This window comes from Lepisosteus platostomus, chromosome 13 (genome assembly GCF_059453375.1).
Source record: "Lepisosteus platostomus isolate fLepPlt1 chromosome 13, fLepPlt1.hap1, whole genome shotgun sequence".
Taxonomy (NCBI): domain Eukaryota; kingdom Metazoa; phylum Chordata; class Actinopteri; order Semionotiformes; family Lepisosteidae; genus Lepisosteus; species Lepisosteus platostomus.
In genome coordinates, this window is record NC_142623.1 from 38,646,924 (window position 1) to 38,791,102 (window position 144,179).

The 144,179-nt window shown below is 35.9% G+C and overlaps 2 protein-coding genes across 4 annotated transcripts; both read right to left on the reverse strand.

Annotated features, from left to right (window-relative positions):
- Nucleotides 1–15,337: 15,337 nt before the first annotated feature.
- cplx2b (complexin 2b) lies at nucleotides 15,338–84,998 on the reverse strand. Of its 3 annotated transcripts, none has more exons than XM_088604562.1 (4): nucleotides 84,887–84,998; nucleotides 52,482–52,606; nucleotides 33,490–33,665; nucleotides 15,338–27,175 (listed from the first exon to the last, which is right to left on the reverse strand). In XM_088604562.1, the coding sequence occupies exons 2-4, from the start codon at nucleotides 52,510–52,512 to the stop codon at nucleotides 26,978–26,980; spliced, it is 405 nt and encodes a 134-aa protein (XP_088460688.1). In that variant the 5' UTR covers nucleotides 52,513–52,606; nucleotides 84,887–84,998; the 3' UTR covers nucleotides 15,338–26,977. The 3 variants fall into 3 exon arrangements, with proteins under 3 accessions (XP_088460688.1, XP_088460687.1, XP_088460689.1); XM_088604561.1 differs by lacking the exon at nucleotides 84,887–84,998 and adding an exon at nucleotides 60,777–60,917; XM_088604563.1 differs by lacking the exon at nucleotides 84,887–84,998 and adding an exon at nucleotides 59,697–59,798.
- A 37,514-nt stretch (nucleotides 84,999–122,512) lies between these two features.
- slc25a48 (solute carrier family 25 member 48) lies at nucleotides 122,513–133,382 on the reverse strand. Its single transcript, XM_088604564.1, has 7 exons — nucleotides 133,181–133,382; nucleotides 131,607–131,650; nucleotides 128,483–128,554; nucleotides 126,964–127,216; nucleotides 125,979–126,245; nucleotides 124,251–124,384; nucleotides 122,513–123,791 (listed from the first exon to the last, which is right to left on the reverse strand). Exons 1-7 carry the CDS (start codon nucleotides 133,224–133,226, stop codon nucleotides 123,687–123,689), a joined length of 921 nt encoding a protein of 306 aa, XP_088460690.1. The 5' UTR covers nucleotides 133,227–133,382; the 3' UTR covers nucleotides 122,513–123,686.
- Between the last annotated feature and the right edge of the window lie 10,797 nt (nucleotides 133,383–144,179).

Sequence of the window (144,179 nt, forward strand, 5' to 3'; positions counted from 1 at the left end):
GAAGGTTAAATAATAATAAAAATAATCTATTCTAGTTTTTGTACCAGTCTTACAGCCTAGTGAGTCCCAATGAACACTGTATGCCGCTCCACATAAAATGTTTTCATCTTCATTTTATAAAAGAACATAAAAACAACATACTGTAAATGTATCCTCTGTGTAATACCCAGTTCTAATTAATGCATACAATTAATTCCTTTTTAGTTACCAGGGGCAGGAAATCTTGCTTTGTTCAATTATAGGCACATTTAAGGAATTATCCTATAAACTGGGTTCAATCCTTTTTTATTGATTTAAGGAACTCCTCTTGAAATTGTTCCCCTTCATTGTGAAAGGAATGATGTAATAGTATATACATAAAATAAATAACTTGCTTGAATTGTCTGCCTTCCCATTCTTAGGTTTGACACTTATTTTTTACTGTCCCCATGTCAGCATATTTCATTTTTTCTATTTAACAAAAACTACCAGTCTTTGCTTTAAATAGACTTGGGCTTTTAAATATTTCCGTGTTGTATCAGGCCATGCAGGAAATTTGGAAATTGGATAATAGGATAATAAAAGAACTAGGACAGGAAACAATCAGAAAGCAGAGGTGAAGAGCTGGATGTTGTGGTTTAGATTCCAGACACAATATTTCTGTAGTGCACTATTTACCGAGATCTGTATCAATACCGTAAGGCCCAGATGAATGCCAGTCTGCATAGTACTGTATGTCCTCCAACTGTGAAGCAATTGCTGTCTTTATCACTTTACTTAATGAAACACAAGTTTTGTTTTAGTTCACTACATCACTTTTGCATTGCCACTTTGAAACACAGTATATGAACATTTTATAATTAAAAGAGGGAAAATAAGAATTAGAAATGAATTTTGAAAAGTATTTTGTAAAACTTTATTAATAACTGCCTCTTAACTAGAATGGATGATTGTATCAATTGTTGTATTTATTAAACCTCAATTTATTTTTTTGATCTCACTTGATCTCATAGCTTTACATTTATAAAATACTATAAACGTAACACTTAAGTAACACTACCTTCCTGTGCTAAATCAAAACTTCACAAGTCACAGTAATGGCAAAATCCAGAATATCATTTAACAGCAGTTTTCTGTTTTCCAGAGACGTCCTACATGTATTCAATGAAAAGCTACTACCAAAAACAGAGAAGTAAATTTGATACTTGTTGGGAATAGTGTGGATTTAATTTGGACCTCAGTCTTTCAATGATTTTATTGAGAATTTATTTCATTTTGAATGTTTTTTTTTGCCTTGGGACCTGGAACTTGCCTAATGTAAATATTTATATTTACATTTGTAAAATGAAGCTGGACTGGGACACATTTCCAAAATTACCCAGGGCTGTATCCAATTTTGTGTTATCCCTCAAATGCAGGCTGCATTTTAATTGCATTTACCCTTTACATTTATCCTCTGTGCTCCCACATCTTAATTAAACCATTCCCAAATATCCTATAAATCTTTGTAATCCCTTCTCTTTTTTTTGCCATTCATTTCACATTAAAAACAACTTTGTGCTTTGCCTGTGCAGCTACCTTTGTGTTACAAAGCTGGACGAGATTAAACTAATTAATTAAGCACCTGCTGTCAGTCTGCCCATTTGTAATGCCACACTCCAATTAAGAATACTAACTGGAATTGAATTAATTTCAGCAAGTCAGTGAAGAGAGCTTCGCTTTTTTAAGGACAGACTGCTGTGTGTATTAAGCCCTGCATGACTAAGCCCAAGACTGTCCCTACCAGCAAGTCCCTTTGGCTTCTTACACAAAAACAGACTTCCATTTTGTATTTTTAATAGCATTCATTGAAGTCCGAGGACTGTGTGAATGTTTACTATATGGTGTAACAAAAGGTTGAACCTCATGAAATATACTGTAATTATTTAATGAATGCTATCAGTGGTTCAAAGGGTTCCGCGGGACATCCTCAGGGGTTCCGTGAGCTCTCACATAGGCTTAAAAAAAAATACAAATTTGGTATGAAAAAAATGTGTTTTGATGGCTTTGCATGGCTTCAAGAAGTCATAAAAAGCAGGCACATCCTCTGAAACGTCACCTTCAGATTCACTCTCTGAATACATTTCTGTACTTTCGCTGAGCCAGAAAGTCCCTCAAAGGTGTCGGATGAAGTTTCCTCTTCCATCTGCTCTTCTATCTTGTTTGGAGATAAAAATGTTTACCATTTTGCCATTCGGCAAATCTCAGAAACTCTCGCAATGAGAGAAAATAGCTTGTTACAAGGTAGAAAGATTGCTTAGACATTAGTGCAACCACGAGAGGAAAAAAAAAAGGAAAAGAAAAAATGTGAAAAACAATTAAAAAAAAACTTCAGGACTTCACGTCACAAGAATATGAGACGTTCATTGACCTGATTTCAGACTCTTCCTTACAAACAGCTTTTAATGAAGTGCAGTTGGCAGAGTTTTGGTTCAGCAGCAAAAACGGATATCCAGTATTATCAGAGAAAGCTCCTTCTGTTCTTCTCCTGTTTGTGACCGCCTATCTGAGTGAAACCGGATTTTCAATCTACGTGTCCTCTAAAACAAAGAATCGGAACAAATTGGATGCAGATTCGAACATGAGACTGCAAATCACATCCATAACTCCAAATATCTATCAAAAAATGTTTGTTCTGTTTCTGCTGGTTTGAAATAAATGTTTATTAAAATTTACCAGTACTCTTTTTATAAACCTCATGTATTGTTGTCTCACTGTGTTTTACGCAGTCATTTTGCTACCAACTATTTGCGCCCGGTTAGACCACAGAAAGTGTCGTCTGGTTCTATAAATCTTTTTTTTTCCTTTGTAAACAAGGTTTAAACAATGTTAGGTTTTCTTCTAATTTGGTCGAATCGGCGGCTAGAACATTGATTCTTTTATTCTCAATGAGTATTTCAGTGATTAAGTTTTATTGTACTATAGGGGTGCTAATCGTAGACAAGTTATCATGTGATTAATCCATTCATTTTCACTTCCACTTTCCCTGGTGAGGGTCGCGGTGAAGCTGGAGCCTACCTGGCAAGCAACGAGCGCACAGCAGGGTACACCCTGGATAGGATGCCAGTCCGTCGCAGGGCAAGTGCAAGCCAATCATACATGGGGACACTTTGGAGGCCACAGTAAGGGTTGAGGGGGGAAATTTGGCCCAGACACTGGGATAACTTCCTACTCTTCTCGGGAAACGCCTGGGGATCTTCAATGACCACTGAGAGTCGTGACTTCGGTTTAACATCTCACCCGAAAGACAGCGCCCACTACAGTATAGTGTCCCCACCACTGTACTGGGGCATTAGGACCCACACAGACTGCAGGGTGGGCACCCCCTGCTGGACCCACTAACACCACTTCCACCAGCAACCATAAGTTTTCCGAAGAGGTCTCCCAACCAGGTACTGACCAGGCTCGGCCTTGCTTAGCTTCAGCGGGTTCCCAGTTCTGAGTTGCAGGGTGATATGGCTGCTAGCTTCATGTGATTAATAAATGACTGAAATAATGGCTCATACAATGCTTATAATTAAAACAAAAGCAATCGATAGTTTCATCCTTAATAATTTAAGGGTTCCGTCATCAAAAAGGTTTGAGAACGACTGCTGTAACATATAAGTATAACAAAATTCATCCACCTAGATTAAAACACATAAGAATTGTGATTAATACTACTTCTCATGTCTCTTTGGTCATGTATCCAGTTTCATGTCTGCAGTGTCCAAAGACATGCTGGCTAATAGGTTAAGTGGTGTTCCTTAATCTTACTTTGCTTGTATTGTATGTGTGTTCCCCGAGATGGATTGTCAGTCTTGTCCAGAGAGGAGTCCCATGTTGCTTTAAGTTGCAATTAAATTTTCAATCAATCATTCAACCAATTAACCAATCAATCATCTGGGCGCAGAGGAGAGGAAGACAAAAGCATCCAGATAGAGAAAGTAAACCTCTGAGGCTCCCAGGCCTGATAGTCACTTACCCTCCAGGCAAATAGTGATTAATTAGTCATAGCAGTCCATGGGTTCAGTATCCTCTTGTTTTCAGTCTCTCGTCAGATATATTTGCAGAAACAAACTTTCCTATCTCTCATTATTGTTACTAATTTCATTTTAGACAAACCCTGCATATACATTATACAATATGTCATCATTTGCAGTGAAATGAACAGAGGAAAAAACGAACTTGTAATACTGAAATATGTATATAAAAAATGTTTTTTGTTTTACAAATGACTATATGCAGCAAAAACCTGTTCAAAAACCTTTTCTTTTTGTTTTAATTGAAGGGAATCAAAATCTGAGGATTTTATTTTGTGAAAGAAATCAGAGATCCTTAGTGGAGCCAGAGTTCTATGGGCTGTAGCTCAGAGAAAATACCTTGCCCTACGGTTATAGAAGCACGTGTCGGAAATAAACAAAAAGCTTATAACCCACTGGTACTCACAGACTGACTCTCACAATGACCAGGAACAATCACAGCAGTAAACTGGCAAGCATTGTCAGCTGTTCCTATGTTTTGTACTCTTATGTTTTGTATCTGTCAATAAAAATACATTTTTTATTCATCTATATAAATGAACTCACCTTCATAAAGGTGGAATTTAATAAAAGAGAGCTTGGAATGAAAGCAAACCAAGTTGCCATCAACAGCAGCAAATTCCCCAAGCATGTAGGGAATTTGTTCGGGGGAATAGGCTCCCATATAATAAAATGGAACAATCACTTTGGGCTTTGCTGGTGCTGGAATGAGATCATAAAGCCACTGCAGACTCTATGGTAGCAAATTTACTGCTCTATTTTGCAATGGTGCATTTGTCATCTCTTACTGCCACTACGTAAAAGCCTCTCTTGCTGTGAGCTCGTTAGAGGCCAATCAGAATCAAGGAGGTAATTAAGTCTTTTGCCCTTATAATATGTTGGGAAGAGATTTATGAAAGCTGGGGAATGACTACAGGGAACCATTACAAAATCAGAGTGAACTGAAGCAAAAATGTAGGCCTGTCAATTTTCTCTGAAAGTGTTCCACCCCAGAGTTTCACCCCAGAGTCTGGCATATGCCATAAACTCTCATAAAGCCACTATCTGTATGTCAACAAATTTAATTATTTCAGAATTAAATGTCTTTCCTGTTTGGATTTCTGCAGGTGATTGCCCGTTCTAGAGAAAATCACTGGCTGCCAGTCTTTCATCAGACCACAGCTGTGCCATGTTGATACTGGTTCAACTAATAGGAGTACAGCTAACAGAAGGCTTTTTCAGGGGGATTTTGATAATGTACAAGGGTGTTTTTTTTTATAAGGCAAAGAATATTTCAGTCTGAAAGGGAAATGAATTCTATGCTTTCTAAAGGTAAGGACACCTGGGGCTCCCAGGAAACTCAGAGAGCAAAGATACTTGCTCTATGAACAGGATGAGCTCTATGACTCAGACGTTGAGTTTGATCATGGGTCTTATTACTAGCCAACTATGACTGGGATTCCCCAAGAGGCGCCACAAAAATGATGGCCAGTGAAAAAGTTCACTGTCTTGATGGGTGTGTGTGTGTCAGAACTGCAATCTCTCAGCGCAGTACAAAAATCACTGCCGTGAGTTGCAATGAATACTGCAAGTATTCTCAAACTGAGAAAGTATAAAATGAAAAAAAAAATACATTGCTAAAAAAATGAGGATATTCTTTGTGTGGATTTTGGAGTGCGAATTCGCAGTATCCTAGGGAGCAGCGTCTTACGTTCCTTAGCAGGCTAGTGTGAAATAGCACTGCAGAAACTTTCTTTTAGTGCGAAGAGAAATTAGGGGAATGTATTATCCACATTATCCAGTGGGGAAAAACAACTCAAACCTCCCCTCTGTCCCTCTGCTTTGGTTTGAAAGCTGCAGGAAACAAGAAGTGGGTTTTTGCAGAGGCGGATTGACTGAAAGTTAAAACTCTAAGGTCATGTCTAACATGAATTGTAATTAGGGATTGAACATCAATTTTCATCCAAGTCAGACTAACTGTGATGCATAGGATAAAATATTGAAAATAGCACTTCTAATATGAAAACACATTTACAATAACCAAGATGAATGTGGTCTGTGCTTAATGAAAAGAGCAGCTAAATGAATATTAAGCATTTTGTTTTTAGAACGAGTAATTAGGCAGACAAGTGAGTGGAAATAACACTAAAATAAAGATCCTTTTAAACAGAATTCTTGTCTTTCCTTTTTAAACCATATTGTTAAAATGCATTTAGCTATGCAGATAAAAGTTTGATTTTGTACATGTCTGGAATGCAGGACAGTGCAATAAAGCTTCGGACTGTGACAAATGGAGCCACACTGCTAGGAAAGTAGGAAAACCTTTAAATGTGGATTACCATAATAGTTCAGTACATATGTGGTTTTTGAAATATTACTTCTTATTTCCTACACAGTTATGTTACAGTGTTATTATGAAATCCTTTCTTAAAATACCTTAACAACCTTTTTTTTTTTTTCCTGAAGCTATAGCTATATGGTATAAGTGTTTGGCTGGTAAACAAGAGTCTGAGACTTCAAAATTCACAAGCTTTACCTACACAGGTACTGTAGGAACAGTTTATCATAAGATCACCTTTTCCCATGCATTCAGTGAAAATGCAAACATTTTTAATTGTCTTTTCATCTGCTAAAAGGTTCAGAACAATAACAGCAACAAATGTTGCAAGGGCATTTGCGTAGTGCGTTTCATTCACAAAGATCCCAAATCACTTTACACATACAGTACTGCAGGAGGAAAGCCAATTCATCCACCATAGATACAGCACTGAGATGCATGATGAAACTGCCACTAGGCACTAGCAGTCCCATTGCACAGCAGCTTAGGAGGACAAGTGAGAAAGATTCATCCATGGAATTAAAGGGGGTCTTTAAGTTGGACAGACTGAGACAGCCTGGGTGGAATTTAGCCTTCATCTGGGGGTTAACACCCCTATTCTTACAAACAGCACCATGTAATCACTAACTCACATAATCTTGGCATAATGTCTCATGCACAGGACAAGACCTCCTACAGCACTGTGATTCCAGTTGCCATATAGGAACCTTAGTTTGGGATCTATTTTCTAGAGGGAAATCACATACTGGTCCACCACAACCACTTAATCGTTGAGTTTACCACCAGAGATCTTAAGAAATCTGGCAGAAGGGAGGCATCGCTGATCTCAAGATGTTGCAAAACGATATGATATTCATGTTATTCTCCATGTTTTATATTTAAATCAGCACATACTGTACTGTACAAATGATTCCCTGTTGAAATTTCCAAGATATTTATGTGTTTTTGTTGTTTGGTATCTGTTTCAGCAGCCTGCAAAATTCTGGAACTGTCATGAAGATTTTCATAATCGCACAGACCCAAACTGTTCATAAAGGAACTTTAAACTTATGAAGATGTCTTGCTGCCAGAACTGGGACACACACATCTAAAGAGAAAGAGGTCGGTGCGTGCTTTCAATATCTAAATAGCACACAGTTTACTTTAAACAGTCATCTGATTAGTTCACATTAGGGGTATCTTTGTTTCAAAAGGAAATATAAGCACAAATAGCACTATAGTGTCTGTAGTGACACTGAAATCCAGCTGAAGTGACATTTTGATGGACAAAGCTGTCTCTCTTTATTTATGCAACCTCTTGAAGTTTTTTCTCTCTCCCAAACATCTCTTAAGATCCTTTGTTTGCATTAGATGAGATTCATGCATTCAAAGTATGTTCAAAGTTTTTTTTCATTCCGTTACTAAAAAAATGGAAGCAGATTCCATCTGAAACAGCAGGACTTTTGTCTCATGTATATTTTGATGTAGCTGAAGTGGTACTTGCAAAGCCATTATGCAGCTATTATTAACCGATGTGGAAACAATAATGAAAAACACATACATAATGAATGGTACAGAGAAAAGCTGTACCATTTTCATGTAAAAATTATAAACTAAATGTAAGATTTGGTCTTTTCGTGCCTTGAGTATGCGAAATGTTTTTTTTCTGGGGGGAGTGGTATAGTCCAGAGATTACTTCTTGAAAATTCAATAGCAGCTGTGCTATTGAAAATGTAGAAATGTAAGAAGTGTATGTTCTGCATACTAAACTGAAAACTATATATTTTATTGTGCTATCACAGTAGTTCAATATTTTTTCAATCTATTTTCCTGTGCCAATACAAATAATAATAAATGTCAGATCTGTTAGAGACATCCTAATGATATCTTACTGTAATTCCAAAGTTGATGGGCTAATAAAAACAGGAATTTGTGGAAAGGAATGACTTCCCAAAATTGGTATTGTAACATTACAGAAAACAGTCAAGGGCTTTTTTGTGCTAAACTGTTCCAATAATGTTCCAGGCCATTATTTTTGTTAGTTTACCACCAAACATTAAGCCAAATATAAAACTTTTACTTTTCTTAGATAATAAACACTCTGTTTGATGCCACTAATCTATCCGCTGATGGTGCTGGTAATTCCCATGGCAGAATTAAAATCTAATCATACGAAAATCCGAGTTATGATTAGATGTCAGGAAAGCTATTGGAAACTCAGATTGCTATGGCTGATGTCTCCTGACAGCTGACAGGGGGAGATTGAGGTCTCAGGGGAAGCATTCAGAGAGTGACAGACAGGGGAGAGAGAACCAATGTGACTAAGGACCCCTGCTGTCTGTGGGTCATCACAGGCAGGGGATATATTACAGACCATTTAGAGCTCGGAATGAGTATTAGGGTTTCGAAAATGGGTCCTGTCTGTAACATTCAACAGACAACACCATGTACACAATGATACCTGCTTGACATTTTCCAGTGTGATTCTGTACTTTCTCTTGTTTGTGTAGGAATCTGACACTTGGTTATTTCTGATGTTTACTTATTTAAAGTCTTTGTGGACGCATATTTTTTTATTTAAACATTTTAACGGCAATTAGAATTGCAGGGCAGAAGGACAGAAAGACAGTTGGGAAGAGTTCCACTAACAGCACGAGCGAGAGAGAAACTCTGTGAACAGCTAGGACAAAAGGAGTCATTGAGCTCACTGATGTCTCAGCAACTTCTAGAAATGTGGATGAACCTGTTAATGCCATTTAGTTGTAGCACATGCTCAGTACATTACATTTGCTAAACATATTCTAAATTTACATTTACATTCAACATTTTAACCTAGAGTAAATATTGCAAAAGAACAAGTAATAGGTTTATTCCATGCTGAAAAAAAGAAGAAAGAGAACACAACGTTTCGGCCGTGGAGCCTTCTTCAGGTGAGTAAATGTTGCCTTTCAGTTCTCCTTTTTGCAACTATGACCATGCTTCCATTAGTGATCACAGTGACCAACAGAGCTGGCTGGCTTCACCACTTGCTGATCAGGCCTGGCAACATACAATAGGAACTACACCTGCAACTAGCTGGGAGGAGTGTACTGGGACATCAAACTTACAGGGCAACAGGGACCAAAGGGGCTAAGAGGCGAGAGAAAATAACTTACATACAGAATAGGATATTTTAAGTTTGTCTTACAAATAAAAAATTAAACATATTTTGCAGAGGTGAAAGAAATTGCCCTCATCTAAAAGGGAGATGAATCACTTATGATTTGTTTAGGGTTTGAGCTTTTCATTTCTCTAGTCTGATATTTAAGCTTCTGACTCAGTGTCTTAATTAAAGGGTAAAACAATGATGCATGCTTAAACAAAAATAATTTAATTTTCCAAATTAGTGAGGGCAATAAAGGAGAACCTATTTTATGCTTGAGTTCCATCAGCCGAGGGAGTTGGTGCTCTCTGTACATTTCCTGCACACTGGGCCCCACACACATTCACATTTGTCGGCTGGCTGCTATAGTCTACAGTTCTCGCCACTTTAATTGACAGATGAAGAAGATTGTTAAAGATAGTCCACTGCCATGTTGTTCTGGGTCTCCCTCACTTCCATCTTGTTTTTTCTGGCTTCTATCTGAAGGTTACTCTGGACAAATGATATTGTAATTGTACTAAATATTAAATAAAAAATAGAAATAGTTCAGTATCTATTGCTAGGGGATCCCTTTTCCCCCTTGAATTAAGTTCTACTATCAGTTTATTTTAAAAATCTCACAATACTATCCCAATAGCTCTCTGTATACTTACAAAATTCGGGGCTTTGGCTAAGCTTGGACACTTGCTTATAAGTTGTTTTTATGGGATAAATGTGACAAAACCCAAGACATAGTTTTTAAACATGTCAAGTAAAATGAATGAATGTAAAAAAAAAATGAATGTTAATCACCATGGACTCTACGTCCTGTACAATTAAGCACTTAAACCCCCACAATAAACAATTTCTAGGAATGAAGGATTCAACCTGCATTCCAAATCATTGTCTTTATTAGTTGGGCCAATTAATTTACACTTAATGTACTTTGGCATTTTATTTTTATTTCTGGATAGGTGTTTGCCTTATTCTGTATAGTCTGATTCTCTGCCATTATTTACTCCTCCATTCTTCTGAAGAATTAAATATCTTCAGATTACTTATTTGTTTATATGTTGAATTTTGCTTGCACTTTTTTCTATTCCTTTTATACTTGGAAGATGAAAATTGTTCTATTTTACCTTTATGAAACTTAAATTAGGTTATTAGGTCACTTCTGACCCCAATCTACAGCTCAATGTCACGATCAGGATCCTTCCTCCTAAGGGCGCTCCGACCCTTTTGTATTTTAGTTATTTTAGTTTTGTGTTCCATTATTTAAGCCCGGCGCTCTCGCTATTCCTGGCTCAGCATTGGAAGATGGACGCCCGAAAGCCAGCCTACCAGCGGGTCAAGGAGAGACCCGATGGCATAGGCTTCACCACGGCGTCCTGACCATCTGAGTCCGGGTCTCGAAGTGCCTGGTCTTGTTACCTTCATTTTATTCCCCATCCCTGCCCCTATTCCGGGTTTTGACTGTGTTTGTTTCCCCTTGGTTGGATCCCCCGGTTTTGTACTTTGGACTGCACCCCGGATTCCCCCTTTGCACTGTCTGGATTGTTTGCCATCACCACGCCCCCCCCGAGCACCGGATCACCACGGTCACACCCACCCTGTCTATCAACCTGTCCTGATCCTCTACGTCTCCTCCTTGTTGTCCTTCCCCACTTACTTTCGGATTATACTATCTGCATAGGGCCCTGAACTACGTTTCATGGAGCCTCGACCGGCTCCCGTTACACTCAATAAAGCAAAACATGCACTGACAGAGAGCAAACATAACAATGAAATTTATGAAAAATTAGGAAATGTTAAATTTATGTAGGAGCTGACTTTTATATTCAAAACCATAAGGAAGCAAAACGTAGGTGTGGTATAAAGTAACAAACTCTTTACAGATTACAGCAAGCCTTGATAAATATATTTTATATATTTTTATATAAAATATATTTTTGAGTGACAAAGTCACTTAAGCTACTGTTATTAAAGCAATGGTTACAGAACCTTTGAAAATAAACTAAAACCAAAAGATAGACCCCATTTGTCTCATGGGCTGGCATGAACTATAGCTACAATCCCAAATCAGTTTTTCTGTAGGCTTTTAAGAATATAATAAAGAAGGCTTTTGTTCCTCATAAATGGATAGCAGATAATTATCTTTTCTGTTTCACAAAGAGTGTAATTATAAAGGTTTTTTATTTTGGATCTGCTTTAATGCAGAACATATTCCAACTCAAATTGACACAGTTATTGATTTTCAAATGCTTAGCTTGGTTCACTGTAATTATATGCTCACCCCATTTTGAACTGACAGCAATCATGGAGTATTGTTTTTGATCATTTTTTTTATTTGAATAAGAGGTAGAAATAGCAGAATATGAAAATGGTGGGAAGTGCAAATTATTTAATAATTCACCAGATGTAGATTTGTAAAGCTATAGTATGTGTATAGAATAATAATATGGTTCACCTGGAAAAAAAGAAGAAATGTATAAGTCTTTCTCTGTTTCTTTCCTCAGGCTGTCTGGTTCCTATTGGAATTGGCTTTGAATTGAACATCTGAGAAATGGAATAAGAATGCATGACCTTTTCTGCTCAGACTTAACCATTCGTTTCATAGTTTGACTAAAAGGAAAACCTAAAGAAGTGTTCTCAATTATTATGTAAGACATTTACAAAATAGTTCATTTTATACAAAATGAAAAGCGTGTAACATTCAAAACTTTCTAATATTTTGAGCATCTTAGATTTTTTTTAATGTCTTGGTATCATTAATGTTAGAATATCCTGGTCAAGAAACCCACTGGTGGTTTTATTCTGTTCTCTGTACTTTGGCCCTTACTTTGTGAATAATAACATATAGGGACACACATCAATAGTAAGCCAAACAGCGTAGCCAATTAAAGCACAGCACGGCTTGTCAAGACTGCAACCAATAAGGGTGCCTTTTGAAGGCATGTATGTATTAGTCAACAGGAATTTTGAAAAGAAAAGGAAGACATGAGCAGAAACAGAATCAATAGAAATTGCAAACTTCTTTTTCGTGTAGCTGTTGGGGTCACACAATACTCACATGGATATTTAGCAGGTCCACTTTCAGTTTATGCAGGGGTGCCTATTCTGTGCTGCTGTTCATGGCTTCAAATGATTTCAAATGATCACATGGCTTGTGATTTCACTGGCTTCCTGGACAATTGGAAACTAGAACCTCCCCAAATATGCCCTGCTTTGTCTTTTGATGCAGCTTGCAGATGAGGGGAATTAATCTGAGTGCTTCATTGACATTTTGCACTATGTTTGGTAGCATCAGCTATACTGCCTAGAGTATGAACTGCAATAGTAATAATAATAATAATAATAATAATAATAATAATAATAATAATAATAATAATAATAATAATAATTGCTTACAATTATATTGTGCTTTTCTGGACACTCCACTCAAAGCACTTATGAGCAGTACATACAGTATGAGTGAGCAAGCGATACAAAATGTTAGTTCAGTTGAGACACTTAGTGCTACAGGCAAATAGTATGTTCCCACCTGTCTCCTTCCTTTCTGTATACAGTGTATGTGAGACAGGCTCAGGGAAAACAGACACTCATAGAAAGAGAAATTCATTATATTTGGGGATGTTTCCTCCTTATCCCCCTTTGTTTCTGACTAGGTGAAAATCCTATTCCCTTTCTCCTTTTTTCTTTTCAGAAACAGACACTGGAGGCCATTGTTGGTACAACCACAGCATATACAGTATAGCACCAAACATGGTCTTGATATGGCGTTTACTCTCTCAGCCAGGTATTCTTGGATTATAATGGATGCTGAATAACCCAAATATAAGCTGTGTGCTGTCAGCTTTATGTTGCTGTTGTCAGAGAACACAGAGACAAAGGAAATTAACAAACAAGTGTTCTCTAGACACATAAAGTAAAGCACAATGTTTTGTGCTTTGATAGTTATTCTCACAACTGACCTCTAAAGCACAAAGCATGAATATGTATTTCTAATTAATACTACTTTACGATGAACCCCCAGATGTAATATGTCAACTTACCTTGATTAGCGGATTTGTAAGTAACCTGCAGTACTTTAAAATTTGCTGTTAATTGTTTCCTGTTTGGAACATGAGAAACATCAGAAAGGTCACAAATGCGATGATGCCATTTGTACTGTTGTGCTTATTTGTTTCTGATTCTCGTATGCCACAGTCACCCAATCAGAGCAGCCAAAAGCAGCCAACATGCAGACAAGCACCTCAAGCTGGGATCATCAAACCTAGGACTACAGTATGTAAGGCTATCACCAGCTGTAGGCTATAACCACCATACCATTATAAACAACAGAAGAGTTTAGGAATTTTAGTATCTTAAAAATACTAGAGAACCTAGATTTGTACAGTATATTCTTCAAAACAGCATAGAGAAAAAATTGAAATACAGTACACTCAACTGAATATCTCATATGCAGTTTTACAAACATCTTGCATGAGGTCAGAAATGTCAACCATACCTAAGGTACAGTCAGCTCCATCCCCCACAAATACATAAAAATGCATTGCTGTGAGCACTCAAGGAAGTAATTCTTGACTTGCAAAGTTCGTCCAACTCAATGCCATTGGGATATAATGACTATGATTACAAAACAAGCTTCAGACTACTTAGTGGTGAGCAAACTCCCACATCACCAAGCAGTGGGAGGCTATGAAGAAAAAAGAAAACTAAATTATTTGACCTGAGTGGGCTCAGACTTTCTTATACAACTTCTTTTTCTGAATCTGAAATTTGCATTGCCTGACAGTGTATAATTATTGAATTTAGTGTTTCTTAGTATCAGCAAACACAATCTGTAGCTAAGATATTAAAGAACAACAATCATTTCTAATTATAAGCATTTTTTTATTTTGATGAATTAATGAGTTTTTATAAAGATTCTGATTTAGTATATTAGAATATCATTATTAAGCTTTTGAGGTGTCAAAAATAATAAATTAAGGAGATGCATTGCATTTGGCATGTTTTGTCAAATTAATGAAGATATGTTTACTCTCTAAAACTGAAGCAAGCCATTACACTGAAGAAATATAAAAATTGGGTTTGATACATCTTATAACCATCTTACATGTAAAACTTGTCTCGTCCCATGTCCCTTTGGACATAAAGTGTTATTAGTGCATAAATAATCATTTAAATAGATTGTGTTTTATAAGAAATAAACTTTATATTAATTGAGAAGTGCCTTTTTTGAAATGGTGTATATTGTATATTTTCCAACATGCTCAATGTGTCATGATCCTCATCCCTCCTCTTAAGGGTGCTCCAACCTTTTCGTATTTTAGTTGATTATGTGCACCTGCCCATTGTTTGTTCATCTTTATTTAAGCCTGGCACTCTCACTTTTCCTGGCTCAGCACTGGGAGATGGACATCCGGAAACCCGCCTACCAGCGGGTCCAGGAGAGACCCGACAGCATAGGCTTCCTCACGGTGTCCTGACCATGTGAGACCGGGGCTCAGAGCGCCTGGCCTCATTACGCTGATTTTATTCCCTGTCCCTGTTCCGGATCCGGTTCCGGATTTTAACCTCGTTTGTCTCAGATGGATCACACAGTTTTGGACCTTTGACTGCGCCCCGGATTTTCCCCCTTGGACTGTCAGAACTTGTCAGGTTGCCCTCGCCACACCCCCCTGACCACCGGATCACCGTCGTCACGCCCCCGTCTGTAAACCTGTCCTGATCCTCTACGTCTCCTCCCTGTTGTCCTTCTCCACTTAATTTCGGATTATATTGTCTGCATAGGGTCCTGAACTACGCTTCGCAGGAGCCTGGACCAGCTCTCATAATACAATGATAAATTATAAAACAATAAAACTAGCCACTCGAGTCTCTTTTTAAGAAACCATTTTATTAATTTCTTTATGCATTTCAATTTCCAAGAATTCTAAGTTGTTTTATCCAGAGATGTGACAATTCTACAGTGATTTGGTTCCACATACAGTATATGACATGCAGTAAAAGAGTTCACACAGTTTATATTCTCAACTTCCCCCCCACCCCCCCACCCCCAAAATATTATTAGAAAAAACCCTACAGAACATGAACACTTTAAGTGTGATCTTTGTAAAGCAGCCTTTTTTTTACACAAAACCTTTCAACTTAATCACATTCATTAAAAAAATAAATAAAACAAAACAGAAAACAATGTGTTTTAGTAAATGGAAATGTCATCCACACGAGAGAAAAACTTTTCTTTTTTTTTGGTCAGGATAAGATCAATGATAGGTTTTAGTGCAAATAGCAATACTGGAATGTACGAGAATTTGTGTTCAAGCAGACTGCTTGCTTTGCTCCGACTCGTGCTGTTTTCAAGCAGTTTAATTCTGTACACACCGCACATGGCAGTTGCACCAAGGATGAAGAAAATACTTTTTCTTTTCATGTCTTTCAGAAGCAGGTGCTTGTAACAGTGTTTGAATCACTTATCAAGGTCTTTTAGGCAGGACATCACTATGGCTAGTTTACTGCTATATTTGGGTGAAAATTAGAAAGTCATTAGTGATTAGCTACTGTACTGTATGTACTATGCTGCATTCTTTTCACGTTTTGAATGTTTGGGAAGTTGAAGAGTCACTTTATTTTTGTTCTAAGATCTCACCTGTCTAAAGTCCAGGGTTCATGATTATACCTGGCATATTATGACACATAATTACTTGGCCTCTTATGTACAGTAATGAGCATTATATCTGATTCTTTAGATAAGATGGAGGTAACAAATTCACTGTATATCTCCTCCTTGGAAGTGATTACATGAAACTGTCTCACTTTACTTACGTGTAATGCACTAATTTTATGTAAGAAAAGTGCAACAATAAACAGTAATGTTGTCATTAAAATACATATTAAGCAATACCAATTTTAGATGTTGTTGTCTTTTCTGGTTTTAAAACCATTGTATAAAAATTATTTTCTTTCTTGGCATTTTCTAGCTTCTTATGCAGGACAGGATAGCTCACTACATTAGACTAAACACAGTGTTTGGGATTCTGCAGATGATGAAGTTGAAAGGATTAGATAGAAGGTTTACCTTTTAAGATGTTCTGTAGTGTTCCTCAGAAACAACCCCTAAACTCTCCTAATGTAGCATCAATAAATGTCATAATGTTTTAACACTAAAGAATAAAACATCTGTACAGGACTCTTTCTTTTCACACAACTGTCTTTTGTGTGTGACTATTTAATTTTTTTACAGTTTACAAGGTGTTCTTATTTTAATGTAATTATAAAGATTAAAGTGACAAGCATGGCTTTAGGTAATACAGTTTGTACACTCATTGTGTTTACCATTGTGTTGTGCAGTTAAAAATGTATTATATGTATTTTATTTTTAACTTTTAAATTGACAAAACAGTTATGTTACCTGGGCAGACAATAAAAATCTCCAGTTATTCAGCTATATCTTTTTTTCTACGTATATTTATTTATCATTTGTCTTCTTTCCTTACAACAGAAACTGCCTAAATCGCAATATCTGCTACAGTGACAGCATAAGGGTTTATCAGCTCATTTGAATTTTCAGGTTCATTCAGCTCTTTAGTAAACTAATGCAATTCTCTTTCAAAAATGTCATTGTATTAAACAGAAAAGACAATCATGGAAACTACCAGACAACTCCTTTAACTGTAGTAAGGTAACTTCTATCAGCTTTTTGAGAATAAAATATTTTAAAATATATATAATAAATTGGAAAATAAACCGAGAAGTTTCCAGCACACTGAATATTTCCTTCCATTTCTCTCACCTAATGCATTTAATCAAAGATTTTTGAAGCATTCCAATCAATTTCATGCACACCTTAAAGTGCATTATTTAACAGCCTGTCTAAGACATTGTGATGTTCTCCTAGACTGAAAATGCATTTTAGACTGTAGTCTAAATTGTTAATTATTGTTAATTATTTTTCTAACAGATTTTATCAAATTCCCCTTAGGTGTAAAATACCTACTGTACAAGCAAGTGATATATCTTTTATTTTCTTATTCTTCAATCACAGAGAACCTAATCTACTGTACATGCAAATACAACACCAACAAATAAAGCTGAATGCCTCTCTGCAAATGAATCTTCAACAAACACATTTCTTTGCATGACATAGACTGACTGAATTTCAGACAAGAACAAAGCACCCTGCATAAAAAAATACTCCTTTCATCATTTTAATATGATAGTATCCGCAATCAAAGCTTTTCAACAATTTCTCAACTCTTCAAAAATCACTGTATTCCACCTCCTTTCTACATCTCTCCCATTTACTTTACTCCCAATCCCTAGTGTTTGAATCCTTGTGTTTTTCTCACATTTTGGGCTCCAATTTAATAGGTCTCTGGAGATGTACTGTACATACAGTAGCAAGTAGGTATTCAACTAATGCACTATAACTTAACCTTTGATCTAATCATGGCTTGGAAACGGAAAACAAAATCATACCTACTGAGCCTGGATGATATTTGTAAAACAAAATTAAATGCAATAGATTGGGTGGAATGAATGGATGGATGGAAATAGCCCTTTGCAAAATGTAGTTTTCGTAGTAGTGATCTGTCTTGAATGAAATGCTAAAGAGTTAAAAAGATAAAAATGTAAAATTTAAGGTTCTGACTTCTGTCTTTGTTAGCTTTTGGACTGTGGGAATGGAGGAACTGAAGCCCATCAGCTGAACTTCAGTTGAATGTGTAGCATGCAGAGTCACAAGTGCATTTCAACACTGCTTCCCTTGGGGTTTTACTGAATGCCAGCATGAGTTCATAGCCTTAACCCAGACCAGCTGTGAATGACCTGCTTCTGCTTTTTACAGTCTGTTGTGCTTCTTCACTGGAAATATTAATAAAATATGGTATAGGAAAAAAAGTTTTTAAAATTATTGATATTTTTTCCTTTCTTCAAGGAAAAATGCATCCAAGAAAAAATCTAATATAATAAAACCAATGATCTTATGGCCTAACACAATGGAAATTCCTAGCTTTGTTGCTCCTGGATTTTACATGATTACTCCTCTCTTTTTCTTGTATAGTTCCTGTGTACCAAATTAAGTCAATATTTTAACCTCTAATAAACATGACCATAATAACTTTAAACCTTTTAACAACTAAGCACTCATTAGAATTGAGCAGGATGTCCTACTAGGCATACATATAATTGACTATATCATCTTTATCATTCCTTCTTTGACTAATTTGTCTGCAGATTACTCAGAAGAGGAGGGTCTTCAAACACCGTTATTAACTATTTTTAGAGAAATTGACATCACTGGCAAATTTAACCTTCTAAACCAGCTATCCTGAACAACTGTAGCTATTTACAGTGCCTTGCAAAAGTATTCTGATCCTTGCATTATTTTATTGGCTTTAAAGCTTGCAGCCCTGACAATTTGAAGTAGCAATTAATATTTGCTATATACTACTCCACACATTTAAAACAAAGACAACAAAAAGAAAGAAGACAACGGTTTAAGGATAAGAATCCAAATGTACTTGAGTGGAGTCAGTCTTGACTTGAATCTTACTGGAAGTCTATGAAGACTTGAAAACTGCTCTCTGTGCAGGATCCCCAAGCAAGTTGAGCAACTCTGTTGACTAATAAATTGCACTAAACCTGCATACAGTTGATAAGCTGGTAGAGAATGACCCCCCAAAAAACTAACTGCTAGAATTGCTGCCAAGAGTTCTTTCACCAAATAGTGGATTCATTGGACTATATACTTACACAATTTTCATATTTCATTTTTTTCTCTTCTGTTTTTGTTATCATTTACTGTAACTTATCTTATCACTAGAAGCCTTCAGCTTGACCATTCTGGTTTTGAATAAAATATGAAGTTTACAAAATGTGTATGTATTTTGTTGTAATTTAATAGGAAGGCCCTGAATACTTCTGCAAGGCAAAGTTACACTGCGTTTTTAAAGAAACACCACAACTATCTTTCAAAATAGACAGTTCATTATAGTATATTCATGCGTTTCTATCATTCTTAATAATTCCCTAAGATGATTACAAAAATGGCCCAAGTGTCCTGAAATAACTACAAATGAAAAAAAAGTAAATGGTTTTAATACCCCTTTTTGCTTTCTAGTCTTTAATTCTGATAGCTGTGGAGACTAGGCTTGTCCTTTAACAAAAGTAATCTTTCAACCAGGAATAATGGTAACACGTTAAATAAAAAAAAAATTCTTAATGCACGTGTCCTTTCCACCTTTGAACATACAACATATTATACAATATATATTAATTGATATTAAATATCTAAACAGGAAATGTCACAGCTGTAAATGTTTTTGTATGACTCGTTCAGCCCTTTTGCCCCATTTTAAGTTTGATGCATTAAAGTTTTTCAAGACATATGAGCCTACTAATACTGTTCTTATACCAGATTCACTTGCTGAAGTTGTATGTTTATAAAACAGGCTACAAATGACTTTGATAGCTACTTATTTCAATAGCTGTTAGTCTTTTCTGACAATTGCCTAATTGGAAAAAAAAATATATTGTCAGATATAATCAAGAAAATGTAATGATTTATTTTAATAATTTCTGTTATACCTTTTTTCACAGTTCAGAGATTTTTTCATGACTTTCTCAATAAAATGTAAGATGGTTTGTAGAGTATACTACCACTATTTTAGATTTTAGTAAGTTTAGTTGTAGGGGTAGTGTCTCATTGTTTTTTAAAATTACAATTGTAAATTCAAGGGCATCAAAAATAAAAATATTTTAAGATATATATATATACATCTGCAATAGCAAAAACTCAATAAGACATTACTTTACATATACTCCATGCCCAATTAAGCGGATTAAAAATAAATAGCACTGAAATATCTGTAAAAATCTGCTCTTAAAATCATGTTTTTAATGCTGTATATCTTACAGTTAAAGGTAAAAAAAATAAACAGAAGCTAAATAAAATAAAAACAAAAGTAAAATGAAATAAAGTAACTGTACAGGTCAGTCAAGTTATAAATAATCATGTGACAATGAACAACATACTGTAGGTGCAAAACCTCAATTACATAATTGCATGAATAACCCTACCAACACTGCCAGTACTAATATCTTAAAGTGTCCTCATATGGAGTATAAAAATAATACTCTTCTCAATTTCCTTTTTTAAGATTTTGATTCAGTACATCATTCTGAGCTGAAAACCCCTCCACTCACAAAACTGTCATCAGAAAAGAGCTATTCTGAAAATAATTTGATGTGATATACTGTAATATTACTTCATAATTAAAGGAGAATGTTTCTACATCTCATAAAAAGCCTAAACCACTGGATTCAAAAGAACAGATTCTGTTGAAGGAAAAATAAAATGGAACAGGAATGTTTTGTATTGATTGATGCACAACAGAGTTGTAAACTCCGGTCTACTTTTAGTGTACACTGGAGAATTGAATGCCATGTTGTGTCTACTGAGTGTATAACCTCCATATTGTACTTCAGTGGAGAATTCTGTTAAAGGTGGAGCAAGTTGGCCAGATACAGATTACGAGCAGGGACAAACCAGTCCGACAACATTAGCTAACATTACGGACAGACACATAGACACACAGGTAGGTATATACATACAGTTACATACAAAGACATCATCACTGTGGCTTTTAGAAAGAAAAGTACCTTTCAGACACACATTTTAAATAACATATATATTTATAGTTGTTTTATTACAGGAAATGAAAAAAGATGACAACTTTTTAACTTTTTTTTTTCTTTTCAGGTTCTGACCCTTTTTTCTGTTTTAAGTATTGCAGTCTAAACAATATGGCTTTAACTATTTGAAAAACGTTCCACAGAGCAAAGAACTGAAATTACATTTTTAAAATAGTTTTCTTTTTCTAGGTTTCCACACAATTGTCATTGTATTCCTCCATCAGGAGAAATAAAAGAGGTTATCCTATAAGGAAAAGAAAGCTCAGTGTTGGGTCTAGGCATGAGATGTTTAACCCAACCACACAGATGAAGTCATATTCTCTTGCTTTCAGACATCAAGATTGCACTTTAACACGTTTATACGTTAGATTATTTGTACGTTTTCTTTTTTTTTACACTGTGATTAACCTTACATGCTAAAAACTAGTTTTGAGTGTTTTTGGAATCTGTTTCAAAGCTCAGAACATTTATACAGCAGATAAATCACTTCATTGTCTACAACAGCTTCTTAATTTCATTTTAAGTTTGTTTTTGACTTCATCTAATGCATGATACTTGGCAGACTGTTGTGCCTCTACCCCAAAGTCCCATTTTAAAACACCAGACCACTGTCCTCAAAAACACCTAAATCTTCTTTCAAAATGGTGCATTTCAGGACATTTCTTGAAATGAAATAGTGATGAAATAACCCAGAAATAGTTATCTCAAATATATTCTTTCAATATTCTTCAATCGGACAGTTCTAGTACTCAGTGTTGCAATTCAGAAATATTTATCTTACCCTAACATTGCTTGAACACTGGTGATTAATTGGACGTAAATCTAAGATTCAGTATGTAGACAAGATAAGGTGCCAGCTGAATTATTATTTCAATTTTCATTTTTTACATTGCACCTAAAATGAAAATAGATATGTCAGTAAATGCAAATTTGTGAATTCATGCCTGTGTGTTCTAAATGCCATTTAGAAAACTGGTGATTGGGATGTTTTTAAATGAATGTAAAAAATGAAGGAGAAATATTTCAACAAATCATAAGAAATAAACACATATTAAGTCAAATCTATGTGTGCCTAACAAGGAACTAATTTCATTCAGTTTCTCTACTAATAATTCAAATTCTCCCTTGCTTGACAGTCTTTTAAACTTGTTAGTTCAGAACATTCAACAATAATTTTAACGTTTGCAACACAGATCACGTGTAATGCCTACTAAGCAAGGATCATCACGATGCATCAGGTTTTTCTTCTACATCTGAATGTTGTTTAATTTCATTAAGGTATGCTTCTTCATGTAGTGTAACATTTAGTTTTCTCTTTTGTAATACAGTTACTGCTCAGACTAGTTACCATAGCAACATAAAGTCCAAACCTCCTCACACATCTCTGTCTTATAAAGGCATCTTTCTATAGCCCCTAACTCTGAGCTTTCCAGAGTGTGTGTTCTTGTTAGAAAACACAACAAAGCACTACCTTTGGATAACCTTCACCCCATTTATTTCACACTAAACATCTCACTGATATAGTACACTGCACGTCTGGGATATACTTCAAAATGCTGGTACATTAACACTTTGAAGCAACACTGTAATTTAAAGTGTTGTCATGTGAAATACATTTGTGCCAAACTTCCTGTATTCTGAAGATCAGCTACATGAACGAGAGTAAATGCATTTGTTGTTACTGTAAAAGGCCTCGACTACAGTTTAAAAGATGATACAATCTATTGTATTGAACAATATGACTATGGAACAGTTAAAATACCAGTATCCTGAAGTACATTCTGCAGCCTTCTGTCTTGTGGGAAAGTGGATCCCATAAAATAAGCAAATTACTATACAAGCAACTCTCTTGCATAGTTTAATTATTTTTTTATACCGAGAACCATTACCTGAGATTTTTAAATAGTGTCCTAGAACTACAACTTTATGTTCTGTGTAAATCAACAAAACCATGCAAATTAATGGTTAATTTGTTGAGAATGACAAAACTTATCTCAAAAGGGGGCTGGAAGGAGGGTAGGGGGGATCCTTCTTTGGTCTTGGTGTTAACAGATTCAAACAGGCCACTTCCATAGCACTCTTTATCATTGCATTGTTAATAAATAGGTTGAAGGAAACCAACATCTGATAGAATAAGGCGTGACTTCTGCTAACACACTGATTCATTCTGTATACTGTGGCAAGGGTGAATAAAACATTGCAGAACTTTTTAGCATAACTGCGCATTTGCATTAACAACGTTTATTGGACATGCTTTTTTTGCAGAGTTATTGATTGTGCAAAATTAATATAACAGGCTTTTGCCAAATATCATCAACTGCAATTGACATAACTTCAAAGATAATTGCCTTTTATAGTTGAATAGCTCCAAATGAGTTTACTCTCCTTGTCTTAGTTGCCTACAGGTTGAAGTTGAAAATATTTACCCACTTTAAACATAAGAGCCAACAACAGCTGACAATTTCTATTATGGTAGCTTTTTTGTGTATATTGTGTATATGCTCATTTTTCAAATGTTTTGCACACTTTAGATAGAAATTCAGTTTGAGAAATGAGGGTGCTAACTAGTATCTGAAAAGTCCTTGTGAAAAAATGTTAAAAATATTTTAATAGTTTTTTTTTTTATTCTTGTGATTGTATGCAACAGGAATTAGTTTCTTTGTTATTTTATCAACATACTGTACGTAGTGCACACATTCAGTCAGAGGTGGTTGGTTTCCTTTGCGGAACCCTCACTAAAATATCAAAATTTACTTTGAAGGAAGTTGAAAATCTGCCCTAGAAGCAAAGGCAAAACTCTGGCAGCAGATCTGAAGACAAAATAGTGGGTTAGAAGACAGCCTGTCTGCAAAATAAATCTATATATACCAAAATCCAAATATATAGATATAAAAAATACAACTTACAAAGTTATCAGATCCATTTCTAAGTAGGTCAAATTTTCACTTTAAAGGTAAATAACTGCGTGTAAACATTCACATAGAAGGATTATGATGGTAAAGGTTGTAAACATTTCTATGGCAACTATAATTACAAAAATGGAAGTTACTCTTATCCTGTGGTAGACATCTCACATCTTACATCTGATCCTTATGCACAAATGATTGGTCCCTGTTTAAGCCAACAAGACAATGCTTCCATTTTGTTGGTGCCTTAGGTTGCACACAGAGAGTTTCATGAAAAGATTGCTAAAAGTCACATTGCAAAGCCTTTTCAACTTTTGGCAGTCATCATGTTTTGTGTTATCTAACCTTTATTTATCCAGTTTGCTTAGCAAAACCAATCTGTATGTCAAATGAAAAAAAAAAGAGAAAGGAAAGTGCATAAGGGACCCTGTAGAAAGGCGATTGGAGCTAAATTTTAGCTATAAAATAAAGAAGAAATTTGTTTTTGTTTGTGTTTTCTTTTAAAAATCTCAGTCCCAATGACTTAGAAAGATGTGATTTCTAGGTTCTGGTAGCATCCCACTCATTAGCAGTAATAAACTTTCTGGAATCATTAATAATAGGCAAAATCATAACAAAAGTAATATACATCATATAGGACACATATATAAGCAACATGGCAACTTAAATGCAAAATTACATCATATATCGGCTACGTCCACTTCCATGCAGTGGTTGTGTTTGATTGTCTTTGGAATAGTCCTAAACTCTGGCAACTAGCCAGCTAGATGAAGGTCAGATTCCAGGTATACTGCAAAACCATTACAGACTTTGTCACCTACAGTACCCTTTAAAGCATCAATATTTATGCCCTTATGTACTTCACTGCTATCTAAGTAATTATATTTTGTAACTCATCATCAGCGCCATTTAAGTATTTTTCTCCATTTATGACACACAGATGCTAGAATGTCTTTGTGAAGTTTCATAAAAATAAAAAAACACCTTTTAAAAGGAAACTTCAGAGATCACTGAAACTCATGCACATAAAATTGGCCTTGCTATCTTCATATTTTTATAAATCCTAAGGGAAATTAAATATAAACCAAGCCAGGAAGAAATTATTCAGCTACTTCATTTTATGTGTCAATCATAGAGTCTTACATGGAGACACTAACACTTTCTGCTTTACATAAGACTAACATATATACAGTATATACTGTATATAGTAAACAAAATGCAAAATGCTTTTCATGGAGATCTCTCTCTATAGGTAACAAGTCCATTTTTAACCTTGGCTTAACTTTTAAAAATCTAAATACAAAATAATGAATTTGCAGTATGCATTGAAGTTTGAATATCTTTCCACTATTGACTGGCTTTAGACCAAGTTAATATATTTACTTGCAATACATGAAAGCCATTGGAAAGACAGACAGCAGAAGACCTCCACCTAAAATGGTAACAGAAAGGAAACAGAGTACAGGAAAGTTTGACAAAAGATAAAAGTCTGGATTTAATGTATTTGGTATGGCAGTAGCTGCTGCTGTTCAAAACATTAATATAGATCCCAAGGTATGCACTGTGCATGACATATTTATCTTAGTTAATATAAAAATAAAATAAAAAATGAAACAGGATTAGGGGGCTGACTCAATTCATTTAGCTTTTCACAACTAAGCACTGAGGCAGAAATAAAAAGGAAACCTAGTGGCGGTAGCCGATTCATGATCACAGCTGAATGCTTACTTAGGCTGTTTTAAGGCAACTTAAAATAAAAAAATAGAAAAGTAAGCAATTGAACAAAACACATCATGTTGAAGACAGAGAAAACAATCGCGAGGTTTTTAAGAATTGAGGTTGTATAGATGGAACTCACAGGACAGTGAAGATTGCTTCATCTTGCCTTCTGAGTCCCATTTTACCATCAACAGTTGCCTCTTCAGCATGGCTTGTGATAAGGAGAGGCACAAAACTGTCTGATGTGTTACACTTACTTAAGAAACCTATTGCAATAGTTAACAGCCTACTGAAGGATCTCAGAATGAATCCATGTCATGGAAAACTACCTTTTGAGTTATCTTTAAGTGAAATGATGACTGATTTATCCGATTTGTTTTTGTGTGTCACAGTAGTAACTTGCCCCACTTTATACATTTTATTATACAATTAAATAAATTCTGTATTTGACAAGCACAGTTTAGCAGCTCAAAAAACAAAAATTAGACTGCAGTTATACCCCAATGGGAGCAATCTTGTTTCCCATGCAAAGAAAGACAAATGTATAAATCATCTCGCCACAAACACCTCTGTGCAAGAAAATGCACAAAGGCATATGCTAAATTAAACTCACGTTTTGTAAAAGGTACCAAATCCATGTCCTATTTTCTTAAGCAGCCTGTTTTGCGTAGTTGGACTATATTACAAAATAACAATAAATATATGACTTTCTGTAATGAAGAGCTTAATGCAGTTAATACAGCATGTACATTTTTAAACAAAGTCTCAAACATATTTTCAAAATGGATGTTATACTTGCCTTACCTGTTTAGGGTGTGCATTAATTTTTCATACAGAAAGCCTGTTATTTTTTTATCAGTGGACAACATCTAAAAAACACCCCAACCAATTAATGCTTCATTAAAAAACAAAAATACGTCTTATCGAGCGAGAGACAGGAATTCTGAGATCCTTGGTAGTGTCACTAGTTTATTAGTAATTAATTAATTAAGAAAATGAAACAAGAAAAAGACAAATAGATCAGTTCTTTTGATTGGCTGTTCAGATTTGCCCGCAGACTGTCGTGCGAACAGATTGTTTGAGGATGATTTTTACTATTACACTAATTTTAAAAACGGCGCTGTGGATGACCCAGTTAGGCAATCTCACCCAATCCCCTTCTCCCGCCAGCCCCATTCACCTCTCCTGCCCCTCATGTCCGTTACTTCTTGAACATGTCTTGCAGGGGTCCCGGCAGGAATTTGAGCACAGTGTCCAGGATGCTTTCCTCCTCTTCCTCGTCGTCGTCTCCGCAGCCGGCAGGAATGGCTTTCTTGGGGCGCGTCAAGGACCCCTCGCAGGGCTGCTCCATCGCTGCCTTTTCTTCCGCCTCTTTCTCCTCCTTCTTTTTCAGGCCGTACTGTGGGCAGACAAAGCAGAGCTGCCACAGTGGAACAGGGCAACGGAGCTCCTCTTTCTGAATTGCACTGTTAACGATTGCCGCGATAGCTCAATACAAATCTTAGGTAAGAGATAATCTTCCGATAAATCAAGAGATAAGAGGGCAGCATCAAATAAATAGCGAGGGTCAGATTATTTCCCTAGCTTTGATTTTACAATCTGTGATGATCCTTTGCCCTTTGATGAAATCGTGTTCCTCATTATACTGTAATTGCATATTGACAGTGTATAGATGCATGACATTTGGCTGTGTGTGAATTTTATGAAATAGCTTAGAAAATTTACAACCTGTAATTAATTCTATTTTATCCTGATATTTCACTTTTGCTACATGGAGCAGGCCACGTACTTGCACTCTAAGAAGTAACTTTATTTTTCAGTTTCTTAAACATCGTTCAGTTGCATGCTCATGTTTTCATCTTGTTTTTAATACTTTGCTGCCTACATAAAAATGCTGTATCTATACACACACACAAAAAGATACTCTTGATCTCATTTGCTATTGCCTGGTCTAAGGTCTGACAGGATATTATAGTGGTCCCTTATTGCTGTGCTGACTTTCGATAAGCAACATCCCTTGATATATATACAAACAGCACAATCTTCATATCCATCTTTAATAATTTGCTGATATTTTCATTAAAAAATCAAATGCTTTCTTTTAGGTTTGAAAGAGATGAGCTGAAATCACATTAAGCAAATTTATGGAGCACACATAATTATTTTATTATGCAAACTAATTAAACTTTTCTGCCTTATGATTATGATAGAAGAAGGGTTGCTTACAATACCTGTTTGTGTTGTGGGACTTTGTATTTTGCGGGTGTTTTAATCTTGGATCTGAGATTAAATAATTCACTCCATGATAAAAAAGCAAAGTGTATTGTCTGTGTAATAGTGCGACAAAGGTCTGAATAGTTGACAAGGTCTGAATTCTGAAACAAAAATTAAAAAAAAAATTACTTAATGTTATTGTATGAACACAATAGTAAAGTGGAAAAAAAACATTTTTCAATTAGGGAGCTTTAACATAAGTGCAGTATTAAAAGAATTGTATCCCCTCTTCTATCATAATCATAAGGCAGAAAAGTTTAATTAGTTTGCATAATAAAATAATTATGTGTGCTCCATAAATTTGCTTGATGTGATTTCAGCCCATCTCTTTCTTCAACTATGCCTTGGCTGTCATGTTCAGGTTCACTGATTTCATTATTTTTCTTTTTACATTAAAGCTGTCTGCGGCAGTGTGATTGGAAACCGTTGACAAATGTATTAGACAGTGTCTCGTCAAGTAAATAAGTGTGTGGTCAATGACAATGTGCAATGGCCAATTATTTTACCAACCAACTGGGAATGAGCAGTTTTTAATCAACTCGGGTTTGCCACTGCGCCTTTTGTGCCAGTGCAGGTGATATGAGGCCTATGTATTACTTTCCTATGAAATATGCACTGTCAGAATAATCTGCCATTTTTCACACTGAGAGCTCCATAGTGCCCATCGCAGGTTTAGTGTTGATTGCAAGAGTCCTGACAGCACTGTGAGCTTGCAGTAAGATGGAGATGGCTGAGTCAAGTCCACCCAATCTCGAAGACACTCAGTTAATTGTCCACAGAAAGATGGGAGATCCTGCCCCATCTAGTACAGCTAAACTAATGATACAAACCAGTCTCAAACTGACAATTGTCTGAGCACCACTATAGCACTCAAACTGCACTTGGAGTGAGAAAAGATTTCTTAATGGGGACGAATGTGTTGCGTGTGAATTACTATCACCAGTCATACAGAAATCCTTACTGACATTTTTTTTCTTCCTCTTACATTGATAACGCTAGACAGTAATTATGCTTTTGTGTTTTTTTTTACTTCTCTTGTCTGAACAGCTGAAGCAGACTGCAAATTAAAAACACGCTTTGTTTGAATTAATTATATGTTGCGTACATGCTGGAGACTGGAATGAGTTCCATTAAAAACAACTTCTATTCAGTTTTAACTTGTAACTATTTTAAAATTGGTTAATCTTGGTATTTACACTATATTCAACTTTTTATTTGATTAGCTTTCTAAAGAGTGAAGCAAATGAATGCCTGTTGAAGATTGAAGTGCATACACAAAAGAAACATAGGGATACATTTACAGAATGATTGCTGTTATATTTTTTTATTTTAAATATAATTTATATATTCCATAAAATCATAATAACATGCTTATTATGCAATTCATTATTTGTTTTTCACTTAAAAGGCATAGTTTTACTTCAGCCTTTTTAGATACCTGACCCCTTTTTAAAAGCAGAATGACCCTTTTAGATTAATTTATTCAATAAAAGGGTTCATAAATGCTTATTGTTGTTATAAAACAAAATGGTGCTGCACTGGGCAGCTATAACTTGTAGGAACTAGGCCCTTGGCAATGATGCAACCATGCAATGGTAATAAAATAAAACTAATGGGGTTAAAAAGGAACTAGACATTGAACTGCTGAAAATCTGGCAATCGTGACGCAAGAGGAGCAATAGTGGGTGAACACTGACTACCTTGTCTTTTTGACACCAGACAAATATGTGAAGGATCTGTAGGTGATAAGACACCAATGTGCAAGTAAAGAATATCGAGATTTCAGACGACTATATGTTAAAAAAATTGAATCATTTGAAGAATGCATTATTTCTTTGAGCATGTTTGAGAAACAACAACAACAACAACACTATTATAATTAATATTAATAAGAATATTTAATAGCAAAATAATCTCAAAAACTCAATTATTGATATAGTTTTTATTGTTTAGAATTAATAATAGTAACAGTTAAAGTGCTCTTCTAAAAAAGAAAAATAAGACATTTAGTTTTTGTTCTACAGGCCTATTTATAGAAAAAATGTATATCTTATGTCCACAAAACATAAGGATTAAACAATCTAAAAATGACATTATAGTATTAAAACTTATTTAAAAAATATAAAAGTATTAAATCTATTTGTTATTTTTAGTATAATATTTTTTAACTGCTAGATGAAAGAATATTTCAAGCTATATTTAAAGTGTACTGTATAATTTTCTGTTTCTAAATATTTGTCATGTTACGCCTCTTTATAAATAATTTTAAGAATTTTGAATACAGAGATGAAACCACCTTTAATTCAAAACAGTTTGAGGTTAAGTCATTTTGACAAGGATTTGAAATATGAATGACCGTTTTTCTTTTGGTGGAAATCCACGGAGAATGGTTTTCAAAAACAGCAACAGCAGCAACGAGAAAAGCACAAGCTAGACCTAGGATTTGTGTGCAATAAAAACAAAGGGTTCACAGCACTTAAATTGCTCAGCCTGGACCTTGTACTTTACTCTTTAGAGTCTTTCTCTTCTTTTTATAGCTTTACACAGGAAGTTGATAGTTCTTTCTCCTGGGGCTTTACAGTTTCTTTGCTCTGAATCTCTGGCACCTTTTTCCACTGAAATACATTATTAATAAAAATAAATTATGCTTAGTAATAAATGAAGATCAATATTCTTCAGATCAAAGGAGAGGTATTAAACTTATATTATGTCATGAATATTAGTCAAGTGAAAAAAAGGGTCTCCCAACTGATGTCATTAGGAAAAAAACAGACTTCTTCAACAACTGCTCTACACATCTCGAACATTTGACAATAAAATGTCGCCCTTTCTATCTCCTGAGGGAGTTCACATCGGGAGTTCTCACAGTGGTGTATATTCCGCCGCAGGTGAACTTCACAAGGGCATTGGATGAACACTGTCACCTTAACAGACACGAGAATACACATCCTGAAGGAGCATTCATCATAGCGGGTGATTTCAACGGTGCGAACTTGAAGAAAACAATGCCTAATCTACATTAACACATCGACTGCCCGACGCGCGGAACAAACACGTTGGACAATGTTTACACTCCCTTCCGGGATGGTTACAAAGCTCTCCCCCGACCTCCTTTCGGCAAATCCGATCAGGCCTCCATTCTGCTACTTCCCATTTACACGCAGAAGTTTAACAGAAAAGGCCAGCGTTAAGGGCCATTCAACGTTGGTCGGATGAATCGGATTTTACATTAAGTCACTGTTTTGCTACCACTGACTGGTAGATCTTCCACAAAACATCCGGAAATAATATCAGTCTGTATACAGACTATGCTACTGCATTGAAGACGTGGTTCCCAGGATTACTGTTCGCATATATCCAAATCAGAAACTGTGGGTAAACGGTGAGATTTGCGCCAAATTTAAAGCTAGACCAGCTGCTTTCAATTCTGGCGATATGGATAGATACAATATGGATAATATGGATAGAATCCAGATACAACCCGGAAAAGACACAATCCACACAAGGCTCCTGGTCCTGATACTATCCCTGGCCGTATCAGGGCCTGGCCATGTTCTGAAGGCATGTGCAGACCAGCTGGTAGATGTCTTCTCGGACATAATCAATCTTTTTTTAGTTCATTCTATAGTTCCTTCCTGCTTTAAGAAAACCACCATTGTCCCTGTTCCTAAGAAATAAAGAGCCAGTTGCCTGAATGACTACCGGCCTGTTGCACTCAAATCAGTTATCATATAGTGCTTCAAGCAGTTGGTCAAAGCATACATCACCTCCTCACTGCCTGACACCCTAGACCCACTGCAATTTGTGTATTGCCAGAATAGATCAACAGAGGATGCTATTGCCACTGCCCTCCATACTGCCCTCTCACACCTGGATAAGAAAGGAACATATATGAGAATGCTGTTTGTTGATTACAGCTCAGCATTCAAGACCATAGTGCCCTCAAAGCTTGTCATCAAGCTCCAAGACTTGGGACTGAACACCTCCCTTTGTAATTGGATCCTGGACTTCATGACAAAATGTCCACAGGTGGTGAGGGTGGGCACCAACATATCCTCTACCCTGACTCTAAATACTGGAGCCCCCCAAGGCTGTGTGCTTATTCCTTATTTACCCATGATTGTGTCACCAGGCATAACTCAAACACCATCATTAACTTTGCAGATGATACAACAGTCATCGGCCTGATCACAGATGGTGAAGAGTCTGCTTACAGGGAGGAGGTTGAAACCCTGGCAGCATGGTGCCAGGAGAACAACCTCTCTCTGAACATCAGTAAGACTAAGGAGATGATTGTGGATTATAGGAAACACCTAGGAGGAGATCACATACCTATCTATATCAATGGGACTGCAGTGGAGAGGGTCAGCAGTTTTAAGTTCTTGGGAGTTAACATCACAGAGGACCCACCACACCAACATCGTGGTCAAAACAGCACAGCAGTGCCTATTCTTTCTCTGTAGGCTTAAGAAGTTCGGCATCACATATCCAGGCCAGCTTCTACAGGTGCACTATTGATAGTATCCTGACTGGTTGCATCACTGCCTGGTATGGGAACTGCTCTCCCCAGGATCACAAAGTACTAGAGAGGGTGGTGAAGTCAGCGCAGCTCATTCCCGACTGTGAGCTACGAAACATCCAGGATATCTACTCAGCTAGATGTCTTAAGAAGTCCAGGTCCATTCTCAAGGACCCCAGTCATCCCAGTTACAAACTGTTTTCTCTCCTACCATCTGGTAAATGGTACCGAAGAATCCGGTCAAAGTCCAACAGATTATGGAACACCTTCTACCTCCAGGCAATAAGACTGCTAAATAGCCAACCTGCAGCTCCTTCAGCAAATCACCCGTAATGGCTACATGGACATAAAGCTTTCATTGTACTCGGCATACTGCACTACTTGGACATAATATATGGCATACACCCTGGACACATACGGTAGCAGCTCTATTTATATTGAGTTTTGTCTGAGTTTATTTGATTCAATTTCTATTGCATTATTATCTATTACTACGTAACCTTAATTTTGTGATTTTTATCCCTCCCGGTGAGCTTGTAGAAAAGACATTTCATTGCCAGCAACTACTGCTGAATGCTGTATTGTTGTGTATTTGATAAATAAACTTTGATTGATTGATTGATTGATTGATTGAGTTGTTTGACAAAGTTCAGACAATAGTTCGACTGTACTGATGAGGAATAAATTGTAATGTTTTTTATACTGTCTTATCTGCTTGCGCATGCTAACACACACTTATTTAAAATATGGTTAAGTAATATCAAAACCTGCATTTGGTTTGCCTCTCTCATTTTCTATTCCTATTCAAAAGAGCTCTTATTTATGGCCCTAGCTATTCCTTTTCGGTTTGTCTAGTTCTGGTTTAAAAAACAGCCATTGCCCCCCAGCCTTCCTTGGTGTGTTGACCGGCCAGTACTGACCTTGTCACGGATGGTCTGTCGTACTTTCTCCCTCTCGGCTTCCATGCGAGCATGTTTGGCCTTCCTTTCCTCCTCCTGCTGCCTCAGGGCCTCCTGCCTCTCCTCCTCCTTCTTCTGGGCATCTGGGTCTTTCTCCTCTTCCCCACCCAACATCTTCCCCATGTCTTTGGTGGCCCCTGCACAGAACACAGAAACACAGGTGGCCTGATGTCCCCTTATCTAGCTCAGAGTCTTACAGTAGATGATGTGTACCATAACCCTTCCACAGTTCATCAGACGTATTCCATCTGTGCTCCAAACTCCATGTAGGGGGCTAAACCATTCATTTACTAATCGAGACAATATTATTTTTTCAGAAGAGTGTGATCATCTTTAAATTCCACGAGAAACTTAAAATACTGTATGATGATTTATGCTTGTAAATATTATTTTCTTGAATTAAGCAATTAGCTGTGCAGGAGTAATACATTTCCCATGAGTTTTACTATAAGAAGAACAGAATTAAAAATTGGCATGTAATGTAATCTACATGAAACCTCTATAAGACCATGATCGGATGCACGATTTACTGGAAATAATTACTGGAATTTCTTCTCCTGCCCTCTCTGTGAAAGTGTCTTATTCCTCTTTCTTGAGCCAGCAGAGGCTTTCAATATAGCAGGCAATAATCTTTACCCTGAGATAATGCAAAAAGGAGGCATGAACTGTGAAAGGTGTTACAATATATTTGGGATACTATATTGTTGTTGTTCAAAACAGTTCGTAGTTGACAGTGGTCTGTTTTTGAAGATAAAACTGCTTATGACTCCAGTGTAACCCAATAATTTTGCTACTCAAGATTTCCTGCCAATAAAATAAAGAAATACATAAATAAATATACAAATACACAGAAAATTCCTTTCTGGAATCAATATACATCTTCTCACATAGCATTCATGATACAGTATGTCTTTTTTCCTTTTGTCAGCGAGATCATGTGTACCCTTAAAAGCTTTTTATGTATGTGAAGAAAATCCAAAATGCATCAAAATCCACAGAGATGTAATAGAGCCCTATTTCAAAGGATAGTCTTTCACAGAACTCATTCTATTCCACTACAGTTTCAAGAAAATGAAAAAAAAAACTGTTTAAATTAAGCTCAGTTAAGGCAGTGCTGGGGAAACAACTTACTATTTTTTCTTAGAATGTTGAATACAAAATGTATAAAATGTTTATAGCTCTGGAACATGTAAAGACTTTATGTGGGTGTGACAAAATGTGGTAAAGAATTTTTGAACCAGTAGAGTAACTATAATGAGTGCTATGGAGGGAATATGAGTTGGATTTAATACTGTACACATTCATACAAAATAACAGCAAATTAAATAGTACAGATCACTCTTATTAAAAAGAAAATAGCTCTGAGTACCTTTTGTGGGAGATATTTGTAAGCTACACTGCTAGATAAGTCTTGCTCTATTTCATCAAAAAGATTAATACAGAGAAAGTCACCAATAAAACTGGTTAGTATTAAATTTCATATGCACCTTAATATAACTGAAAACATCTGCATAACATAATAAAAGAGGAAACAGTATGTAGAAAAATCTGTGTGGATAATGTTCTAAGTTTCTTTTTATCCCTGGTGTGATTTTAAGTGCTTCACATTCAAACAAGACCAGGTTCTCTGGCTTATAAAAGTAAAAATCATACTAGATAGCAGAATATGTCCTGCTTTTTCTCAATACTTATTCACACTTTGCACATTTACAGCATGCATTCTACATTTCAAGCCTGTATTGTAGACTCCAAGTCTTCATGGACAAAGCAATAAGCCCTTCAAACTCTAATTTCTCCAGGGTAATGAGAGAAAAGTAAATGCTTTGATGAGGGACACGCCTTTGAAATTTTCATTAGAGATAGGAACTGCTGTAACAGAGAAAAAAGATGTGGCAGGGAGATGAGCAAAATGACATTGACTTCTTGAAACAGCTGGGTGGACTGCCTTGAGTCAGAGAGAAAATGACAGAAAGTTACAGTCAAGTAGTGAAGTTAGTGCCACTGGAATAAGCTTCACTGCGTACAGTAAATGATTCTGCTGTTGCTATTCTAAGTTGCAAAAGGAAATCCACTTTCAAGATTCATCATTTTAATATATATTAAGAAAGGCAGCCAAGATAGGCTGCCTAAAACATCATTTTAAAGAAAGGTATTGTTAATGTTCACCTGTATTTGAAAGATATGACTATTTTGTATTTGTAATTATTTCTGAATTGCTTGACATTCCTTGACATCATGTCTTCTGATTGTTTTTCTTCATCCGTTGCATAGAAGCTTATAGATGACACTGATCACGAATACCTGAGCTCATTTAACTCACACTTCAGTACTGAAGTCTCCCAACTTTGCTAGCTTTGTTACAGGACACATGCAGACAAATACAGTATTCATTTAAACTGAATAAAGATGTTTTTTATAATGTTTAAAATCACTATATTTTAAGAATATCATTGGGCACCAAATAATTTTTGGAATCTTTGGAATTTTTGGAAGTTGGAATCTAGTAAAGCTAGTAAAGACAATGAATGCTAATTACAGTACCTTCTAGAAATTAAACACAGATATGAAAAACTTTGTTTATTGAATGATATAAAAAAATCAAAATCCTGAAAAGGATAAAATACAAAGAACATTTTTTGCTTTGCAATCTGTTATTTGCTATGATTTGCTGTGTAATCTGTTATTTATAATATGCAATTTAAACCACACCTTTTATTTGTGGTAACAATTTGTTATTCTTCATAATTAGTTGTTAAATTAAGATAATTGATCTCAAAATTAGTAAGAACTATGTTTTGGTTTGTTTTTACTGGTGTTTATTTGTACCTCTGTGTCTACAAGTCATATTTCATCAAGGTCATATTTCTTGGCCTGTGCTTTGTATTTGGTTTAAAATTGCTGCTTTGTTTTTATTTTGGAGTAACTCTCAAACAAGAGGGCGACACATGGATGACACATTCAGGATAACCCTGAATGCGGTTTTGACACATGGAGTCAATGACATTTTCAGAGGAGAGGAGGAGAAGCAGGATGTCAAGACGTTTTTTGGAGGAATAAAGGGAAAGAGAGAAACCAGCAGGAAGTAACCAGTATTACAGGAACAGAGCACAGTTTTCCACCATGAGCCATCTGCCCCACTGGCACTGTTACTAACTACCTCCACCTAGAGCTGAACCTTTGCTTTCCAGCTCTCAGCCTGACCTGTCAACAGCTTTGAATGTCTGCCACTATTACGCATCTACTACAGATACAACAAATGTTTATAGATTAAATTACTTACTTACGTACTGCATTCAGGGTTGCGGAGGAACAACATTTTAAAGGAAGAAGAACTATAGCCTTCGCTGTCTGTATATTCAGTATTAATGAAATGTAAGCAAGGCAATGAAAAGAAACAGCATGGAGTTAAATTGAGAAATAGCCATTATTTTCATTATATTTCTTCTCTGCTTTGACTCTCATTCCCATTGCTTTGACTCTCATACCAGAATGTGTGTGTATGGTGAGGACTGGGCATGCTCTCCTCCAAAATACACATTCAGAGCCTCTTGCCATTTTTCATGTTGCAATCCATGGGGCAAATGATACAGGTAATTGGAAGAGTGAAATAGTTCTGACTGAGAACACTGAAAGCTCACAGGCGCCTGACAAGTAATAGGGATTACCGATATGTTGCTAACTAGGAAGAGTCTGGTCAACTCCAGGCAAGGTAACATGCAGCTAATTGTGTCCCACACTTAGTGAATACTGGTCAGTCAGCACAGTTTCAGACCAGCAATGCCAGGACCATGAGGTACAACCTTTGCTCTGCATGACAATATTCTCATTGGCTGATCTCCTCAGTCAGCTTTTTTCAATACTGTCCATGATATAAAAGTTTGCACTCATCTAACACTGCACACCACTATTACTGATTTTATATTTTAGTGCTAATTTGATGTTTCATTTTTATCAATTCCTTTCTTTTACATAATGTAGAGTGGCATTACACAATAAAAACAGCTAATTAATATTAAGTGATTTACTGTGCTTCTCATGTATCAGACTGACTAACAAGGTCCTTCTTATGTGATCTATCAGAATAACACTGATGGAGAAATATTCAGATCTTTAAACACTAAAACTTTGTAAGACTCAATGTTGCCTAAATATTAAAAGGGAGAGACTAGGAGTAAATGTGTCATATAAAGTTATTACTGTAATATTGTTCTAGTGCTAGTGCCCTTATTTTCTAAACCTGAGGGATATGAAGGCATTATGCTCCAAAAGGTTAGGAATAGGGATCTGAAGGCATAATAACTTAAGGGATGGTAATTACACATTGTCAGAAATATTATGGATGTGTACCCAAGGGATTACAGATCACATACTTTGCCCAAGGGGTTAAGCATGATAAATGTACAAGTACCACAAGAACTTTAGATGAGTGGTGGATGGACAGTTTAGTTTGAGATGTATATCCTAAGGTTACAGATGTTATATCACAGTACAGATTGACCTATGGGCTAGTGGTAATTTCTGTATGGAACTGGCAGGTTGTATACCCATGGGAATAGAGAATTATTACTGAGGTTTTACATACATAATAAGACATTGTCTCATCTGTAAACCTTCTCTCACATGTGGCGTGTACAGAATAAGAACAACCATAAATCATGTCTGCTTGAAATTAAAGAAAATTGTGTACCTGAAGTTGGAGAGGAAATATTACCACAATAGTTTGCCTGAGGATTCTGAGATTACAATTTTGAAGGAAGTTTACATTTGTGCAAATGCATAAAAGATTGATATCTTGATATTGTTGACACTAAAGCTGTGGAGTTTAGAAAGAACTGTGGCATGTTAAATAGAAGAAAATTAAGAACTAGCGAGAGAATAAACATCCATTTTAAATTTTGATTTTATATATAATTCTCTAAAATATATTTTTTTCCTGTCTGTGGGGATTGATTTAGTAAGCATTAATTTGATTGAGGTAAATATCATTTTCAGTTAGAAAGAAAAAACAATAGTGCACTCTAAAAATGTATATCGACTTCAGCTGTAATCTGCAAAAACATAATTAAAAGGGATAATTAGATGATTAACACCCATTAGTACAATAGCTCCCATCTAGAGATTTCCAGATGAATAGCTAACAATTAGCACAACAAGGATTTCAATTCTTCCTCATATTTAAATTCAGGACAATTTATGCTGATGCTAATTTAGATGGCAAACATATCTGAAAAGTTACTTTTGCTATTTAAGAGTCTGTTGATGCTGTATAAATAATACAATCAAGAAGTTCAAGTAGGTAGCTGTGTCAGCAAGCACAGGCTGCAAAGGAACAAATAAAGGTGTATTACATGCTGAAAAGAGACACAACATTTTGGCTGTGGAGCCTTCTTCAGGTGTGTCTCTCTTATTTTCGGGATGAAATAAACCTTTACCTGAACTTATTTAGGAACTTTACAATATTGCAGGTGAAAATACATTTTAAATCAAATTTGCTTTCCAACCTGCATTCAAATTTTGGCAAAATTAGTTTCTAAAGTAAACTTTTTTTTTTACTTTTCACATTTCTCTTCTTTGTAAAGTCAGCACAAATACCCCACAATATGAAGTAATGGAGGTCGTTCTGAACTCTTGTTCTTTATATGTGTCTCACTGGAACTTTTACGGAAGCTCATTGCTGCCACTAAGGGAAAAACAATCACCCCCTTATCTTGTAATTACGAGATAGCAATGCTGATGTCAGTGTATGTACAATCTGTTAGGTTGTGCAATGAACGCATGTAGAAGCTATGTGAACTTTGCTGGCACTTTCAGTTTTTTTGTACAGATTTCGACTGGGGCTTAGTCATAATGAAATCCTGCAATTTTTAGCAAATATGAACAGAATCATTACAAGCATGAGGACTTGTTTTGTGGGATTTAGAGATCACAGCAATGATGGTTCAGTTATGAACAGTGCAATCACTTCCACTGCTTACAACTAAGTCTGCACGTAGAGATATACTGTAGGTATTGTAACAGACACGGCCGACATTACAGGTTGTGTGAACCGGTTGCCAGCACGCTAAATATCAAATAACTAAAACCAAGAACTGGTGATTTTAAGTATTTAATTCGACGAGATAAAGAAAAATTACAACGTAATTACATTGTACAATTGTAATTACAATTACAAAATTGTTACATTGTAACGTGTAATATTTTCTAGTGTAGCTTAAAAAAGACATGCACAGAAGTGCATTGCATATGAAAATTAAAACAAAATCATAAATGGAAAATGTTGACTTCAAATATTTTTGAAAGTATTTCTTCAATTTCTGTGTTACTTAGGGGTCATGCTGTGAAGCGTCTGAACAGCATCAGTCTTATGGACTGGAATCATAACACAGCCAATGGAATAAACACAGCCTTCCAAAATCCATATACCAAACTCCCCAGGAGAATGTAAAACAGTCATCAAGTGGAATAAATGTAACTTCTGATTATATTCTGCAAAATTAAATCCACGAACGGGTTCAACAAACATTGAAACATTTTGGTCAGATATGCAAATATAAACTAAAGATCAATACATTTAATTCTATGCTTTGAATCTGTTTCCAGAGAGGCAACTTTTGTATAATGGAAGTAAATATTTTAAGTACGGAATTCTAATTGAACAAGGACACATAAAAGAGAATGTGTCTTTGAGAAAGAAAATCAGCCTCATTTCTTGATCAAAGGCTCCCACATTTAACTGTCACAAACTATATTAACGACTTTCATTATTCCCATCGTTTACACTTTTGTGAACATTGTACAACATGTACAATAACCCTTTGCAAAAGCAATAACTGCTCTTACAGTCTTTTTATTTATCAACAAAAATAAATTGGTCTATTAGAACTAGTATTCTGCTGCTATCCTATAAAAATGCAAATAACTCAACAACAACAAACTAACAGCAAGGGCATAAAAATACATAAAAATGCTCTAATCAGGCAGAACTACTCTATGGATGGTATAGTATAAATATACTACCGTGCCAGAAGGGATAAAAACACGTTCATATTAATCACCTCATATTTCAACTCCTACTGAGCTCAGTGCCACACCCTCCTCTTTTTGTTAAGTTCCTACAGTACATCACAAAAAGACATGAAAAGCACAAAGGAGCTGTGGGGCTAGAGTAAAGTATTTTTGTCTGACTGTGAAATCCAGCAGCAGAAGCAGAATTTAAAAATGTACACCACCGTCACAAGGAAATATATGAGGAATCATCCATCCATTTTCTAACTGCTTTATCCCAATAATTGCAGGGGAGCCAGCACCTATCCCAGCAATCCCAGAGCCTGTTCCAGAATGCAATGTGGGAAAAAGGCAGGATACACCCTAGACGGAACACCAGTCCATTGCAGGAATGCAGAAGGTGACCATAACAACACACAAAGCACTCACTGTCTAAAGCAGTTGTATATTGGGTACCTACAGTATGCACTTTATGCATGCTGTTTCATTGTGAACTAATAGTACTATTTCTATTTCAGAATTTCCATATACCTTTATATTATCTTGATTAAGATTTAAAAATTCGTACTATTACATGTCACTTCTCATTATACATAACTGGCTTACAAATAGTTTTGGGACATTGTGTATGGGAGTTAAGTATATAATGAATGGTGCACACTGGAGCAATTCAGGATTTCTATGCAGTTTTTAACCACATGTACAAAATAATTTCCTACGTTTTGTGCTCCTGTGCACGTTCCCGATAGCAAACATAAGTCATTACAGGAGCTAAATGTAGTACAGATGGTGTGACTGTGCAAGGAGAAATGCAATAACATTTGAGCGTTTCCTTTTAATTTTGATCCAAGCTGCATTTCTTATGGAAAAAAAAATGTTCTAAGTGCACTGCCTCTATTGCTGCTTCTATCTAGTAAACTCATAAACTCATCACCGCTAATTGATATCTCAACACATGTGGCATCTCTCAGCAGGACCCCAAGATTGTATTCATTATATTGATTGCGTTGTTGTTACTTTGGCCAATCAATAGTAAAGACAGGACCGCCTGAGTGAATATGAATTATGTATACGGTAGCAGAATGAAAACTTTATCACAGTATTGATCTGTTTTACGGAAAGAGGCAGTCTCTCACTGCCTGCAGAGACTGGAGCGACAGTGAAGGCTGCGGCCAGTAAATACCATAAAGGGCTGATTCTTATCATGAGCCAACAAAAATTACTTTGTCCTTTTAGAGTCCTCTAAACTGTTAGAGACAGAGGGATAAAAAATGGCAGACATTGTGCTGCCTTATTCAGCTTTAATCAGAGCTGAGTCCCATGCCATAACAAATAACATACTTGAAATCCAACTTTACAATCTATAGCTCTATAACCTTTTCATTGCCCTTCTAAACTGTGTTCACCCATATTAGTCCTATTTCCTCACAGTGTAAAGCTACCTAACAGCTACGTTAGTACAGTAAATGGGAAAGTGATTCAGTCATTGAATCCATTCTAGCAATTTAATGCCCTAGGTATCTTAATACTCTTGAATTCTACTACGATGACAGGCCACCCTTTTCATGTAGAAGAATCTGGAAGAGATGCTACAGTACATGGGGAGAGAATGGGAGGTACTTCAGAGACAGCAGGAAATAAGTTGAACAGTTGCAGAATGTTGGTGCGACTCATAATTTAATAGGAGGGGCAGAGAACCAGGTTCTTTCAGTTCTTGAGCCTGTTATGGTGCTATAATCCCCTGGAGACACTGAAAAGCCCCTATTTTTCCCATGGTGAGAGGATGACCTTGTGGTGTTGAGGAATTCACTGGTACTTGCAGATGGTACTGTGTGGCTTTAGGGGGTGGAATATCTTGGCAGGAAACTGCACATGCCACACTCGGAGAAAACCTTCTACACTTGAAGTGATCAGCCTTGAAGTGGAGAAAATATGTATGTAGCACAAAGATAAGATAGTTGTGTCTTGCGAATTAAATAAAGCTGGACACAGATTCATGCACTGGACTGAGGTTCAAATCACAGGTTTAGAGTTGCAGCTGGAAAACTGAGGAAAATCATTTTAAAATTAGCTGCTCTGAAATCATTAAATTGGTTGAAATGTGAACCTTTCACAACCTAAAGCAACCAAAGTGCTGCGCGCAGTATCATACAAGATATTTCTTAAAGCAACTTTTAACATTGTACAATGAAACTATTTTTAATGAAATGATATGAAATTCTGGGAATTCTGAAAACTTTTAATAAACATTAAGAGAATCAGTCATCACAGGAAGTAACTGGCATAAGATGGTTGCAAGTTGTTGTGTACAACAGATCTTGTGACAGGATGGTCCAAGTGTGATGGTCATAACCAGAGTGTCACTACTGAGCTTTTACTTATTACCCTGGATGAACCCTGGCTGGTTCATCATGTCAGGAGAACATTCATGTCCTTTTGTAACAATGGCAGTGTTGAGATATGAGAATGTGACTGTTATACAGTAAGGAGGACATCCTAAAGTACTTACCATAAAGCCCACTGAACATTTGTAGGACAAGCTAGTAGAACATGCAGCATCTAGTGAACAGGCGCATGTGTATCAAAGTTCTACTAGACGAATGGCACAGAGTCCCACAAGACAGCATCTGCAACCTGGTTCAAGTACTGTATGTGTCACAGATGCACAGCTTGTACTGCTTCCAACAGTGACCACAAATGTTACTATCTGGTAACTTGTACAATTGACCCCCTGCTGATCAATCCTGTTGATCACACGTGTTAATCAGCATAATGAATTTACTTGTGTCATGTCTGATTAATAAAATGTCAGTGCACCTGCTACAGTTTTTTGTAATTTTTCTGAAAACTGTGTGGAGTGTTTGCCTTTACAAATGTTTTTCTTTTTGATCTTCAGTACATGAACTGTAACTTTTATGAAGGTTTTATGCTTGTTACAGAAAGAAGACTACATTCAAATAAAACATGACACAGTTCTAACTTTCAGCTATATTTAGGGATGCATTACTTTTACTGTATAGCCATGACTGAATTAAACATCATATGCTTAAAATAAAGTAATGCAATGTAACAGCATCGTATGTTTAAAATAAATACTGTAATATTGTATCAAGCTGGTTTCAGAATCATGGAAGGTGAAAAAAAGTTAACATTTTATTTTAAAATTGTAACTAAATTCTGCAGAATAGAGTTCATTTTCAGAATCACACAGTATTATTACTTTTCATTTTTGGATTTAATTATCTGATTAATAAAAGATAAATAGATAAAAAGATTATGCCTTATATGACAAAAAAATTGATTATGACACCTGAAGAAGGCTCCACGGCCTAAACGTTGTGTTCTCTTTCTTCTTTTTTTCAGCATGGAATTAACCTATTACTTGTTCCTTTGCAGCCTACACATGCTGACGCAGCTACCCACCCACAAAAAAATTGATTGATTGATATCAGACTGTATGGGTTAAAACATTAACAGATGTTACATATTCTAAAACAACATTCATAACACATACTGTGCAGAATAATATTGACATCCAGAGCCTACATATGCCTGAGATAAAAAAAAAACATTAAATCTCAATATTTTCTTATTATAGCTCTTTTTCAATCAGCATCACAATTTCATGATGAGAAACAAACAGACATATACAGTAAATATAAATTTGTTCTGCAGTCAGATGCTCCTGCAATCATGCCCCAGAGAGCATGCTGTGTGCCTGTACAGAACTCCGAAATGAACAGAGAATCTGAGTGGCAGAGTGCTGGGGAAGACAGATTAGCGCCCAGCTTGAGTCATGCTGCTTGCTAGTGGGACTCACACCCTCAGTGTAGAGAACCTTGGAGGGGAAGGTGGGGGGAAGGGTGTCTGAGCTCAAGGTCACAGTACCCTCTGCAGAGAAGCTCTGCTGCTGTGCATCCTTGCGTTGAGCTGACACTGATATAGACCGGCAATAGAAGAGGTAGCAAAGAAAAACACTCATTGGGCAAAGACGTTTTCTTTAGTATATCTGTTCTGCAATGTGTCTAGTTTGTATGCATCTCTACAATGCACATTCCCACTTAAAAATAACAGCATGGGAAATTTGAAATAGATTCAGTGAAAACCACTAAAGAAATTGTCTTAAAATGGTATAATCCCTTCTTCACCAATAACTTACATTTTCACCTAATTTCTTGGCACCATTTCACCTCCTGCTAACCTGTATCTTGTTAACACAATAGAGGATTTAGTTCCAAGCTTGAAATGCTTATTTGACTATAAATACTTCAGCAGGATCCACATTTCATTCTGTCAGCAGAAGATCTGACTGTGACAAGCAGTAATTAGTAGTCCAAGCTCTCATTTCACACTTTCTAGTTGCTTATAGGCTTATTCAGCTTTAGAGCAGATTGAGTGGCATTCTTATGTCTCTTTAACTAGCATTGCACGCTTACAACCTGTACATCCAGCTTTGAGAAGATTAGGAAGAGCTCACCTACTCAAGCAGTCCTCTGGGGTGCAGTATAAATTTAGGAGCATTTTTAATAAATAAATAAACTTTTAACAGCGTGCACTGTTTAAGTGGCAAGTTTAAATCTGTCCTGCTGTAGAAAACTAACAGAATTATTAGGGGTGTTACCCCAATGTCTTGACCAAATTTCCCATTGGCCTTTACTAATCCTGGCCTCCTAATAATCCCCATTTATGAATTGGCTTCATCAGTTTGTTCTCCTCCGCACTGATAACTGATGTATGGTGAGCGTACTGTCCGCACTATGACTGCCGTCACATTATCCAGGTAGGGCTACACATTACCTGTAAAGCACTTTGAGTGGAGTGTCCAGAAAAGCGCTATATAAGTGTAAGGAATTATTATTATTAATAAATGTAGCTATCTCAAATTTCATCTTTGAAAAATAAACAAATCACACAGTCACTCTTGGATAGAACCACTGCAGAGCACAAAAATACATCTATAATGGAGTTTTCTACTGTCAAAATAAGACAAGAAAATCTATAAACAGCTTTATCACTAAGATGCTGAGTACAAGTATTAAACGCTTTAAAAATTAACACATTTTTAAATTGCTGAGAAATATTTATAGGGGACAATATACCTACACAATGTATAATCACAGCTAGTGGCAACTGCTGCAACCTTCTTGTCATATCATAGGATTTAACGATCCATTTAGATATTTTCTCAGGTTTTCAGTGTGCTTTCTTAACTGAAGTGCCCGTTTCCTTCTGTAATTCTCCATTAGCTCTACTAACCACTAACCAGCTCCAAATCTCAACTTTACGTTTAGTCAATTAGCACATTAATACAACGGCATCAAATGAGAGAATATTAAAAATAAGTGCTTAGATCAATTTGCCTTCATGCACTGAAAGTGGGAACAAATATTTAATAAATTGTGATTTACCACATTGCTCTGTGCATCAGTCTGGATTATTGGTGTATGTTATAGGCCCTTCTATACAACACATGCAGTAGTGGAAACATAATCTTGAACTATGTCAGCTTTAACAATACTAAATGGAGTTTAGGAACAAGTAAAGGTTTATTTCATGCTGGAAAGAGAAGAAAAGAAACAACGTTTCAGCTGTAGAGCCTTCTTCGGGTGTAAATGGAGTTTAGGTAATTTCTGGATAACCACACTCTTTTTGTCTCCCACAAGATGCTTGCTTTTGCTTATATTTATACTGTAAATCCTAGTTATATTTTCATACAGTATAAGTACAAACGAGGAATCCAATCACCCAGGGTGTTCAGGTTATTATTTTTTATTGTAGGGCTTGCATTTTAAAGGCCATCTGACACCCCATTAAAAATTCATACTGTTTGCTTTTCCCCAGGACAAACTGCAGGCTGCTTACTGTCTGCCATCTGGAAGAGAAGCACAGCTTCCTGTGTGATCCTATCCTAATGCAAAGCTCCTCCATTACCTGTCTTGTTTGCACTGCTTCTGTTCCCTTGTAAATCTGAAGGCATTGTTTCAATGTTCCATAGCAGTCTCTCTACCATTTTGAACAAAGCTGCAAAAAATAATGAAATGCTCATTCAGGCTCTGGCTGCTGGAGATTCTCTTGTACATTTTAGGCCTGACCTCAACATTTTAGGAATAACTGATTATAGTTACAGGTGCCTACGGTGCTAATATTTGTGAAAATAAAGCAAACTCACAACTGACTAAGCTCTGTTTTAAAGGATGTAGAAAGTGTATTTTAAGCCATGTTTTGTTGTGCTATTTTTGAATCTTTTTTAACAGTGATTGCATCAAACAATAGATCTTTTTTAAAAACAAAACTACAAAACTATGGAGATCCTGTTTATTGAAGTTACCAATAACTTCCTCTATATGTAAACTAAAAAAAAAAAAGTTTTTTTAGAATACTTAGGCTAATATACATCTATACAGTTCAATGAACTTTCACTTTTCACTTTTTTGTAATACAATATTTAATGATGACTAATACACACTGAACCTCCCTCTTTATAGTGAGAATAAACAAAACTACACTGTAAATGGCAACTTCTTAACAAAAGGGCTTCTCTTTGAAGTACGGATCATTTACTTTTTAATTTCAGTACTTTTTAATTTAGCAAAGCTATATTGTACTAGCCTTCATAATAGCAACCAGCACACTTAAAAATATTTTTCAAAACTAAATGCACATGGAGAAAGAAAAAAACATTAAATCCTCTTTATACTTCATTCTAGCAGAACACTGTCCCTACCCGTAAGGAAAATTAAAGTTTCACCAGAGTACTACAGCACATTAGCATCTTTAATGTGTGCACTCAAACTACATTACTGAGGAGGCAATTCACCCAAAAGACTGGGTTTTGTTTTCAACAAGGCATCTTACATAACCATTAACAGGGAATGAACAGGGACAAAAAGAGTGTTTTTTTAAACAAGGTTACACAATCACAAGCATGCAAAATGAGAAAGGAATAACTATAGTGCCACCTTAATTTATGCACCAAATGTAAAATAATAGAAACTAACTCTCAAATGCCTTCATTTACTGTAAAAATATACTTATTTTCAGTCACTAAGCACAACAAAAACAATAATTTTGCATAATTTTGTTTCTCCCACAGAATCTTATGGTATTTTAGGATGTTATGTCCATAGTTGGAAGAGAAGGGATGAAAGAGTTAATAAACCTCTCCCATAAACAACGAACTCATTTATCGTATAATAAATCATATATACTGTGTCAGGATCCTTACCACGGTAGGACTAAAACACTCAAAGCCAAGCTCACTGAACCTCATTAGCTCAATAAACTAGGGTAACATGAAATTCACCCCACATTTAAATATCATATACACATTCTTTGCTTCAGTTATATATTCTATTGGAAACCGTGGAAGAAGAAAAGGGCATATTCACAATGACTTATTATAAAATAAGTGCATCATGTGACTGTCAAGCTTTGTCATTTAGTGTAACTAAATCCTCTACTTTCACCCAATTATTTCACATGGCATTACAAAGAAAAGCCACGGAGGAGCCTAGAGAAGTCTTGTTAGATTTTGAAATATCCTACAATCAATAGCTTTGTAAATATTTCCAAGAAACATGCAAACAGCAAGAATGCATCATTCTTAGTTAAATAAATAAACAAGTGTCACTCAATCTTTAAAACAATATTCCCATGGATATTTGTGCACTGAGGCATACACAAGTAAAATGCAGCTTTTCATTTTGCGCTAATCACAATATGATCTCCCTCGCTCTCTGCATTTTAGTGTTGAATTTGTATGCAGTGCAAGTAACAGTACAGCAGAACTGTATTCCACACAGAAACACTGCTGAGTGAACAAACAGCTTCTAATAAATATATTCTCCTGCAAAAGAACTGTGTAACCTGTGAAACAGAGCGTGATCTCAAGACATAGTGCCTGGTTTTTTAATTTTTTTTTCCTGCTCTTTCATATTAACTCAAGCTCTTACTAGGAGCAGTTAAAAAGACAACATTTAAACAAACAACTTGCAGCACAGCATACAGTACATTGGAGAATGCAGAGGAAACTAAAGAGCAATGGGAGCTCAGACCATTGAATTTTAATACACAGGACATGGATTGCAATTGCTGTGCCACTGAATAATTTGTACACCGCTATGCAAATAGAGGTGAACTGCTCTTATTTACTTGTTTGACTGTTGCAAAAAATGAAATGCACAGAAAGTTTGGGGAATATAAGCCTGTGAATAATTGATGGCGTTCATTTCTACAGCATGCTCCATTAAGTTGCAAGGAGCTCTGCAGTATATCAACAGAAATGTCAAAGCATGAAGCTCTAGTCAGCAAACAAAAACAACGCAAAAATGATCTGAAATCCAAAACAACAACAAAAAATAATTCAGAAACTGTATAATTTTCAGAGATATACTAACCATGGGCATCATTTCACTTTGGATAAGAGCTTTCACACTCCTCCAAGATCTCCATATTTCTGTATTTACAAATATTCTGTTTTACTGCTGAATCCAAAGGTGGCTAGAACCTCATCAACAACCACTGTTCTAAAAGAAGTTTCTAATGCAAAGAAACTACATGGAGCTGGGGCTCTGGGATTAATTCCAGACCTGAGGTCCTACTGTATCTGTGTGGAGTTTTTATGCTCTCCTTGTAGTTATATGGATTTCCCCTTGGTGTTCCAGTTTCTTCCCACAGTCCAAAGACATAATGGTAGATTATTGGCTTGTGTGAGAACTAGCGCTGTGAGGGTTTGCATATTTGTGTCAGTATGTGTCCTGCAATGGACATGCGTCCCATCCAGGGTGTACCCTGCCTTGTACCTGTTGCTTGCCAGGAGGGCTTCTGTCTCTTCTCCGACCCTATACTGGATAAAGCAGTTATAAAATGGATGGATGAAAACATACTATAATATTTCCTGATGCCAATGGCACACTGTGAGGTTTTTTGAAAATCATAGCCAAGCAAACTTTAAAATGATATATTCCCCTTTCCCCTTACAGGATGGTAAGAAGAACTGCGTCTTTCAACTCAGCTACAATCCTTTCTCCACAGCAACAAGGAAAATTGGTTGAATGCTGTGCACACACCCCCATGGAAAAGGGTCTTAATTAGATGTACTGCTTCTGTTGTTCTCAGATTGATTCTAATCTCGCTCAATTAGCCATTTCTGTGCCTTTAAGGACAGCCACCCATTCAGTCTCTGCAGGTTTCCTTGTGCTGGTTATAACGTGATCAGATAGTCTCTTGAGTGCAAAGCTTCCTCCTATGAACTGAATATCCCCTCCCCCTTTTTTCTGTTGTCAGCTGCTTTAAAGCTGAGTGTCTGCACAGCTGGTAGAGATTTTCCATAGGAAAAAGCATTGCAATAACAAAATGATGCTGTCAAAACCACTATCACGCAGGTTTATACTGAGAGAACTGCAGAGATTCTTGCCATATATTAAGAGGTTTCACGGATTTAATCTTTAATCCAAAAAGATTCTGTGGTGCATTTTTTTCCTGTCTTTTGAATAGATTATCAGTTATTTATTTCATATTACCTCACTGCATAGAGCACAATTGATTGTGTGGGAGATGTTAAAGCTCAAACAAGAGGTACAATATAATGTGTTTACTGCTTTCTTGATATTTATGCAGATGTCTTCAAACAACATGAGAATTGTTACATTGATTAAACTAACACTACAAATACCCAGAGAACAACCAGTTGTCTCAATAACATTCAAGCATAACACAAGCATACAGAAATGTGAGACCCAAAACACCTGTGTGCCCAGTCTTGAACTCTAACGTTTGCTATAACCATGGCCAGCAGCCATGTCACCCTGCAACTCACAACTGGCAACCCACTGAAGCTAAGCAGGTGTGAGCCTGGTCAGTACCTGGATGGGAGACCTCCTGGGAAAAACTAAGGTTGCTGCTGGAAGAGGTGTTAGTGGGGCCAGCAGGGGGCGCTCACCCTGTGGTCCATGTGGGTCCTAATGCCCCAGTATAGTGATGGGGACACTATACTGTAAACAGGTGCCGTCCTTCGGATGAGACGTAAAACCGAGGTCCTGACTCTCTGTGGTCATTAAAAATCCCAGGGCGTTTCTCGAAAAGAGTAGGGGTGTAACCCCGGCGTCCTGGCCAAATTTCCCATTGGCCTTAACCAATCATGGCCTCCTAATAATCCCCATCTATGAATTGGCTTCATTACTCTCTGCTCTCCTCCCCACTAATAGCTGATGTGTGGTGAGCGTTCTGGCGCACTATGGCTGCCGTCGCATCATCCAGGTGGATGCTGCACATTGGTGGTGGTGGAGGGGAGACCCCATTACCTGTAAAGCGCTTTGAGTGGAGTGTCCAGAAAAGCGCTATATAAGTGTAAGCAATTATTATTATTATTATTATTATAACACTAGATTTCAAGAACATCCCTATAGTAAAATCAATTTTCCATTACATCAGGACCCTAACTGCCTGAAGCGTTCTTCATTACAAATGTTATCTTTTAGTATAAAAATGGTCTGTATGGTTACCATAAGGATTATGAAAGCTTCTACCTTTTGTGTATTCTCACAATACAGCCTCATATATACAGTGGCTGGGGGGAATAAACCTGGCTTTTGTAAAAGTACTACTCAAGGACGCATTTGCAGGTGTAGTCTGTTTTACTTTATTTGGAACATCAATGCTGTTTTAAGAGAAGTTTATTCAATATTTTCATACTCAGTTTTTGCTATAACATTAGACCACAAGACAAAATACAAATGCTACTGAGTTGCTATAGAACAGCCTGACATTTAACTGAATATAGTTCATCAAGATATTATTTACTTAACTGTGATATGTCTGATCTATCTAAAGTAAAATTAAGATGGCAGTCAGTCAGTTTCCTTATACGCTTGCATCACCCACTTACAAATATAAATTCAAATGATTTTTCTTCGGTGTAATACATCACAAATACTGTTTTGGGCAAAAATTCATTTCACAATCACAGCAAAACAAAGCAAAAAAAAAAACAACCCATGATTTATCATTCATTGCTTTTAGTACGGATAGTGGGTGTACAAGGACTGTTCACCTCATGAGAATGAGGTTTAAATTAGCTTAAATTAGCTATTAGTATTCATAACTCTAATATGGTCATTACGTATTTCTTTTGTTTGCTTACCGTCCCAAGTTGCCTTGAAATGTTTTGTATTTTGATGTATTTGGCACTATATAAAACTGAATTTGTTAACTTCTACTGAAATGTGACATATATTGTCTATCTGTATATCAGAAATACAAAGACAGCAAATCCTGCAATGGGTGAGAATTTCCATTGAATTCTGACCCAGCAAAAAATGAGGCACAATAAAAGGTTATCAGATTGCCACAGCAACCATAGAGAAGGGCATTTAATCCATTTGAGTTTGTCGGAAGAACTGATGGCGAGGACATAAATTCCTTTTATTACATGTAGTCACCCAGCTTATTAACTCAAATGCAAGAATGGATTTATAGCCTTGCCGACCTCAAGGTAAAGTGCCACTCAGCTTGGTTTAAATTATTCTAGACATGTGCACACACATGCATGTACATGTGTGTATAAATAATATATGTACAATACATACAGTATATGGGGTTTATCAATTAGTAATGTAAAATCAGTTATTCTCCATTTACTGGAATCGTTTTCTTGGAAAAGCCTGAATAACACTATGTTGAATTGGGCTAAGGTCACCTTGACGAGAGAATCTTGTCCCTGGTAATCTCACAGGGTCTCAGCTGGTTTCAATCTTCACTGTTGGGCAGGCCAGGGCTATATTCCAGTCCTCCCCCTATTACTGCAGTTCTGTCTGCAATGCATCATTCCTTCCTTGACAGGAAATCACCCAGAGCACTATTCTGTATTAAAGACTGCCATTTCAGGCTCAAACAGTTTTGAATAAGTACTTGGTACCATTAGAATTAAGATGCTTATCTCTTGTACTTACCACCTAAAGCTTGCTTCATCACAAAATCCATGGTGCTGCTTCAAGTGTTTTCAAACCCAATGAGAAATTTGCATGCAGCCGGTTCACTTTCAGGTGTTTATAGGTCTGTGTGAAAGATTTATCACCTAAGAGAAAGAGAAAAAAAAGAGGAATTACTAGACGTCTAGGACTTCATCTGACAAAGCAGACAGAAAACTGAGGACCTGTCAATTGAAGACCTTGCTAAATATCCCATCTGTCAGTGGGGGTGATCAGCAACTTCAGTCCATGTCAATACTGTACTTCATCATTAAAGGTGATTTTGCAGGACCTCGTTCCCGAACCCTGCTGAACACACATTTTTAAAACTGTCTGCTATTTTCAGCAGACACACTTGTCTCCCGAGACTCGCCTTTGATGGGAAAATACTATCCTGTGCCAAGCAGCTATTTCTAATTTGCTTTCCTTTGCATGAATTTTATTCCATCTGAAAATTATCAGTGAGTACTGAAACAAAGTCTTGTTTTATGTTTCATTCAAAATAGCAGATACAGTAGCACTAAAGAAGGAATTACTGAATACTGCCCTGGAGGAAGCACTATTTAGAAGCATGAAAGAGAGCACTCAATGCCTTAAACCTTTCTGGTATTTTAAGGAAGCTTACTAAAGGGCATTCAGTTCACTGACTTTAGATAACATGGCATTTTTTTATACTGTTGCCTACGGCTGTGAAAGTCGGCTGCTGGACAAGACAGCCGATTTCCATTCCAAGTGAAAAGCTTGACCATTAAGTCACTTTAACTTATAGGTTCATTAGATGTTTTTTTCCAAGAGGCTATGGCAACATTGTCTATTAACTTTTGAGCTGTGCAACTGAGATCAGAACAGGGGTTTCCCATGCTGCACCTGGTGACCCACACACCTGCTGGTTTTTGTTCCAAATGAACAGTTAAATAACTCAACTCTTAGACGCAATCATATGTTTAACCTGAAATATTTGCTTTCTGTTCCTGAAAGTATAGGAGGTAAAATCACCAAAAATTTGCAAAGGTTGTAAGAAACTGAATTAAAGATGCTTTCATTTAAGTGAATTCATTAAAACTGCAGATATGTGGATCCCCAGGATGAGAATTGGGAACCCCTTCTTTAAGGGAATGCCAAGTAAATGCAACAAATAGATCAGAACAATCCAAAGCAATAGCCGACTTGTTTATTGACATGCTGTTGTCTACAGTGGTGCACTGCCAGATTTAAAAATAAGCAATCATATCGAACAACTTATGGAAAATAACACAAAATATGAATTTTAATGATGCAGAAAATTAGGGTTAAATGATCATTAAATCAAAACACATGAAGCAGTGCTAATGCTCACATTGTCTGATGAAGCAAATTTGAGAATTTTGTGATAATGATTTTAAAAAGGCAGAACAACAGACTAAGATATATAGTTCAGATTTTAATGGTCTGTATCTAGGCTATAGGATTATTCACCTCTAACTGAAATTCCCCAAGTGGCAACACACAACTGGCCATGGGCTGGCTCTGTTTTGTGAGTCTGAGTTAGTGTATTTTCCCTTTTCTGCACCCAAAGACATGCATTATTAGAGTTTCTACCACCCACAATTTAAGAATTATTTTTTTATGACAATGCTTTTAAAAGCCTTCTGAAAATTTAAACATACCACATCATATGCTCTGTTCGTAGCCATTACTGCTATTGTTTGTTCAAAGTACAATAACAACTTATTTCAACAAGTCCCGATTTTTCTAAATCCATGTTGACTAACCTCTAGAATCCTACTGACACAGATAATCCCAGAATGTATGTCTAATTATTATTTCCACAACCCTTCATGTAATTAAAGGACATAATTGGTGTCTAATCATTTAACTTAGTTGCTCTTTTTATGGGTGGGCGCTAGATATTCTCGTCAATGAGCACTACCCTATCCTGATATTTACTTTTAGTGTGCACAATAAAGGACCATGCTTAGAACCCTTCTGGTAAAATATTTTTTTCTCCTCAGAAAACTGCGAGCACTTAACGAATATCACATGTATTAGATGCATATAATGGCAAACAAACACATAAAAATTCAAACACAGATGATCAAACACACATCAGAGCTTATGTAAGGTCTTCATGTGGACTTGTTAATACAGTATTTTGCATCATGAAGGCTTTGCCAATTGCTTCTTTAGAGTATGCGATGTCACCAATTTCTTTGTAAAGGACTTCAAAGCTTCTTCATTGTTCCTTGAAAATCTTTTAGTTATTCATGCCAACAAGCTACCTAATCCTAACTTGATTATGCTTCTATCCTCCCGTTTTCCACAGACTGTTTTCTAATATCCCTTCAGGACAGAATTTTCCACGGCATTTTGCATTTTTACCAAGACACTGCAACATTAAGGATTTCAGTGCCTTCTTGAACACCAGTTTATTTTTCTTTTTTCAAGGGATGAGACTCATATGGATCAAATATATTAGCATAGCATATAACATGTTCACCGGTCACTCATGGTCACAGATTTATGTCAATTAATAAATATAAATAAAAGGCTTTGTTACATCTTTTTACAATTTAAAAAAGTTAATTCTGTTCATCAGTCTGGTGAATTTTGTTACATACAGTATATGCATTTTTATAATGCTGGACAGACTGATAAATGGACTTTCCATTTTTCAAATATCTGTCCCATTATATTATCTGCTCTTCATTTCCACCAGCGAATATGCATACAATCTTTCTGTTATTATTAATCAGTTATAGGCCATTAACTATTCAGGAACATTATTGCTTCAGAAACTGAATATTGGTAATAGGCCTCATTTTGTCCAAGTAATTATGTGAAATACATTTATCCTAGTAAGAGATGTTCTTGTCTGGGTCACACTTAATGGCTTGTTAGTAAGACGAAAGGCAGATTCTGTCTACTGCATAATGCGGTAGACTTCACTTATTAGGTTAAAATACTGAGTAAAATTCTGTATTAGATTTGCATGTTATTTTTCAATAACTTTTTCATCATCTGAAGAGTGTTACGTATCCTCAAGACATGCCCAGTGTTTTTTAAACAGACATATACTGCACAGCTTTATAAGTATTTTATTTTTGTATTTAATTTTTTATTCAATCACATAAATCAATTGAGAACAAGTCTCATTTCCGATAACAACCTGTTAAACCTGTCAATTTATATGACAGAGGATTTTCTGAAGCAATTATGGTTAAGTAGATTGCTAAAGAGTACAACAGCAGTATCGTACCTAGAATTTGAACCAACCAGTCATCTGCAACTGGGATTTCTGTGCCCTACATGTTGCTACTCAACTATCATCTGAGCAAACTTTAGCAAGATTCATCACATCTTTTTCTCTTACAGTAATAAAACATTTGGTCTTTCTAATAAAATAGAAGCAGCTTCTTTTTCTAGTATTCAGTTTTGGATAGTTTTCAAATCAAAATGTAGTTATTTTCCAGTAATTACAACGGAATTGATTTTATTTGCACACAGAAGCCAGTCTGGTACGCCTCCATCAGTTGTCCTGGTAGTGACTTTGTGCCATGAAAGAAGATGTCTACAGCTTCTTACCCTTCACATCCAGTGATCCTGCCTCTACAGAAGACTCAATGTTCTTAATTCATCATACAATCTGAATAAAAGCTTAGCACAGCGTGACACTGCTTACTCAGAATGAGCGCGTAATGGTGATCAGACATCCCATAAGTCTCATTTCTGCCAGGGTGGGGTGATAGACTTTTGAAGGAGCACTTGGTGAAGGAATTGCTGTGTTCCCCGAGGCTGGTTGTATACTTGAAAATCCTGCTAAATATACTGTATAATGGAATCTGCTGCATCTATCCAGACCGTACTGTACCAACAGATCTGTTCTTACATGAACAGAAAAAAAGGACAAAGCTGAGTTCTGATTTGAAACTTTAGTGAAACTTTACAAGCATTTTTCCCACCCAGAACAGACCTTCTAATACTACATAAATTTTCTTTACAAGGCAATCATATCAAATATTTTATCACCAGACTCGAGACCTATCACCAAGCAACCGAAACCACACAGAAGTACAGTGTGACTTTAGTTTTGTTTCAATCAAATGAAATTGACCCAAAAATAAATATCTGTGCAATGCGATTTGTAAAAAATAATAATAGTTAGATTTAGAAAGTAAAGCTTTAAATAAAAAATGGTAACTTTATTCCTGGTGTCATATTTTCATGTTTGTTGTTACTCAATTGGAATGTATCATTGACAGCAAATTTTCAGAGAATAGAGTGGTTGTAAATGGAATGGAAAATGGAATTTTGGAACGCTGCCTCCAGACCCCTTTTACAAAGAAGGTAGGCTTGTATTCCAATTAACATCCCCCCCATGCTTCATAGATTACTGAAGATCATTCTGTGATGTATTGGTACTTCTGTGTATATGCTTTACAGGCGCACATTAACTTTGGGTACCAGGATACATTTGCACCATTGATTGTGTGGCAAATTGAAATTCCTTATTAATTCTCACATTCTACCGTCTCTTTATTACAGACAAAATAAAAGAGCTGCTGAAATTGAAAAAAAAAATACAATTATATCCAGTAGGACATTGTGAGTACTACGGGTCTAAGCTCATGTAGCTTAGTACTTAATTATAATCACAGCTCTTTGCAAAGAAGCAAAACATATATAAAGATGTATCTCATATAAAGAGCATACAGTATATTTTATATATGCAGCATATGCATACACCTGATGTCTTTTTAATACCACAGTGTCATATCCAAATTGTGTATGCATGACCCTATTTATAAATGAAATCACTTACATTAATGGGTTTGCCTTAAAAATACATTTAATATAGTCTAGGAAAGCTGCAGTAATAGGGCTCTAAATAGAAATGAATTACTCAACGACATGAACTGCAGTACGGTGATTGGAAAATTCTGCAGCAGATAATTATAACATAAAATTGTCCCTTTTCTCTACACCTGACTTCCTGACACATACTGTATGTAGGAACAATGAAAACATAATAAACGAATCCTGGCACAATGGATTTGGGTATAAAGACAGTACTCCAAAACACCCACAGACATAAGTATGTAATTCTTTCATATTTTCAAAATAAACTGGTTATCTTGTGAAAATATTTACCATTCAAAGGCCACATGTGCATTTAACCCAATAAATATTTTGGATGCATGTTGCTTTAAACAAAACACATGCAAATGTCACAAAGGAAGACATAGTATAAACCAAAGGACACATGAAAATTGTTTACACTTTAACAGGACAAAAACGTAAGTACTGTATATAGTTAGTTTACATCTCTTGGCAAAAGGTTAAAAAGTATCCACTTATCAAAGTTTTACAACTGAGAAAAAAAGTTTATCTTTATCATTGAAGACACTTCTTAAGAACGAATGCACCCAAAAAGAAAAAAATCTATATTGTCGTGTTTTTTGTGATAGTATATTTTCATGTATATGCATATCTATACATGTATGGGACCACTACTGTACATAATTAGTAAAACAAGTCAAAATCAACACCCATGCTGCAAAGGAAATAATCAACTATGGGATGATAATAGATTATCTATTATTGTTGCTACATTAAATTAATATTTTGGTTTTTGACATTCATAAATTAAGAACTGAAGTAAGAAAATGACAATAATCTTCAATATCAAGGCACTTTGAGAGAAAGTAAACAATTTTGCAATTAACGGATTAGCAATCCATACAACTCTTGACGGAAAAGAGAGTAATCATCTCAAGACAGTTTTGTCTGTTTATTGTTATTTTTTATACTCCTGCTGAATTGTTATCAGACTATTGTCAACATCATCACCATCATCAACACCACAATGTCTTTATAAAAATTATGTAAAAAATGTTCTTGATTTTCTTATATGCTGTGCTACCTATAAACAATGTATTTAGAACCAGGTCACGTTAAATGAACCTGTAAATACGTGAAAGCTTTCCCAGTTTGTCAGGATCACGTACTCAGACTACACCAGGCATACAAAGTATCGTGTCCGCTTTTAAAGCAAAAGACGTTCTTGTTCTGTTATGAAGCGATTTATTTATTCTTGGCTCTGCAGACTTTGTCTTAATAAATTACGTTCTGAATAAAGGACACAATCTCTTTGTTTTTATTCTATTATAAATTTTAGAATGTCATATTTTATTGGTGAAAGTGAGACTGCAATTTTCAAGCATGGTTATAAAACATGAATACTGACACATTTGAAAAACAAATATTATAGAAGCATGAACTGCATTTTAATTTACTCCACTTAGAATACACTGCTGTGTACAGGAAATAAAAAAGAAACAAACTGTAAATGAAACATTTTGTGTTGTATAGAACTTTAAAAGATATGTTACGGGACATCTGAGACGAAGTCCTTCTCCAGCTTTGTAAAAGGAAATGACCATCCGCAACGCAAACCACCGCTTCTCCTTAAATGGCAAAAGTTGTCACTGCTAAAACAGTACAACAACAAATCTAACGCTCGTCTACCTTATCTACTCTTGCAAGCTGCAAATATGTGCTATCGAGGACTGCATCCCGATTAATAACGCTACCTGTTTGAGATTACTGTAACAGAACTGCAGCGCTCCAGAACAGTTAGCATCCACCTAGTTCATTTATAAATCTTGCTTACTTATAAGGTGAAGCTGAAAAAGAGCTAACTCACAAGCCCCAGGAGAAATCAGATAAGGCGACAGTGCTTTGATCTTTTCCACAGATGGGGGATACTAAACCTTGCCGACAACAAAAGTTAAGACACTAGCGAAAAAATGAGCTGGAGCAGTGCCAGTCACGGTGACGCCCAATGATTCGTCTACACAATGAATAAAACCGTCATGCAAACAATATGCAAACTATCGATAAGCTTTACGGGTATATGACAAAAAATAGGTTACCAATTATTTGTACAGACAACAAATCAAAACAATTGCCAGATGCAAACTCAGCGTTTGTCCTGGGAACCCGAGGTTTTTAAGCATAAAACCACCTCTGACCCAAAACGAATCTACAGTATGTCCCTAGTGGGAACAACCTCCATGCCTTCCAGCGCACAAAGCAATGAATTACAAGTGAAATATTTTATTTTAAAAGGCATTATAAAATAAAGCATAATACGAACTGTGGAAAGACTAAACAATGCATGAGGTCATTGTAAAGAGAATTGCTGTACAACAGACTCACCGGTGTTAGAAAGGTATTATTTCCCACTGCACTGTGACACAAATCTGAAACTGCATGCAATAAAAACAAAAACAATCTGTGTCTTTTGAACACCAGGGAGCCTGTAAAATCGCCCTATCAGCACCGTGCATCCAGTCGTTTCCCCGGCAGCAAGAACACCTTTTTTCATTTGTAGGCACCGAACCTCAGTTTTAAGAGTATCCGTTTCACACGGGTTTTACTCCTTTAAGAAAAGTTGTGGACAAGCACTTACAAGTGAAAATCCATCATTTCGATTTTTTTTTACAAATATGCATTGCTACATTATGTATATTCGTTATTACCTATGAGAATAATCTTAAAAATCCTTTTAGGAAACGCGCGTTGTTCTCCGCATCTCAGAAAACATAGACGTGAGCTGTCCCTTCAGCACCACGGACAATGCAAAAACTCTAAAGCACCCCTTCACACTAATTGTAATAAAAAACATTCATAAAAAATGAAACCACTAAAAGTAACGATTTGATCTTTACTCCCAGAGCTTGGATATCAATGCATCTTGATATTTTTCATCATGCGTATCGCGGATGTTATTAGAGGGAAAGTACAAATACAATAAAAGAATCGTCGAACCTTAACTACTGTAATCACATTACTAAACAGGAAATTCAGCTTCTATTGCACGTGTTGCATTTAAATGCATGGCTTTACATGTGTTCCAAAAACCAATAGTGATACGATTGCATCAACTAATTCAGCTTCTGTGCTGTAAACTGTACTGTATGGTATTTAAATTAGTTCCAGTACCGAAGTTACGCACACTCTACGTGTTTTATGTAAGATATTTAAGAACGCTTTTATAAACATTCGGTGTTTATAGTGATTACTGTATGTACACATGCACGTTTTTAAGTCATTACAAATAGGAATCCCGTGTGACTATTGGTGGTATTGAAACGGAGCAGAAGCTACGAGTAAGTTGCAAAGGCTAATGCAAATCCTTAACAAAAACGTAAAAAAAGCAACAAAAAAAAAACCCAACAGATTGCTTTTTGACGAGAGGAAGGTAGTCATGAAGTCCTTCTTTCGTCCCGTACTAACCTTTAACAGAGTCCTTTTCAGTCAATCCTTCTTACAGCTTTGTGTTTTAAAAAGGTATGCTTCCTCAACAGAAAGCAGTCAAGTTCTCCTGTTTAGGATGATAATCGCTTCCTAAAAGCAAGCTCACCCAATCATTATCCTCAGCCACAAGCGCGCTCTCTCTCTTTCTCTCTCGTGCTCAAACCCTCCCCCTCCTCTCTCTCCTTCCATTTAGAAAAGGCACATCAAATTTACGTTCAGCTAGATCAATAATGCCACAGAGCTGGGGTCATATTTTTAACCTTCAGTGCTCACCTTTGCATAGGCCAATCCTGTATTTATCAGCAATTCATCCTCCTTACCTACTGCACGTACTACAAAGCACAAAGGTGTTTGTAATTGGTATGATACAGGGTCACCACATATAAAGTAGTAACATTATAATATCTTATCTTATCTGGAAATATGCCAATTCTCTCTGGTTGCTCTGTCTCTCCAAGATTGTATGGAAAATATCAGATCTCTCTTGTTCACCCTATTCGACTTTAATTAGGCACTTCATTGGATTGTGTTTACTTTACCAGATCTGCTTTCGAATATTAATCATATCTTGCTGTTAGTATAATAACACTAGGGATCTTTTCATGCTAGTCCTTGTTCCAGCTCAGGCACTTAATAAATTAAGCATTATGATACTGGCAAATCAGAAATGATGACTGTGCTATTAAAACACTGTATCACCAATGTATCTTCAATCATACTGCAGTATGTTGTGGACAGGTTCACATCATTTTAATGGACTATTGAATTAGTTTTATGATGATTTTTTGATCTGACATTATAAGCTTTTTTTGATTTTGTAAAGATGTTATAAGATAATAGAAGTTTAGGGTTTGGTTTTCTGTTGATGACAATGTGTCTTTTAATTGACTAATTCTACAACATACACCTTATTTAAAGATCTTATGTGGAATATGTTTGTGCTGTGTGTCTATAGATGTGTATGTGTATTTTTTTTTATCAGGTACTGCATATTGAAACCACATTTCTAAGAAAAAGGTCAGATGATTATCACACCTGATGAAACCAGCTTCCCTCCTCAGAACAATGGCTTTGGTTTGAAAATTGAATGTTCACTCTGCGTCATGCCACAAAAGTTCTACGCATACAGTATGTGATGTCTAAAGGCATTGTATTCAAAAAGGTGGATAAAGAAAAACAAATCATTTGATTTCTTCTTCGATTATATTGACATCGGATGTTTTCTGTGTTGGGCAAGTAAATTGATCTCTGTGCTAAAAACAAGTAGCAAATTGTTGATAGCTAGCAAAGCGTAGTAATCACCTCTATAAACGTTATCTTTAAGAATGAAGTTTATCAAGGACATTAGTAGAACAGAAACTTTAGCACCAGTCATCTGTTAAACTGAATGCTTCTACATTAAGTTCTCAACCTTTGCCCTGACAGAACTCACCTGTATATTCAAGTCTGAATACAGTACGCAGTCACCATGTGAGCATCAGAGAGAGGGACCCATTCCTTGATATTTGTTTTCAACAATTATTCACACATGAAAACAAAATCAACTCTAAGTACTTCCCGTCATGTAAATATAAACCACTCTAGAATTATGAACAACAGCTAGAGTTCCAATGAGGTTTAGTATATGTGGTGAGATATTAACTGTTGCCAGTATTAGAGTTGGAATTAGAATCCTGTCTAATAAGCTTTTGTAGTGGAATTTATTTTCTCTCTCTCATAAATAACCTGGCCCATCCAGCAGATAAAAAGTCATAAGCATCAACACCTGAAGAAGGAACCACAGCTGAAATGTTGTGTATCTTTCCTTTTCCTTTCAAGCATAGAACAAACCTTTACATATTCCTGTGCAGCCTATACATGCTGGCAGAGCTACCTTGAACTAAGTCAATACTTGTTGACTTAATGTTGTTTTTTATTGAACAATAGTGCAAGATTATTTAGTATACAGGCATAACCCAGAGATGATATCCCTATGCTAGCACAATCTTTACAAATGCTGTTTAATTTTAAGTTTACATAATTACAAGCAAACTCATATTGTTAAATGAATGTTAACTTCTAGAACATTTTAAAAGTATAGGATCATTAAAAAAATAGTACAGTATGTATCTGTATAAAAACATGCAATTATTTCAATGGATGTAGCATGTTTTTTATCATTCGTTCTGTATAGTTCAATATGTTGGAATTGTAAGATAGTTATCTGAGCTCCGGTAAGAAAAGCACAGAAATTCTGAAATCTAGATGAGAAAACATCATGAGTGTTGGTGCTAAATTGTACAGAAAGAGATACTATGGTAACAAACAGTAGTTTGTTTTATTGCTTTTGTACTATAATTTACACCTCCACATCTGCATTTTAATTGCATTGTAAATTCTAGGGTTAATGACATTGAAAACAGCATTTACAGTGGCATTATTGTGTAACCAAACTAAATTTTAATTGCCCTGCAGTTCGGTTCCTTGTATTAATGTGGACTATTTAAACCACAGACAGACATGACCCTCTTCTAACCTACATACACCCGCACACAACACAAATTGGCAAAGACATTTAGAAAGTAGTTACTGCAGCAGTACAAGTCAAATTAATTCTAAATGAAAGAAACAGGCATTAAGACTGAAAAAAGCACTAACAACAGTCTTAGTGGTTTTCAGAATCATGAAGAGAAAGACTTAATGGAAATCACACAGATAAATAAATCCTTGAAAATACATTATCATCTAAGTATTTTTGGTACAGAAACTGTACTCATGAATAAAAAAAACAAACATATTTAAGCTCAAAGAGGATTTGACTGATTTGAACACAGTCATATACCTGGAAAACAAAGGAATAATTTCCATAAGCTGCGATATGTTATACAGGGGTGGTTTGAAAACCTAACACACAGGAAAATAAATGTTGTTTAAGCTACTTACAAACCATGTCCGAATTCATTACTGCAAAACTCTAGACTGCTTTGTTTGTAGTTTGTAACAAACAAAATAAGGTTAAATGTTTGAGTAACACTTTATATGTGACCATGTTAAAAGGGTCAAATCTCATTTTACCTTATCATGTCTAAAAGCAAATTTAAAAACATGAAAATTGAAATCAACCAGCTGTTTAAGAACTGGAGGAATCATCAGAAGGGTCGGAAATGCCTCCAGGACCAGGGTTCAAAACCACTAAATGGAAGATATTAACTGATGTTCAGGAGGGATAACAGTGACAAGTTAATCTCACACAGCTGTTCGTAATCACAATAATTACAGAAATTAGCTATATATATCGAACACAAACACAAATTCGTCTCGAGCATCCTTCCTCCACCCCATCCCCACCTTGCAGCTCCTCTTTGGTTAACTCCTCTCTCTGAATGGGGTTTGAGCTTCCTCATTTTACGGCCAGAAGGCTTCCCATTAACCAAGTGGATTAAGCCAAACCTATCCTACCAAATAATCACATTCACAAATCATCCATTTCTTGGATGTTGTTGTCCCTTTAGGGATATATTTATATTTATTATTATCCTGTATCCTGTATTATTATCCTAAATATATATTTAATATATTTAGGATAATAATACAGTACTCTGATCATGAATCAGAGCAGAACAATTCTGGACTATAAAAGATGAAGTGATTGTCTAACATGTCTATAGGTTTCATAAAAATAGCAGCTACAGTACAGTACTGCTCTTAGTGCATTAAGATGAGTTATGCAAGTCCATGAGCACAAGAGAAAGTTGAAGTAGTTCTACTGTATGTCTCTTGCACTTGAGAGTGTAGATAGAAGCCTCTAGCATTACATACAGTGCTTTTTTACTTTTTGTATTCCGCAAAGGATTTGGTATGCAAGCCAAATAAGTGCCCCTATGGCTAACAGAGGTATGGGAATAGATGAATTGGATTGCTAGAGGATTTGTAAGCAAGATACAAATCTGCCTCCACATTTTCTCCTATTAGTATGCATGTCAGGAGTCTACCAGTAAAAAGGCAACACTTTTTATATCATAAAACAAGACTCATGGGCACCATCCATTTTGTTAATGAGTTGAAAAAGAAGTTTGAAAAGCTAGGATCCACTTCAAAAGGAACACAGTTAACCATTTCAAATTGTGAAAGGAAGAGAAAACCAAGTTGATGAAGAAAGATTTTAAAATAGTATAAATGCAAGGACAAAATACTGATTTTATGAAGATATTGCATCATTTATGAATCAAAGCATTTTGGTGAATGTGTGATTTTGTTGCTTGTCTAAACTTGATTGAAGCAAGGCTTAAAGTGTTTCTCAAGTGACTTAACTAATCCCACGTATTGATTGCTGATTGCAAATTTAGCTTTTCTCAGATCTTTTTCCATCATTAATGAACACTTAGAACTCTTATGATACATTGCCTTTTACTAATCTGTTTGTTAAGGAAACTGTGTTTTAAGCCTTGACTTACAGAATACTGTACTGAGATGTGTAAACAATTTCAATAGGATTCCACACTATTCACCTGCAGCATACACAAAGCAAGAAAAAGCAACAATCCAAATGGAAAAAAAGACATTGCAGCTGTGGGCTTCCTGGAAATCAAAGCATGTGTGCTCTGAGTAGATGTGCACAGGTGCTCTGCAGTGCTATTGCTTTCTGTCTGTACCGTTGTGTTGAGTGCCCCATTGGCTATTGTCATTCTCTTTATACTGTATATGTATTTTGCTTACTGAAGTGGTATAGTGTCACTTTTCAGCAAAGAAGGATCTGAAAGAGATGATTGATTACCTTGAGAAATTTAACCTGCTGGTATGTCCTGGACCTCTGCATTATCCTCATGTTCTCATTAGATAATAAGAATATAAGAAAGTATGTGTTCCTTACTTCTTGACCTTAAAGTGTCAATGTTAAGTACTTCCCACAGGAAAGAAAGGAGGGAGGGAGTGTGCAAATTAGGTACATTTTGATTTGAAGGAATTTATTTTCTTTTTTTTCATTTCTTTGAGCTTTTCCAGTCATCAGCTTTCCTATTGAATTATCTTTCAGGCAGGTCTGAGACATATTGTCCATTTGCTTGGACGGTCTATGTGTCAGAGAACAATGTATGCAAGAAAAATGAAAGGAAGGGGCACAGATCAAGGGGGGAACCATACAAACCAAAATGATTAAAAGGAATAAGCAGGAGGTAATGCTTTTACATACACAAAGTGTATTTCTAATTCTACTATCGTCAGGTTGCTACCGTGAGAAGCATTTCTGTATTTTTTTAATCAGACAGTGCTGTCTGAGTCAATGAAGTGAGCTGGCTGAACCCAAGTATGATTGCTGCCTGACGATCACACCCTGGTGTTAATGTCCTTCAGTGACCTTGACTCCTGGTGCACTGCATGTGTTATGTGTTTCTCCCAGAGCAATTCCCTCAGTAAGGAAAAAGTGAAACAATTACTCTCTCTAAAATAGCTGGAACTCCAAATTCCCTGAAAAAAATGTAGCTATACATAGAGTATATAAAGAAATGTTCCACATTAATTTTTTTTCTAGGTGGTTTGTAGGCTGAGATCATGGACTCTTCAGTGAGACATGTAGGGCTATTCTAAAAGACTTGAAAATATTTAATAATATATTTGGGCCATGACTTGTTGCACAAATTTCAGTGCAGCTGGGTTTTTGCAAGTGCCACAGTATTTTTAAATAAATGGCTTTAATGGATGTGGTTGAAAAATTCACATTCTCACCCTATTGCTAAAGAGTAAATATTGAGGTATTAAATTAGTGATTTAGTGTTCTCTTTGAATTACTGTATATCGGACTATACGACAATACTAAACATACAGTATATATTTACTGTATCATTGTTCAGCTTGTTCAATTTTATTTAATTGATTCCCAATTAAAAAAAAATGCCCACAAAATTCCTACCCTCAATGCTTCTACACTTCCAAGGTTACTTGCCTGTTAAATATGGTATGAAACTAAAATATTGTTTTTATGGACTCTTTAAGGGTTTTACAAAGTACATACCCATTGTGGCACACCACCTTATGCTTTGAAAGTCTCATTAGCATGGGGTTGTGTCAGTGTAAGCTATTTCTGAAAATTAAATTAGCTGCTAGGGCAGAGGGATTTCCCTTTCACTGCAAATTATTTGACCCATACAGGTATTTCTCCACAACACAAGGGAATTTATTCTTTGTTCTTCTGTGGGATTCTTGGAAAAGACCTCTTATTTTCAGGTTTATTTCTATGCTCTGCAACAGAAACAATGTAGGACTATTAATTGAAGTGTCGATTAAGGGCAGCGTCTATAAGTCACTGAAATAACTGCAGACCACCTCTTACCCATGGACGATCATTTTTAATTTAAACCATTTTTGGGAAAAAAAAGGTTCTGTGTGTGTCCAACGTGTTTCAAGAAAGAGAAACAGATACAGTATATCAAATGCAGAAAAGGCACAGGTCTCAGATACTGAGAAAATAATATATTTTGGTTTTCAGCAGAAATATACCTTACATTTGTGGTCAAAAGAAGTGAAAAATTAAGTTTTTAATGAAAGTTCAGGAGGTATCACAGTAATCAAGGTATTCCTATGCTGACATCTTGCCATCACTTCCTAGAGAACTAGAAGTACCACAGCAAGCCTCCCTCTCTTTATTGCCTTCATCCAACCTGCCTCCTCCTTTGCAACAACCCCTTGCTCAACCTCTCTGTGTGTATTGGTGTCCTAAATTCTTAGGGCCTGGTGGTTGGTACTCAGCCAAGTGGGGTAAATCTACTGTATATCCTCAATAAACATTCCTAGCCATCTTGTCTTACTGTGTGATGTTATTATATGTGAATCATCATTAGTATCATTCTACTCTCATTAGGGACACCCACTCTCCTGATTCTAGTCAGATTAGGTGCCATATATATGATGCCAGGTAGAACTGCTGCTCTATATAATACCACATCGCTGACCTGTGAAGCTTTTTTCAGCTGCAGGTTGATCCGCTCACTTTAAACAAGTGTTCTGCGAAACAAAATGAAAATGCAGGTTGAAAGGAGTCCATCTTCAAAAAAATAATCTGACAAGTGAACTAAGTAAGCAGTTCTGTCAACTTCATCCTTCATCCCCCTTGCAGCAATGAGTGAAAGAGAGATAGGGGCACTTTTACAAAATCGTGTAGAATCCTGAGCCCAGCAAAATCCACCAGCAGCACTGAATACGAACTGCTGCTACAGTATGAAGTCGATGATTTACTGTTTGCACTTTTTAAGGTTGCCCTGAGATGACTGAAATGCACATATTGTCTATGAAATAAACATTTTTTCTTTTAACATGCTCATGTTTGATGCCAAAATTGTTTTTTAAATGCCTTTAATGTCTTGTTTTAAAAATTAATTTATGGCACTATTATAATAAGTAGTATACATGCCATGTATACTACTATGCATATTTTGTTGATGTTTTGTGGTCCTATTTTAAAGTTCAGAACACATCAGCAAAAAAAAAAAAAAGCCTGAATTATTAAAGTATATTTTAAATTATTTTTCTCCCTGTCATCCTCCTGTGTAGATGTACTGTATGGTGTTAAAATGTTTTGAAAGAACCAAGAATAATAACATTTACAATACTTTTGTGATGCAAAATATCCTCTTTAGTGTAATGTGTGTGGGCTCTCTCCATGTCCATTACAACCTCTGTGACCTGCCATTTTTCTTAATGACTTAATGACACAGGGTGTAAGGCAAGAAATCAATAGCTGAAAATCCAGATATAGTCTATAGTTAGTGTCCATCATTTGCTATCAGGTACATTGAGTCTGAAGACAGGGTGGCAAGATGTGCCAATCAGCATCCACCCCCATTCAAGAAACAACACATGCACCCAGCTCTTATACTCTATGTCAGGGTACACCAATGGTTTGTGAAGAAAAGTGCCAGTGTTTCCAGCCAAGTCACTGAAGGAGGCCTGGAGTTTAACATTTCATATCAGATCCTCTCTCCTTTGGACGACTGGCTGATGAATGAAGTTTCTAGATACAGTAGAAACAGTCAAAAGCTTGCAGCGCATTGCTCTTCCCACACAAGAAAAAAAAATGCATCTCTTTATAAAATATGGAAATAAATTAATAAAATCTTGCCACTAATATAGAATTCCACTTCCTTCAACAGCTCTCATTCCTTTATCTTTGGCATACTTTATTTATGTGGCTTATGTGTGATAAATATATCATGACCCTTTTCTTGCTGTAGGGACAGAAATGTGAAAGAAAGGATTCTCGATTTATATGCAGGTCCACGATAGTTCAACACAACTTGCACTGTAACTGATTATGCTGAATCTGGTAGTTTTGTCCAGCTGGGATTTTGTGACATTTGCTGGGAATTGTTCTTTGTCTTTTCTTATTAAAGCATTAAATTTAATATTTAGTGAAGTAATTCAAGGATGGTAGGACCTGCCCTAAGGTACTGTGCATTTATTCATTGGTATAATTTACGATCATAAAATGTATGATAGGTAACACAAAATATAAGCCCCTTCAACACATCCAGCTTGTTTGTTACTTGTCAATGTGTATTGATCCAAGAATCTCATCCAGCTGTTTCTTGAAAGAGCCAGTGTTCTGACTTCAACATAGCTGGGTAGCTTGTTTCATCCTTTGTGTAAAGTGCCTCCAGTTTTCAGATGACACCTTCAAAATCTGAAGACATTCTCATTACAGATTATGTTAATGATATCATCATATCACCTGACATGAACAGTCTAAGCAATTGTGTCATTTAAATTAAATTGTGTCAGTACAAACGGAACTGTAATAAGATCAACCCAGTAATTTCTGTCCTAAAAAACACAGAGAACTTCTAGATTAACAAAAATTATTAGACATTACACTAGATATTATTGTGCCCTGCGATGGACTGGTGTCCCATTCAGGGTGTATACTACCTTGTGCCTGTTGCTAGGGCTTTGGTATCCCTTGTGACCCTGCACAATAAATAAATTTACAAAAGGGGTGGACAGATATTACTATAATATTGTAAATAATCAAGGGTTACACCTTGTAGAAGTTGAGAATATCCATAACATTCTTAAAGACCTGTGTTTTTAGACAACCTTTCTATTTCTGCAGTTGCAGATAATGCTGGATCTACCCACCATCCTTTATGCTGGAACTCTAGATATAAAATACTTTTTTTCCTGCACATGAGCCTTTAAGCTGATCATTCTGCCCTGGATCTGAAGTTATGTCACAAAGACCCAGTTCAAATTGATCTTCCAATGTGCAAGACTGCAAAATACAGAACCCAGATTATGCAAAAAGACAGCGATTTAAGGAAACACAGATTAGTAAATGACTGTTGTTCTCAAGAGAAATTACAGCATTTATTTTCAAATGTCTAGTTAAATATATCTGTATGCCTATTACTTGCATTTACATCTTCATTTGTACATTTATTTTGCAATTATAGGATGATGTGTGCTGGGAAGCTCAAAAAAGCGTATCTACTGTATAACAATATACTTATAATCCAAAGTGAACTCCAAACACTGGTGAAGTAGAAATTATTTCTGAACAGTCTCAATTCTAGCTCTGTACACAGAATTGGAAATATCTGGGGGTAATAATTGAGATTTATTTAATATACAGTATATATATCAGTTTTTTCACTATGCATTGTTTTCTATTTGTCATCCATGTGGGTGGTTATTGTAAAAGCCATCTGCCATCATCTGTATTTTAGATTAAAGCAATCATATAAACAGGCAAAAAAAATACATTAATTCCATTTTCCATCAGGGAATACATTCAGCCCTTTTTTTCGGTTGTAAATATTTCTGCTTTCCTGTTTTAATCAAAGAGTAATTCAGTTCAAAGCAATTTGTTGTGTAATTAATAAATGATTGCAGTCTTAGCTGTGCTCAAACTCTTACACATACAGCAAATGTCATGTGTATCAGTGGTCCATTTTTAAGGATCACAGACTTAGTGCTTTAGCATTCTTGTACACTTTAGACTCTACTGCTCCCGGATGAGTAATTGAGCAGTAATGTCTGTGCTGTTTTATCCAGTAAATTGAGATTTCAGACATTATTGTCTTCACTGTCTTCAGACACAGCAGTTCATGGAGACCACATGATTTTTAAATACATAAACATAAAGAGAAACAAAGCAGATAACTATAACTATGGGAGGCATTGTTTTTGAAAGAGCTAACATAAAGCACGAATAGAAAGCTTCCATTCTTGCAATTCAGATTATCATGCTGTATAATTATTGCAGTGAGAAAAACCAACAGACCCATGGACCTTTACGGTGCATCAATTTGGATATCCCCTGGTAATTTAGAAAAAGAAGGATCATGTCTGAAATTTGTAAAGCTGCATCAGCAGATTCTTTTCTTACTTTACTTATTCTAATATTTTCCCAACGTTGTAAGCTTGTATAGATAAAACAAATGATTCTTCGGTGAACAGGAAGATTGACATAGTACAATATTGAATATCCTGCCAATGCAACACATAATTTTAAAAATAAAATGACTGGAACTTTTCCAAAAACAAATCGTGGTAAAAAACAACAATACTGTATTTTCACTAAGCAGATATTCTATATACATTTCAACCTCCTCAGATTCAGTCTTGAACACTAACCAAGCATAATGTGCAGAAACAATAAGGAAGACAGGTATCCTAACCCCCCTTTATTTTAAGCATTCTAAGACCCAGCACAACTTCAGTAAAAGTAACCTGGAGGCACGTATTTCTTTGCTAGGTGGCAGTGATCTTACACAGAATAATTTTAATAAACTAATGCACTAACACTGCCATTTTCACAGGCAATTGGTTCTCTCACCCCCTCAAGAAAACTGCCTGACATAAAGCTTGGCAATCATTATGAACTCATCTTCTAGAAGACCTGTCTGACCTGCATGCCCAAGGCCTCAGCACTAATTGTGACTAGTTGAATTTATTCCATGGCTTTCGTTGCAGCATTTTCTATTTCATCATTTAAATATAACTGTCTTCCCCCTCAAGGTCACAGTAGGATTGTACTCTTATCCCAGTTTGTGGCCAAGCTTGAATTCGGCTACATTAAAAAAAAAAAACTGTTGACAAAAACCTGAGGGATGAAACTTACCACTTGTACCTTGTATTGTTTGAAGTTTCAGAAACAAACACATTTTTATAATCACATGATTCTGCCAGAATAGAAAGCCAAAAAATCGCAATCTACAATTGTCATTACCTTGGCATTTAGCAATATAGATAATTACTGGTAAATCTGTCATGTAAGAATAAATCTGAAAATCACTGCTTTGAAATGTACCAGTGGGAATCTTAGCATGGGAGATACTATACATAGTAATAGTACAGGCACCCAGGGGTCTTGCTTATACAGTTATCTAAATTCCACTTATCTGCCAAAAACAATTAATTGGAATCATATTTATTTTGTTTATTACAATATAACTCTTCTGGGTATTTAAAAGAGATCTTGACTAGATTACTTTATATTTGCGTGCTCAGAAGATTGTTTCACACAATTACAAAATTGTTAGACAGTGACAAGAGACTTGATAAACTTGCAAAACTTGAAATGTGTGCTTGCATATTTTCCTAATCTATTTCAGGAACTGTGTGTAATGAAATTTTCACAATAATCTGTATTTACAGGATTTGATGTTTTCTCACTCTGACTCGTTTTAGCAATTAGCATGAAACATGCCCAATGTATTTTTTTAAATTTTGGGAGTTCACTATTCAGTGTTATAGCATGAAAAAAATAGATTTGAACTTAAAACTAATATTTCTTTTAAAAGGAAAAGAAAGGGGAGAGGTAGAGTTAGGTATAGGTCTGAGGTTAAAGGTAGAACAGAAAAGCAAAGGATGAGAGAGGAGAGAGAAAGTGAGAGAAAGGAGAGGGAGAAAAGCTAAGTAGACAGTGCTCAATACAGCACTGCCTAGTTTACAGAGTAACTCAGACAGCAAACACAGCCCCCTAATAGATAATTAGATTACCAAATGGAGCACTGCTCGATAGAGAAAATGCAATGTAGGAGGATTAGAATGCTGGTCAATTGCAAGGAGTAGACTGTTATGGGTGTAAAAGGAAGAAAAGAAGCAAGTGATCTTTTGAGTAACACATAATAGGTTTATTCCATGCTGAAAAAAAGAAGAAAGAAAACACAATGTTTCAGGTGAACTCACACCTGAAGAAGGCTCCACGGCCGAAACGTTGTGTTTTCTTTCTTTTTTCAGCATGGAATAAACCTATTACTTGTTCCTTTGCAGCCTACGCATGCTGACGCAGCTACCCACCTGAACTATTTGAGTAACACTGCATTTTTGCTTTACTACCAGAATGTAATAAAAGGATAGCTTTAGTGCCTGAATGAGGTCATAGTGGTATGATAAAATATGTAAGCCACAAGGCCATATACTGTATATACCGTCTTCAAAACTTGATGCATTGATTTATAGATTTAATACTTGAAATACAACAAAAAGGTCAACAAGTAGCCTGATTTGGAACTTTGAGAGTAAAAGTAACCATAAACAAGAATGACTGAGCAAAATCGTTGTAATTTCTCATTTGATGAGGTCTCCATTGTTGCTACACATTCAATGTATTGACATACATAAATTATTACTAATTAATTATTTTATGATTATTAATTACATTATTTCTTCCAAGTTCCATAGCTAAACTCTGTATAAGAATTTTAAATATCTTAAGTGCTATTTGTAATGAAAATATAAAATTGTTGTGAAATGACTTGTGTGAAATGCTCTAGTACACAAATGCATGTTTACACATGTTAATAAAAAATAAACGAGCATTAACACAGCCTAGTGTTGGGTAATGATTTCGATGAAGACGGAGCCCTTTAAGTTGAGAAACTACCCTTTTGTTTTAACAAAAGTCTCATGTCTTCTCTTGGACTTCAAGACTTGGAAAAAAAATCCTCTGGAATCATACAAAATGTACTTTTCACAACTGCAGTGGGGATCAAGCTTGAATCATCAGAGCTGCTGAAAAACTTCCTATTACATCTCCTAAAGGCCTGAACCACCTGCTAAGGCAGAAATCCATTTGACCTCTCTTATAGTACACCGTGATACACATACTGCAATATTATCATGTACTCGTACATGCATATTAGTTCTCCAGTATAGGAGCATTGAAGGTGGATTTACATACAAACGTGAATAAACTGAGATGTCAACCCCCTGTAGGCTGCTACAAAATGTTGCAACTAGCACCCTCTGTATATTCTTTATAAACAATATAGTGTCAAAATTACGATACAAGCACAAATATGTACTAGTGACTCTGCTCTACTCAAGCAATGCAGAGTGAACAGTATGAGGTGACTTTTTCTAGGATGTCCTGGGAATCAACGTGTGAAATTAGTGCAAAATCTTATAGAACGATCTTGTTGACGAGAGATTGGTAGTATTATTGCCAGAATCGTCCAGATCATGTGACCTTTCATTTCAAAGACACGGATGAGTGCCCATGTACCATCAACTGATAAAAAGTAATTAGCCATGAGTCCTTAAACTCCCCAATTCCATGGTGTTCTCTGAAGTTATTTTTAGTTAATTCAAAGCACAGTGGGGAGGGTGTTTTAATCATTTTTCATAATCAATAGAATTGGACTCCAAAGGCACTTGGTAGAGGTAGCCCTTCCTGAAATAAGAATACCTCACAAAGGAGCCTTATTCCTCTATCGAAGTGAGCCGAACACATTTAAAGCCTTACCAATGGCAGGCCAAGGATAATCAGAGAAACCTATTACCATTACATGAGAACCTCTTGCTGATAATGTCACAAAAAATGCTTTCACGGTCACAGAGGGGAATATTCTCCCTTTGTACCGCATTTATGTGCAACTGTGATTTTCCTTTGGATACAAGTTATTATAGTAGAAGGGAACATATTAATGATGTGAAATGAATGGTTTTGGAAAATGTATTGCAATATTTTTAAGCTAAAAATCATAGATTTTGAACTTATTTTTGCATGTATTTAAATTTATTCTAGGGACATTTTAGTACATGTTTATTTGTATATGGGCATCTTTATTTACACCAACATACACAATGATTTGAAGTAGAAGGTTTTTTAAAATAAACACAGACATGTTCCTCCTTATACAGTACTCTTAATTGAACTTAAACCTAATCTATATAAATATAACTTAATAACTACTAATTATTACTAAATACTAATGTACTTGCTAGGAGAGGCCCTGCTCCCTCATAAGCCTCTATTGGATAAAGTGGTGAGAAAATGGATGGATGGCTAAACATACTAATGAACTGCATTCCATTCACCTCATGGTTTTTAATTGTAGTTTATGTTGGTATATACTCCGTAAGGTATATCAGTGAAAATATAGTACTTTATATTTGTCGATATGCTCCTGAATATGTTCCTGAAATATTTAAATTGAACTAATTGGTCTGAAGGAAACAAACAAAATCTTTAGTGAAAATAACAGAAAGAGTAAAGGTCAACATGGATATGAACTAATTACATTTTGTCTTCAGTACAAGAACATCATTCAGTAGCTATTTAGTAAATGACATTAAGTGCTGGAAAATCCAATGAATGCTTCCCAGAAACTGAGAAATTGAGCACTATTTTATGATATTACGACTCTCTACTTTTTCTTGGATTAATATTAGAACTGATGTGGCATAAACCATACCCCTCTTGTTTAGGTTCATGGTGACTAGAGTTAATTACATTAGCTATTTATTTTTTGTCTAGTGAACTTTGACCATACAAATCTCAAACAACTCTAAATGTTTATCTTGAGTATCATGCATACTGTACAGTATATATGTGTTTCAAGTTACTCATTAGACATAGTCCTGGATTTGCTTAGTGAAATTAACTTTGTGATGTCTATTATAAGTAGTTTATAAATCTTAATGGCCTAAACAGTGGATCCTGATCCTACTTCTGGAGAAACTATATTGATTTCAGTTTTCTGTTTGGGATATATTTTAAAATTTGCTTTCGGTGTGTCAAATAGTAAGGGCTGTTTAGTTAAATATAAAGGCAACAAATATGAAGAAAGCCTGTTTGATCTAAGCTCATGTGGTCAGAAACAGTACCCTTGCAGTGAGGTATTGTTAATACTCGGGACTGACCAAAGAAACAAGTTAACTAAAAGTCTAGATGAGCAAGCAGATCAATTACTGTAAGTCATCAATTTGCACTGGAGATTTAGAACTCAGATGGAACAAAAGCCAGCAGACACAGTATTCCTTCAGAACCAGTGTTGGGAACACAAAAAGGCAACAAATTGGTGTCCTGGACTCAAACACCATTTTAAAAGCCTTTTGAATGTGTCTTATTTGACACATTCAAATGTTTTTGAATAGAAACATCCCCTTTATTTTGAATAGTATGTTCGTTTAAATATTTGTAGTTATATGAATCTACAACTGTGGAATATTTTACTGCATTGTTTTTAGTTACAATACCAGTTGCAGTATTTCATTAAGAAGATCGAATAAGCAAAAACATATTGAAAATAAATTATCCACACATCAAAGCAAAGCTTCTTAACAAAGTTACTGTAGGACATATCATTTGGTGAAATTGCATACAACACTTTATACAGTATATGGAGTATTTGTGGATTCTATGCTATGTTTCTGTATTCAAGTTTATAATACTGGATGACTTTCACATTTAGTTAAAAGTGTCTCCTTCAACAAGCTCCCTAGTTGTCACTACAGCTTCAGGCAGCTTTATGGATCATAAAAGCCCTGTTCAACAGAGCTGTCAGTCTTCACCCTGTCAGAGCATTGAGTGTTCTGCAATATCCTTTTTTTCTAATTATGAAAAATGTAATAGTCTATAATGAATGATATATACAGTAGATTCCAAGTGTAATTATTTATTTAAGTATATTATTTTTTTCCTGATTAGCCAAAATATAATTGATATAATAAAATTTTTAATGCATGGCTTAAAAAATTAGCATGCAAAATACATTATCAATATTGATCTGAATTAGATTAAGGATCATCACATAAAGAACACAGTAGCCTAAACCCTGAATTATTATCAAGAAGATTCTTTTAAATGTCTACAGATTTTATAGTCATCTGTTTGAAAACATGAATGTTCCTGTCTCAGTGGTATTCAAATGCAAATAATAAGGCAGGAGATAATATGGGGGAAAATGAGCATCAACCATTACCATGAGCTGTTTAAAAAACAAACAAAAAACAGATAAAACAACTTCACAGTCCTTTGAAATCAGTATCAGCTCTCGGTATTCATATTATTTAGTGTGTTTCCAAGCATAATATATGAAAATGAGTCAGTGGCACCCCTTGGGCATTTGAGAGGGACAGCAACACCCAGACAGTATGCCCATGACACCTGTCATACTCAGGACTGCTGAGTAAAGACTGTGATGTCTCATATGGAAATTATACACTTGCAATGTACTGAATTAGGCTGCAAGCAAGCTTTAACAGTGGGACACTTCCTTGCCTGGTACAGATCCCAGCTTGCAATAGGGAAATTATTGCAGTCCATAATCGTGAACAATCTGTGGGCAATTCACTTTTTATGACGAAAAACAGGATATCAGTAGGACCCGAGATCTGTATTCTTTTCTAAAAAAAGAAAATCTTGCACACAAATATCCCAAATTTGTGCATGAATTATCTAGCATTAATTGCTGATGAGTTGTATGACTAAGTGGACTCGAGACACCCTAGATGCAAATATAAAAATATATGTTTATTTGTGCTATGTTCATTAATGTGCTTTGTTGCTTTCTATATCTAGACATACACCAGAGCTAGACTTAGCCTTAAAAATGTCCATGTCTATATATCTTTGCTCTCCATTGTTCTAGGATAGTGGTTCAGGTGTCTGGAGTTTTCCAGGTATCTTTAAAGCACTAGCACCTGACGAAGTGAAAGAAGTTGATAAGGTCTAATGAAGCCAACAAAAGTTCAGATCTTTAACAACCAACTTTAGATAGGTGTAGAAGCCCCTGTTTTAGAGTCTGGATCAAACACCAAAATATGTATATCATTCCTTCCCCCTAAGTAGAAAAATATTTTTTTAAGCATCATTAGGGCTAAGTAATTTGTTTGGATTAGATTGTACTAAAGCTTTTCCCTGACTCGTTCATTTTAAAATACAAACGGTTCATATTTTAATTTTCACAGGGGTGTGTTTCACGTAAGAAAAAAAAACACAAAAGATAATGTACAGGACACTAGAAGAACAAAAGGCAAAAAACAGATTTGGACAAACTGATTTTGAAACTTCATATCCATTTAATTCATTCATAGGTCCATTTAACTCAAACTGGAAACAGGGACATGATGATATTAAACATGCAGGTTTCCGATGCTTCAAAAGACTTTCAGGTCACCCAACTTGTACTACTGCCCTGAAAGGAAATTCATCACCGTAGAAGCTGGAATCACTAACTAGAAGTGGTGAGGGTGGGGAGGTACCAGGATGGACCTGATTTACAAATTCACAGGACGTGCTACCAACTGAGCTTCAAACACCTTGCCCATTTACAGACTTTGCATCCTTCCCAGCTGGCAGAGACTAATTTAGAGGCATTACAGCAACAGGTCTAGGGAGTTGTTACCAAGACAACATCTCATTATGAAAAATGCTGGGTTGGAACAGCAGGCAAGTCCAGGCAACAGCACAGAAGAATGGCAGTGTGCGAGCAACGAGTTAGCACTCTATTATGAAAGACCAGAACACTTTCCCCAATATCCAGAGTGGCAGGATGGAAACAAGAATTCAACAGTTATTTCTCACTGTACTCCAGGAGTGGTATTACAGGGTGTTTCTATCTCTCTTGCTGGCTATAGTAGCTACGAGACACTACTGTCTTCAATTCACCCCACCTCTTCGTTAACCTCTCCTCCATCTGATCTTTTCTGGGTGCATCTCAGGTTCTTCAGTTCATTTTTCAGCAAAAGTCCAGCCTTTTATTTTAAAAAGTATCATGAAAGATATGCATTTCCAAGATATCCCCAGTCAATTAGATATAGCAATTGCATTTGCTTCACATTGATTTTTCTTTCACTTGCTTTGAAAGTAAAGAAAGTATTGGAAATGTACCAAAATATAGCTGCTTCTGGTTAACAAAATTCCTTAAATAATTCAAGCATGCCAATTGCTAATCATTCAAATTTTGGACGACCTCATAAAGTTATGGAACATACAGTATATATATATATAAGATTTAAGCATATTGGGACTTTTTTCAATTATTTCATATTAGGACATTCTTGTTTTTCCTATGCCAACATTTGCATAAGCAGCTTGACTTTAATGTCTTCTGGAGACACTGCAGTGCAATCCTGGCAAAAAATTATCTTCTCTTGACTGGTTTCAGCCAAGAGTCTTGTTAGATACGGAGACAATTTATTTTTTAAGCAAAAAAATAAGGAACAAAAAACAACACAGGAGCCTGCCATATTAAAATGAGCATGTTCAAAACGCACAAAATTCATGACTGTAGTATAGTCTACTGTAAGTGTTATTTTTCTTCAAAATCAGCTGCATCAAGTCCTGTTTGATATGCAGATCCAATTTACTGAACACCAATGAGCTAGCATGTGTGTCTTTTTGTGCTTGGCATTTTGTCCCAGTTTTCAGTTGTTCTTAGCATCTCTAGACTTCTAGCAGCGATGAGAAAATTGTGTGAATTGTACAGGATAAAAAAGAGTTAATCCTGGTGATTTTTCAAATGTGAGGAAGGAAAAAAATGAGCACAACAACACCCTTCTACTCACAGATCTCTTACTTAAGGCAGTGACACTAAAATTATACTTGAATAATATCTCTTTTTCATGTGATGGGGTACATTTGGGTAAGATCTTACTTTAGGGATGTCAAAGTTAGTTCAAACACCTTTTCCCATTTTAAGAACAAATATTCATGATTATTTCAGGCTTGATTCTAAATTCTGTAGTGTGAAATTTAAGCATTGCTAGCAGTGACACAGGTGGGTTTAATGCTTTTAAGGGAAAAAACAAATGTATCTTTATTGATAGAAGAATGCAAGGGAGCAGATTTTGTTTATAAACAGAGGATTGGAGGGGGGGGGTACAGAGGATGTTGTCACTTCTTAAATACAGTATATTCTTAAAGATTACTTCTGTGGAACTACCTCATAAGAAACCATCTGTTTTCCAGAACAAATCAATTCTGAGTACATTGAAGAGATACAGCACATATCCATTTTTCAAAATGTGTTTATTTTTTCATTGCAGAAGCTGGTACAGTATATCTGTCCTAGGAAACTGTACACAATTGTTCACTTTTATGCCCAATTATGATCCTTCTACTGAAGAGTGAAGGGTGGTGTGTCACTGCATTGGAAAAAAAATAATTGATGTGGAGCCAAATGAACTTTGTATATTATATATCTGGGCTTATGGAAAAGTAAAAATCAAGCTTTTCTTGAAAATGTCAATTTGTAAAGGTGAGAGGGGCATTAAAGAACAAATTTCACTTAACAGCTATTTCTGTGTTTCTATTAATTGCGCATCAGCTTACCAACCGTAAGAATTCTGTTCTATTTCTTAAGGAATGCTACATTATACATCCTATTTTATATCTTTGTCATTGATTAGATCCTCCTGATCGAAAATACTATTCACAGAATGTCTAAACCGGAAATAACAAACAAAAAACTAAATGTGAGATAATAACAATCAAAATAATAAAAGGTGATGTTGAGGAGAAAAACGTTCAATAATATTAGAAAAACATGAAATTGACATAAAAACAGGAAAAACAGGAAGGGAATGAATGAGACAAGCTACAAAATGCATTTGAAAGTATGAGAGAGTTTCCTAGCATTCCTAACATTGTTCATTCCTAACAATGACCTGCAACTGTTCATTACTAGATCAGAGTTTATTCAGCATAGACATCACATAACAATGGCAGTATATGAGCTAGTATGGCTTCCTGGCTCTGCTACCCACTGCTGGTGTCTGCCAATGGTAACTGACAGCAATGCATCAAACCCTGAAGGACCAGCATGTTCCTCTTGCGGTGAGGGATGCACTTTACTCTTTGGTGTGGGTTTGCCCAGCTGAGATTCAAGGAAGGCAGCTTCTATGCAGCACCGGCAAGCAGATTCACATGGGGTCCGTTCCCACAGATTGTCTATGTGGAAGCCTGTCAACACAAAGCCCAGGAAACAGCGCTGAAGGCTGCTCAGGTCACCATAGGAAGGACGCTTTCCTGTGAGGACTAATTAACCTTTGTCACTGGCATAAACAAGCTCCTCAGATACAGTGTTCAACCCCACATTGTGTGTGTGTGAGGAGAAGCCAAACAGCAGTACAAGCACATCCCAGTCTGTGGAGAGCAGATAAGCCCACAGTTAACATGCTTACAGTCAGCCTGGCATTTTAAGAACATTATCTGCATCCCATTTCTGCAGGATTAAGGGTCTATCCAATTACAAACAGCTACTTTAACAACACAGTACATCTGGATTCATGGTAACCAAATCTAGATATCCTCCTAGCATATTTGGCCATGTGGATTCCTAGTTTAATATTTGTCCAAAATGTCTCCAGATTACTCCAGATTACTCATTGGAAACCATAGGTGTGCAACAAAAATGCTATGATATACAGTATTAGCATGTTCAAAGGGAAAAGCAATGAATACAGACTGCCTAGCCAACTGCACCTACTGTACCCTGGTTAAATTAAATCTTTTAGCAGTTATTGCTGATTTTCATTGGCTCACATTTTACAAATAACACTGAAAGAAGCGGAAGACAGGCATTTCATCTGTATGGTGGAGAGCATGGCATTATTGAGACTATAAGCACTTGAAAAAATATTTGAAAAAAATAAAAATAATCCCATATATTTTCAAAACATTTCCTTAGAAAGGAAGTATGCAAATGTCAAATGCAAATTCTCTTCTCTTTCTTAGTGCCCTTTGTCTGTGAACTGAAAATTCTTAAAAGTGATATTAGTTGAGGGAAATGTACCACAAAGAATTAAGGAATCCCCCAGCTAATTCATTGCAAAAGAATAAAGAAAAGATTTGATTTTGATTACAGCTCCAGGTGACAGACACAAAGAACTTTACATTTATGTGTTGAGAGGAATAATAGCTACAGTATGTCAAACACTATACCAAGATGTAGAATGAAGCTCCTCTTATATTACAGACATCAATCATAATAAGCATAGCTTATTGTTAAAGTAATGCTATCTCTAAGGATATATCTATAAGGTTATATCTATCAAAATAAGCAATGGACAAAGGACATAGCTTTATCAAAAATCCAGTCAAAAATCCCATGGCATATAATATGACTTTTTCAAAACGATTCAGAAACAATCTGAACAATTTCGAAATCCCTTTAAAACAATGGAAGTTTTTCATCTAATCATCAATGTACTCGTGTATTTTTTCAATAGCTACCTAACCTAACTATTAAATCAATCTTGGTTTAAGGCGTGATTTAAGTGAAATATGAAGAATTGTAATTGTTACAAATGATACTAAGAGTGATTAGTATATGAAAAACACATGGAAATAACATTACCTAAATCTATTCTCTGGAAATTCTAAACTGCTAGCAGGCATTTCTTAACCCAGACTCTTCTTGATCCAGACTGTTCTCCAACATTTGAAGCCTTAAACCTTAAACTCAAAATAATTATTTACTAGCAAGATGTTTCCCACAATCTAAGCATCATATATTAGCTGAGATGCCTACAGGATTATGCATAAAGAAGAAGAAATACAGAACACTCACACTAACAACATCAGATCTCTCTTCACCCACATCACACTCAGTTGAGCTCCAGGAAAACAACCACAATGCAAAGAATAGTGCCTAACCAGATCTGTAGAATGAGACATTGTGCTGTCAAGCATTACAGTAAAAGTACCTTGCAGGCTATATGTGAACCTTACATAAGTAAGCCACCTGTTATTTCCCACACTGCCAATTTGCAGGTAATTATCTGCCTTCATGTGTACTTGGAGTAGGTGTGCATTTTTATCTTACAAAAGTAATGCAAAATTCTGATTGAGGTTATTCCTGAGCAACCAATAAATAATTCATCCCCTGAATTCGCCTTGGGATGATCCTTGTAGCAGAACCTCTGTTCAGTGCTTACAGAACACAACACCAATGGAAGCCTTTCATATCAACATAGAATGCTGGCAAAAAATGGCAGTCCCAAAACTCCATTTGACATACATTTCTTTTTTCTTTGGAGGATTGCCTCTTCTTTTGGTTGACTCCTTACTGTATTATATTCATGAAGTGTCATGTAGAAAGAGCCATAATAATAATGATAGACACAAACCTAAGTCCTTTGGTGTTACAACTGCATATTTACTTTCTGTTTTACCCATCAGGATTTGGCTGACCACCATCGAGTAACAATAAGAAATCTCCAGCAAGATCATGAAATTAGTTTCTGCACTAATAAAAAGTTATACATCTGCATTTTTATCATGCCCATGCAAGCAATGGCGTACAGCCAGAGATAATAAGAGATGTGCATGCCCTAACAGAGCTCATCCAGCTGTAATTTAAAATGCCACAAAGAAGACCGCTAGATAAGAACAATGAATGTCAATATTTTTCTTCCCATTACAGAGATATAAACATATTTATTTTGAAAATTCAAAGGAAAGGTTTCAGTCATTAGTTGGGAATGTATTGTACTTGATGTATAAAAGGAGTATGCAGGATGAAATCTGTTCTCAGAAATTCAATATCAATTTGCGCACCTCCAGTTTACAGAGCATGTATGTTGTTTTCATTTTAACAGCATTTTCTTTGCTGACAGAGAATAACCCAAGTTTAACTGTGGATCTTCGTAAATATGGTGCCAATTAATATTGTTTGCTTATACCAAAGTTCCCTCATTATCTGTGGTTCAATGTTCTGAATTCTGAAGGAATATGTTGCTTTTTTATCTGAAAGAACAACACATTCAGTAGAATTGACTGGAATAGTAATAAACAAAATGTAACATATATATAAATATAACATGCACAGCTCCAGTCCATGGACTCATTTCTTCTAAATAGATGGGTTTAATAATTTACCATTGAACACCCAACCACATCCCTTAGCGAACCTGTGTAATAGTTTCAGTATGTTCCAGACTACTTTGGTTAATTGGACAACCTAGAAGTAGAACAAATTTGAAAATATTACTATTTTGTTACTTAATTATTGTCAGCTCAATAATAGAAATTTCATTCTGTGATTCACACTATTTTCAGGTAATCTGTAAAATAATACGTTAAAGAAATACTCCCACTCGCTGACACTGCGCTAACTAGGTATCACTTTCAGGTTGTTGCAATAGTACGAGAAACGAAACGAGCTAGAATAATGAACACATTGTTTCGGAACAAAATGCAAGCATGGATGGCCGGCGCGATAAAGAATAATAAATAAGGACGACATAAATTATAGAATTTAAAAGACACCACGTTTTTGTGGAAGACAAATTCATGTAAATACTGTAGGTTCTTACATGAAGTCAACATAAAGTGAAACGCGAAAGAGGATATGAAGGGTAATTCGTAAAACGTTTTATTATTATCTAACAATGGTACAATTGCAATGCAACGCCTTTATTTATTATTTCTTTTTTAAAAGCGAGGCGACATCCATGTTTTCCCTTTTGTTGAGCCATTTCCTTAAATATAGTGACGGTCAAAAACATGGATCTTAAGACTGCAATGGTAACGACAACAACAATATACAGAGGGGCGGACGCGTCGTACAAATAGTAATCCACACCTGCGTACACACATACTGTACGCTTCCTCACACAGCAATAAAACAGTGCAGGAGCCATGACCACGCCGAGGCTCAGGCGCGCTGGCGCTGTCCTTACGACATGGTGCTGAAACTAAGAGCTCACGCCTTTTCCAGCTTGACAATCTTCCTCCCCTACCGCCTGAGTTTGCACAGCTGTAGCTAAGATCTCCATCAGGGGCTGGGCCTTAAAGCAATGTGTTCTAAAACCACTCATCGCTAAATAAAAAGGATCATATAGCAATACTCTGCTAAAAAAAAAAAAAGAATGTCAGATTTACAAACCTTAATTGAACGATTCTGTTGACGTTCTTAATGCCCTGAATTCTCGTGTTCCTTCAGTGGTGTTGTGCCTCCCTTTCTCTCTCTTCCTCTCTCTCTCTCCCTTTCTCCCTCTCTCTCTATATATATATATCCACGCTCTACTACTTCAAGCTTTTGCAGAGAAAGCTACTAAAAATAGCACCAAAGCCTACAGGCAATTGGCAGGTCTATACATTCGCTAGATATGTGCCTCTATCAGCCCTGAGTGGGTTTCATCAACATTAAGGACTTGAGTCTGTACAGAAAATTGTCAGAAAGACAAACTTTGTGGGTAAACTCTCTCTAAGGTAGGCACAGGGAAAAAAAGCTCAATTTAAACATACCTTGTACAATAGCAAATTGGGGGGTGGGGGGTGTGGGGGGTGTACTTTTTGGTGGCCACACTGTAGGAAATTCCAAAAACTTCAGATACAGTACAAGCAGAATAGGAAAACTGCATGTACCAATTCCAAACTCTGTTAACTAGTTTCAAATTTATTTTCAGAGAATCTTTGCATTCTGATGTATCTTTGGAACCCAGTACTTGAAAATTATTGTACTTAACCTTAACTGAAACTACACCATGTACAGTAAATTAGAAACTTAAAAAATCTCAAGCTATTCAATATATGTCAAATAATAAACATCAGCTGTCATTCCATCTGCAATTCTCCAATGACAGTAAAAACACAAGATATTTCCATTCATTTAATGTAAACTAGCTAACATGAAGCTTCAAATTTGTGCTGTGTACATTCTCTTTTATGGATTAATCAGAGGTTACACAGGTCTGTTAGCAAAAATGAACCACTATGTTTTTGCAAGCATTCCAGTTTATATTTTAAGTGATGTATTAAGGAACACATATAATTGCAATATAATTGTAGTTCTTTGAAAAACATTCAATGTATAGTAAAATCAAGAAGAGTATTTTCTATCCATTTTTTTTCTTTAAACAGCACCTTTATGCCAAAATACTCTGATAATGAGTAGGTCTGGCAGCAGAATGTGGATCTATTTCTGCTGGGTAATGGGATTGTCCATAAGAACACTTCACTAGAAACAAATTTATTTCATTGTTATTGAAATACTAAATTATTCATTTGTTGCTGGTGCTGCTAAACCTTGTGAGGCAATATTTTGTGAGCTATTTCAAAATACGCCTGTGTGTTCTTTCCCATTTGGCTCCTCTACGACAAACATCATGTGCCATCATTTAAAGTGGTGCCACAGCGGTACTATATGTGGTAGAGTATGGGCTCCAGCTTTCATATCTTTTCAGTTGATAAATCTGAGGATTACAGTATACTGTATGTGGGTGCAGTCAGTTAAAGATAAAAATGTATATGAACTATGCAAGGAGCCTGCTCAGGAGAAGGTTAGGTTAAGTTCAGATATGTGTCTCATATTGTCTCTGCTGTTGTTGCTGTAGAAGAGCCTAGAAGAACTTTGTGCGAAATGGCTATATAAAGAATCTGTAACAAATAATTAATGTCAAGACAGTCAGACACTCCAGTTCATTAAAGTTCCAGAGCAAAGACTGCAAGACAGTAAGAATAGCAAGGGAAGGACGCACATTACTGAAGAGATTAAATACTGCAAAAACTAATCCAAAAGAACCGAAGCCTGTTTAGCATTTATTAACTTTTTGCTTTAACAGTTAGTTCTTAACTTCAAAGCCTAGTCTGATTGCTCATTGAAAGTCCTAATGAATTTGGAAGCATCAGTGGAACAATAAAGTCTTTCTCATGCGGCATCTGTTTGCAATGCCTTTGTCAAATTACATGAAACACCTGGACTTTTCTCTTCTCATGTTTACAGTCCCAGCAAATATGAAGATGGATCCCCTTGGGTATTGAATTACCACATCAACATCAAACATCGAACATCAGAAACAAGTTTCAGAGCACATTAGTTGTAGATATGAAATTTCTACCATGACTCAGCAGTGCTTCAAAAATGTGTCATACTAGTAGTTAAATACAGTATGTAAGACCTAGAAACCTGGAAAGCTGTTTTTTTTAGTTGGTGTACCAATATTAGGAAGGTGCCAATTTTTGATTGATGTTTGCAGAAGTTAATAATTTACTAACATGAGCTTGTTTCGAACTGGGCATAGCTCAACAATTTATCAGAAAATAAAGGGGCAATCACTTATGAAAAATCACAGCACCAGATCTAACACTTTACTCCACAGTGCAGGGCTTCCTCTGTGCTGAAAGCCTGACTGTAGGAGGACTATGACAAAGTGGCTGGTTTTCTGCCAGACTTACTCCTGCTCCTGAAAATTAAAAATGTTATTTTTGATGAAAGATGCTGCTCCTTTTATGAATACTTTAGGTGGTACTGGGGATTGATCTTTGAAATTATTACTTGAGAAATGAAAAGAAAATGCATATGTGGAGATGATGATTGTTTTTCCAGCATCCCTATTTTTATTAAAAATATGCAACATACTTAAAATATACAAGAAGATAAATTAAAGGGCTTTGATTTTAAATTATTTAATCTCCATTAAAAAGATAACAACACATCTTATGACTATGAAACATAGCCTAATAATTTGATTCATGCTGAGAATGATGTGTTTGAGAAAATGTGACATCTTATGATAATAATTTTAAAGACAGTACCTAAAATGGTTAAAATATAAAAGCTACCACATTTTTCTCAGAGTCAAAAATATTTTTACTGATAGTAAAAATGCTTTTGTTTTCTTTTCCTATATATATTTTTTTCAAATCTTGTATTTTTTTCAGTTGTGAATGTTTTGTTATTTTGGTAGTGGTGATGGTGGGATTGAGATGCTTTCAATGAGCTAATAGAGCAGGAATCTAGTTGAAAAGGCCTCATTTCAATTGTATAGACAAAACTGCCATATGTTACTGTACCTAACCCAGTATGCATTTTCTGTAGAAGTACACAGAGGTGAATCAACCCAGGCTGACATAATCATTTCCTCTTTGAGCTATTAATCCTTGACAAAAGAAAGCAATTTATAACTACAAGTCTCACCTTCCAGAGTGCTCTAAGCCATGAACACAAATAAACTACTGGATATATTTCCTTCTAAAGTCCAGCCTGAATCCATGTGTTTCCTCTGTCCTGATACATGGATGGCCAAGCCTGGTCCTGGAGACCTCCAATACCAGATCCAATCTGAGACGTTTTATCGGTCACCTGTACATTTTTTATATCTTGACATCTTAATTTTTTTTTGTTATCACCACTGAAGCAGGAGAGCTGCTCGAATAGGGAGTTCAAAGATTTCATTTGAAATACAAATTCCAGCACCCTATAAGAAAAGCTCACTAAATTGATCAACACATGTCTTCCTAATCTTGACAAATGGATTATTTGCTGTGCAGTGGTTCTGTGGCTAAGGATCTGGAAGGATCTGTGGCTGGAAGGTTACCGGTTTGTATCTCACGGTTGGCAGAGAAATCCTACTGCGTTGGGATTGGGCGTTGCGTAAGGGCCCTAACCACAGCTGCTCCAGGGGTGCTGTACAATGGTTGACCCTGTGCTCTGACCACAAACTTCTCTCCCTGTCTGTCTCTCCAGGTCGGCCCACGTCCGCTGCCTGAGGGCATAGGTTTCTATACGGCATTTCCTGAACAGCTGAGCTCGGGTTAACCCCCGTCCTGCCACTACGCATAGGGTCTTTGTTCACTCTCCTGCCATTCCACGGTTCGTCCCTTCCGGCATCTGTGACACTCTTGTGAGAGTAAGTAAACTAAACAAAAGTAGATTTACACAGCATCTGTTTTGAAGGGCAAATACCAAATAAGAGACCACTGCAGGTGTAGGAAACTGAGAGAAAACTATGCTTATACAATGTACCTATGCATGACAGGGTTTTCTCCCATAAATCTTTTCTTCTTTTATAGCCAGTATAGGCAAAGCAATAAAAAGGCAAACAAAACATTGGAATATAAGTCTAAATATCAAGAATTTAAATCATGTTGAAATGTTATGTTATAATTGTACAATTGTATATGTATAATTGTATAATTGGACAGGTATATCTTCATTTAAAATATGGTATACAGGTTTTATTACCATGTTACAAAAAATATATTTCTGCTCAAGAATTAATCAAAAAACTTTTAAACATGCAGTAAAGGAATATCCTACACTGACAGCTTAAATGAACTAAATCAATTTAACTGTGTCTAACATTAAAACAAATTAAAAGCTCTTGTGTGTTGCAAAAGTGACACCTAATTCATCTTTAATTTTCCACTTTTGGGAACAGCTGAAGTATGTTTTAGCCAATAATTGTAATACATATATATCATACTTATCTTAATTACATGATAGACAGCCACATTATTAAGAAGGATTATTTGATTTATTTATTATGTGAATATATAGTTTTTTTCAGCAATTCAATATAGTTTTAGGTGTGGTATCGATCTGATATTTCATCTTTACATCGATACAGCAACATACTCAGGAGAAGTGACGCTATTAGCTGTACTGAACATTATTTCATTCTATTTGGCTTTAAAACAAGAGCACAGTTGTATCGACTAATGTAGCTAACTAATTTTCACCCTCTAATTCAAAAGTAAATGTGTTTATTTAAAGCCAATGTGGAATGTAACTATCCACTCTGACATGCTTTTCTAACCCTGAGTATAATTACACATTAAGGGGCTTCTGTTGCGAATTTCACATTTTCGTGATTGGAGGCACTTTTTGCATTCACAGACAGGGATAATTATTTGCATTGCAGAACTGTTTGAGGGAGGGTCAGGTGGAGCTGGTGAGCAAGCCTGATCTTTTCTTTTTCATTCAATTAATGAATCACAAAATGAAAACAGATATTAAGAAAGGCAATTGCTTCATTTGGTAACAAAGCTAATATAAGAATAACAAAGATTTCCAGGTCCACATAAGTGAGAATGCTTTTGAGCATTTATGTTTATGTTTCAATCAGTAGGGTGGATGCGTGGGAGTCAATAAAAACTAAGAAAGATAATTATGAAAAAGAAAAAAAATACAGATTTTTTTTTCATTTTTATTTCATTTTCATTAGCACTGAAAATGCCTATCCAACAGCTCAAGGTTAACTCATTGTCAGGTATATCCCTTTTTTCAGCATGTTGCTTACAATTCAAATTGACAGGAGAGGGTTAATCCCATGTTGTACAGTATTTGTGTGCTGAATTTCTCATTGGAGTCAACAAAAGATGGGAGTTCTTTTGTATTCATGTCTCTCACTACCTGACTTTCCTCACACTCCAGATCTCAAAGGTAATTGTTTTGTTATCATCACAAAAGTAATTACTGCATTATTCCATAAAAGAGCGTAAAGGTTTTGCGACTTTGCTTCTGTACTAATCAGTTGGCTATGAGCCATGGCAAAACAACTGAAATGAGGCAACTTATTGTTGTTTTAAATTAGTGTTTGTTCTTCACTTGTGTGCTGAATGTGTATTCAGGGATTTACTCTGTGAGGCTCCATTGAAGCGCTCGCTCAGCATAGCTTTCTAGGTTACGGTTGTACAAATATGTGAAAAACCCAGAATAAAATTTAAAAACAACATCCCTGGTAGTACGACCTGTTTGGCTGATCCTAATACCAATCTCATTCCAATTATGATTGTTTGATTTGTCAGTGTATTTGAAGTTGTAAGTTGCTGTGAAAGAACATGGCTGACTATAGTCTAGTCTGAAGATTGGCAGGACCCAATCACATTTATCGGAAAAATTGTTTTTAAATATACATACTGGATGAAGATGTTTAAACTTTTTTATGTAACACTTCCTTCCACATCTGAACTTGTTTGGAGTTGGAATTTATTGGCACTTCCAAAGTATTTGTCTGATATCAAATAACTCAATAAACTTTCAGCAGGTAGAACAAATTTCAGTGGTATTCTGGTCTCTAAGTGCAAGTCATTACCGGCAACTTAATCCAGAAAATCATGCTGTATTGTAATTGGAACCTCTTGACACTAGTGCACACAAAGAAGATGTACAGTGAGTGCATACATGATGAGAAACTCCACATTTTGCAGTGTGTTCATGACAAACAGTCCATGATTAGAAGCACACTATGTTAACAAAGGGATACATTAACATATTTTATGACTCTTTCAGTCAATGGAAATGCATGTGCTACTTTTTAAAAAACTGTCAATACCCATATAGAACTGAATGGAGCAGCTATAATTTATTGGACTGTTTTAAGACGCTCAAAGCTGCGTTGATGAATTGATTAACTGCTGTTCCTATGGCTAAGTGCTTCCTTTCATGATGGATAGTAGTGCCATTGATAGAAGCACTAGTTTACAGAAACAGAAAGTCATATTAAAACCCTTACTGCAGCTATACCCAAATACTCAGATTTCAGAGTATCATCCTATAGCACGACAGAATGATGTCATGGCTATTCTGACAGGACCCTAATGGGACAATTAATAATTTAAAGCCAATCTTTCCAAGCCTCTTATTTTCACTGATGTGTTTTATTTAAAATACTTTAAATATGACATCTACTGAACTGTAGCATATTATAAGACAAGTAAGCGTGGTTTTCTTCTAAGTCTATTTCTTTTTTTTGTCATTTCAAAAATATATTATCAACCATAATGAAAATATATGCAGCCCTCTAATATATAGGTTATAACGTTCAAATCTAAACTTTTTAGATTTTCTCTCACCCTTTTCACAGACACAAACAGAACCAAGATACAGTACATTATTTATTGTGCCCATCAGTTTTCTCATTGTTTTCATGATCCATTCCTTGTACATTTCCCCTCACTGTACCTCCAAACACTGTGCAGTCAGATGGCAGAAAAGTGATCTATGGTAAGTGGTTATAGGGTTTTATTTTCCATCTCAAAACGGAAAGCCCAAAATTTAAATTGAAAATCAGGGTATTAAAGCACCTAGTGACTCACAGGTAGTGGTGGTATAATTTCTTGTTCAAATAAAAATTAAACGGATTTTGTGTTAATGAGGCACTGCTCAGGCTGTAAAGTGCCTACGAAACAGAAAAGCTCTGACATTTATGAGGATTTTTAAACCCAACACGCTTACTGAACCATTGTTAGGCCAACACCTGCTCTGCCTCTGATATATAAACAGGTGTGGGATGCATGATTCAACAGCTACAGTAGTTCCTATAGGCTCAACAAATAAGAATTTAGAGATATTACCTGTATTCAGCCCACTAATTACTGTATCTAATCTACATCTGCAACCATGTTAATTTTGCTACTGTATCCAGCAACTATTAAAATGTTGATGTATTTAACCAATAAATGTGCATGTGTTAGGTACATAAATTCGGACTTGGTAAGTCTATGCAGAAAGCAGATCCTATTCACAATAATAAGGGAGTTTCACGAATGAATTAATAATTTTGAAGGAAAAAAAAGTAGCTGTAACAGGCACGAGTGGCTTTTCGAAATTATATACTTCTACCTCACTTTCTGAACTTTGAAAATATCCAGAGACCAGGCCCTAAGGCTTTTTTGAACTGAATGCCCATGACTGAGATTATATAGAATCTCACACAGCCTATGTGCCACATATATGGAACTCTTTGCCTAAATCTTCTTTTGGACAGACTGGGACTGCTGATAATTAAAAGCTCAATGAAAGACAGATTTTTACTGTTACTTTAAATGTGGAATTTAGTCTTGCTCTTGTTTTTAACAGGTCAATATGTTGTGCTTTTTTTCTTTTATATATTGTCAATGTAGTAGTAGCTGTAGTAGGAAGTAGTATAAACAAAACATGACTGTTTTGCATAAGTAATATACTGAATAAAAAATGAATAAACTGTTGAAGTTCAAAACTCATGTCTATTTAATAACAATACAACATGAAACATAGTAGTAAACAAATACTACAACCTTCTAAAAATACAGAAACACATTTTCTTTCTTAAGAACAAAAATAAAGATAGATACTAGTGTGTGTCATGTAGTCTCATACAGAATTATTAATACAACAAAACAAAAATCATCATGCTTTCCAAAAAGCCCCCATAGATGAACTAATCAAGGTCACTGCTGTCTTTTCAAGCTTTGCTGATTCTCCTTTTTTGAAGTCTCTCATAATCAGTGCCTTTCCCCTTATTGACAAAAGTTCTTTGGTTTCCACAGTAACACCATGGATGATGATTATAAAGCATCCTCCCTCAGTGTGTCTGTAACTCTATAGTTTGTGAGAGGGAACAAATGCCATAGTAACATACAGTAAAAACAAGTAAGCAGAGGACTGCAATTAAAAGTCTGCTTAGTATTCTGTTTTTTTTATCTCTGGCTTTACTGCATGTAATGCATTAATAATGCTTTTTTCTTCTCACAGGAAAGATACATATAAAATATAAAGGTTATGTTATTACCCACCCACCCACACACACGATCATACCACACAGAATTTTTAACCCATATACTTAAGAAATATTTAATCAATGCCTTTTTAAATCTTTAAAGATTTCATTAAAAGTAGGTTGAGTCCTGCCTTGAACACTATGCTTCAGGTATGGGCTTCACTTTTGCTTCTCTGTGCCCTTCAGCCAGATAAACTGCTCCTGTGTTACTTTCAGAGTGTTGGGATAGGATGTACTGTAGTGAACAGTCCTACACTGTTTTTTCCAGGTTTGTTTTTGACACAAACAAAGACCAAAGACAGCCGAATTCAAACTTTTCATTCAATGCTCATTACCACCTCTGTACAGCAAAAATGCAGACTTGATTAAGCAAAGTAAGATTAATCAACAACGAAGGAGGAAAAATGTTAAGCTGAGGAAGAGCTGAGATAAATCCATCTAGACCTTGAGGGAACAACAGTGAATTCAATTAAAACTGGTGTTGATTAAAGGGTCGTCTATAAATGTGTTAATTTAAAAAAAAAGCCAGCTCCGATGATTTTTGTCAAAGTGAATAATAAAAGCTTTCAGACAAAATGTTATTACAAAAATGCAAAGAACAAACAATCCACCATCTTCCAGACAGAAAGTCCTTCTTGAAATCCACCCTCAAAATACTAAAAACGTCTCTGAATATAATAATAATAATAATATCATCACAATGGAAAACCTTGATAGCAAAGGATTCTTACAACTGAAAACATTGTAAAAAAGGAGTCAGTTAAAAGCTTTGGAAATTGTATTTAAAAATTCAAGACTGCATGATGATTTAGCTTTTAAACACATGCATGCCAGATAAATAAAGTAATGGAATTTTTAATTCTGACATACATAACATACATTCAATTAACTACGCAGGACTGAAATATTTCGGGTTTTTCCTTTCCTTCCCAAATATGCCTTAAACTCTATCTTTACTGTACTGTATGTCAATTATTCAGACATCATTATGTCCGCATTGCGGAGGCTGATGTCCTAAAAATCTCCAAACTGTGAATTTGTGTGTCAGGGGAATCACTGATAAAATGGTAGGATGAGATTAAATTTTAGGTTTTGAGATCTAATAAAAAGAAAATGATTAATTTCACGCATTCATATTGAAGAACTCGCATATTCTTCCACTGTGTGTCAGCAACAAATGGAGGCTGCCTTATTTTATAAAGCTTAAAACTTCAAGGCCAGTGTGCTCAAATTCGGTATTCATAGTAAAATGCTGTAGTTTCCTCTTGACTGGTTACACAGAATTACATCAGGTGGTTGGCTATTGACATGTTTCTTTACTCACAGCCATCAGCATGCCTTAAGTACCTTAACATTATTGGATTAGAATGCTGTGAACTGTGCTATAGTGGAAGCCAGGTTATGCCAAGCACAATCATTGAAATACATAAAAAGCTGCCTTGCAATCACAAGACAATAGACTACCAAATGTGGGGCTCTTTATTTAATACTTTGGCAGATTATTTGAGGGAACAAAATATCAATCTATGATAAAGCCTGTGTTAGTACACATTGAGAGGGAGAAAGAAGAAAGCTGGTCATGTTACATTTAAACATGTACAATACCATACTGTTATCTTGTGAATTATCTCGATTTTAGACTTACATTTCTTTGCACATAAACAACCCCTCTGCCATTACCTTCCACACTGTAAGTAAAACTTTTTATGGGTGCATGGCTGTATTTGACCTAAGCCTTAAAAACAGTAAACACCTCAAATTGTCCCTTGCAAATTCTGTCCCAGGAATCATCTGCAACAGTGGTACCAAAAACTAATGATCCCATTCATGCTTTTGCCACTGGTACTGGTATACAGAGCTGCAGAATAAAAAAAGTGATATTTTCAGACGTGAACAGCTGTTTATTTGTCTAATCTTGGTGCAGATACGAAGGCATATGAATACATCTTAGAATGACACAATGTTACATATTGTCCACATTTTCATCCTAAGCTTATGCTTACAGGCTTTTCAATCTTAACAAAGCTTCCATTTGTTATCTTTACACACCAGTGTTTGAGGTCATTTGCTGGCTTTCCACATGAGAGACTTCATTCCTTCATACAAATTACTCGAAGGTACCTATCATCTGTCCTAGAAAATGTCTGCTATGCTGCATCAACTGATCCCTCTTTACATTTTCAAAGAATTTTTTTTACACATATTTTTCACATTTTCTAGCAACACTTGACAAGACGCACTATTCTGACAGCCTCGGCTGCTAATTTTTCTTCTTCCCCATTAAGGTTAAAAAAAAAACTGCCGTTTTATTTTGAAAGAGCCGATCAACAAATAAAAATATTTTGCTAAGTCTGGGAGTTGAGCTGCAGTCAAATTTAAAAACGTAAGCAAAGAATTATTGTGGAACGCTCACACTAACTTTCGAGTTTAAAGGAATTTACTTTTTGTATCTACAGTACATTAAAAACATTAATCGGACACTTCAAGAAAAAAAGCCGTCTCTTTCATTTTAAAATGAAGAGTGATAGTTCATTAATTAAAAAAATAAATGAATTAATAAAATATATAAATGCCTTTATCTATCCTTCAATATTTACTGAATGCTGCAAGGATGATGCACTGCATAATTGAAAGATGTCTTCTCTCTCCCAATTTTTAATTTTCTTGCTTTGTCATATGATTTTCTTGCTTTGTCAAGAAAGATGACAAATAAGAGGATGCCTTTTAGAAAATCTACCTATAGTTTTGATGATACTAGCTAATTAACCTAAAGATCGTATTCAACTCTTCCTTGAAAGAACATACTGTACAGTACAGTAGGCTATCACCTTTAACAGCATGGTTGGGTAGCTCCTCCCAGACTCCCACCACATGTTGTGTAGAAAAAAGCCTGTTGTTCTCATTTTTAAAAGCACATCCCTGTAGATTAGACTTATGCCCTCTGGTTCATGTTTCACTGTTGATTCTGATTAAGTCCTTTGGGTTGACTTTGTTAATGCCTTTGAGGATTTTTAAGGATTTCCTGTCAGTGAAGTACATTTGTTTAAGCCAGGGAATATATCTGCTCTCTCATCTTTGGGCTGATTCCAGAGCAGCAATATCTCTTGTGAAATACAGTGGCCAAAATTATACACAATATTCACGTTAATAGGTGTGACTGGGAGTTATAGAAGCAACAGCTTTCAGTTGCCAATAGGATCCGTGTGAAAGAGTTGTTTAATTAGATCATATCACCTTGCATGTGGGTCTGCCAGCCTTTTCATGATTCATTTACACTTCATTAATTACCTGTTCATCTGTAATTTTCTAATAAACAATGAATTTTAATATGAGCATAAAACCATAACACTTCTTGTAAAAAATTAACACAGTTTCTCTTGTTTGCTAAATAAAATTTGGCTGGAGATGTCCAGTCATCGGTTATTTCTGACAGCCAGGAGCAACTTTCACACTGATTTAAAATCAGTTCCCTTGAATATTGGGAAGTAATCCAGTAATCAGGTATGATTCAGTGGTATTTAACTAAAAATAGGTGCATTTTTAATGCAAGATTTTGTGTGTTTTAGCTTTACATTTTCTTTTTCCCTTGGAAATAAAGTATGTTTACTAGAAAACAACTAATTACTTACTTTACTGTATTTTTTATTCTCCATAGAAGATGTACAGTAGTTTTTATGCATTTAGTTATTTTTAGTTGATCCCAGGTGATCTTAGCAATAGAGTTAATGGTTTTTTATATACAGTAATATAATCAAGTTATTTTTATCAGTAATGTCAAACTCTGGGTAAAAATGTACACTATTATAGCTTTTTATTACATGAGCTGCAAAGAAATTGTTCTTTAGGCCAAAGGCAAAGCTTCATTGAAGGTGTGGCACAAAGATGACAAAAGGCAACCTAAAAGAGAATAGATATCCATTGTGTTTATTCATTATATTTACTTAAGAGCAGGATAATATATTACCAGCTGTTACAAAAAGCAGCTGTGCAATAGGTCTTCCATCCGCATACAATCTAAAAGCAATAAAGTGTTCTTTGTAAATTGTTCCAATACAATTTGGACCATATGGTGGCTAAATATTGTAAACCCTCATCAAAGTGCTTGTTTTCTGAATGATCCAAGATTGTATCGAGGGAGACAGTAATGGTGGAATATAAATCTCATTATGTCAGAATGACACTTCCAGGATGTGTTTACTTTCAAATTTCACAGTTTTCCTATATAATCTATTGCTTCACATTTTTTATAATCTCCACTTTCTTAGAGGAACGATGTACACCAGAACAACATCCGCCTGAGTACTAAAAGGTGGCAGTCGGTGACTTAAGTCAGTTATTTCCACACGCTACTAAACACACACCCATGTCTCTGACACAGCAGCAATCAGGTTAGCGGCTCTATTCTCTGTCTTTCCATTCTCTCTCTGTCTGTATCCTGATGGTTAGGCTCAAGTAGGACTTGGCACTCAATATATGCCATCGAGATTCCTCTCTCTCAGCTGTGGGTTAAAGGTAGGCGGCTACCTTGCTTGGCAATACACTCCAACAGGTGTGGACACCTCCAGACAACCCTGGTTCAGCTGGCCAAGCATGTTTCTGGGAACACTTTATCCCAGTTGAGCCTGCCAAATGAACTACCACACAGCCCATCTGTCCAGAACCTGCGAAGGCAGCCTAAGCTTCACTTTCTCAAGTCTCACATGCTCATTGTCGCATAGAGCTGTAAGCTTTCCCAATGTACAGTACCCCTCGCAAAAGCTCTTCCCTGTGTTACTTTTCCCCATCTCGCCACCAGAGGGCACCCCAACCTCTAGTGCCTACTCAAACTGCACAGCTGAGGCACAGACAAAGCAAATGTCGATAGCCAATCCCTGCTTGCCTAGTGTCTCTAGCTTGCCACACCTCCACTCCTCAAACCTATTTAAACCCTCTTCTTTGTTCAAGCTGTGCTTAGTGTTGGTTATACTACTCTGAGCTCTCCAATTTTTTTTTCCCCCAGCTCCTGATTGCTTCCCTGTTTATCCTCTTCCTTGTCTTTGCTGCGGGTTTGGTTTTCCTTGTCTGGTTTTGGACCTTGGCCTGTTTATCGTCTTCATGTTTTGGATCGTGTTCATGGTTGTTTTTCTAGATTAATCTTTTTAGTTCTGGACATTCGCTAACCTCAAGATTCTGGCGTTGGATTACCCTCAACTATTCTCTTTTGGATTTTCTGTGGCCTGGGAACCCACATAGGGTCCATTTCTTGTCTATCTGATCTTAGGACCAGCCTTTCACCCAGGAGTTCTCCCTCTCCGTCCTCCCAGGCTGGAGCCTAGACAAAGACCTTTCCTTCCCATTGACCATATAAGTTTCTAAATTAGTACAGAGGTGTGGATAATTCCATACAGAGCCCACCCTTTCCAACACCTTTCCTTCCCATGGAATCTCATTCCCTCTGAGTGTTAATTAGTCATTCTGTAGGTTTTCTCAATTAACAGGGCCATCTTGGCTCAGGGCCACACCACTGCTTGAGTTTTGAGCAAAGCTGGTGACCTATTCAAAAAAGCCACGTTTTACTATATCCAAGACTGCAAAGATTCAGAAATGGTTAGCTTAACCAATGTACTGTCTGCTGCAAATATTTGATTAAACCCAAATCATTTGTTTTTTAAAGCACTGATTTAAATAATCAGGAGATAAAATAATAGACTGTAATTTACTGTAATTAAAGGTGAATAATGGTGTGTGGTGGACAGTTAAAATAAATTATCTTACCAGCCTACTTCGCCCCAAGTTTTAGATGCTTTTTAAAGTTCTCCTTTTTCTTTTTTAGGAATCAGATGGTATCTGAAAGGAATAGATTTAAGTGCACAACTGACATAAAAAACAAATTACAAAAAGATTAATTTAAAAATTCTGTGGTTCCATGATTTTTTGTTCCTCTAAAAGCTTCTAACCACCATATGGCACAAACACATGATCCTGAAATATCATTATTAAAATCCAGCATGGACTGCACTAAGAGCTACAAGCAATGGGTTGGCAGAAATTGGCAGAGGAATCCTTGTCTCATTACTCAGCAGTAACTCTTCTGGTTGGCCAGTATTTAGCTGAACTAGGCAATACATGTCAATCCACACTGTGCTGTAGTTACAGGCCAGCAAGTATCATGTTACTGTGAAAAATGATTCCAAAATATCTCAGCGAGGATGTCTGCTTCTGACTCATCAACACATGTCAATACATACAACCAAATATGGAAAATTGAGATTTGTTAGTGTAATTGTTAGTTACACAACTATTGAGTCATAAGGGGGAATGAAGGGGGGAGGGGGTGTTAGACAAATTAATGTGGAATAGCTGATAAAAGGAATTAAAGGCTGAAACTGTGCAATTCTTTTTTCTATTTTGTTTATATTTGATGTTTTAAGAGGAGATGTGTATTGCAGTAAACGCTAGCTGCTTTTTGCAGAATCTTTGAAACTGCTCAGAAAAATTAAGCAATGGAAAAAAACACAATAGAAAGTATTAAGTATGATATGAATTACATGATATACAGTATATACACTATAACGTGGAAGTATGAGACCGTCCTTTGGAGAGAACTATGGTGTATTGACTAAACTCGGTTATAAAATATCTTACATAATGGAACAACTGTACTGAGAGGCTTTAAAAATGTCACAAATGTTATTAGGACCCACCATGAAATAAAAATTCTTTGAATTTAATACCTATATTATATGCTGCATGAACTGCAGTGTGTCAACAGTAAATGTGGTAAGAGGAGAACATACATTAACCAATGCAAAATGGGCAAAAGATACTGTTCATGTTTTGCATGATATACATTTGAGAGCCCTTTGACAAGACACTATCCTACCAAGAACCACCAATCACTAGGAAGGCTAATTGTCAGATATTGATGACATTAGTGATAAACCATACTCAGTGATTACGTGATGAAAATTCTTCTTGATCAATGCGGGGCAATATCGTTATGATCAGAGTGACTGATCTCCACTATGCTGATCAATATAGATGCTAATCACTATCTAGGGTCACAGTACAGCCGCAAATTTCAAAAGCATGTTAATGAGTAAGTAGGCTGTTTCTTAAAACATGTCAGAAACATTTAAAAGACAATTGGAATATATGTTTTAATGTTAAATGGAAATAAAACACTTAAATTAGACTTTAGGATGATTATAACTTTCTATATTCATTAGGTAGCAATTTTTTTTTAAACCAGCACAAAACAGCTTGGTCCCTGACATTGGCAATATACTGTATGTCTGTTTAAAATCATATACACATACTGTATTTTCTATGCATAGTAGCAATATAAAGATTTAACAGAAATACTGCTTTGATTCGTCTGATAGATTTGAAGGTCTTGATAGATGTTTCCAAATACCTTAGGCTTACAGTACTTCATGTACCAATATCCAGCCGTCACATAGAAACTTGTGTAATTGAAGATAATTAATTGCTTTACTTTTTTTTCTTATTGTGTTGCTTCTTCCATTAGCATACACTTATTAAAGCTGTAGGGGGCACCTGGGCAGAAAATGGGAATGCAGGGGCCTGCAGGCTGTGAAATGACTGAAGTTCATTGCCCTAGCAGGAAATCAAAGAGACAGAGTTTTAAATCAGCCCTCATACCAGGGAAAGGAACTGTAATTATACAGAGCTGAAGGCTAGACACTGAAATATTAAAGAAGCACCTTCACTCCAGGCTCTTTGGTAATGTATTGCTAATGCAGGCTGCTTTAATAAAGGGAAATGACTGCACATGCTATGGATTCTGACATCGGTCAAGAATAGATTTTTTATTGTAATCATTCAATGGTTTCTATTTGGTTATATCCAATATTTGTTTTATTACATGACATGTTAAGTGAGATGCTCTATATAAAATGTCACACAGCAAATCACAGTACCCATTTCAAACCACAGGCTGTCATAATACTAGCAAAAATATCGAAAACCATCTGGAATTGAAAGAAAGCAGTCAGGGTTTAACATGTCAGTGACAGTTTCCTCCCATACAAGACACAGTATATACTCCACATCTGTGCATCTGGTCATAGAGAAGTATTGTTTCTTGGGTTGCTATATTCAGATAAAGGTAATAATAATGATAATGAAGATTATTTAATCATGGTCACGTTTATTAAATATTTCAGCAGTTTGAACAAATTCTAATTGGGTAGGGCCATAATTCGAATAGTGAGCTTTCATTGGGTAACCAACTTGACTGAAGATGGCGATAGAACCCTCCTTCCTTTTAATGGAGGCTGATCCAGGCACCTGCTGCAAGGCTGAAGATGGAGGTGAGCAGATGTGAAAATTAAACATGCAAACAATTACACAAGAATCATGATTCAGTATCATGACTAGTATCAGTCTCAGTATATTCACGACTTTTCAGTATATGTAGGTAGGCAGAAGAGGGTGAGATTAGGGTTTGACCTCCTCCTGACCCTTTGTTTGAAACTTCATTATATTATTCAATAATAAGGTATTAAGATTTTGTGTACAATTAGACATAAAACAAAAGTAGTAAAAGTATACACATCTACAGTATAATACCCGTCTGTGGCATGATGTATATGAATTACAAGCATTTATATACAAGTTTAAAGTTCCGTTTAAAACAGCAGTAGTCCCATGAAGTTCTGCAGGAAAGTTTAAGTGTTATTTCATTACACTGCATTTATACACGTACTGAAGGCATTCAACATTTGGAATGCAAAAGTGATACCCTTTCCATGAAAGCGTAATGTTTTTTTTTTACTTCAAGCCAAGCAGTTGTTGGTTTTTTTCCATTTTGAATAATGTGACTAGGTCGAGAACAGTGCTTTGAGCCATTCAATTAGTTAAATGTAACTTATTTTCAAGGGGAATAGCTGTACAATTTAAGAGAAATGGCTCAATTTTCTGAGCAATCAATTGCAGACAATTTATAACCTGGGAATGGACCCTAAGGATAGGTGAATATAGGATGCCCAAGGTTAAAAGCTGTGCAGTGCAGTTGTTCATTTTGCAAAAGAAAAAAAAGCAGAATTTAATCCATTATTCAGCTTAAACTTTAATATGCACCTCAGGCTGATTTGACTAGGATGTAGTTTGTTAAATTTGGATCACGATTGCTCTGTTTTTTACAGAAGCAGGCATGAAACTTGCTTTGCACAAGGAAAGCAATGATAAAACTATGTTATTTTAGACACCAGAAGTTACTTTATATCAGCCATTGATGCTAACATTATACTGCAAGTGAAATCCTTTGAGAATAATGAATAGTTCCAAATTCTCTCTTTGTCAACATACAAAGGGATTAGGTATATAAATAAAAAAATCACATACTCCACAAAAAGTGATTCATTTCTTATTCTAAATTAAAAACACAAAATGATTATTATATCAGTTAAAGTGACGTTTATTAGGTTTTTTGTTTCAGTTCCCCTTTGGTCACTTTTACTAGACATCCCTTTACAAATGACAAAAACTAGGAATTTTATGAATATAGTTTTAATTCAGTAAAGGTATGTAATCATGTTCTACTGAAAATGTTTATGAAATTGGTTTTGATTGTAAAAAATTCAGAACATACGGAAAAGAAGCAGTACAGTACAGACAACCCGTTTAATCTCCCCTGTATTTTCTTCTACTGTGTTGGAATTTCTTTGATAGTGTTAACAAATATAATGAAAAATATTTGATGAATACATTTCTCCTTTGGCAACAAAGATTTAATCAATATTAATTAAATATGTAACTTAGTTTTTCTTTTATATTTCACATAAAATTTTAAACAATTAAACTAGCAGAACTATGTTTTATAATCTTTGCCACCCCGTTTTTTTTCTAGCCTCTTGAAATAGGTGAATGAAGTCTGCAATACATACTGTACAGCTACATGCTTAAAACATGAATGCTGGGCAGTTCCAGAAAAGTGTTCTAGTGTGTTTAGAATTTAATGTGTTTTAAAATGGAACATTGTGTTCAGAATCTCAACACACTGGAATTTCTCATAACAGGTAAAATCTTGAGAGCATTCTAAACATTAAAATAATTAACACTAAATGTTAAAAAGTGTTCCAAAAATATGTTTGAGAATACATTCCTACTGCTCTTCCAGTGTAGGCTAAACAGAAACTGGAAGTAATTAAAAGGCATGCATACAAAGCTTGTACATATAATCATGCTTCACTCTGTACTCAACATTTTGTTATGGTGCCAGATTGCCATTTGACTCAACTGGGTATGTAATGATAAGGGATGTGACTATATTTCCATGCACATACTGTAAGTCAAGCAGACACAGTTTCAGCAGTTAACAAATTAACAACACAGTAAATAGCAAGTGTCTCTAATGTCTGCACTGCATTGCTGCCTTAAATGGGTTTCCTTAACATATTTCTTTGAGCTGAATTACATTGAATTCTTTAATGAAAATAAAAATTGATTGATCATTTCTGTTTATGATTAATATAATGTACCACTATGTTAAATAATCAAACATACAGTGTGAGAGTTGGATGTAACCACTATTAATAAGGAATCTGGACTGGCAACACAATGTACAGTATATGCAATATAGGTGAACTGTAATGAACAGTTCTTTCCGGACCCTATACGGACGACACAATCCGACGAAGTGGGGGAACACTGGGGAAACGTCATGCAGGAATACGGGGCTGAAGACAGGGGGGCGTGTCCAAGGTGCGCTGGTGCACGGGGGAGGTGTGGCCGAGGCGAACAATCCCAAAGAGTAATCCTTAGAGTATACAAAAACACAAGGGTAAGTCCAAACCCAGGAGATCCATCAGAACAAGGAATTAAAACACGAAGGACGGGTCGGAACCGGCAGGCAGGGAACAGGAACGGGAACCGAGGTTAAAACCTTAACGGGACCAGGCGCTTCCAGGTCCCGGACTCGCACGATACGGAAATCAGATGCAGAGCCCGGATGAGCGTCAGCGCCTGGCTTTTAAGGTGGGCTGGGAATAGGAAACAGGTGCACAGAATAAAGTCTCACGTGAAAAGGCTGGAGCACCCTTAAGGAGGGGGGACTATAATCGTGACATGAACATCTGCATGTGCAAAGAAACATGAAATGCATGTAAAAACAAAACAAACACAGTTTAAACCCGGAACGAGATCCGGAACAGGGGCAGAGAAAAAAAAAAAGCCCCAGACTCCGTGATGCCGTCGGGTCTCTTCTGGACCCGCTGGCAGGCGGGCTTCTGGTATCTATCTCCCAATACTGAGCCAGGAGGAGTGAGAGCGCCAGGCTTAAATATGGAACACAAAACAGGTGGCAGGTGCACATAATTAACTAAAATACGAAAGGGTTGGAGCGCCCTTAAGAGGAGGGATCCCGATCGTGACAAAGGTTTGCCATCAATATAATTGTCAAAACCATGTAAAATACTTTCTCACCTTATCGGTTATACTATACCTTCAGCCATTTGGAATTTTAGTTAATAATTTAAGAGATCTTGAATACATTTGATTTAATATATAAATATATTTTTAATATAAATTAATAATATATTTATAGTATCTGAAACAGTAATAAATAATATTTTCAAGACGAATCTGGACAATGCGAGGTAATGGAATACATAGATCAATCTGTATATCTGAAAAATATTTTTCTTTAATTTCAAATTTCATCCTAAGGCATTTTTAATGCATTTGTTAACATAATATCATTTTCAGACATAGAAGAAGTGCTTTTTCAGATAAAGTTTTATTTTAATCAACAGTTAAGATGTATTGTATAGTATATGAACATCCTATATAAATAGAAGATGGCGCTCATTTGAAATGAAAAGCTTTCAAAGCTATTTAAGATAATGCTAAATAAGTGTTTAAGTCTTTTATTTCAGACTGCAGACTCCAGAGATTTGTTAAATCAAGTGCTGAATTAAAATGTCTTGCTCATAAAAGACAACAATTCTGTTACACGGCAGCTCAATTAACTAACCCTACATTTGGGTCACTTGACTGTCTCTCTCCATGTGTTTTCTTCACTCCTCATGCATTAAATAAAGCCTTTCTTAGTGACTGACTGTATCTGTGAGTAACCCTGACTGGAAGTAGATTGGAGCTGAATGCAAGCTCTGAGACCTACCTTGTTATATGTACAGAAAAAAATAAAAAGTTCCCTTATTAGTTTGTTGCTTCATAGTCCCAATCCAGCAATTGGATCTAAAAGCCACAGTGTTTTGTTGAAACTCATGTGGAACAAGTTGTGCTAGGGTGTAATTAAACATCATCAATCAGAGGAAAATTGCCATTTTAATTAAAGTAGAACCCTCTGGCAGAAATGGGATTTGATCACAATTTAGAATTTGGCTGGTTAAGTAGGCACTCTCTTTGGCAGATGTGCATAAGCAGAGTTGCAGTCAGATGCTCAGTTCACTTATGCCAGCTTATCCAGTGGAGTGAGTCCTCAGAAACACAGTAGGGTATTTGCTAAGCTGCAGGGCAACTTCATTTAATCCATCTTTGTCACCAATGTCACATATTGCTGTGAATGTGTGCAGTAAGCAGCTTACTTACGCTTTAGAATATTGGGGGAACCTACAGTAAAACAATTAGATGGGTTGAATTGACTTTCTTACAATACTGTAGGTCCTTAGCATGACCCTCTCTGGGCTTGTACTCATGTTAGTGTTGGATATATGAACAGCAAAGCCATCCAATATGCACCCCTCATTAATTAGACAAGCAAAAATGATTTCTCATTGTAGACAACTCTAGCATTCTGATCTATGACATTGATGTCCTCTGCTCCAGATGAGAGCTTAAGCACTGAATTGATATTCATCTTCAAGTTGCATCAGCAGGGTGTAGAAATACACCTTGAACTACAAAAGGATAAGAACCTTTTTGGCTGAGCTTGATATTAATATCAATATATAGTTAGTATATTATGCAAATGAAACATTTTAAAGTAAAAGTTTTAATGTTAAAATGAAATGTTACTTATAACAGTATTACACTGACATGCTCATATTGCCATAGTTATCAGACAGCCCATTAAAAAGTGCAACACTGCCTCAAGGCTCACAAGTATAAGCAGTAACACCATTGAAGAGTTTTAAACATGTGATAAACAGCATGCTCTCAGATGGCAAGAGATTCCATTAGCAAATGAAGCCAAGACCTATTGACACATAGCAGCCCAACATCACCCAGTACTATATGGAAAACTTTGTGGTGTCTTACAAAACAGGTACTGTTGGCAATAGATCTAAAATTCACAGTTCTCTCCACATATTTAAAACCCAGTTGTATGACTGCCTGTACTTTTGTAGGGCCTGAGGCAATCAGTGCATGTCAATATAATGCTACTTATAATGCAATACAAGTAGTTAGTGCTGTACTGTATACAGTATATGGTAGGTTTCAATATAAGCTATTAGTAATATGTACTGTGCAGTATACAGTATTACCACATTTTGTGTTGTTTCCATAATTACTTTCATTGCTGCGCATGTAATATGCCCTCTGTTAACTTGTCTTTTTGTTAGTACGTTAGTATTGGTACAGTAAGTTTAATTGTTCCAATGCTGAGCCCTGCATTAGTACTTGTAACACTGCATGGGCATGAGCTGCAAAGCTGAGCCAATGTCATACTGTAGGATTCAGTGCTGCACACATGCCATAGCGGAGTGATCAACCATGGAATTAGCTCCCTGTTTCCAAAGAAGTGGTTATGAGCTGTTAATGTACCATATATCTTAAAGTGCAATGTTTTCTTTGTATTGCTATATTCATGTGTGACTGTCTACATTCAACAACAGTGATTCTATCAAGCAAGTTCTCTCCAGGGAGTTTGCCCAGTAATAAGGTCTTTGATAAGGTCTTTGTGAGGGGAAGTATGATTGATTTTTCTTTCTTTATTTAACACTTCTCCCAGGGGACAAAAGGGGTGTAACTTGAGTCTGAAAAAAAGGTATAATGATTTGCTTTGAAATTAATGACCATAAATGGAAATAAATAAAACTTGGTCAGTTTTATTCATTTTAGACATAAAGCAGATTCATAAATGTTTTAAGTGTACATTCCCAAAAAAAAAATATGTTCCAGGATTTGGGGTCAATGTTGAAGGTCTGTGTCAAATACGTTGAAGGAATATTAAAATAAGTTTAAGTAATGTTTAATCATTGGGGAATGTGACTAAACCGTGGGTTCAGGGGTGGTCACAGAAGTCATTACAAATATGGCATTCAAAATCCCAGACAAAGAATAGTGCTAAATGTGCTCTAACACAAGATAATTCTTTTTAAATGAAAAATACAAGTTTTCAACAAAAATAACAAACTACTTTTTCTCCAAGGAATTCCCTACTCTGAGTTTCAAAACAACAGGCCTGCAACCCAGGTTACTGTATGTAGCAACATACTATACAGACAAGGATACGCTATTATTACGTTACGTTAAGAGTCAGGTTAAATACCCTTTACTTCTGCTGATGGACAGGTAAACCTTTATTTAAAGCAGTGAGTAGGGCTCTGTCACCTGACACAAAATGGTGGGATAGACAGACAAAATGGCGGCTCCACAACAGGTAAGACAAAATACAGCCAATACATTGATGAAATTAAAATTATTTATTGCAATGACTAAAAACTATATTGAATTATACATAAGAAGAGGATTTCTTTACCTTTTCTGGTTTATGATCTTTTAGGTAATGAAATTCCCAGAACTTATTTTAATTCATAGCATTTCTTCCTTTGCATTGTGTAAAGTGAATGCTATTGTTGGAACAAAAGAAGAGAAAATAACCTCATCAATGACAAACCATTAGGTGTCTTTCCCACAGTTCAATGTTTTGGTGAACCTCTGCAGATTACTAGAAACCACATATATTGATATGGAGTTTTGATTGTTTGCTAATTTTCTTCTCAATTCCATCTGTGTTGAAAGCATAGTGAAGAGGTGATCAACATGTTAGATCAGTAAGTTAGGCACCACAGGAACAGCAATTGAAAATGATCACATCATTAACTTATCAGACGTAAGCATATAAAAGAGTGTCTAAGTTCCCAAAATGGAAGGACACTTGAGCTGTACAGAACTTGATATATTATAGTAGGCTGAAATGTTATAGCAAGCAGAAGGGGAAATAACAATTTGAAAAAAAAAAACAGCAAGGTGTTCACTGTGTGGTTTAACCAGTAAAAGTGCGCGTTTAACGTCTAGTTTTTACCCTGATCTGTAATACTCCAAGATTCTCTAGTCACAGGCATGCAATTAACTGAGCAGCCCTGGTGCTAGGAGGGTTTGAATCTCCTAATGCGTTCTGAGTTTGCCATGGACCACATGCCAGTGATTCATGTGGCTTGCCAAGAACCGGCACATTTTGTAAGTGAGAAACGTATCTATCCTCTTGTTGGTGCCCTAGTTCCTTCATTTGAGTCTGTGGGCTTGCACTGTGGGACAGAATTACAGTAGATAATTTGGTAAGCTCACATTTTCAAAGTAATGCATGTGCCCTGTCTTCATCTCTCCTGTGCCCCCACAAGCATGGTAACACTGAGTCAATATGATTAATATTTTAACATTCCAACATAGGTGTGCGTGTGTAAGGGCAGGGGAGAAACAGGTATTAAAATAATCTCCAGAAAGTCTGTGCAGGAAAGTTTGAAACTAAATGTCACGATCCAGCACTATAAATTAAGGGGAGACATACAGTAGATTCATCATCTGGATACATTGCAGTGCTGATTGTATAATAAAGGAGCTTGAATATTTTATGACGAGCTGCTGAGGGGAAGCTTCTGTGCCAATTGGAAGAAATGGTAATCTCAGTGACGGATAGACCCCAGTCAGTTAGGGCTAATTTTAATCACAGCAGAGGCCCCAAGTAGGTCCTGCTGTCTGTATTCGTCATCCGAGACTTGGATGACACAGTGCCTGGAGTATGACATTTCTTGTCTAGTTTATTCAATTACCAACTAAGGTTAAAACATAAATACTCTCACAAAATAACGGGGCTTAGATGATGCTCGTCTTGGAGAAGCAGTGCAGTGAAGTTATTGCTAAGGTTCATAGTACCAGAAATATCTTTTAAATTTTGCTTTTGTAGGCCAAAACATTTTTGAGAAGTAAAACCCTCAGAATTTATATTTCCCACTGAGGTTTGAGTCTATTCACTTCTGAAAAATTGGCAATGCCCAAAAGTTACGTATTCAAAAATTAAACTTGTAATACATTTTCAGATACTCTATTGTGTTTTATTGCTGTCTAAAGATGTATTTTACAGTTTATTTTTCTGTGTAGGCTCTTATGGCAGTATGCAGATGTCTTTGCACAGAAAGATTATCTTAGTTTTTCAAAATGGATAAATCCAGTTGATATTCTTGGAGCACATCAGCAAAAACAACTAATATTTGAATGTGTTAGGTTCTTCAATACAATTAAATATGTTTATTTTAAATAAATGTCACACAGTGCAACAGTCATAAATTTACATTTTCTAAATGAAAACATATTATTCAGTCATTCAATTAACGTTTTAAACAATGTGTGACCTTTTTGTCCATCCTTAAATTATTTTATTTCAAGTGGTTATAGTTACTGTATATTCCCAGATGTAAGAACTATGAAAATCCAATAGCATTATTTAATATTATTCTGACAGCTGGCATTTTACCTTTTGTTGTGTTATTGTTATTGTTCAAAATAGTTTTTGGCACCAAATACCTGGTAAATATTTTTACCCAAAATATTCAAAGATGCATAGAAAATATATTGATGTTTTTTTTTATATTATGTTATGCTTGTACAAATTGCTCAGGTTGTTTTATTGAATTTTATCTCTGACCTATTAATAATAACATTTATGCAACAGAAATGCAGTTATTTGATTGCATATAATGTAGCAATGATATTCTGTTGTTCAAGCTTATTAATTATTAAATAACTATAAAATGTTGGAGAATAAGCATGAGGCAGGAACTGTTATGCATTTCAGTTTCTCAAAGACTAGTTACAACCATACAATGTGAAGACTTTATAGAATTTCCATTTATAGTAGTTTCCTCTCTGTACTGTATATTTTCCCAATCACAGATATACAGCAGAATGTCTTTTTGAATATAAAGCTTATCAGTTCACAGAAAAAAGTTAAAGTAACACAATCCTCTTCTTAACACAATGAATAGTACAGTATAGCTACTGTCTAAGTAAAGCAAGGAAGACTAAAACTGAGAAGAGCTCTTTTGATGTCGAGCTTTGCTCTGCTCCAACCTTCAGTGTGAAGAGGATGAAGTTTATATGCTTGCTTTCAGGCCCAATTTCACAGTAGCCGTGGGATTAAGAAATGTCAGAAGAGATTAGGCATCCCTCATCTTCACTGAATGCAACAGAACTTCTAATTACAGGGAACTGCAAAATGATCTGCTGAGCAACAAAAGAAAAAAAAAAAGGATTGCCATAACAGGAAGATAAAATAATGATGCCACATTTGGCCATACTGTGCTCAAAAAATTACTCTAAAGGCATTTACAACCTTGTACATTGACGTCAGTCACTGGCATGTTGTACCTTTCAATTGTATAAATGATCTAAAAATAAAATAAAATATATTGCAAGTCGTGGTATTGTTCTGAAAAAAACATAACAGAATGTACACAACATCCTTGCACATGCATTGTGTTCCTGTAAAATCAGACAAGACACAGGGTTTGAATAGGGGGCCTTACTGTATCAGAATGTGGGTTATAATTTAGCAAATTGAACATCACAATCACCCTGATATATCAGGAGGAAATTGGGAATATATTGATTTCCATGCTCCTTCACACCTTGTTCAAACCTTGTTCAAAGGCTGCCTATTTCACCAATTAATTAGCAGGTTTCTTTGGGAGTCAGGATTGTATTCTTTCTCAGGAATGCTCTGCATAACTCTAGCAATTAATTTGATTAGCAACATGCAGCACCATCAGTCCTTAACTTAAAAATTGATTACAATCTTGAGCATCCTGCCACTGGACAATATATTTTGACACTGTAGCTGATGCTTTGCAGAACCAGAAAAAGCCCCACTTGAATGACAAATCCCAGATGATTTCATTCCAGAGGCTGGATTTCAGTACCTGCCAATAATCCCTCCTCATGCAAACAACAGTTTAAAGGCTTCTTTTAAACGAGCAGTGCCTCAGAGCCTCATCTGACCCAGAGCACTATCAAGACAATCAGAATACCTCGTCCGTGGAATGATGACTCACCTGGTCTCATTTTGTTTGGATTGGCAACACTGGCAAAAAGTATAAGAGCAAAAGGTGAACGAGAGCTTTTATATTTTTCATAAACTCGCTGACTTCTTCTATGTCTTCGAAAGAAGTGAAAAGGGACTTTTCAGAGATAGTATCCCCTGGAAGAGAAACTAAGACTGCTGTTGCTGAAAACTTGAAATTTGCTGTTTTTCAAGATTTTCAAGATCGCAAGATCATCATATCGACTCTCCAGAGTGAAGTCCTGTCCTTCCAGAATGTTTCAAGGATGGGCTTTAGACACTGCAGCCTTGACCGGAAATAAACAACTTCCTGACATTGGACCCGAAAACGGTACAATAGAATTGATATGAGAGTTCATTAAGTTTCCCAGTCTGTTTCAGTGTATAGATCTAACTTTCAATGGACAGATTTAAAATGCAGGAATCACTTACCCCCATCCCTTCCAGAACCTGCTATAAGAATTGTGAAGAGTGAAAGAAAACCTTTTCTCCCTAAAAAGACTAAAGAAATCTTGATTCTCAAGAAAAACAATAAATCTTCATTATGTATTTTAACAAATGTGTTCAATTTCTGTGTGATGGAAGGTTGGTGTTTCAGGCAAAAGCCTTCACTGCTGCTGTGTCCAAAGTATGTAACAAATACTAAAATGTTTTACCGCAAAGTCTTGACACTTTGCTTCATTTTAAAGATTACAAGAAATTATAGTAAAAGGTTGCCAAAATTATGATACATTTAATAAAAACATTTTTTTTTAATTGAACGTCCTTCACTGAAGATTTTGTAAATAGTAGATCAAAGTAAATTATGCTAACCCACAAACCAAACTAAATACTACATAAAACTAAGGTTTGAGTAGAAAGTATGAACTGATTATATGTATGCTAATTTAATCCATATATTTTCAGGGATCTATTACTGCATGTCACAAATATTTAGGAACTATTTCAGGCCTGACCTGAGATCGCATTAATTATGTATTATGAATGTAATGTAGGCATTCGATCAAGCCGATCATTAAAACATCTTTGTGTAGTTTCTTAGAGTTCTCAGGAAGAAAAGATGCCTGCTATGTACCCATAGTTAATTTTTCCTTACAGCGAATATCCATCTTTTCAAGAACAGGCTGTGGAAATTATTGAACTTTAATTAATGATGCCAGAAATACATGCTAAGTGTGCTACTGGATTTTTCAAGTAGCATTTTCATGTCATGCATTGTTTTTTTTATTTTGCTTGTTAGTTCAAATGCTTAATGCTTTTCAAACTGAAGAAACACTGTGGGTGGGAACATATTAATCATAGTCTATTTTAGGCTATTAAACCCAAATGTCAAAATACACCCTTTTCACGGTACATAGTATTTAAGACAGGTAATGGGTTGTGGAAAATGAGGATATTTGTCATTGTTATTATGTATAAAATGTATAACTATAGAACTTCAGAAACCTATTTTTAATCTTTGTTTTTCTCATTATTTTCATGTCAAAGCTACACAGTAATGGTCACATGCACTAGCTGTTTGTTTATTAATGCTTCAGACCTTTACTAAATAACCAAAAGGTTTACATAGCCCTCTGAATTATACAGTATAGGTCTCTAATTTTGCTTTTGAAAATCTGTTGCTCGGATATACACTGTGTACAGTATATGTACAGTATTCATCTCACTTTAGACTGACAGACAAGGACTCAGGAAAGCTATAAATACAGTATGAAGATATCCACTCATCAGCTTGCTGTCCTGGAAAGATATTTTCTTAGAAATCTCACAAAGTTATAACTGCAAGGAACTCTAGTAAATCAGTTTCAGTAACATACTGTGGGTTAAAATTAGTGGCATATTCCAACCCTCAAACCATTACTATTATATGATATAGTGGTATAATAAGATTATTACAAACTTTAAGCTTTCGTTCAAATAAGGTCATAGTGAACCTTCAACACCGACTGTCAGTTCATTTTGTTTCATCATATAATCAAGGCATTGAAATCATTAAACAGGTTTTTTACAAAAGAACAAGCATTCTGGGATAGTTGGGATACTTTCTGATGTGTCCATGGTTTTCTCCAGAGATTAAGAAGTTTTATTTAGTCTGGTGTGACAGTCTGCGAAGAAGACTCCCTGATCATTAGAGCATTTGACAGGTAAGAGCCAGGACTTCCTTTCTGCTGCCTTGTGTAAGCAAGTTATCTCTCGTGTATCTCAAATCAAGCATGTAACCTGGGTTGCTGAAATATATTTTGCAATTTCGCATCATAAATTTGCCACACGAAGGGAAAATTTACAGTAAATAAAGTCACGGACGTCTGTCTGAACACTTTGATTTAGGAAGTATTTCTGGAAGTTGTTGAACAAGCTGCTTTTAGTAACTCAATATTTTTTAGACTAGAAGTATTAAGTTCTTTCTGTCTGTCAGTGCTGGTCATTCCCGGAAGCCTGGGAATTTTTCTGGTCACTCCTCTCTCCGTTGATTGACGACAGAGCAGCAATGAGGTCTCACTAGTGCTTTATAACTTATGTTTTTGCTACCTGCATTAAACACTCTATACTGGACATGTCTACATCAATTGACATCTGGCAGGTTTTAACACAGTCATACATTTTATCTAAATCTGTTGGAATGTCCTTTACTGTTTCTGCAATGTTTACGGTAACCCTTTACTTGAATGAGGCTACAAACAAAACATCATAACTCCTTCATACTGTAAGTGCTACACTACACTATAAAACAGCATGCCTGAAAACCATATAGCAAAATAAAAATTCACATAAATATTCCAGAACCACTATTACAAAGCAGCATCTGCAGAAAGTCCTTGTCAACTCTCATATGCTAAAGCGTATGACCTTATGAAGTTCTTCTCTTAGCTTATAGCTGAAAGTGTCTTGTTATGAGCCATTACGAATAATTGCATGCCTGCAATATCATTTGCACAAATGTTAGCAAAGGATTATGCATATTATTATATATTGCATGGTGTTTATGCAAGGAGGTATGATGGTGTTATAATTTTATAATGACGTTGAATTTTTCTAAATAATTCTTTCCAGATGTAAATCACTAGAGAATTTTCTAAATTCTGAACTACTGTACGACAGAATTGTTTACCTCTGTGGTTTGTTTTAAATAGAAGTTTGCATCATTGCATAAATAGTTCATTTTTGGTTTTATAAACTCTAATAATCATACTCAGAGCTGTCTTCTCAGCTTATGCAGTTGAAGGCTTTTTAAATTCTTTAAAAAATAATTGTTAAAAACAGAGGCCGACCTAAACGTTAACATGAATTTAATTCAATTAAAACCAGTTGTGTTTGTGGGGTGACTGCATGAGGAAGAAAATCAGCTATCATCTCAATGTGCACCGTGTATGTGTAGAGCAGTGATACCTGGAGATACATTCAGGCCCTGTTTAGTGAAAACTGCGGCATGTGGTGAAGTGACCATCTGGCACAGTTTGACCAGGAATGGAGTTTGTCCGGATACTTTAGAAAAAGTGGAGTAAAGAACAGAAAACAGGCAAAAAAAGGCTTTGTTTGAAAAATGTTGCATTGTGTTTCAGTCTGGTTCTCTTTATCGCTGAAAGGAGGTGGGAAATGATCAAGTAACCCAGTGAGGAGGCAACACTTTTGATAGCCACCACTGGCTGGTCAAAAACAATGAGAGCACTGGTGCGGAGAGAATGGAATTGGGTCTCCGCGTGAAACTCTTGCCATTTGTAGCTGCCTGTATACACAGATGTGTGCTGCTAAACCTGGTTTTCTGCTTCAGTGGACAGCGCCTCTTTAGATTTGGCAGGAATAAAAGGCGGCAAATGTGTTTGGTAACGCCTTGGATTTTGAAGATTCTAATTAGCAAAGCCTTCCTTGCATCAGTGTCTTCTCTTTTAAAAAAAACAAAACAAAACAAATCTTCATTATGCAGTATATCAAATGTGTTCTATTTCTGTGTGATGGAAGATTTATGTTTCAGGCGGAAACCATCACATCTTGCTGTGTCCAAAGTATGTAAAAATACTCAAATGTTCTACTACAGTGCTCGACATTTTGCTACCACTTCATATTTAAGATCACAAGAAATTATAGTAAATGGTTGTTTGCCAGAATTATGATAGATTTTTATAAAAATGACAATATCTGTATTTTTGTACTTGTGGTGCCCTTCACTGACGATTTTGTAAATGGTACTGTAGATCAAAACAAATTATGCTAACCAACAAACGATTAAGGATTGTCTAAGTCTGATGAAAAAAAAACAACAAATGCCTTTGAAATTTCCAGACATACAGTAGATAGTAACAGTGCTGGATAGGGTTTTTTTTGTTTGAGTGCCTGACAGGGTCTTACACAGACTAAAGAAAAGGTAGAAGTGTACTGAAGAACTAAAGAGAGCAAGCTTTGAAAGCAAGATAATGGCAACATTGATGTAGAGTCCTACACTGCAATCAGAGTACAGGTATCAATGACAAGGAAAGCAACGTGACCTGCACTCTGTTGTTAAAAACCTGTCAGGGGATAAGGAAGCAGAAAGATGTTGTGGAAAATGTAGAGTAGAAAGGAAATTGTAGCATTTGTTTAATAAAACACAATACAATAAAATGACGGAATCACAAATAGTCTCTTGTAATGTCCAAGGATGACTGTTTAGATCTTTATTAAAAAACAAATCTGAAATATAAATTGCACTCTAAATCTGGAACCCAGAAATACAGTTTTATACACCCTACAGTATACTGTATATAACATACAGTACATACTTACTGTATAATACAATATACATTAGATATATTAGAAAGAATCCACAGTCTCACTTCATGTACAGAAAAATAAACAGAGTTTTTTAAATTATATATTGAGATTTTCCTTAAGAGATTTGTTTATGGGCAGGTAATGTTTATTTGTGTTTTAAATAATTAACAGGCCTATCAAACAGCCTACAGCACATTCTATTCATGAGACAGGATACAGTAAGTACACCAGTCATACATGTAATGCATACTGCCATGAATTCCAGAAACGTAGGAGAATATAATCTACACCAACCAAGTGACAAGAGCAGTAACACTCTGAAACTTACGTTTAACAGTTTAACACTAAACCAACCATATTGACTTTGACAACAGATACAAAACAGCCTCTCTGGGAGGCTCAGGATTTCCTAATATCTGAATTTGGTCTTCATGTATTGCAATTCCAAGAAGTAGTGCAGGATAACTTCTGGTTATGAGATGATGTCGAAACACCTTGGCTGCCCCTTCTCCTCTGTGTTTTTAATTTTATGGGGGCTTATGAACACAACATCAGCAGTCCTCCCTTAAAGAGGACAGACTCCTTCTTTACCTGTTTTATTGAGAGGGTTGCAGTAATTCTACACCCCTCTTTTACACCATCAATAAAATGCTTACTGGTTCAGAACTTTTCCTCACTCTGCTGGAGAGTGTAACTCATTTATGCAATTCTTGCAAAATGGAACATATAATATTAACAACTAGCTGGTGACCTCACCTCCTGCAGTCATGACAACTACGCCCACTGCTGCTTTCACAGGTTAGAGTTTTTCTCTCTTTGCTGCTTTTGATGCTGCATACAGCTGACATATGAATTGTTAGCTAAAATAAGACCTTCTACATGTGTTGTGGATGCTATTTCTAAGCCATTGCTCAAATCTTGCTCTTTGTACGTTTAATAATAATCTCATCAATGAGTTCCTGAAATCTGTATTTGTACCTGTACTCTCACTCTTCTGCTATAACACCTGTTATAAAACCCTTTCTCTAAAGCATTTAACAGCTACCATCCTATTCCCTTTCTGTATTTTCTTGCAAAAACTTTGGAATGGGCAGTGGCAGTTTACTTACAGTTTCTTGCATTTAATGAGATCATCGATCCTTTCTTTTGGGGGTTTAGACATACAGTACAGAGTTGTTAATGATTTTCTGATGACTTACTGTATGTCTCTGCATTAATATTCTCTTCCTTCTGGACTAAAGTGAAGATTTTGATACTGTCAGTCACCGCATTCTACTGGAATACACAGAAAATCTAGGGATTACTGGTACTTCCCTCGACAGGTCTAACTCCTGTTGTGATAACAAGAGCCAATTTGTAATTTTAGCTGTTTTAATCTCTCCTAACATTTAACTTTCTCAGGGTGTTTGACCAGATTCTGTGCTGAAACCTTGAAAACCTCAAACTCTGAAATATTTATACAGTATGGTGCCTATTGGTCAGATCATGGACTTGGGTTTTACTGCTATGCTGAAAGCACTCCAATTTACAGTACATGCAGACCACATCATACTGCTGCTGATTCAGCACTTTAATTATCTCCATGTGATATTAAGATTTATGTGACAGGACGTTCTTAAACTAACCTGTGACAAGCCTAAAGTTATGGTTATGTTCTTAGGTACCCAGCATAATCTGCACAAACCTGGGGACTTTGCTGTTGCGTTTTGAGCATTTCTTAAAAGGTCTTATAAATAAAGCCTATTATTATTACTAAAAACCCCTTTCTTTTCTCATTCTATGACTTCGGTACACTCTTCGAGGGGTCTCCTGCCAGGAGCCCAAACCACTGCATACTATCAGGGCGGACTTCTAAGGCTTATCAAAGACTGGGCTGTGGGGGTCATGTGCTGAGTCCAGGTCGAGAGTGGGGTCCTGGCCTGTCTTCCACACTCAGCAACCTGCAGTTTCTGGACAGCAATGCTGCGGGCAGAGCTCCCAGGAAGAGCCCAAGAGGCCTGGAAATCAGGGACAGGAATGGCTCTGCTAGGAGGCTGGAAGGTGACTCAGGGGTGGTGTTGCACACATCAATGCCAGATCGCCAAAGAGAGATGGGAGAGTTTAAATACACTAGAACACCTCCTACCATGAGCTCTCACTACTGACAGGTGTTAAGGCTGCCTAGACAACTTAGAAAAACAAAGGAGTGGACCCTGTGCAACTCTAGAAACAGAACTAAATCAAAAACTTGTTAGGCAATCCTAGGAGAAATAAAACACCTGAAACAGGAGACAGAAAACAAGTAAAAACCAGGAGATAAAACGTGAGAAGAAGAACAAGAAACAATACTGAGCACTGAAAGGACTGAAAGCACACTTTATAAAGGGCAGAGGACAGGAGGTGTGGAGCCCTAGGTATACTAGTCAATTCATAATTGACTAGAGCCATCTGTGCGGTCTGCACTTGTACTGCATAGCTGGGCTAGCAACCGGTGCTCGAGATGCCCTCTGTCGGTGAGACGATGGAACTGTAACAATAGGTGCACAGCATATCCTGTCTCCATGACGATCAGGGCAGAGCGGAGGTGTGGCTGCCAGGTACTGCAACCTGTAACATCGCTGAGGCGCAGCGTGGCATATGTCGTGACACGTGATAAGTCGTGAAATGTTGCAATTCATTGAAACACATTGTGATATGCCATGAATTGTTGTGATACATTGTGACATGGAGTGACACATGTGTGACATATCAAGACATGTTGTGACGTACTGGAATATAATGTGACATGTCACAATAATAATAATTTCATATCAGCATTTCAGAAACCACATCTAAACTGGCTAAATGAGCCAATTGGCCTTTTCTCGTTTGTGGCCTTTTTATGTTCTTTTTATGCACAAGCTCCAACCAATTTTTGAGACCTCAGTTCAATGGCCAGAATGAATTATTTATCAAGGGATTGGAAACTAAGAATTCATCAAATTAATTGTAGCAAATTAACTTCACAAATATTACTGTGCTTGTTTTAATATCTCCCCCAATGCTACAAACTCATTAGCATAACAATTTAGTACATCTCACTGAGAATGTTTAACCTTTCTTAGCAGCTGCAACTAAAATTAGCAAGAGAAATTCAAAAAACCAACATTCTAAAGAAGTCATTTTAAGCTTCAGTTTGTTAAGTTCAGGTCTTGAACATATTTGCTTAAAGCCAGAAGATATCATCTGAAATCACAAATTTATACAGTAACACAAAAGTAAGTTTGAAATGGATTTTTTGCCAAGCCCCATTAAATTTATTCATTGAAAGAACACTTCTAGCTCTTAATAGCTCAGCATGAGAGACTGGATGAAGACTTTTGGAACTCTATACAACAATCACCTTCTCTTCAGGGGTATCTCAATCAGGTGCCTAATTATTTCTCATCGGAGCCACTGTCGCAAAGAACGAAGGGTTGTTTTTAATACTTAAAAGCTAGGAACAGCTGTGTTTGCCTTCCTGTACACGGGAAGGCAGATCTGCAGGCTTTAAATAATATGAATCTGTTTGAAGATAAAATGTACAGATAAGATTTCGGATCTGGGTTATGTTTTTCACATTTTCTCACCGGTGCAGTAGAGAGAGGAACTGATCAACAAAACTGCACTGACCCATGAAAGTCAGGGGTTCCTCCAAGACCCTCTCTCACAAAGTCAGTAGCCTTTTTTCACCACCTAACAGGAACAGGAATCTGTGCACATTTTGGTGCCAACAGGTAAACCTCACAAACCTCAGCTCAAGGAGCTCAGTTGTGCAAGCAGCCTACCCACCACCTTCAGCAGTTCCTCCTGTGAAGCAAAAAATGTAATCGCTCTGTTAGCATTTCCTTACTCAATCTGAGTGATGCACAGACCACTTCAGCACAGGTGGCGTGAACCCCAGCATCAGTCTGCCACTGATGGAGTCAGGATTTTCCCAATTGCCATGCTGTTAATTTTTCATTATTTGTAGTTCATTTTTTTCAAAGTATACATTGCTTTTACTGTGCTAATGTTACACTTTGAAGCTTGTAGTCTCATGGAAGACTCTGCTCTAGGTTGGAAAGAATTCATTCTATACAATAAAAGGGTATGATACACAAATCCTTCATGAATAATGTTAATCCTGCAGCCTATAGTTTGAATTACGTAGTTAAATCTGTTGTGTTAAAACCAAACAAGCTACTGTAGATGGGTCGAATTGGCACCCTTCTCCTGGTCTTAAATCAGTTCATGTAACAGGCTTTGCGATGAGTCACATACACTTGTTGTAAGTAAGTGGCTGGGTGGATTGTGGTCTTGTAGGGAAGTATTTTCTTGCTGGGAGTGTGGGGAGATGTGTGTGTGGAGGGTGGTGAGGGTATTTGTAGAGAACCACATGTGAGTCATTGCCAAAACTATCAGGAAGAAAGGTGTCTGAAATCTGCAAGAAGCAACACACATTCCTCTGCTCTTGCAAGCTACCACCTCCATCCAGCCACCTAAAAGATTTCCTTAAGGCAAATTCTATAGATGACTTTCTGCCTAATGTAGTGTGACAGTTTTTACTTAGACGCTGTCATGTTATATTACACAGAAGTGGATCACAAAAATATCCTGCAGTCATGTATGTGCAAAATGTGTCTATCCATGGTATTTACTTTAAGCTTTTAACTTTTAAGACAAGATCCTTGAGAGGTTGTGACCCTGGATTTCTTTAAAGTTATGCATCTTATTTAAAATGCATTGGTTACCCCTTCTTTCAAAGAACCATGCAATGCTTTGATTAATTTAATTATTGTTTCTTTTGTGGTTTTAATTAAATATTCTAGTGACTTTTTTTCTCAGTTACTGTATTTGTAGTGTTTTCATAGAAGAAACCATTTTTTAAGTAAACTACTAATGTAGGGTCCAACAGCTTTTACTAACAGGAACAAATGAAACCATAAACAGAAACATAAGCAAGAATTCTGTTTAAAATTGAATTTGCTTAAAGAGGTAGCAAGGTCCTAATGGGGTTGTTATGCATTTTATGCACATTTTTATGTTTGCATATTCAATTCATTGAAATATTGAAACATTAACAAATTAACCAAGCTAGCAGTTTTATTCCTCTTTATATTTTCCTCACATCTTTAACTTTTACAAAAATCCAGTATTCCCCAATTTACCTAATAGTTAAACTTTTTGAGAGCTTAAAAAAATTGCATTTCAAAAATTGCTTAGCTAATGAATTCGTAAGGTGGATTCAGTTTGGAGAAGAGTAAACAAATACATTTCAAGACTCAAAGACAGGTCCAACACTGGCAGACTAAAATAAATAAATCTTTTTTAGGCCAGAGAAGATTATGAGGGGACCTGATTTAAGTATTTAAAATCTTCAAAGATAGTCAACCCAATAGACTTTTATAAAATCCTTAGAGAAACACAAACCAAAGGACAAAAGTGGAAACTACAAAGAGGAGCATTTCAAACTGAGAAAAGAAAGCTTTTTTTACAAAGTGTTAAGACAGTCTGGACCAAGGCAGAAAGCCATATTGTCAAAGCTAATATCGTAGTTTTTTTTCTCTAATAGATTCTTGGATCAATTAGCTGCTCATATCATAATAAGCTATATGGGCCAAATATCATTTTTTGTTCATAAACAATATGATCAAAATGATAATTTTAATGACATTTCAAAATTCTTGTTTCTGCTTGTGACATTTAATTGTCACTATGGAAATGTGAAGGTAATCACAACTGTTAATGCTTTTGACATTTCAGTATCCTTCTAACAGCTTTGAAGTCTCCTACCAATAATTTATTTACTGTATTTGCAGTCTCACACATCAACACTGCAACTCTTACTCTGGCCGATGTATTTTTCTTGACTTGCAGCAGAATTGAAACAGCTTATGCCTGCCCCCTGCAGGCCATGATGATCAATTGATTTATAAACCAATACAATTCTCTTCTAATGCTTTTATTAACGAAATTGACACAATAATATAATAATATAGAATAATAATATAAGATTGTAACCTGCATAGTCTTATATTTAAACTATAAAAATAAACAAATAAACAAATTTGGTTAAATTAAGTATTATCTCTAGTATTACACTAAGTATTAAAAATAATTAAATGTAAAGTTTTGGTATATGTCAGCAGATAGTAGGATATAAATATAAGCTATTACTATAGTCTGTGAAGTTAAATGTTGTACAGTATGAACATACCTTTTCTGAAATATTATGGCTACAATAGCTGTACTAAAATGAAACTGATTTTTGGCAACTAGACATATTTGCAGTTCTTTATTTTGCTCCAAATACATTACAATACATGATTACCAAGCTTAAGACTTATATGAATTGTTTTCTATAAAGCATAATGTAGAAAAAAAATATTTTCAATATAATCTAAAACCTAATATTTCAACTATAGTACCCAATGATCCTGAATTGAAAGAAGATGTTAGAAAATGAGTGAATGGATAACTATAAAATGCAGTGACAATGTATTTGTATGGTATCCATACATACACAATTATATAAGAATATTTGTAAATGTTAGGACAGTTTTGCCTATTATTTTGATCAATGGCTGTACTGGTTGGCTGAATTTGTATTAATTGTTTGTATTCCCATAAAAGTTGATAGTTAAATGATTTACAAAATGCGCAGTTTCCAGCTATTTGAATGACATATGCTCCCCCTGCTGGTAAAAAAATAAATTTCAGTAATCTACATTTTCAGTAACAAAATGCATATCAGCTTGTTGAACTCATGCCATGACAACATCTGAATAAGAAATGAGGAGAACATTTTTTATGGTCCAGTCACACACCAGATGTATTTTATTATTCATAAATTAATTCAGTCATATTAGCTCTAGATTTAAATGATTAAATGTTTTTTTCTAAACAAAATGGTGCATTTCATATTCTTAAATTAATTTATTTTGTTAAAAGAACATTCTTATAGTTAATACTGTTATTTCTTACAACTAAATTTCAGTATATGATTTTGATATATTTTCAATCATTGTCAAAGCATTTTGTTACAACCCATTGTAGTTAAGTGATTAAGTGATTTTTGTTCAGAGAAGTTGTTTTCTGCTTATATACTGTAACTGCAGTTTTAACAGAACATAAAGTGCACATCAATAAAGAAATGGTTTCATGCTACATTTACATATTACATAAGGAGAAGAAAAAAGCTCAATGTGTTTCAGCTTTTTTCTCTCATTGAATTCTTTGTCTCAAGCAACTAAATTCTTAATATAAGAAAATACTGCACACTTGAAGACAATCACTTTTGGGCAGCGTTTTCATATTAATCAGACTCCTGTTGATGCTTCTTCTACCAATTTGCCAAACCTGAACATGAAGAGGATCAATTCTTCCAGGCAGGTCCTCAACGTCAGTCAGTAATGAAGCTGAAATAATTGTGGACCACAGAAGAATAAAGCCAGCTACAAGCCTCTGAAGAATTTCAGAGCAAGCTCATAGCTAAGGAACATGGTGGCACTCATTGGGAATCCCCGAATAACATTTACTGTAGTGCCTCGAAAGAATACCTAAGAAACAAGAAAATTCATCATCAGGAGCTTTTCAATTATACCAGTGACACAATTTACCCCAAGAAAATGATATACTGATTCCCATAGTTGACCATAAACTGAGTGCAGGGTACAGTATGTGTTTCTTTTATATTTATGCATACAAAACTGTATGAAGAGGTGGAACAACAATACTTTGGAAAGTCATGGGATTTTGTTTTAGCTGTAAGAAGATAAAACATAAAAGTGTTTATTTGGAGACAAATTAATACAATGCACAGATGCTGTAAGACTTTTCTTTATTCCTTTTGTCTTATTAGAAATACTGTCTCTCCGGAACAAGTCGGGTTCAATCTGTGTAACATGCACTCAGTTTTTCTAACTTTAATCACACAGTTGAGATCTACAGGATAGGCTCTATTCTGCATCAAGAGGCTTGGCTATGGACAATTCTTTCTCTCTATATAGTATGCTTACTTGTAACCCATCTGTCTTGTAACTCTGCAAGATACAGTGGGAAATCCCTTTGTATTGCCTTTGGTGAAGAGCATCAGCTTGGAGTCGGCTCTTCACTACATCTGCTGGTGTTGCAGTGACCCAGGAGATCGAACCTACAGAAAACAGTTCTGGTTATAAATCGGTATACATGTTGCAATTGAACTTTAATTTGATTGACTTTTCACAAATCTAGCAGTTCTGCACTTACAGTACATTGAAATAATAAAACACTGGGGTTAACACCCTTAATCTTTTCAGGAAACACCCTGGGATTTTTAATGATCACAAAGAGTCAGGACTTTGGTTTTATGTCTCAACCAAAGGACAACGCCTTTTTAACAGTATAGTGTGCCCTTCACTATACTGGGGCATTAGGATCCACACAGACTGCAGTGTAGCACTCCTTCCTGGTCCCATTACCAGCCTCAGCTTTCCCAGGAGGTCTCCCATCCAGGTACTGGCCAGGCTCACACCTGCTTAGTTTTCATGGGTTACCAGTTGTACAGTAAATTGCAGGGTGATAGTCTGCAGGTATTAGCAAATCAAGAAGTATCAGCCATTATTTTAGAGAACTATGCATAGTTTTTGTCCCCAGCATCTTAAAAAAAGCTAAAATGAGAGCAAGTATATCATTGTTTGCAGTTGACAAATTGCTGGTGATCGTTGGTGGTGATTGACAAATTGTCAATGATGAACTGATAAAGAATCAATGGTGATGAAGTGTTTTAGACCTCTAGTTTACATAACTCATCTTACAGTGAAAGATTACATAATTGTATGTATGTCTAAATGATACAGTATATTACTGGTCATTTCAACATCCATGATCCATTTTAAGTCTGTCCATGACAAGTAGAAAGAAATTCTTACTGAAGATACAAGCAGGTATAAAGATTCCCAGCAGAAGCTGGGAATAAGATGACCAACCCTTTGTTGAGACTGAGAAGTATCATGCAAATGTATTATATTCTTATATACTTATGACTATAGATCCTTTATTTTATGTTATTCATTAAAATATCTAATTATTTAAAAATTAATAGGATTTTCTCTCTTGTCCTCTCTTATAGGATGTTGTTCATCTTTGTTACCTTATTAACTATTTCAGAACATGACTGGCTTGCACTACTTTGCATAACTCCACTGACATACTGTATGTTGAATACCAATATAATTCAAGTGCTGAAATTTAAAAGTTTGAAAGTTTAGTTGTAATGTAGCTGTTTTAAGATCTGAGCACATTTGTGTTACATGCTTATTATGCTAGCTTTTCAAATCAAAGTGCATACTGTACATCCTTTAAAAAGAGGCAGGTACTTCAAAGAGGTGAGCAAAATGCAATTAAAGAACAACCTGTACTTAATTTACACTTCTAGTGTGAAAATATTAAATCAATGTAGAAACAATTACAATGACATTTACAGTTAAAACCTACTCATTTAGCCCATAGTCTTTGGGAGATCTAATCCAACAGATATTCTTACAATATGCAAAGACTTCAGTTTCTGGTAAAGGGAGAACCATGTACTGTACTTTACCTGATTCTGCAGTATGGTGCACATTTTTTCTTCAATGAATTAGATTTTTTCACATTCAGAAATTAGGTTTCCTAATACAAAAGGGTATGAAGAGGCAAAAGGGTAAAACATTCATGCACCCCAGTATTCCCTATTCTGCAACAATTGGGATGTTCCTACAGTTTCTTACCAGCTATTCCACCTGCAAGCCAAATGCAACAAGGGTGAGGCGAAGCATGTCCCTCTGGTGTCATCCAGCCACAGAGCAGGGCATAAGGAATGAAGTAGAGAGTATACCCTGGAACGTCTCTGAGCACCATGGCCCAAGCTCCACGATACAGCCCAAGGACCCCTTCATTTTGGAGAATGTTGCTGATGCAGTGAAGAGGCCCCCTGTACACTACTCTCTCTTGGACCCCAACTGTGCGCCAGCACTCACCCGCAAGATTCAAAGCCTCTTTAAAGGGAAACACATTTTTCATTCAAACAGTGCCATCTTTTCTAAATACCACAACCCTGCATTTTGTAATACACCTGCTTCAGACTTTGAGAAAAGATATTGGTATCTTTTTGTCATTTTCCAAGTGCTTTCCAAGTGCTTTACATTCCTCACATTTTACACTGTTGCAACATTAACTATAGGAAACATGGTCTGGCACATGACGTTTTTGTGATAAATAATTACGTACGCAGAAATTAGCAAGGAAAACAAAAATCATATATAACAGCTACAGGTGGGTGTTGTCTAGACAGGCTCCACTTAAGTCTCATAGATTTTAAATATACTGTACCGCAGTTCACTATTGAGTTTAAAGTTAAGCTTTTCCATTGCAGCACTAAATCCATACAGTATGCAGCTTTTTAAGATCCATCTTAAGATTCTGGAAAAACAGATTTCATGGCACACGGCAGGGTTTCAATTTTGCTTCATGGCAATTAGATGAGAATGTCATTGACAGCATGGGTAGCAGCCAACATGAGCACTGTTTTTCTGTTGTGGAAATTCTTCCCAGTACACTTCACTTTCTTTAAGAAAACATTAGAGGATTTTTGAGCACTGAATTTGTGTTTTAGTTTTCAGCATTTCTTTGAAGAGCATCAGGATCCCTGGTTTGACAGGTGCCTCTCGAGTTTGAATTATTGTTATTTAAAATGAGCTAAAATGCTTAGTCTACCTGTAACAACAGGCTGGGTCTGCATCTGCAGCCGTATTTTCACCAGATCCACAGGGGCACCAATCCCTACAGAAATGAAGCCAGTGATCGTGCTGGAGAGTGCCAGGTCCAACATATCGGAAGGATGCCTCCTGTCGCCATGGCGAAACTGGCTAATAAGCCGCTGAGTGTTGCTGAAGGTGCCAAATACCACCGAGTTGTAGAGAGTTATGCTGGCCAAAGGAAAAGACAGGCCTTTGAAGAACCCAGAAACCTGGCAAGAACAAAAAGTAGGGAAAGTACGTTATGGGTTAGCAAAAAACACTACTAGCAGGGAGCCTCAGAAATGGCAAGAGAAGGTGAAATTCTTTTTTTCTCATTTTCTAAAGCCATTTAAGGCCCAGTTATTTTCCATCACTCTCAGGTACTGGTGATAACTACAAATGTGTGCTTTATACAGCTGGAATTTTAACAGCATGTTCTGAATACCAACCCACGCTGGAAATAACCACAGTACGCAGCTTAGAGACAAGCACAGCTTGAGTGATTTATGTCACAGAACAAAATAAAGCACTCATTTATTCCAGCTTCTGAAAAAAGAAATCACTTAACAGATGAAGCATAATTTATATGCGCAGTCAAATATTTTAAAAAAGTCTGAGCTAGTGAGACACTATACAGTAATTATTTCAAATACTGTATATAGAGAAACATCTTTGTGGAACTATTTTTTAAAATTATTTCAGTCTCCCTCTTATAAGAGTGTTTTTGAGAGGACCTTGCAATATTAAAGATGAGCTGTTGTTCTTTTTTTGCATTATCTAGCTATGCCAATTTTAAACAGACATCACTGTTATTATCACTGAAAACATCAAATATAACTGAATTAGCTGTAAGCAAGAAATAAAATAAGAAAATACAGGTGGCTTCTTTATCGAACATACATTCTAGTACCCTTGCCAATATCTAATACATTTATTTCAGTAGTAGGCTAACATTCATGGACCTAAATTTATCTAACCCCACTGCCTTCTTTCAATTTTTTAACTTGTCTTCTTTGCCAAATCCTGAATACAAAGTGTTCACTAATTTATGATCTACATACAGTATTTGACACGATGATGGAGGACTGTTGCCTTAATGGCAAGTCTGGCAGAATTGTATCATATCATTTATATTCAAACAAATATATGCTTTTAATATGTAGCAATTATTTAATTGCGCTACATAGTTATAATGTTATTGTGGTTTGTGTCTGTAGAGCTCCCCGCAAGTGCCTGGTTTTAAAAGAATGGTCTAACTCAGAGGTTTAGCTTCTCTTCAGAAGAAACCTTAAAAAGATAAAGGACTATAATACAAAACTATATCAGATGGCAACATTTTTGTGTTTTGAAATTATATTTATCATCTTTCTTTTGTGACAGAGATGTAAACACAATAATTATTCCTGTCTTTTAAACCTTAACATCACAGAAAATACATTAAAAAGCAATCAGGCTCTGAAATGATACACAAAATAAAAAAAAGGTCAGACACTTACATTTTCTTTCTGGTAGACTTCAAGAATGCAGTGTAAAGTGTTTTTGTACCCTTTTCCAGCTTGTAAACGTGTCTGCAAGACAGAATGATAAACTCAGGGAAATGTATAGAAGAAGAGAAAATAACCATAACGTAGCATCAGAACAATCAGAACAGTCCAATGTCTGCGAAACTGGAATTACACAAACTCAGACTATTCTATTAATCCTGAATATGTCATGGTGTTCAATATGTATTGAATATTGCAGTTTGGTATTTATAATGTTTATACAGTATGTTTCTTTCCATGCAGAATACAATCGTTATCTAAATGTGGAAATGCAAAGTCATGTACAGTATGCTAATAAAGTTAATTCAGACACTGTCACATCACCTGCCCCATCACTCTTTTCTTCTTAGAGACTTTCTTCTTCACCACTGTTGTCCTGACTACAATTAGATTCAGGACATATTGTAATCAGTTCAATTCACAGAGTTGCCTAAGCACACAACCATTCACACCTTAATTTAGGAAACTAAGATCTCTGAGCTTCATGTTTTAAGGCAGGAAAACAGTCATGAGTCTTAATGATTCAGAGACCATGTCTTCAAACTCTAGACTAGATGCAAACTAAGTCCCCTGGTAATGTTGGACTGTGCCAGGTAGAGTCACAGACTATGTATGCCTTTCTGGATTCACAGTCTATGAAGCCTGGGGAGTCCTGCTCCAGAACAAAGGAATGTGCAGCTTTTATCTTGGAAGACTCATATCCTTCCTGAATCAACATGTGCACACACTGCAGCCCTTTCTCATGCTGATGATTAACTGAGAGTTTCTCTTACTTGGTTCACATGTCTGCTCCTTTTTTGAGAAGAACTGCTCTTAGCTGTGGTTCCAGCATCTCATCTCTCCACACTCCCCTTCACAGAGATCTCCTTGTGCCTCAGAGTGCCCCCTTGAAAGGACCACTGGAGTGCTGTCTTTTGCTACCACTCAGGATGATGTTTGCACCTTATCATGAAATAGTGGTGCGCCATCACATCCCTCCATGCCCCCTCTAAGGACACAAGTATTTTAAATCCAGCTGTTCCACCTGTTCCACCAGCTTTGGGAATCAGTGCACAGACCTTGGATAGGGGGCCCCAGTCAGCCCACCATCCATTTTGGTTCTCTCTCTGGGACAGGGACAGCACTTGTGAATCATTGCCCTGGCACCCTATTGGCCTCTGTATGTCAAAAAGCTGCTGTGCTCTTAAATCACTTCTCCTCCTCCAGCTTCCCCTGTGACACACCCTCCTGAATCAGACAGGAGCCAGTCTGTGGAATCTCTTTACTCAGTTTCACGCAGTTCTGTATAAGGACCTGAACGGCACTGCTTAACCATCTTAAACCTCACACACAGTGTGGTATGTATGCTCCTGAGTGCCTGCACATTCTCTACTTGACTGTAGTACACCTGTCTTTGCAGTCTGGTGTGTTGTGGAGTGTGGAGACTGCATAAACCTCCATATACAGTACCTAACTACTGTACTTTGTCATCCAATTAAGACAGGTGGAAGGAGAAACAATGGGCTTGAATTATCTAGTGTCTCTTTCTCTGTTGTCTATGTAATGATTGCCTTTCACCTGAAAGGGAAAGTTTGGCTATCATATTGACCATGGCTCTTTGAAAACGAAGGCACAAGCAAACAGCAACAAGATCCTTTTTTTAAACTAAACTTATTACTACAGTATTACTACAATCATTGATCAGGAGATTGAGAATTTATAGCTACTTCTATTAATCTACTGTACATCAGTGACATCACAGAATGTTCAGGGGCTTATGTTTCACACCTGAAAGACACTAAAAATGCCGTAAAATGCATTAAACCTGAAAATTACATGAAGCAGGTCACTCTATGACACTTTGCAGTCAAATGATCTGCAATTGTTTTGTTTTTCTCACACCATGACTTTAGGTGTGTAAACAGTCAAGAAAAAACAGTCTGTAGTCATTTAGAGTCAGAGAAACATATAAAATGAATCACATCAGTGTCCTTGATGTTCAAAAGAAGCACTGAGTGCTGTTTAGCAGGAAGAGATGCTATGTCCAAGTAGATTTAACCAACAGGTTTTACAATTTCTAACCCAAATTAGGAGTTTAATTCTAAAGACGAATAAGTCCCTGGGATGGCAAAAAGAGTTTGACAGCAAGAGTTCAAGTTCAAGTTCAAGTTCAAGTTTATTGTCATTATGCTCATATACTGGTATATGGTACTGTATAACGAAATGCTATTTAGCTAGCTCTCAGACGATAAGTAGTACAAAAAAACAACAATACAATTGTATGATAAAAGAAAGACAGAGACAACAGGCAGTGTGCAAAAACAACAACAGGCAGTGTGCAAAAACATCAACAGAGAGGTGAGGTGAGAGTGAGAGAGGCTGGGAGTTTAATAGTTTGATAGTGCGGGGGTAAAAACTGTCTCTGAGTCTGGTAGTCCGGGCCCGAATGCTCCGGTACCGTTTTCCAGATGGTAGAAGGTCATACAGTCTGTCTATTTGAACTGCCTTTTCAAACCCATGTAGGTCTTCAGAATCCAAAGTAAAATGTGAATTAAACACAAGTAGTAAATGCAGTAATTGCACTTCAATGTTTGGGATTCTATTTCAGACTACTTGCCACTTCTTTACAACTTGGTAAAACCCTGCCCTACAATTCCAACAAATTGGGTGGACAAGGCTTCACTCCACAGAGAATCAGAGTCTGATCATGGATGCCCCTTTCTAATGTTTAATTCCAGAGGAGAAACATCAACCAAGAATTCATGCACAGAAAAATATTTACATAGTGTTTAATTGCAATATTTGGCTTAGCGCACCTGGCTGCGGGCCAGCCCCCTTGCTGGAGGACATAGAGACTGAGAGCCCCATGCAGAGCACAGAATTAAGGGTTATCAACCGGTCAATCAAGGGGTAGCTTACTTCAAAAGGATTACTTACGGTATTTATAGTTGTTGTTTTTATTATTTTGGAAATAATCACAGTACATCTTATTTTGATTCAGTACAAAACTCATTAATTAAAATTAACTAATTGATTCAGAAGATTCGCTGTAAATGTATTTGCAAATAGAAACTTTAAATAACCCAAAAAGTATTACCTTTACAGTGTCAAGTGGATGCCCCACAATAACACTGGAAGCTCCTAGAATTATAAAGAAGAAAATCAGAATCAGAAAGATACTTAGTTCAATTTCCCATGTAGACAAAAACATTGCATAACAATCATGTCTAAATACCAAAGACATACTGTATTAAACCATGAGCACCTTAACCCTATGTGCTGAAGGTCTCCAAGTGACAGGTTACTGTCAAAGAGCAGCAAAACTACAGAATCTTAGTATTCACCAATAATGTGTACGAGATCACGAGATCACGAGCCCAGTGAAGTAAAATATTTTCTGATGATCCGTGATTATGTTCAGGATAAACACATGCAGGTATCTATAATACAAAATAGTTCAAGTACTGTAGGTGGCTGTGTCAGCATGCGTACTGTACGCTGCAAAGGAACAAGTAAAGGTTTATTCAATTCTGAAAAGAGAAGAAAAACAAAGTTTCAGCAGTGGAGCCTTGACACCTGAAGAAACGTTGTGTTTCTTTTCTTCTCTTTTCAGCATGGAATGCTGTAGGCTTCCAGAATCAGGATTGGGAATCCTAGGTTTAGAGATTTTCCAAAACATCAGCATCTTAATGGTGCAAATACAATCACTTGTAAGCAGGGAAAATAATAAATTGAGCGTGTGCTAAATATACGTTTCTGAGGCCTTTGACTCTTCTCAAATGATCCGGATTCTCCTAACACCCATCTTCTTATTTAGCGATGAAGAAATATGTAATTAAGACAAAAAAATCTATACAGGAATTTTGTTTTACACGTTTTCTCAGAAACGCGGTCTCAAAATTACGTACCACTGTTCTGCATTTCAACATATATTTTGTATGTACGCCTACATGTTGAAGTTTCGGGGAAAAATATTTCATTAATAGAAGATTCGGGAAAGCTGAGAAAGTAGGTTAATTCATGCCCCTGATGGCGTCAACCTTTTTAGTATGCAGCGCATACCGTTCGACTGAGTGCATTTTCAAAACTGTCCTGCACCCCGAAAGTTCCAAATGCAAATATATTTGACATAATAATATAAAGAAGCATTGCCAAAGTCAGTTTTCCAGACAAGTAGCACACTGCTGTGCAGTAAATATTCACTATAAATACAATATACAGTATATAGCCAGCATTGTAAACAACATACATCACGCTTACGCAATATGTATATGCCAAAATATCTAGTACTGTATATAATAAAGAAATCTACAAGATCAATAACAATATAATTAGGAACAAATTAACACTAACAATAATAGGAATTTATATATCCTAGATGTTGTTACAAGAAAATTAAGGTTCCCCGTTTATTGTGGAATACAATCTTAATTTTTGTATTCTTTCGAGTTGTATTTAGTGTATGTTTATTTCCAATTCATATACAGTATATAATCATATACAGTTTATACAGTATAAACTAGATATCTGCTTAAATTTAGATCTCGACCCTTTCCTTGTTAATGATGTTGTGTAAATATTTACAAAATAAAGTAATTCAACGCCGTAAAGGTTTGTTTAATCGAAACTTGTTGCAAAGTTTCCAAACAAGTCCGACAAAAGCGCACTCACCGCCTATCCACCCAGCTACAAAGTCATCTATATGAAAGCAATTCATTTCTCGCTGAAGGTCCAGCTTTAAAAAAAAAAAACAAAACAGCACTTTTAAGGGATGTCACCCAGCTATGACATACTGTATGTCAGGAGAGTTTGAGACCTAACAGGGCTCCGCCTTCTCCATCTGTACAGGCGAAATGATAACTAACTGTACATGGCATGTGAGAACTATGTTTTTTCCAGATGAACTTCAGTTGGCCAAGGGGAGTGTTTCTGACTGCTGGGGGCGTTACCGTTCAGCACAAAGCCACTGGTCACCACTGAGCTGAGGATAAGCGGGTGTTGTCCGGACACAGCAAACGGGCTACTTGTTTCAAAGGCGTGATTTTTTCAAAGTTGGTTGTTTTTAGTAATATGCCCCGCGCCCCCAACCTTTTCCTTTAAATTGCATAACCGGTTATTTATATAATTTAGCTTTATCGACATTCACCTTTTTTTTTGCTCATGAAATACAATGTGTCATTAGTTTCAGCACAAGCTGCTTGGCTTTTTTTGAGGAATGCCTGTTGGAGTCAGCAACTGTTGGAATTTATCTCAGTTGTTTGTTATAAAGTTGACGGAGGAAAAATAAACTTTTCGTCGTTTCCGTACTGCACAGTGCTTGTCGTATGTTCGTGTGCTAAAAACACTTTCAGGTGAATTAATGTTTTCTAGCATCAGTTCACAGGAGCAGTTGAATGCATACAGTACCACTTTTAAACCATGCAGAAAAAAAAAGTTTCGCGTGGCAACGTATTTAATTTATATTTTAGCTGATGGAGAGGGAAGTCTATAATTTATGTATGAACCTTTCTAAAACTTACCTCCTGGCTATTTTCGCCAACGCTGTCAAATCAAATATTTAAGTGGGCACCTTCGTGCCCCTGGGCAGTATAGGCTTATTTGGTGAACCAATGAATTAAGTGAAGGTCTGTAATTTGTTATGTCCGCTCAATTATAACTCAATAATTACTTGATATATATAAATTTGATATATATATATATGTGAGTGTATATACAGTACATAATATTTTCTCCGTGTGTACGCCTGGGGGGTATAAGGCCTTCTTCAAACAACTTTGCATCTCTAGTTGGTATTTAAAAACTGACGTGGAAAAACAGGAAGAAAAAAACCTGCAAATTTCCACAGAACAGTGTGTCTGAATGCTTTTGTTTTTTCGTGGATGTTGTACCTTGAGGTTAGCTGTACTTTGAAAAGTACCGTCTTTTTAATCTTTATAGCCTGAAAAAAGTACATCTACTGTAGGTGAGGCTGTTGAAAACCTTAGAGAAAAGCATTGTATTGTGACGGCAAAGAATTGTTAATTGCTTCATGTATTTAAATAGCAAAAGATGCAGACTCTTTTTCATCCAAATAATCTATATTTTATGTGTCTGAATTTGATTACTTCTTAAAATACGGAAAATACTTAATTTTACCTACCGTATAACGTCACTGCAAATAATTATGACCAACAGTTTATATGTTTAAATTTATGTTTAGGTTTAGTTCTGTATTTTTTACAAGACGTTGTTTTACAGTAAAAACGAATGAACTGCAAACTGTTGATCTTAACAGGTAACAGTCGCTAAAGGTTTGTTCTTCCTCTATTTCTGTTCTTCACTCACCTGGCAAATAAGAGAATATCAATCGCCAACTAACTTAAAAAATCACCGTCTGCACCTTCACAAGAATGAACTCTTTGAAATGTCTAAGGGTAATATGATCAATTATAATTTCATTATGAAATAATAAGTTAACAAGATCTCTTAATTTTCAAATAATAAACCTATCAAACGGATCTGTTTCTAGGCACGTACAGTACCCATTCCACAGACATTCGTTTTCCATTTGCCAGTAGCAATTGTATCTCTGAAAATATTCCAACTGAAATATTTAACACAAGTTGCGTGTTTTGATCTTCTATTATACACGGTGCACATTCTCAAATGTATCTTTTCTACCTAGAAAGAATGTGAGATGGAAGTGTACCAAGGTCTCTGAAGCTACTGTTAATACTGAATGCATGACAGCATTCAGGAAAAGTTGCAAGTTGTATTGTGCCACAATGTGTTTTTTTTTTTTTTGTTGTAACACAGGACTCCCTCTCTTCATGGACTGTCAAGCATACAACTTCATCCCTGAAGTGGGAGCAATTGCTTTATTTAAAAAACGTTATCAAAAATCTGGATGAATGAACACATTGAATTTGTGCGGGACATCTGGTTTCTACTGACCTCGGGGTGTACGCTCAGACATAAACCTACTGTAAAAGTGTTGAGTGAGTGGAGGATTTTACTCTGTCAGCAACATCTGAAACTGCCTTGGCAGTGCCATCTTGGCTATTTCTGGGGGTTGTCTCAGGTTACTTTGGGGGTTCATTAATGGTGTCTGTTTTCATTTGCTTTAGAGATGTTTGCATTGGAATTCCACTTTCTGTTTGCTTGAAGAGTTCCTAGTTACTTCCTTTTCCACAAGTTTGACAAATAATTATTTGCAGCTTATTTCTTTATGTTGTCACTGGTCTTCTTGTAGGAAAGTTGTTTCCTTTTTCTCCCTCAAATGAATGCAAGGGCAGTATAGCGATAGAAGCTGCTTTATTTTCTTCCATTTACTGTGCCTTGCAAAACTATTCAGGTTCATGCTTTGAAATGACAAAATAATGCATACACATAATTTCAAAATCTGAATGCTTAAACTGGAGCTTTTCTTTTTAAGTAAGTCTCTGTCAACCTTGCATGCCAGCTTGATGCATTTTGTTTCCATTCTTCTTGGCAGATACAGTAGATTCATGTTTTGAAGTCCCCCAGATTCTCAATAGGACTCACATCAGAACTTTCACATCAAGGTCATTTGCTTTCTTATTTTTAAGTCACTCCAGTGTAGCTTCGGCCTTGTGCCTTAGACCATTGTCCTGCTGAATTTTTGTCCCTTTTTATTTTTGCAGGAGGCAGGCTTTCCTTTAAGATTATGCCCATGCCACAGGCAGCCAGAAAATACTTTTGATTTTGTATGGGGTAGAGGATATTTTGAACAACACTGAACCATTTGATATTTGTCTCCAGAATGATCTGTTCTGAGATAGCCTGTATCATCTCTAAATAAATAAATAAATTTGTGAGCACATCTCCCTGTGTTTGCGTGGTGCTCCAGTTTCCTCCCACAGTCCAAAGTCACATTGTGGATTCTAGAAAAACTGACCAAAGTGTGAGAGTGTGTCCTGCTATAAGGTGGTGTCGTGTCCACAGTGTACCCCACCTTCTGCCCATTGCTTCCCGAGACAGACCCCAGCTCTCCCAGATCCAGAACTTAATGACATGGTTAGATAATGGATGGACATTTAACCTGATGTAATCGCAGGTTCATAGTACTCTATGCTTAATATGTTCTTCATAGAAAATGCACAGAGACATGACACAGACATACTGTAAATGACATAAATATTTAGAGAAACTGACTCACAGAGTTTATCTGAGCAATAATTCATGGACGATAAGGAAAACTCTGGTCAGAGTATGATCAAGTGACATAAAAATATATCTATACTGTATGTCACTATCATATCATACTGTAGTTTTATATGAACCTTGAGGATAACTATGATGATAAATAATGTGATATAGTTGGTATAAAAGTAACAAACCCCACAAAGACAGAGATAAGAATACTAAATGGGAGAAAAGAAGACTAAATGATTTAAAGGTAGAAATAGATATAGAGATATAGAGTGAGCTCAAAGGTTACTCCTTTATTACTTATTTATAGTCATTCTTTCTTTATAGACCTGAACATTCGCATCTGGGATTTTCGTTCACCCTTTGATCTACAGTAAGGCCAAACTTAAATTAAACCATTTAATACATTTTATAGAGTGCACACCTTTATGACTGCAATAAAATGAGACAATTTGATCAGACACATTTGACTTTATTCAGAACTGAACTTTCGTCTTGCACTAAAGCTTGGTTTGTGTCTTCACATAACTAAATACTTGCTGATTCAATGACTTAAACTAAACTAGGTATGTGTCAGCAAAAACAAGTTAATTATCAATTAAAGTGAATCTTGGTAAAGTTCCAGCTTTCTGATGTCAAAAGCCAACATCTCTAAAAGGGAACCCTTGGAGATGATGAATTAATTATCTTGAACCCCAGCAGGAGTCTGAACATTAAAAGAGTCATAATACTTCTAAAATGCCCTTTGTTTTGTGAGTGAAAAGACATACAGTACCAGGATGAAGTAAAACTGCTCTGTTAGCAATGTGCACTTAAAATCGTTTATCTCAGTGTACAAACACTGTAGACATTATTAAAGTACTGACATATTTTTCATTTCTTAAGGTAAAAAACACTATTAATTATTAAAATAACATAAACATTCTGGCCAGACCTGCCTTTAATCCTTTAAAAGGCACGCCTTCCTAAAATATTTTTAATAAAGAGGAGGATTTGTTAATCAGCCACAGACCTGCTTAGTCAACAGAATTATTTTATTTATAGACAGTGCTGATTACAGATAATGTAATAATGCAAAGTGGTGCCAGTTTTCTTTTGAGATTTTTTGCTGTTTTTGCTGTTTTCCTTTGTGTACTTATAACTAAGAGTAACAACAAATTTGATGTATTTTTTAATTTTCATAATAGACTAAAGAACCAATTCTAAGGAAAACATTAATTTCCAATCTGTTTATGATACATGGAAATACTGTACTATTTACTTCAAAGCAAAACAACAACTATTTTGTTTTATCAACTGTGTGTCTGTGTGTGAGAGAGCCCTGTGTCTAACATTCCATGTTAGTCTTTAAGTTACCACACACATACCAGGAAAAAACATTGCTATATAAAAAAATCATTCCACACTTTCCTGCTTCTTGTTATACATTATAGTGCATGAAAACAACACCTTTTCACTTCATTTTTCATGGCACATTACACTGAGGCAAAGGGAGATTTTTAATCAATAACTGACAATTGACGTGTGCCTGTGTTTTTCTCATTTGGACTGATTTATTTTTAGCGAACAAGGGCAGTGGCTGATGTGACGTTTTGTGACTGGCTATAGGTTTTGTTTTTAAAGCCAAACTCAATGTTTACTTGACACTGATAACTGGTGTTGACACAGAGAATCAAAATGTTTCATGTTTTACTGCCAATGCAAGTGAATTTCTGTCCAATTCCAGGTAACGGGTTCTGTTTTGATTTTTTCAGCTTCAATTCTGCAAGGGCAGGGAGGAACAATGTACAAAATCTCTTACTTTTTCTTTCTGTTTGTTGGTCATATTCACATGTACAGTAATACAGCTAAAACACTTCCATCACTCAGTAGAGGAAAAACAGTATAGAGTAGAGATAAGGCTTCTGGATTAGTAGATGCAAATTCAAATCCCAATTATGGACACTGGTGTTGTGATGTGAAAAAGAAAACAACACATTTGTGGTTCATATTGCTTTACTAAAATACCCAGCTCTCAATTGGTGTAAAAATGTTTTTTTTTAGATACAAGTGCCACCTCTATAGATCATATATAATAATAATTGGTGATTGTGGTCATTAGTTGAAGTGTAGAAGATTATTTTTATATATATTTTTTTAATAGGCATATTATACCAGGACTTTTTATAAAAGCTTCTAAATGAATGTTTTAATGTTTCACATTTGAAGAAGGCTCCTCAGCCAAAAAGTTGTGTCTCTTTTCTTTTCCTTTCAGCATGGAATAAACCTTTACCTGTTCCTAATGATTAATGTACTTGTATGAGGACATCCTTGAAATTATTTTTGTTTCCTTTCCATTTGTTTTCTGTGTCAGCTATGTTTAAGTTCAACTTAACATTAAGTTCAACTTAACAATGAAGAAAATAGTGCATATCCATGTCTATGTCTGCAGCATTTGTTAGTAACAATATTAACTGCACAATGTCATATGGCTTACCTATGTTTTTTGTGCGTTAATATTTGATTTGACATTAAAGGGTGTAGAAGGAAAAGGCTGCAAATTCAATGTAATAGGGGACAAAGGTTTTGGGAGGTACATGAAAATCATGTAATGAGTTTGCATTTTGACCTTGTATACTTAACAGTAACACTGATAATACATCCTCACAGAGACCACACAGAAAATTTAGTAAATGGCTTTTGTTATGCAGGAACCACAATAACCTTAAATGTACCATACAGTATCTCTTACACAATTTCAGCTAAACCTTGTCACACACTGTATGTGATCAACCCACATCTCATCCATTTACTGTAGTGACCTGATTTCTGGAAAATGTTTACTAATGTACAGTAGGCACATGACTTTAGTTCATAAATGCTGTTATGCAGAAGAAAAACAAAACATATCTGACTGTACCTATGAAAAAAAAGAAACTCTTTCTTTGCAAAGTATTTTTTTTTCTTTGCAGGTTATGGGAGTTTGATGCCAGTTGTCAGATTCTTTCTGTGTTTTTAGTTTTATGGTACAAAGAGTCATGCAGTTTGCAATAACTATCTGGTGTAACACTCTTTCTGTGCAACAAAAAGCCCAGATATCCAGACTTTTGTGGCTGTTACAAGATAGTGGGGAAGCCACTTAAGCAGAACTTTCAAACTGTCTACAGAGTGAGACTAGTGGTTATCTTCCCTCACATGTCATGCATGAAGAAAACTTACTGATGCCTTCAAACCTCAATGCATATCCCACATTTAATCAAACTACTCTACTGTATGAAGGAGTATTGGTTGATGGGCAAGTGCAATGAGTGGTTATGTGCAAAAATGAGGGGGCATAGGAGCTTAGGGTGACTGTGGGGAAGTAAACCTATAGGCTTTGGTAAGCTGTGTGGATTCCTGCAGGAGCTGTGAGTAAAGACTGTAGGTGTTGATGTCTTTTTTGTAATGTTATATTTATTTTAATGTGATGTTTATGCTGTATGAGCTGTTTGTATGTTTTTCTCTCTTAATGTGTAGAACATACAGTAGCTACTTGGATGCTAAACAAATTTCTGAGAATTCAGATTTATCTTATTATCTTCTTATGATTATAGAATTAATGTATCATACTTTTTTTAATAGGGAATGTAGGTTATTACATTAGAAAGCAAAACACGTACACAAAGGTTAAATATAAATATAAATATAAAATGGTCAGACACTTTTTTATAAAACAATACTACGAAGAAGAGAAGGGACTGAGAGTATGAAACTAAATCAAACAGCTTACATTAGTTTTATCTGATTACAGTAATAACCTAGGCCTCTGACTTTTAGAAACTATTGTATAACCTACATTGAGCTTTAAAAAGAAGCTTTATGGTTATGGCACAATCTAAGTTGGTCAAATAAATAAAATATGCTTGTATGCCTTTATTATTAACTTCTCATATACAAACCATTAATGAAACAGTACATTTGGACTACTGAAAAAATCATCAATGATGTATTTATTGTTCTAACTTAGTGCCTATGTAAATAAATATTTTAAACCCTTATATATTCATATTGGGATCAGTTAAACAATCAGTAAGACTCAAAGGTGCAAACTTTGTCCAGATGGTGGAGCCAAGAGCGTACTGTAGATTAAAAAAAACATTGGAGGTGTGGAAATCTAGTACATTTTACATGAAACACTAGATGGAGCTGAAAAGCATAATCAAACATTGTTTTTGTGCTAATAGTACACCTTGTAAAACAATCATTTTTTATCAAATAAAACCACTACAATCCCTCAATAAAACTCTCTTGTAGACCAGTTATTTTTTTTATCTGCAAGTTAATAGTGCAGTATTTGATAACATAACTAAATCTCATTCTCCTTACCTGTATTATGTACACTACTAAGTCAGACACACAGTTCTTTTCAACAATAAAGAAGAAAACGTCTGCTGTTTACAAAGAACATTGCATTGTTTATTTACTGTATATTGAAAACTACAGTACATACAGCAATGTTGTTTTCAATATCTCAACTGAAGCATTGTATATCACAAGGAGCATTTATGCTGATGAATTTGACATTAGTTTAGCCGAGACTGGATTTTCCTTGTCAAACTCTTCTACTGTCAACTGTAACGCTTTCACAAACCTTTCTTGGAGTCTAACATACAACACTGGGTGACATGAGATAGTGAGCTGCAGTTTGTCACAAGAAGTCAGCATTAGCCAAAAACTTTAATATTTATTAATTTGTTCTATGAGATTTCCTTTTCAGGGGCCACTTGATTAAAATGTCAATACCTTCCAAACACTCAAGTGATTGCTATCACTGCCCATAACATTCTGTATAGGCATTTCTGATGTGTTGACCAACAACCAGTTACACAGTAGCTTTTCGATACAATACTGCATTAGACAGCAGCATTACCACTTTCTAGCCTGATCTGCTCAGATCTCAGGCATTAAGCAAGGCTGGACCTGCTCAGTAATTGGTTGGGAAGCCTCCAAGGAAAACCATGGATTCTGCTGTAAGTAGTGTTGTTGGAACTATAAGTAGTACTTCTCTCTCTCTGCTTCAGAAGTTTTTTAAACCAATGCCCCAGGATGGCACCTGGGAACACTGTGCTTTAGGAGGCACCATCCTTCACTGTCATGAAGCATGAAACCAAGTCCCTGACAACTTAGCCATTCTAGATCTCAAGTCTCTTTTCATAGGATAAGGCCTTAGTGTACAGTATGCAAAGAGACGTGAGACATAGGTGTATATGAGACATACAGTAGGCGTATATGGTCTAGTTAAATTCCACTCTCTGTTTGTTTAATAAATGAGAGACTAAAAGTCTCCCCTTCATTCAGCTGGAGAGGCAGTTTCTGCCTTCTCCACCTGTTATGTTTGCAGAGGATCTGCAGGTTTATAATGGCTTCAGCATGATAGGTGTTGTACTTCACTGGTACAACACCTAACATGCTGATCTTCCAGGATGATAGTCAAATGACAAATACTACAATTACTTATAAGAACATTATTAGATCAATTGAATGTGTACACAATTTTGTGTGTATAATGCATGATTTGCATCATACTGTAAAGGTTTCGACAAATTGTTTAAATATTGTAGCTCAAGAAAAAAAAAACATTGAACTACAATAGTACAATGTGTCAGACTTTACCAATAGGTTTTAAAAGACAGCACAATGTCTAGATTTGTAAACTGTCCTATATCTATTTATTGTCCTACTGTTTCTGTTTTCATTGACAGGTTGGGGGATATAGAAAAAAAAGCATTACCAGCTATTAAATCAAGCTTAATCTGTGCACATCATTCTGTATCAACTGCAGTTTCATGGATCAACAAACCCTCTGCTCTCTGTAATCACTATGTTCTCCAGGTTTACTGTCCTACTTTTACAGGTTTGCCAAGGGCATTATTGAATGCTGAGGGAATTATCATGTTATTTCTTTCTTTTTCCTTTCTTGGTAAGAAATGGAACCTAATTTCACAGAAATAAGTTTGATGTGATATTCATCCTGTCAAAAAATGAAAAATGGCATCTCTGTATTTAGATAGAAAAATAATAGACTTATTCCCTAACAGATTTTCTGAATAATGCTGTATGCCACATAACCTGTTCATTGTGCTCGCCAGAATTATTATTTAAAATAAAAAAAACACTCTACAGGGCTGTTATCTAAAGGAACAAAAATGTTGCATGTTAAGATGTGAGCATTGTCTTTATTTACAGTATACCTGTACACCCCAAATAAATATGCTTCATATCATGAAGGAATTAAAACAATTTATAAAGAATGAACTGTGAACATGAATTTTTCATTTATCATCCAGAGTGCTAAAAATTGGTTTTCAACTAAATAGACAATATTAACCACCACATTTAATTAGGTATTGATCCAATTATGATATTTAATCGAATTAATGCAATGTGCAGCATGTGGTTAATTTGCTTTATGTATTTATTTTATTCCTCCCAATTAATTTTCTGCTTCACCACAAGAAAATATAAAATCAGGTTTTAATTTAGTGCAGTTTAACAGCAATTTTCAGAAAATGTTTAGCAGTAAGTTTTATTTTACCAGATCATTTATGTGTTGGATAATTATTTTTAAGACCACTAGGTGGCACAATAGGTTAATTCATAAGTAGCTGAATTAACCCAGTCTCGTTTGTTTAAATTTAGTGGTTCTCACATTTATCCATATAATAAATATTCACATCAAAAATGTATGCAACTAATTCTTCAGTCTTACCAACAATTCTTAAAATAGCCACAAAGGATAAATCAAACATATTTGACATATACTGTAAGTCTGTGCCTCAGTTCTGAATAGCAATAATGCAGAAAACGTTTTAATTGTTGTGTGGGGAATATACAATACAGTATAATAGCTTTATCTACCTTTATACATTTTATATACTTTTACTGTCTTTTGTGTTATACACAAAATCAATTGCATTTTATCTTTTAAACCTTGTTTCCAACACAATAACTACTTAATATTTTCCAGTCTTTTTATTTTATACAGCGTAGTTCAGCCTCCTAGGAACAGTACCTTTATACAGTATATATGTTTGTTTACTAGCAGCATACTGATAACTTTTTATTTCATCCTTTACATTTTATTTAGAATCCCATTTTCTAGAACATTACTTTTTCTGTTTACCCATTTTTGCTTCTAGTCTTTTTCAAAGCAGTTACCATAAATACTGGTGTGTCTGGTTGTATAAACAGTAGAGTGGAGTAATGACCATTTTATGACCTGAATGTGCAGACTTAATATGACAAACAAAAAGTACCATTTAAACAAAACCATTGCAGATCTTCTTGTCTTGTCCGCTGTTAATAGATCCAGAAAGTGAAGTGGGGAGAGCTGCCTTTGTAAAATCCCTGTTATACTGTTTTCTTTTCTTGTGACTCCTTGTGAGGAGTCATGTCACGCATAACGGATGCATGGATGATAATTTAAAAAGGATGAGCCTCTTGAGTAATTTGAAATGAATTTAAACAGGGATCTTTACTTGTCTGCAAGTATTTCTGTATT

What these genes read in the sequence shown, in the direction of transcription:
- cplx2b (XM_088604562.1), bottom strand. Translation starts at nt 52,512, where the DNA reads ATGGATTTTGTGATGAAGCAAGCTTTAGGTG. An exon ending in GATGAAGCAAGCTTTAGGTG is followed by an intron (nt 33,666 to 52,481) that starts GTAAGTACAAGA and finishes TGTTCTGTGCAG; the next exon opens with GGGCCACCAAAGACATGGGG. An exon ending in GACAGACCATCCGTGACAAG is followed by an intron (nt 27,176 to 33,489) that starts GTCAGTACTGGC and finishes GTCTGCCCACAG; the next exon opens with TACGGCCTGAAAAAGAAGGA.
- slc25a48 (XM_088604564.1), bottom strand. Translation starts at nt 133,226, where the DNA reads ATGAATTGCTTTCATATAGATGACTTTGTAGCTGGGTGGATAGGCG. An exon ending in ATCCACTTGACACTGTAAAG is followed by an intron (nt 128,555 to 131,606) that starts GTAATACTTTTT and finishes TCTGTCTTGCAG; the next exon opens with ACACGTTTACAAGCTGGAAA. An exon ending in GCTTGCAGGTGGAATAGCTG is followed by an intron (nt 124,385 to 125,978) that starts GTAAGAAACTGT and finishes TGTTTTCTGTAG; the next exon opens with GTTCGATCTCCTGGGTCACT.